The sequence below is a fragment of the Hoplias malabaricus genome, chromosome 1 (assembly GCF_029633855.1).
Source record: "Hoplias malabaricus isolate fHopMal1 chromosome 1, fHopMal1.hap1, whole genome shotgun sequence".
Lineage (NCBI taxonomy): Eukaryota > Metazoa > Chordata > Actinopteri > Characiformes > Erythrinidae > Hoplias > Hoplias malabaricus.
The window spans coordinates 86,702,636-86,846,814 of NC_089800.1; the positions used below are offsets into that span (position 1 = coordinate 86,702,636).

The 144,179-nt window shown below is 43.9% G+C and overlaps 3 protein-coding genes and 1 long non-coding RNA gene across 7 annotated transcripts in view; all 4 read right to left on the reverse strand.

Annotated features, from left to right (window-relative positions):
• Window positions 1-29,848: 29,848 nt before the first annotated feature.
• On the reverse strand, window positions 29,849-53,552 carry dicer1 (dicer 1, ribonuclease type III). 3 transcript variants are annotated; one of them, XM_066675894.1, is made up of 26 exons: window positions 53,426-53,552; window positions 52,300-52,453; window positions 50,605-50,729; window positions 50,285-50,419; window positions 49,044-49,204; window positions 48,530-48,698; window positions 47,681-48,153; window positions 46,285-46,417; window positions 45,309-45,551; window positions 44,983-45,137; window positions 43,735-43,867; window positions 43,119-43,194; window positions 42,888-43,027; window positions 41,129-41,308; window positions 39,326-39,539; window positions 39,022-39,175; window positions 38,675-38,857; window positions 38,470-38,575; window positions 38,117-38,292; window positions 36,484-37,270; window positions 35,259-35,411; window positions 33,233-34,064; window positions 32,373-32,641; window positions 31,491-31,653; window positions 31,240-31,315; window positions 29,849-30,552 (listed from the first exon to the last, which is right to left on the reverse strand). In XM_066675894.1, the coding sequence occupies exons 1-26, from the start codon at window positions 53,537-53,539 to the stop codon at window positions 30,387-30,389; spliced, it is 5,670 nt and encodes a 1,889-aa protein (XP_066531991.1). In that variant the 5' UTR covers window positions 53,540-53,552; the 3' UTR covers window positions 29,849-30,386. The 3 variants fall into 3 exon arrangements, with proteins under 3 accessions (XP_066531991.1, XP_066531976.1, XP_066531983.1); XM_066675879.1 differs by lacking the exon at window positions 53,426-53,552 and adding an exon at window positions 44,857-44,880 and having other exon boundaries at window positions 52,300-52,558; XM_066675886.1 differs by lacking the exon at window positions 53,426-53,552 and having other exon boundaries at window positions 52,300-52,562.
• Window positions 53,553-53,590: 38 nt separating this feature from the next.
• Window positions 53,591-62,968, reverse strand: LOC136700515 (uncharacterized). The gene is made up of 4 exons (XR_010803760.1): window positions 62,880-62,968; window positions 56,599-56,650; window positions 55,847-55,971; window positions 53,591-53,614 (listed from the first exon to the last, which is right to left on the reverse strand). It is a non-coding gene; the product is annotated as an uncharacterized lncRNA (long non-coding RNA).
• Window positions 62,969-68,069: 5,101 nt separating this feature from the next.
• On the reverse strand, window positions 68,070-116,395 carry clmna (calmin a). Its single transcript, XM_066675913.1, has 14 exons — window positions 116,091-116,395; window positions 85,422-85,483; window positions 82,904-82,999; window positions 81,768-81,851; window positions 81,554-81,646; window positions 80,278-80,471; window positions 79,783-79,976; window positions 79,522-79,604; window positions 79,036-79,414; window positions 76,988-78,912; window positions 74,027-74,250; window positions 72,141-72,231; window positions 71,892-71,938; window positions 68,070-69,312 (listed from the first exon to the last, which is right to left on the reverse strand). Exons 1-14 carry the CDS (start codon window positions 116,173-116,175, stop codon window positions 69,150-69,152), a joined length of 3,720 nt encoding a protein of 1,239 aa, XP_066532010.1. The 5' UTR covers window positions 116,176-116,395; the 3' UTR covers window positions 68,070-69,149.
• Window positions 116,396-139,137: 22,742 nt separating this feature from the next.
• Window positions 139,138-144,179, reverse strand: part of syne3 (spectrin repeat containing, nuclear envelope family member 3) — a 49,395-nt gene continuing 44,353 nt past the window's right edge. For both annotated transcript variants that reach the window (XM_066685629.1, XM_066685621.1), the window contains exon 18: window positions 139,138-139,350. In XM_066685629.1, the coding sequence (XP_066541726.1) occupies window positions 139,159-139,350 (192 nt within the window). In that variant the 3' untranslated portion in view covers window positions 139,138-139,158. The remainder of the gene's footprint in view (window positions 139,351-144,179) is intronic.

A 144,179-nucleotide genomic window follows, 5' to 3' on the forward strand; every position in this document is an offset into this window, starting at 1 on the left:
CTCCCTGTGTCTGCGTGGGTTTCCTCCTGGTGACTGTCTGTGAGGAGTGTGGTGTGTTCTCTCTGTGTCTGCGTGGGTTTCCTCCGGGTGACTGTCTGTGAGGAGTGTGGTGTGTTTTCTGTGTGTCTGCATGGGTTTCTTCTGGGTGCTCCTGTTTCCTTCCACAGTTCAAAAACAAACATTTGGAAGGTGGAATGGCCATGCTAGTGTCCATAGGTGTGAATGTGTGTGTGTGTGTGTGGGTGGGTGGGGGTGACATTTCAATTCAAACTTAGGATTACATTGACATTCTACATATAACATTTTCTTTTTGGTACGGAAATACTTCTAGAACTGCAGCTTGGAATTTTTACAACTGGAGTTTGTGCTGGATGTCTGCATTACGTCGTGGTGAGTCATGATTCTCTCTGGTCAATGAGTGCTCTGCAAGATTTTACACAGCATGGTTTAGTCCCTAACACTATACACTAAAAATAGTACCTGGTTCCAGGTACAGGGAGCTAAATTGCCTTATGGAAAAACATAGAAGTCGAGCAGAGTTGGGTAGAGTGGAGTAGGTAAGTGCGATAATATGAGTGGTGGTTGTGTAGTAATAGTGTTTTTCTGATGGTGCATTGCAGTGTGTCCCCCGTAGGGTTAGAGAATAATTCAATGTCAATCAGAGGCGATTGCTCTAAGACTGCAAGGGAAGCTCAGCTTCCTCTAAAATATATATATATATAAAATATATATATATATATATATATAATATATAAATAAACCGACACATTTTATGATGTAGGCCGAAATTGAGCTTCTCCTCCTTGAAAGACCAGCATCCGCCACTGCTGTCAATATATATCACAATATAAATGTTTCAATAACAATATTTTTTAAACACATTTTCAATATTTCGAACTACATTGTTTACAACGTTTGTCACTGACTGACGGTCTTTACAGGGCACTGTCATCAGTTCAGCGCTGAAAATGTAAAATTTAGTTTAAAAGTATTAATATTGATAAAGCCAATACTTTTATGTTTGATGGTGATGTCATGCTTCTTGTTTGTTTTTGGAAGTTTTTTAGTGGATTTTTACTGTTCATATTGATATCGGAATTATATCGTATCGACCGAAATTAAGAAATATATCGTGATATACATTTTGGCCGTATCGCCCAGCCCTACGCCTGAAGTACTGAGAGGGTGTGTGTGAGGAAAAGAGTAAGAGGAATTTTGTGTATATATGTTCTGCTACATGAAACATGATGAACACTATCCTCTCGCTCTCTCTCTCTCTCTCTCTCTCTCTCTCTCTCTCTCTCTCTCTCTGTGTGCACAGACCATTATAGAAAATCATTTGTCTAATACACACTGACTTCCTGGGTCCCCCTCTAACCCTCTCCAGGGGCAATTTGCAGCCAATTTGCATGGTTTGCTCAGAATATATCTTTGAAAATAAATCACTGAGCTGTTTACAGAGAATAATGTACTTCATCCATAGGCCATTTGTCACTGAATTAGCTAGCAACACACAAAATGTTTTGACGGTCTCTAGCAGACGATAAATGCACTAAATTCATAATCACTGCTGACAGACACAACACACACTTTGTGTTGCAATAGTGCAAAAATGCAGAGCAGAGGGGGAGAGAGAATATCCAAAAATTCCAATTTCCAGACTAAAGAAATACATCAGCCGTTTTAAAGACCGCATTAAGGGAGCGTTTGTTGACGACTTAAAGGTCTGGGGTGTTGTTCTCTCTGTTTAAATCCCACAATCGGAGCTCAGTTAATGATCCCAAAATAACAATAAATCATAATAAATCAAAATGTACAAATGTTATTAATATTCGGTAAAATGTGAACTCAATTTTACAGTTTTGTTGAACAAATCAAAGCTTACGTCCCAAAACAAAACCCCCCACAAACCACACATTTCATGCCTCCGTTTCAGTCAGTTAGGGTTGAGTCTTGTGTTTAGGAGAAACAGAAAATCAATCTGGGCATAGAACATACACTGTGTCCAACAATATTTATAACTACCTTCTCTAATGAGTGATTTTTCCTGCGGTTCATTCACTGCTGGCTCAGTCACACAGACGTCAACACACAGAAAAGCTTCGTATATAGAATGAGATGCTCTGGAGCAGCTGAACATGAGCCTAAAGTAATCAAACCCAACGGCAAGTGTGTGTTAAAGGGGTACAGAGCCCCCTAGGTACTAAGCTAGGGAGCAGACCGTGTTCCCTGGAGCTCTAATCAATACAGACTCTATGGAGGAGCTGGAGTGATGTTTGTGATTCAAAATAAAACATCTAACACCAATACCTAACCTCACTTAATGGTGTTGTGCCTGCCATCAAACTGTCACTGCAATGTTCTAATGTCTACTGTGAAACATTCCCAAAAGAAGGGCTCCTGATTAATACCCTTTACTTCACAAAAGTGTGCACACACTGCAGACCCAGATGAGACTGGGGCTTAACCCAAGACTAGGCTTAATCCCGAGTTGTTTCCAAACGTCTAGGGAAATGTTAAACGGGACACAATCCTGCCGTTTCTAACCATTAGGAGCTAAGAGTTAGTCTTATGGCATGGGTAAGATTATGCTGGGTCGGTGGTAGTAATTTGTGTGTACATCCACAAAGAGCGAACAACAATTATTACACACTGTACAAATCCTAGATAAGGTTTTAATTCACGTTGAGAGCTGGCTGATTAAAAACACACAATATACAAACACTGGAGGGCGGCACGGTGGCGCAGCAGGTAGGTGTCGCAGTCACACAGCTCCAGGGGCCTGGAGGTTGTGGGTTCGCTTCCTGCTCCGGGTGACTGTCTGTGAGGAGTGTGGTGTGTTCTCTCTGTGTCTGCGTGGGTTTCCTCCGGGTGACTGTCTGTGAGGAGTGTGGTGTGTTCTCCCTGTGTCTGCGTGGGTTTCCTCCGGGTGACTGTCTGTGAGGAGTGTGGTGTGTTCTCTCTGTGTCTGCGTGGGTTTCCTCCGGGTGACTGTCTGTGAGGAGTGTGGTGTGTTCTCCCTGTGTCTGCGTGGGTTTCCTCCGGATTGGCGACTCAAAAGTGACCATAGGTGTGAGTGTGTGTGTGTGGATGTGTGTGTGAATGTGTGTGGATGTGTGTGTGAATGTGTGAGTGTGTGTTGGCCTGTGAAGGACTGGGTGTATTCCTGATCCTGAATTGTATAAGGGTTACAGATAATGAATGGATGGATGGATACAAACACTGGTCCAACATATAACAACAAAAACTATATAATAGTAAATGCATCTACAGTAAACTGCAGTAAACACTACATTTAGGCATCATTTCTGATTTCAGAATGATTTAAAGTGGGTTTTTTAGTGTAACGTATAATATAACATCTCCCTGCTCTTTTGTCTGTAATGTAGTATTAGAAACGACAATTGTCAATTCATTCAACGGAAAATAACCTAACAATTAAGCATTAATATGCTATTACTTCTTTAAATCGTGTAAACGCCCCCCGACAACCGAACAAATCGATCACATGCTTTTGCAGCACTTTTTCCTGATGGAATCCATAACAAATGCAGTGATTAATACATTTTTCTCTCTCGTACAAAGGATAGAAATATAAAAGACTCTGACATCAGGGCCGCAGAAATATATCAACTGCGCGGACCATTACACGTCATTTTCCTCTAAATAATCAAATGTATTTTTTTGACTATTTTGAGGCTGCCACAGCCCCTTCGAAGACAAAGCTCCTTCCTCTAATTAGCACCTGCCTGCCCTTGCCCTGGGTCTTCACTAACAGCTTTGGGATCACTGAACTGAATCTCAATTTCACAATTAGTCAGCCCTCTCACAGCGAAGCTAACAAACCGTGACCAAAACCGTGAACCTTCTGCAACCTGAAAGAAATAAAACCTCAGAAGGGTTCAGGATACGGGAGCAGTGTATAATTCTACAGTTACAGATTGTTGTCCATCTGTTGCTCTGCATACTTCGTTAGCCCCCTTTCCCCCTGCTCAGGACTCCCGGTGTGACATGGTGGGGGATCATTCTCAGCGCTGCAGTGACTCTGACGTGGTGGTGGTGTGTTAGTGTGTGTTGTGCTGGTGTAAAGTGGATCAGACATAGCAGCAGCTGCTGGAGTTCTTAAAGCCCCCAGTGTCACTGCTGAACTGGGAGTAGTCCACCAACCAAAAGGGTTTAGCTTAACTGAGGTCATTATGGGGTCTTTTAAACTTCCCATTTCCAAGCGACAGCTGATAAAGCCCCTTTCCTTGATTAACATCTACCTGCCTTAGATCTCAGTCCTCACTAACAGCTCTGAACCCCTCACCATGAATCTCAATCTCACAATTAGGCTCTGCCCTGGGCCCCGTGTCCCCTGCTTTTCGGCGGAAGGCGCTCCCTAACCCGAGACGGAGAGATTAATGAAGATTATCAGGTGCTCAGGCCCAGGGCTTATCTGTTTACCCTGCTTTCGGGCCTAATAGGCAAAGCAAACACACGTATCGGCGTGTCTCATTCGAGGAGCATTGTAGCCGATGAGCGGGGGAGATTAAGAGGGTCCCGCGCTGAGAGGGAAAAGGGCTGGGCTCTTTCTCCAGCCCCAGCAGGAGGCTCCCACCTAAAGCCTGAATAACAAATGAGTTTTGCTGCGGATTTGGCTAATCATCCCGGGCCTGGGAGAGCCCCCGGACAATTCTCAACTTATCGCAGGAGTCAGAGCACTTGAACCTCGGACCCTTAGCCCTAATTAACGACCCGGCCCAAATGAAAAACAGCTGCAAATCATTACATAATTAAAGTGCCTATGGTGGGGGGCGGGGGCATAATTTCTGCAGCCATCACCATAAATCTTGTGCTGTCCGAGTCCATACTTCCACCGTGAACTCTCTCCCGAGCAGGTTAATGCATTACTCACGCAAAAAAACACTATCCCTTTGTGTTTTCCTTGGACCTGCTTAATAACAAAGAGCAGTGTGAGCAGTCTCTCTCTCTCTCTCTCTCTCTCTCTTTCCCCTTTGACACTTGGGCATACCTCCATGTGTGTGAGGGGCTTTTTTCCTCTGCTACACTTGCCCTGCTTATTTCGAACACACACACACACACACACACACACAGTGCTGCCGCAGTAATACTCAGTCACCCCGATTTTGCCTCTCCTTATATATAATATTTAAGTCTATTTTGTTTAATAAACGTAATAATTGCATGCGTAATACACACTTATTACACAGTTATAACAGTTATATACATTGTTCATTTCTACAGTGTACGGAATAATATTAAACGTGTTTTTTTAACTGAGTAAACGTGGAGTTTAACGTTGTTAAAACATGCTGCTCACTGTGTAAATAAGAGGAGCAGGAATTCTGTGCAGAATGGAATCGATCAAAAAAGACTTTTGTGTAAAATATAGAAGGAGACGAGTCCAGAAACGCAGAGGGAACATTTGGTTTTACTTTGCGATAATTCCACATTGTGGCTAACGTCCACACGCCGAGCCGCCAGCGACGCTCCAATTAAGCAATTAAACACTATTTCTGAGAATCAGCCATAAACGCCGCTAAGTGTGTTGTAGACGCTTTCAGACGGCCACGGAGCGTGATCTTCCGCCAAACTCCCCTCGGGGATGATTAATAGTTTAATTTCTCTGAATTATTTGGACACACAAATAATTTGAAGGAACGATGGCAATTACCAAATCTCGTAATTGACACGTTACCATGATGAAAGGTTTAATTTGTTTTCAGAGCACTTAGAGGGTTGGAAAAGCCACTCGGCTCGCCGTCATCAATCATCCGTCATTTAGGCCGAGCGTTACGGCCGAGAGGAAGGGAAACGCAGGGTTAAACGGCTGCCATCAGACAGCTCTCTCTCCTGAGCGGGGGCTTACTGTTTACACTGTAAAGACAATTACACGCAATCCTCTGGTAGCTTATTTGTCCCATTACAGACGTGAGATGCTCCTGGCAGGAGACGCAGCTCTTATTAGCCGTCTCTCACTCAGAGCTAATCCACAAAGACAGCGAATTACAATGCAGGGTTTTAGACAAAAAAAAAAGGACTTTTCTAGGTTCAGCTCTCAATAATAAGCATATGTATTATATCATTTGTGGTGTAATAGCTTTTATTCAGAGGCACGGAAAATAAAATGAATAAGAAAAAAAAAGCTTTAAAGAATTCAGGGTCTGTGACATTGGCTGGATGAACTCAAGAGGAGGATCCAAGCGTCAAAAGGGGAACCCACCCTTCTCTGGTCATCACCAGAGGAAAGAAATAAAGGAAAGGACTGAAGGACAGTCGGTAAAAAGAGCCCATGTTCACTGAGCCCTTAAAAGTGCACAGTGCTGAAAGGCAGCAAGGGAGCAGACAGTATTTGGGCTTGGTGTATGGTCCTTATCCACCGTCATACAAGCTTCACCAAGTCTTAGGCATCGGTGATTAATATTATTGTAAATTAAGCGTGGTGCTTGTATAAAATGATATATACATTCATTATCCAGTTCAGGGTCGCGGTGGGTCCAGAGCCTACCTGGAATTATTGGGCGCAAGGCGGGAATACACCCTGGAGGGGGCGCCAGTCCTTCACAGGGCAACACAGACAAACACATTCACTCACACACTAACACCAACGGACACTTTTGAGTTGCCAATCCACCTACCAACGTGTGTTTTTGGACTGTGGGAGGAAACCCACACAGACACAGGGAGAACACACCACACTCCTCACAGACGGTCATCCGGAGGACACCCATGCAGACACAGAGAGAACACACTACACTCCTCACAGACAGTCACCTGGAGGAAACCCACGCAGACACAGGGAGAACACACCACACTCCTCACAGACAGTCACCCGGAGGAAACCCACGCAGACACAGGGAGAACACACCACACTCCTCACAGACAGTCACCCGGAGGAAACCCACGCAGACACAGGGAGAACACACCACACTCCTCACAGACAGTCACCCGGAGGAAACCCACGCAGACACAGGGAGAACACACCACACTCCTCACAGACGGTCATCCGGAGGACACCCATGCAGACACAGAGAGAACACACCACACTCCTCACAGACAGTCACCCGGAGGAAACCCACGCAGACACAGAGAGAACACACTACACTCCTCACAGACAGTCACCTGGAGGAAACCCACGCAGACACAGAGAGAACACACCACACTCCTCACAGACAGTCACCCGGAGGAAACCCACGCAGACACAGGCAGAACACGCCACACTCCTCACAGACAGTCACCCGGAGCGGGAATCGAATCCACTAAAATGATATATTATTAAAGTTATTTCAAGAACATAAATAAAGTAGTAAAAAGTAGTGACTGTGTTGTGAGCCATAATAGTAACGTATATATAATAAATAATATAATATCAGAGAATACTGCACTGCCACGAGGAGTAGTTTGGAAATAAACCAACACATTCACACACAATATCACTGCTTACTGTAATCATGGGATTTGCTCTTATTCTGAAATTAGAGTTTGTTTGTTTGGGCAATTTTCTCAACTAAAATCCATTCTGTTACAGTTCAAAACTGCCGCTCTCACACATGAGAAAGCTGGTGGATTGGTCGCTGATCCCATGCCTTTTCCGGTTCTCGTCCTATTGGCTGTTTCTGCAGAAAAAGCAGAAAATCCAGCTCCTAAATCCAGCTGATTCTGCAAGCCTTCAGGAGGAGATCCAGCATTAAAGGCAATCACCCTGGCAGCGGCTAAATGTGAAGCAGATTTTCTTCTGTTTACCTTACTTTCCCGTGACTTTAAACAGCATCGGCCAATTACAAGCCCAATGCCTCTAACCCCGGCCGTGACTGGCTCAGAGCTGCTTTCTTCTCCTCCGTGCGTACTGTAAATGACTTTTCTATGGACGAGGAGAGCTGTTTTTCTAACCGCGCTTGTTGACACATCAACGTGCTGCCACACAAGGACCTGATTGGGACCATAGCCGCTCCAGTGCATTTCAAGCCTCTGACAGACTGAAGGTTAAGATGTTCTGAATTAGATTTGAATTACAACCACTAAATGCTGCTGTCAGAGCTAATTACGGCTGACACTGGCCATGTGCGTTCAGCCCACTGCGTCTTATAGCAAAGACCCCGGCTCAAACAAAGACACGCTGCTAAAAGCATATCTCCCCGAAATTGTCAAAAGGATAATGGGTTAATAAAGAGGCATTTCTCTTCTAAGAATACTAATCCTATCGCTACAGCTCTGGAAAAAAGCACCGACAACACGTTCTGTTGTGGTTACAGTGCTGAGAAACGGGGCTCTGCTGGTTTTTAAGGAGGAATTGCGTCAAATAACGCGGACGTGGACATATTTTTGAAAACAATCTCGTGTACCGGCGAGTCATCGATCTGCACAGTTTCAGGAGACAAGAACCATCCACACATCCAGCTTTTATTTCAGACCTCAGACAGGTCCAATCTCCTCTGACACGGTAATTGCCGAGGGCTATGCAAAAATAGTGGGTGGGGGGGGGAGGGGCTTCCTTAAACAACAGTCAAACCCTTTCAGAGAAATTAAAGAATGAAGAAATAAATTAAAATTCCTGCGCGAGAGGGTGAAAATAAACAGCGTGCCTGGACTGGCATCAACATCTCTCAGGAAAAAGCCTCTGTTCTTTCTCAGCCCGAGCACCTCCGGCCGTGGACGCCGCTCTGGCCTCTATCCGCCGCTCCAGGTGTGAAAGGGTCACCGTCAGCTCAAGCTGGACCAATCAGGTTTAAGTGATTTTTAACAGGCCGCTGAGACGCTGGTTTGTCGATGGAAATGTGTCGGCTAACGTCAACAAATCATGGCGGTCACGTGATCTCACAACGGTAAATTATCTGAAGGATTAAATTAGAATAGTTTCTAATTCATGGACGATAACATTCTGTAAATTAAAGCGTCCATTCTGAAATATGGTTAATAGGCAGAATACTTCACTAACATGATATCAGTGGATCAGACGCTTAGATCGGACAGTATCGGCTGGATAATTACAGGTGAGTCAAAGAGCAGCAAACTGACAAAAGCAAGAGTAAAGCAAAGGGGGTTTGAGAACGCTGTGCTAATCTCAGAGTAACACAGACACTGTTTCTCTCACTGGACAGTGCAGAAAATGAAAGAGTATTGACCCGATTGACACTGTCCACTCTGTTTTCAGGTGATGAAGCCTATTGTATATGTCTAGCTCTAGTTATACACTGTAATACAATACCAGTGTTCAGATACATTTTGCATTTATTTAACATTAACATTTTAGGTTCAGAATGCTCTGCAGAAGGTGTCTCAAGCCGAGGTTTAACTCTATGAATCATTGGCCAACACTTGATAAGGGCCACTCCCCGATGCTTGAAGATTCGGTTCTTTAGGAGTAATTCAGTATCTGTCTGTTTTACTTCAGGAGTGTGAGGAGGATTTGGTTTTAAAGGCATGAGTCCACTCTATTTCTACCTTTAAAAACCTCTCTTTTTCTTCACAGTCCTCCAATAGGAGGCAGCTTCAATCATTCATTCACGAAACCCACGCAGACACAGGGAGAACACACCACACTCCTCACAGACAGTCACCCGGAGGAAACCCACGCAGACACAGGGAGAACACACCACACTCCTCACAGACAGTCACCTGGAGGAAACCCACGCAGACACAGGGAGAACACACCACACTCCTCACAGACAGTCACCCGGAGGAAACCCACGCAGACACAGGGAGAACACACCACACTCCTCACAGACAGTCACCCGGAGGAAACCCACGCAGACACAGGGAGAACACACCACACTCCTCACAGACAGTCACCCGGAGGAAACCCACGCGGACACAGGGAGAACACACCACACTCCTCACAGACATTCACCCGGAGGAAACCCACGCGGACACAGGGAGAACACACCACACTCCTCACAGACAGTCACCCGGAGGAAACCCACGCAGACACAGGGAGAACACACCACACTCCTCACAGACAGTCACCCGGAGGAAACCCACGCAGACACAGGGAGAACACACCACACTCCTCACAGACAGTCACCCGGAGGAAACCCACGCAGACACAGGGAGAACACACCACACTCCTCACAGACAGTCACTCAGAGGAAACCCACGCAGACACAGGGAGAACACACCACACTCCTCACAGACAGTCACCCGGAGGAAACCCACGCGGACACAGGGAGAACACACCACACTCCTCACAGACATTCACCCGGAGGAAACCCACGCGGACACAGGGAGAACACACCACACTCCTCACAGACAGTCACCCGGAGCGGGACTCGAACCCACAGCCTCCAGGTCCCTGGAGCTGTGTGACACCGACACTACCTGCTGCTCCACGGTGCTGCCCTAGGGGGCAGATATTACTCTGAAATATCCAAAGTTATATTCATTCCAAAGCCCTCTGTATCTTTGTGAAGAGGAGTCGACTCCCAAAGAATCATTTCTTCAAGCATCATTGCCCTGACACAGGAAACAGACAAAGCTTTTTTTCTGTTTTTATTTCCTTGTGATGTTCTATTTTTAAATCAACAATAAAAGGTATTAGATCCCACTTTCGAATTGTGACGTTTTTATTCGTTGATGAAAAGTGCAAAATATTTTGTCATAATTCTCGTCATCAATGAATATTTTTCACCATAGTTTTCCTTTATGAACTTAACATTTTTTATTTTTATTGACATTTTGAATCTCCAGTTTTCCAAACACACGTCTTTATTTGCATATATGTATCAGATTTGAACAGGCACCCTATTGGCTGTGTCATTTAAGTCCTTTAACTACTCCAGCAACACCTCATTAAAGCTCAGAGTTGGCCTCTCAGGCTTTGCCCTCTGGGATGACCACTTCGTGGCAGAAAACGTAAAGGGAAAAAACACCCCCCACCTTCCTCCTAAACCTCCTCCAGTGAGGGACACAAGGCTGCAGCACTTTAGAGCCGACCTGGAGAATTAAATCAGCACTCTATTTATAGGTGTACATTACACACCGAGTGCAAATTAGGTTACTCAGTTGTATACACAGGGCAATGGCCCGCAGGACCGAAAGCCAGCCCCCGTCCAAACCCCTTTAACAAAACACTTACTGAGCTTAATGCACACTGCTTATTATCAAGGGTGGGATTAGACTAGGATTTGGTCAGCCATAAATATATCATAGCTTTATTAAAGTCTGGACACCACGCTAACACATACCAGAAAACACAGGACTGAGCCCAAAAGTAAACGCAGTTGCAGAGAGCGCCGGAGCGGCCCGAAAAGCCTCCACATCTGAAAACGTTTAATTAGGGCTCCCCAAATCATGCCTTGCTGCTCCAAACAGGCATTAAATAGCTGCATGGTGAGTTTGTTGTGGTGGGCCCGGACTAAAGGGGTTTTTCACAGAGCAGGAATCCTCAGTTAGCCGGATAACTTGAGCCTAACGTAGAGGGGTGTCCAATAGTAATGCCCCTCTGCTCTTTTCCAATTGGTGCAAATTAAAGTTGAACATTGGAAGGTTTGAACCTGACCACAGGGGTCTGGGGCAAAAAAAGCCACATGAAAAATGCCTATTAAATACATTTTACAAAACTTAAAGTAAATATAACTGTGTAACATTTAAATCTGAATCCAGTCTAGGAAAGAGAGTGGTATCATGTGTGAATGTGGGCAGTTTGTGTAGTTGTATGGTGTGTGAATTTGGGCAGCGTGTGGAGTTGTATGGTGTGTGAATTTGGGCAGCGTGTGTAGTTGTATGGTGTGTGAATTTGGGCAGCGTGTGTAGTTGTATAGTGTGTGAATTTGGGCAGCGTGTGTAGTTGTAAAGTGTGTGAATTCGGGCAGCGTGTGGAGTTGTATGGTGTGTGAATTTGGGCAGCGTGTGGAGTTGTATGGTGTGTGAATTTGGGCAGCGTGTGTAGTTGTATGGTGTGTGAATTCGGGCAGCGTGTGTAGTTGTATGGTGTGTGAATTTGGGCAGCGTGTGTAGTTGTATGGTGTGTGAATTTGGGCCGCGTGTGTAGTTGTATAGTGTGTGAATTTGGGCAGCGTGTGTAGTTGTAAAGTGTGTGAATTCGGGCAGCGTGTGGAGTTGTATGGTGTGTGAATTCGGGCAGCGTGTGTAGTTGTATGGTGTGTGAATTTGGGCAGCGTGTGTAGTTGTATGGTGTGTGAATTTGGGCAGCGTGTGTAGTTGTATGGTGTGTGAATTTGGGCCGCGTGTGTAGTTGTATAGTGTGTGAATTCGGGCCGCGTGTGTAGTTGTATAGTGTGTGAATTCGGGCCGCGTGTGTAGTTGTATAGTGTGTGAATTCGGGCCGCGTGTGTAGTTGTATAGTGTGTGAATTTGGGCCGTGTGTGTAGTGTGTGAATTCGGGCAGCGTGTGTAGTTGTATAGTGTGTGAATTCGGGCAGCGTGTGTAGTTGTATGGTGTGTGAATTCGGGCAGCGTGTGTAGTTGTATGGTGTGTGAATTTGGGCAGCGTGTGTAGTTGTATGGTGTGTGAATTTGGGCCGCGTGTGTAGTTGTATAGTGTGTGAATTCGGGCCGCGTGTGTAGTTGTATAGTGTGTGAATTCGGGCTGCGTGTGTAGTTGTATAGTGTGTGAATTCGGGCCGCGTGTGTAGTGTGTGAATTCGGGCAGCGTGTGTAGTTGTATAGTGTGTGAATTCGGGCCGCGTGTGTAGTTGTATAGTGTGTGAATTTGGGCCGCGTGTGTAGTTGTATAGTGTGTGAATTCGGGCCGTGTGTGTAGTGTGTGAATTCGGGCAGCGTGTGTAGTTGTATAGTGTGTGAATTCGGGCCGCGTGTGTAGTTGTATAGTGTGTGAATTCGGGCCGCGTGTGTAGTTGTATAGTGTGTGAATTCGGGCCGCGTGTGGGTGTGTAGTTGTAGAGAAATGTGGATGGCGACACTGACAATGAACTGTGCAAAAATATTCTGATCCATAATTATTATATTAGTAAAAACTATTGTTAAATTAAGTTCATAAGTAGAATGATTAAACCACACTAATATTTGAAATGAGCGAGGGGAGGGGGGTCGGTATAATGCGCTTTACCCACTGGAAATAACCCCCAGTCCGGGCAAAATTCATTGTTTTTAATGGCTTAAATTTGGGTTTAATTTATTTAGTTAAAATGATTTGTGAAATACCACCTTAACTGTCATCGTTAGCCACTGAGACTTAAACCCGAAGCCTTGCCCAGAGAGGACTAGAGCTGGACTTGAGTTGGACCAGAGCTGGACCAGAGCTCAGCAGGATCTGATGTGTTTTAGAATAAGTGCATAAGGAGCCGGTCAGTAGGTTAGAGGGATTACAGCGCTTGGTTTGCTGTGAAAGGTAACATTTAGAGAAGGCCAAGAAGAACGGGGCCGGTCCAAGAGCGTTTAGAGGTTTCAGGATCGCGGCGAGGCGATATGGTTTTCATGAAAACACATTTGCGCATTATGAGTTGGCTCAAAGTTGGCAAAGTCTGCGTTTGAAAAAGATGTTTTTCTTCGATGGTTGCACTCATATTTCTCCTGATTCCATCATTCGACGTGGCACTGTACATCGATTACGCCCCGACTGTGACAGATCTGGAGCGCCGTCAGCTTGTATGTTTGTGTAACCTACATACCAGCCTCACACGCTCTCCTGCCACTGCGGCCGCGGAGGATCGACCCCCAGAGCCCAGACGCACCCTTTTTGAGGGAAAATGTGCTTTAATAATGCTGTCGTTTCATACAACGGCTTATTTTTCTTCGCATGTTCACTGGAGAGGGGAAAGCAAGTGTGTAGCATTGCTCCAGACTGAAAATAGACATCACAAATCCAAGCCAGGTTCCTCTACAAAAAAAGAAAAAGACAACTTAAACGGCAGATTATCATCGGGCAGTGAAAGATCCCCCAGTATTTTGTAGCAGATTTTGGTATTAAACCTCTGCTTCAAAGTGGCTCATTACACTAAGTCCAGATTTCATGGTCACAGCTGCGTTGTATTACCAATCACAGCTCGCTGCACTCGGGCAGCTGTGGATTCTCGGCACGGATCCGCAGAGATGTTGAGGCTTATCTTCCACATATCCATGTCTCTGAGACGCACAAAAGTCGTGCCAGGCTTCCCCAACTCTCCAAGACCAACGGACTGGCATCTGCAGGCACACATCCAGAGGAGAAAAGAAATAACAGACATCTGAATCCGATCCTCTCTATCTCCCAGTGCAGAATGAAAACAGAGGAGCTGTTATTAACCTTCCAATTCCTCTTGAAGTGCAGATATTCCCAAGTTTTCCAACGGGAGCCTGGCTCTTCACGATTCTGTGGTTCAAACATGATCCGGCAGCAGTGAAAAGTGAAGTTATCAGTTCCTAATTGAAACAGACGTTCAAATTGCAGCGGTCTAATACTTGAAACACAAAAACAATTATTTGATTTGGTCTCTCTTTTAATAACGCCCGGCTGACGGCCCAATCAGGCTCACGGTTCCGTCTAGAGTTACTCCCGAGCGAGAGCTACACGACGACGAAATAATTGCCGTTTTGAAGACTAGACTTCTAATCACTGGCGTGGTCACTGCGGAGGTCTGAGAGGGGGGTTCGGTTTCTATATGTTTTTTATCTAATCAGTGCCACAGCGAGCTTTAGGAGCTCTAAACTGACGCAGCTCCATCACTCCGACGGTGACCAGTACAGCATTAATCGCCACTGTTTATTTCCCAGAGGTCTATCTCTTTATCTACTCACTTTCTGAAGGACAAACCCCCACAGAGATCCACAATGTACCGCCAAAGACCTGTGACAGTGACTGGAACGTTTATAAAACTATATACGGCCTTTTAATCAAAGGAATTTACAGCGTGTCCTCCATCAATGAAATCGTAATCAATTACAATAATAAATAACCACCAGTTTTAATTCTACACCGAATTAATACCAAAATACAGGGGTTGTCTGTTATTTATTATTTATTTATACACACTTTTATTATAGATTTATACTTGTATTATACATATCTGCATACTGCCACTGATCATTGTCGTATGTAGCTCTTCATATAATATCTGTAATTATAATAATACAATTTAATAAATAATAAATATAATTAATACCTTATTTTTCCAGCTTCAGCTGCACTTTATATTGTTTCAATAGTAAACTGACAAATAAGCATTGTTCCAAAAAAGACTTTTACACTGAAAGCTAGGGACGTTTTCATTGGCTAAAAGACGATACGAGATTCTGTTCTAACAAAGGAAATGTAAACTTCGTTTAATATTAATTACAGCTTAGTAGCTGATTAGGTGATTAGTATTTAGTCACGAGGACTCCGCAAACTGAGAGATTAGTTTGTCTTTGGGTGATTGTTTACTTATTAACATCTGCTGATAATTAACTGATAAGGGCCTTAACGCCACTAATGTATTCATTAGTGCCATTAATTAAAAGTTAATTAATCCTCACACAGTGTGACAGCGCTCTTCACGTTTACACCTGACTTTCTGGAATTACACACTCAGCTTTAACATGAAAAACCAGATACATTTTATAATAAATTACACCACAGTGGAGAACTATGTTGATAATGTACTTCTCACAGCTGTCTTTACATTTCCACTGTCAGTGACCCCCAAACAGCACGAATAATAATAATAATAATAATAATAGATAAAAGAGATATTATATTAAAAACTAGATTTAGCTAAAATCTTTACTGAAAACCCCTTAAAAAAGCCCCTTCATTCAGAGGGAAGTGCGTCTCAGTGAATTCACACTCGCACAGATCCCACAGTTCACTGATGAACACAGAACTAACCAACTCTGCCCTTTTCTCTCCTCCTCTCAACATCTGGAAGAAATGATGGGATCAACACTGGGCCGACTATCACACTTTAATATTATACACTCTCCACAACAGTAATGTGAAACACACACACACAGCTTCTCCATTATCTTCCAACAGTACTCTAGATAATCACAGGTAAAGTTTATCATAAGAGAGAGAGAGCGAGCGAGAGAGAGAGAGAGAGAGAGAGGCACACAAGCTAAGTGAGAGGATAATTACAGACAGGAATGAGACAGAAAATGAAAAGAACCCACAGAAACAATGAAAAAAGAAGAGAAAAAAAAGAAATTGGGAATGACTGAGAAAAAGAGAAGAGGGGCAGAGAGAGAGAGAGAGGAAGAGAAGAGAAGAGAAAAAAGAAAACTGGGCGGCTGAAGGGTTGAAGGTGAATTCTTTGCTGTGTGGGTGGACCTGTCCTTCCAGACTGTGAACACTGCACAGAGATGTAGACGTTCTGATCGACAGACACTGCTCAGTGTCATTAGCTCTTGAGAGAGAGACACACACACACACACACACACACACACACAGGGGTTAATCACCTTCAGATGAAAGAGAACGGTGTGTATCACTACTGAACACATTGCTGATGTTCAACATGTGCCTCAACACACTGCCCTCCCTAACACACACACACACACACACACAGACACGGTTTAAATCAAACCAAGGCAATTCCAACAGATGTTCCAGATAAAAAAAATGTGACTAATATATAAATATATTTTAATTAATTGATTAAAATGACTTTGCTGTCACTGGTCGATTAGTTGTTACACATTTATTTTAAAAATGTATTTTAAATGTAAAAATGTCTTAAGAAGAGGCAGAAAATCTCTTTATCCACTCAGCTGTATTAAAATATACGTTGGTTATGATACTGTTGATGATATGTTGCTGAGAAAAGCTGTTTTTAAAGGGGAAGTCCACAGACTTAAATTTCTTTACAGTGGCACTGATAGTAACCAGGAGGCACCACATAAAAACAACCTCCCTTTAACCTTAAATTCCACTCAAAATTTCAAAAAGTAACAGTTAAGTCAGAATTGTACACCACTGCCATGAATGGAATTCAAAAAACAACAAGTTTTAGGTCAAAAACTATCACAAAGACCTTAAAGATTTGTCCATTTATTTAATTTTTTTTTTTTATTTACACCACACCAAACACATACCTCTCCCCCTGTTCCTCAGCGCTCAGGACCCCCACAGAGCAGGTGTGATGTGGTGGTGGAAGTTTCTCAGTGCTACAGTGACACTGACGTGGTGGTGGTGTGTTAGTGTGTGTTGTGCTGGTGTAGAGTGGATCAGACACAGCAGTGCTGCTGGAGTTCCACAACTCAAAACACAGCTGCTCTGGGTGGGGTCTGGAGCTTCAGATGGACTCCAGTCTAGTTCTTAAGTGCCTCTGTGTGGTCAGTAGAGCTGAGGGAATGGACGATGAGTGTAAAACAAGGAGGCCATTTTAATGTTAAGGTTGACTCGTATATCACAGCCGTCTAATAACGTGCAGGATCGTTTTTCTTTAAAACGTAATCCACTTCCAGAGCAAAGCCTTCCACATATCGGTGTCTCAGATTTTAGCCATTTTTAATTTACTGTGTTATTTGAACACAGCAGCTGTTGTTGATGATGAATGATGCATGAGGAACGGACCAATAGAAATGCTCCAAAATGAATTGGAATACATTTCTTTACATTGACTTCCACTGAAAGGCTTTTCACTGTAGAGCAGCGATGTGTAAAAGTAAAATGAACTCAACCTCCATTTTGTTTTTAAAGCCAAGTAAAGCTACTCCAACTTCTTTAAAAGGCTCGTCCGGCGCCGCCAACAAAGACAGAGCCCCTTCACCCTGAGGCTGCCAATTTCCGGCTTCCACACATCCATCCTGCAGCACTGTTTTGGCCAAGCACATTTTTTTTTTGACAGCTCTGTGATTGAGTTTGGGAGCAGATGACATTTCTCATTTGAGGTAAATGAGGAGGACATGACCGCTAAAGCAGAGCCCTCTCATTACGTCCACATCGGCAAACAGTGGGAGCAATTTGGCCGCACCACTCAGGACTAACGTGGCTGTTATTGCAGATGGAAATAAGCGCGGGGACCCGAACCACGCTTTTAATTATTTCTGCATCTCGCCACCTCAGGGCTCCGGGCCGCTCCACAAAGCCCCCCTGCCCGGACCTCATTTCAATATTGCGCAGATTGCTGGGGCGGTCCGCACAGGGGCGATGTGCCCATCTGAGCGGGAGGGCCGGTGATGATGGCAAATCAAACAGACCCGACTCGCTCATCAGAAGAGCCGCGTGCAGTAATTACGGCCTGATAGCACCTCCTATTTCATTCTCATTACTAATAACCGCGGACGCCACGGTGTGGATTCTTTGGGGATTTTGCCTTTGAAAACATTCATATATCCATTTCAGTGGCCTTTAAGAGTCGCAAAATAGAGGATTACATCTGCATCGACATTCATTACCGTCCTAATGCTTCTGCAGAACGTGAGGACCTTTCCCTTTAATAGGCAGATCCAGCAGGGTTTAAGGAGGCCTCGGGATCAACGGGCCGAGACAGGACAACACTAACGTACGCTGATCATCCATCTCCTTGTTTCTGTCCATTCTCTCAGCTCCACTGGCCTCTTAGCACGTTTTAATCATCAGGACCTCCACAGAACACTGATGTTGCATTGGTACCGGTGGATCAGACACAGCATTACCGCTGGAGTGTTTAAACCCTGGGTCCACTCACCGTCTCTGTCAGACACGTTTACCACTAGTCCTTCATCTGTCAGGTTGCACTTGTACCACAGCAGAACACACACCAACACAAACACCACGTCACTGTAGCTCTGAGAATGACCCACCACCCAAATCATACCTGCTCAGTGGGGGTCCACAGACTATGCAGAGCAACAGATGGACTATACACACTCTCACACAGTCAATGGTTAAAGATTGCATAATCAAAGTTGTTTTTAATGTTATGGCTGATCTCTATACATTTCATCCTTATCCCCCTTCTCCAGAAACACCAGCTCTTCAGCTCTCGCATTCTCCACTAATGAAGCCCCTGCTTTAAAGGCGCAAATCTGTCCATGCATAATGAGATGAAACCATTAGCATAAACCAATTGCCTCTAAGTGGAGAGACAAAAGAGCAGGGATGCCGCATTAGCCGGCTAACAACCCACTTCCTAATTGTACAAGTGAGAAGATAGCGGGATTAAGCGTGTGTTTATTCTGACGCTCCATTAACACTTTCTCCCCTGAGGGTTAAACCCTGACGAGCCGAGGCCCGGGCCATTCACGGGCCGTAGCCTTAGCCACAAACCACTGACCGACACATGCATTCGAATGAGGAGAAGGTTACGGCTTCAATGGCTTTTAAAACAGTCCCAAACAAAGTTTCTCCAGGTCGGATTGCACTCGCATAATCCACAGGCACCCGCTGGCTTTGATTAGCGCTGGTTAAACAGCTGCAAATAATATTTTGCTGTGGGGTAATTAATGGAAAGAGTCAGATCTGTAGTCCAGGATCTCCTACACCAAAGCTGCTCCAATAATCGTTTCCCACTGCCGTTTTAAAAGAGACCAGACCTGACCGATAGATGGGTATCGAGGCTGCTTCCAGAGCATGTGACTGTGAGTGTACGATTGTCAGAAATGGATGGTCTAAACCCACACCAATATAATCCTTTTGTTACTTCAGTGCATCATCTGCTTTCCCCCCAAAAATTGAGCCAATTTAAATTACGTTATTGAAGACGAGAACGATTGGCGTCCAGCACCTCTCAGGACAGGAGCTGTTTGGTTTGACCTTGATTCATATTCTTAGGCTAAAATGGTGAATACACACTACGTACGTAAGTAAACGTATACGTATAATTACAATTCAGAATTCAAATGTTAAAGACGACAACTGCAATTTTATTAAACAAAATATAACCTGAAAATAAGTGGCTTGAAAATGGCAAGCGATGGTCGCTGCATTCGTTAAGAGCTCCTTCAGAATAAAAAAAGTGCTGCAGAATCGTGTGATGGATTTGTTCTGTTCTTGAGGATAATATCGTATCCAAAAGTGTGTGTGAGGTTAGGTTTAGATGGTCATTTCCATGTTAGTAATTGTAAAAGTGGCATATTAATTCGTAATTTGTATTATTAATACTACACTGTTAAAAATTTCTTGCAAATTTTACAGTGAAATACTGGCAGCAGAGTTCCCAGGCATTTACCGTATTTTTACAGGAACTCTACCGTATTTCAAATTTACAGCATATTACTGTAATTGAGTAATACAATAATTTACTGTAAATACTGCGATTCACAATAAAATACTGTAGCAGACTTGCTGTAAATTTACAGCAATTTTTACAGTGTACACTTCAGTTCCCACAACATGACAAACGAGCAAGAGTGTTTTTACATGTATTTTTTAATCATTTGCACACCACACGTCTGCCACAGCCACCACGTTTCTACACTTATTTCCCATTTTACGAGCTCCATTGAACATGTAAGTACACTTCATATTGTTCTTAAACTCAGTACACAACAGTCGCCTGAAATTATAGGAGATTAGAAGCCAAAAGGAATAATGAATATTCAATAACTGAATGATATTTCCAACAACACTCTAAAGTACAAATATATTAAAGCTGTACTAAAGAATCTGGAGCTCAGTAAACAGAAACCGCTCCTCCCCACCTCTGACCACAGCTCTTAAAGCTGAGACAGCAGCTTAAACTCTAAATTAGACACTACATACATATGAATAAGGGGACGGGTACTGGCTCAGCGGGTTTTCAACTACCTCCAATGTGTCTTTGGGCTAAAAAAAAAACAGGCTTAATCCACAGACTCCCACTGGTTTAGATTAGCGCTGATTAAACGGAATATTCAGTGCTAAAGCCAACGCGTGACCCTTTTGACACTGACGTAAATGGAGACTGAACTAAGACTGAAGCTGCTCTATCGCGGATGTGATGGATCTATAAAAGTGTAAACAGGTCTAGATCACACTATTCTACACGGCGAATGTAGCTCAGGACTAGGTTTAACCCCCCCTTGGTACAGGCCATTTCATTACATTCAGATAATTGGCTGAATATATCCCAGGTTGGAAAACACATGCATAATCCAAAGGCTCCTTTCTGGCTTTGATTAATGTGGAAAGACACAGAACAGAGCTGAAACAGGTTCAGACAGGTTTTCTGGACCGTTATCGAGTCTAGTCCTGGACGACACAGCGTTCTGAACGGAGATTCCCGACTGAATGGAAAACACAGTCCAGGACTGAGCTGAAATCCATGCACAATCCAATGAAAGTGATACGGGTATTGGTTTAAATTCACCACGCAATGTTTCTCCAGGTTTGAAAACGCATGCTCAATCCACGGGCCGCTCACTGGCTTTGATTAGCGCTGATTAAACAGCCGAGAAAAATATATTCAGTACTAGCTCGAGCTCGTGACTCGTTTGACACAGAAATAAATAGAATCTGTCAGTAAACTAATGGACTAAAGCTGCTCCAATAACCACAGAAGCCACACCGCTTCTAGACGCCCTGTTTTGCCACTGGAGGAACCACGGAACGCAGCTCAGATTTGAGAGATGGACTGAGGATGAAGCAGATCACAGAGTCTGATGCATGCGCTCGGTGGAAGCGCGTGGGCGATTGCTATCTCTCCACGAGTCGGGGTTATTCCTCGGCTGCCCTTGAGTCAGGGAGCGAGGGGCTGGATCCAATTAGGTCTGAGAAAGCCCAGACCTGTCTGCAGCTGAAGGCCCATCAGTAAAGCCAGGCATTAATAACCCAAGTCCTGTTTCTGGGCATTGTAATGGGCTGCCGGCAACACACTGTAATCCCCCACTGAAGGAGTGTGGGGAGGGGGGGGTAAATAAATGATACAGAAAGGGGAGGGAGGGAGGGAAGGACAGAGCAGCTGAAAATGCCCTTTACGCATACTTTCGATTGTCGCCTCGGCTCGAGAGGCGAGAGAGGGAAAGGAAAGCCACGAGACGCTGGGGTCAGAAGGTCACCTGGTGTCAGCGGCCGCTCGCAGAGAGACGGACAGTTTAGCGGCGGTTTGGGACGGACGCTCCAGAGGTCAGCAGATACGTTTTGGCAAGCGCCGCGAGTGGAAAACAAGGAGCCCCCTCTGCATATTTATTTGTCATCCTTTTGTTTTTACAGCGCACCGAACAAATGGCTTCAGTGACATGGCGTGAGCCTGCACAGTGTCAACACAGGTAATAAGTCACCATCACCCACCCCTCCGTTCCCACAATCAGCCCCCAATCTGCACATCGGACCGGCCCACTGACCTTCCACAGTGCACAGAAACATATTTACGCACGGATTTCTCAGACAAGCCCGTGTGAGCCTTTTCAGCAGCTTCAGATAGATTTCCGAACAAAAGCCCGGTTCAACTTTTCCCCCGAACTCGTTATCTCAGCCGGCTCGTCCCCGGTGACCCTCTCCGAGGAGCCCAATCGTTTTAAATCGGGGGTTAGAATTCACCGCCATCTTTCCTTCTCTCCAGATCTGAAAAACAAATCTGTCCATCGCAGTCGGGTCCTTTTCTCACAGGTCGTCCCCCAGAGGCAGATATTAAACCACATTCAAGTGGTCATTAACCTGCTGATCAATCATTCACACGGATGATGTAGTGTCTTAATAAAGTGCTTGTGGAATTGCATTCATTACAAAAGACTTAGAGCAAAGCACTTCATTGCAATGAACAGAGGACATGGAGAACGTCAAGGCACTGAATAAACAGAGACATACAGAGGCACTGATGTGGTGTTTCAAATTTCAGATGGACTCCTCTAAATGCCCTGCTTCTGATAGCAATATCTGTATTCAACTAATTCATAAATCAACTAATTAATAATTAAAAATCAATAGCATTAGAGAATGAGAGGATTATACCAGCTACTTAGTTGTTTCCAATCATTTGGACCGCTCTGATTCACCAAGAGGAAATAATGGTTTATAAACTGGATGATCTCACTGGAGGTGAGAAGGGAGTGCAGTGGGCATGGGTGAGACACGGGTGAGACATGAAAGTGCAGACAACAACAATAATAATAAATAAATGCATAAATTGATTTTAATACTCTTGACATTTTATTTAATTTATTTATTTTATTATTACTATTTTAATAAATCATTACTTAATGTAGCATCATGGAGTTTAGGGGCTGATGGAGCCCTGGGTGAGAAGAGAAAGCCCCCAACAGTAGGATACGTAAAGTACTACAGGAAATGTCCAGGAGTTTTGTTGTGTTCAGTGTATTCAGTTCATGAGCAAAGACGAGAAGCTCTTATTGTGATGTGCTAATTGTATTTTGTTGCCAGTTAATACACAATAAAAGTCCCAGAATTATAGATTGTTTTTGTTTTTTTTGTACATACCCTGTGGTTGTTTACATATTGAGTAGTTTATAGTCCGGGAGAATGGGGGTCTCTGGAGGTAAAGTCTGAAATCCTTTGCTTTGTTGGGAATATAATTAAATGTAGGGCGAATCTGCTGCACATTTTCAGTCACTTTCTTTACGCTGTGGGAGTTGTTTTAATTATTTTCTTAGAAATTAAAATAATAAGAACTGCATGGGGCAGCATGGTGGAGCAGCAGGTAGGTGTCCCAATCACACAGGTGACTGTCTGTGAGGAGTATGGTGTGTTCTCCCCGTGTCTGCGTGGGTTTCCTCCAGGTGACTGTCTGTGAGGAGTGTGGTGTGTTCTCCCCGCGTCTGTGTGGGTTTCCTCCGGGTGACTGTCTGTGAGGAGTGTGGTGTGTTCTCCCCGCGTCTGCGTGGGTTTCCTCCGGGTGACTGTCTGTGAGGAGTGTGGTGTGTTCTCCCCGCGTCTGCGTGGGTTTCCTCCGGGTGACTGTCTGTGAGGAGTGTGGTGTGTTCTCCCCGCGTCTGCGTGGGTTTCCTCCGGGTGACTGTCTGTGAGGAGTGTGGTGTGTTCTCCCCGTGTCTGCGTGGGTTTCCTCCGGGTGACTGTCTGTGAGGAGTGTGGTGTGTTCTCCCCGTGTCTGCGTGGGTTTCCTCCGGGTGACTGTCTGTGAGGAGTGTGGTGTGTTCTCCCCGTGTCTGCGTGGGTTTCCTCCGGGTGACTGTCTGTGAGGAGTGTGGTGTGTTCTCCCCGTGTCTGCGTGGGTTTCCTCCGGGTGACTGTCTGTGAGGAGTGTGGTGTGTTCTCCCCGTGTCTGCGTGGGTTTCCTCCGGGTGACTGTCTGTGAGGAGTGTGGTGTGTTCTCCCCGTGTCTGCGTGGGTTTCCTCCGGGTGCTCCGGCTTCCTTCCACGGTCCAAAAGCACATGTTGGTAGGTGGATTGGAGCCTCAAAAGTGTCCGTAGGGGTTTGTGTGTGTGTGTTGCCCTGTGAAGGACTGGCGCCCCCTCCAGGGTGCATTCCCACCTTACACCCAATGATTCCAGGTAGGCTCTGGACCCACCGTGACCCTGAACTGGATACGGGTTACAGATGATAAATGAATGAAGAACTGCATGTTTTACTCGAGCTCAACCCTTCAAAATCAACCTAAAGGCCAGTTAACTCACTAGTAAACCAATCTGAGGCAACCACACACACCACCACAGCCCTGGCCTTGAGCACTGAACCACTGATTAGGATCTGAGTGCTGATGCTGCTTTTGCGTAAACGTACAGTCTGGAGCCGTCGATGATCTGATCACAGTGATGAAATCACCATCGACTGCGTTTACACTCACAGGGCCTTCCGGACACCAGAGTTCATTTTCAAACACTCCCAAAACCTCACATCAAAAAGGCAGCAGACTCCTGCGGCTTTTATACGAGAGCTACCTTTAGGATTGCATCAATCAGTATCAGTGTATTTTTCTCATTAGCGCTGGAGTGTTAAAACCTGAACGGAGGCTGGGTGCTTGTACAGCTGACATGAGGTCATCCCTCACCTCTCCAGCCTCAGAACTGCACTCTCATTTTCAGCATCTTGGCAAGAGTTCTCACAGCCACACACAACGTGAGGGCACCAAGCTGGACACCCCGAGCCATAAAAGTGTCCACCGAGAGCGTAAAGGAACACTCAATACACAACACAAACACGGCTCCGAGTCGCTGCACCAGGGTCTGGGAAAGAGTGATTGAAACATCGGTGTAAACCTCGGGCTCTGAGCTCTCGTAAAGCACACACTCCAGTTCTGCCGGCGTTAAGAAAACACTGAGGTCACCAGCACACGCCTGCCCAGCAAAGCCCTCCCTCACAGTCTCACCTCTGACCCCCCGCTACCAACACACTGCTCATTAGAGTCATCTGCTCCATAAATCTGTAACCAGAGCGACACATCACTCCCACCAAAGTGCTGTGTCAGGGCGGGTGAAGAAAAACCCGCAATAACGCGACATTTCAAGCTCTATGACACGTACAGGCAGACATTACTCACTCGCTCGCTTTCTGTACAAGCTTCTTCCTTTTCAGGGTCACGGCGGTCTGGAGACCACCCGGAATCACTGGGCGCACCTTAAGGCATCGCACACTTACTCCACTCACTCCTGTGAGGACCTGCTTTTAGTGTGTGTACAAACGTATTGAGGAACGAACAAAACAAAAATTAAATAAATCCGCAGCCTCATCTTTCAAGTTCTGTCACAGATGTTGGTTACTCCCAAACCCACTCAGAGACGAGGTCTGGGCTCCGAGAACACCGGAAGCTTCTTTATTTCTTTAACAATAATTTGCCTCCATTTCTGTTCTGTTAGTGTGTGCGTCCTTTCAGACCCATGGTGTTGAGCTTCTTTTCCTCACAATGGAAGAATGGACACATTCTAAAGCTGCTGTAAAAAGCAAGGGGATGTGTTCAGAAGAGAAGCAAGGGTCAATCTTCCTCAAAGATGGAAGCGCTCTGTGTGCTGTATATAATGTGATTTGCATCGTTGTTGTTAGGCGTCTTCTCATTTTCTGTACATCGTACGTTTTAACACACTACAGCTCTTCGAAAGGAGTGCGATCCACGCGAGAAAGAACGAGAGCGCGAGCATCACAGCAGGTAACTGAACGACCATACCATAACTTTATTGTAGATACATTTAGCTACAATTATTTCAAAAAAACAAAGGGAAAATAAAGATTATTAAAGGTATTTGTGATCCATAAGGTGCAGATCGTAAACCACTGCAGCACTTTTACAGTATGATTGAGAATTATTAATTCATATCTTTAAATGTCCTTTAAAACAGCGCTGCAGTTTGTGATGGCCCAAAATCCAAAGGTGGGGGGGGGGGGGGCAGTCAATCAATCAATTTCCCACGCTGCTGGACCTTCAGCTGGCCTCCGCTGGCCTACACAGTCCCATCTCGGAGAAGATTTCACATCACATCCCTCTCCTCTTGGCCACCTTGCTGCTGATATGAGTGCATTTGATTTTACAGATCAGATTTTAGGTCAGTAAACCAATAAAAAAATAAAGATAGAAATGAGCCAAAACACTTTACACATTACTGAAATGCAGGAAACACTAGCTGGAGCCCTTCTTTATGGATTTAGGGGCTTGCAAAATTGACAAGAGTTTATAGAACATAACCAGCCAAACAAAAAGTAATAATAATAATAAAGATAATAAAAAATAGGGGGAAAAAAAGGGGTCAAAGGAAGGGGGATTTATTCACCGACATGCACTACTTAATCTGGAACTACTAGAGTATGTCAAATATAATCTATAAACTAAGGGTGGTCACCTAAGCATAACGCAAGACATGCCCTTCCACGGACTCTGTATTTTTGCAGGTTACATTACGATATTGAAAATATTACATTAAGGCAGGACATGGATGTACACACAGGACATACATTTAGACCCAGATTGTAGAGATCAAACTACTACTCTTCTACAGTGTATTTATCAGATGATATCCTGCAGGCACGTTGTATCTCTCTGATCGCTCGTTTTTTCGTTTTTCTCCCCCTTTGATTTAAATACAATTGTAAAATACCAGCAGTGGAAACAGCAGCAAAGGCCAAAACCACAAAGATATTCATTTAAACGTAACGGCATCATATATACACTTATTTTTTTTCTCTTTTCTTTCTGACATGAGGTAAAGTATGGTGCCCAAGTGCAATGCTCATTTGTGCTACATGTACAAAACCAAAAAAAATAAAAGAAAAGCAAAGATTTTCTCGGCCAGTGAGAAGAGAAAGACAGTCTGCAGCATACTGTACGATGGAGGACTACATCAACACTCCCCGAACAAGGATTTAAAAACAGAAACGTGCCATTATTACTCTCTCTTTAACACAACAAAGGTTATCAAAAGCCACAGGCTGGAATTCGAAAACGATCCGATGTGATTTTCCATCCGGGACAAAGGAAAGATGACAGGTGTGGCACCATAAAGAGTGATTTCACATTCTTTGAAAGTTAACACACATGAGTAAAAAAAAAAAAAGGTATGATCCACTGGGAAAAGGCTGAATGTATGGGGGGGGGGAAAATAAACAAAAATGCTCTGATCTGGTGGAGAAAGAGGGAGGGGATTAATAAATAAACTAAAATAAAAAATAAAATAAAAAAATCCTCCAAGGTTTTAAGCACCTCCTTCTTGAAAACCAGCTGTTCACCAACCTCCATCGATTGAGTGGCAACATGGAAACCCATTTAGATTTGATGACTGTACAAGACAATAATAATAATCATAATAATAAAACCATGGGGATGATATTGAGGAGAAGCAGAGGGTCGCTCAACTCTTGTTTGAATAAGAGATTGCACTCAGACAGCTGAGGAACCTTCCAGACAGTCTCTACTTAGCCTTGGGCTTACAGTCGTAGTCTAAACACCCCCTGATCAAACCACGTTTAGTTCATTCCTAAGCTATATATTATAGGTTCTGTAAATATGGCATTTTCACACAAACTTCACAACACAGTTTATAAACACTGCTAACAACAAACCATTAGTTATGTGCCTTAACTTTTGCCCTTGCCACATTTTGTTTGACTTTCTTTAGCCCCCAACATCAAGATGCTGAGCTCAAACAAACAGAAATAGTACTTTTAAAAGCATAGAACTATATTCCATGTAGATGTAATATCTACTTAGAAAATAATAATAATAATAAATCAACAATAATGCCAATTATTGTACAGTCAAGACATTCATGGCACCTGGCATCCGTTAATAAAGAGATGCCACAAAGCAAGGTCTTGATTTGCTACAAGTGGTAGAAGATACTTACGCGTATTTGTTACAAAAAGGCACCGTTTACGGGCAAATAGTCGTAAAAAAAACCTGTGAATTCATTGATCTGAGGGGAATGAATTCTAGTGCAAACTGTAGTGTGTCGACAGTGTCCCAGTCTAAAGGTGCAGAGCAGAGAAAACACTGAGAGTAACGGCCGTATCTGCAGAAATCAGAGGTACACGTACAAATAGATCGGCGTTTGCTAGAATCTGGACTGTCACACTAAATCACGAGAGTCTTTTTTGAGGTAGCAGCACCCGGGAGATTGAACTTCAGTCGCTTAAGCCCACACTGAACGACAGCAGAGCCCAGAAAAAGGAGGTACCAGGAGGAACAACGTGCAGGTAGTTAAGACATGTCACAAACGGGACACGAAGGAGAACACTAATAATCCCTATCGCCTACACGGATTCTTACAAATGTAGGCAGCCTGTTAAGACTCATTAATTCTACGTAAAGAGGGGCAAAACGGGGATGCGTCATGGCTTATGAAAGCTGTACAGAAACGAGTGCAATCTGTTGATTTCCACAAGCGTTAAGCAACCCTTTCTGACCAGGTGAAGCTGAATTTAAACCACAAGAGAGCCACCGAGCGGAGGATGTCTCTCAGCTTTCCCCAAACATCTTCAAGCTTTAAATAAAAAAAGAGGGAAACATTTAAGCTGAGCGCTACAGCTCTAAGCTGACCAAAAAACCCAAAAGGACAACAAAACCAACAGATTTCAAAAGGTAAAATAAAGAGGTATTATAGTTACAGTGCAAAAGATGAAGAAATTCAAGCTTAATAATAAAACATAGCACCAAAAAAAAAAAAAAAAAACAAACAAAAACCAAAACAGGAAATAAAATAAAACAAAAAGGAAATGCATGCAATTAACTGAGGTATTCGAGTGAAGAATGCCTATCATTAACATGAAGACAAAAAGGCCAGACGAGAAGCTAAGACACACACACACACACACGTTAAAACGAAAAAGGCTGGTTTCCACGTTTAAATGAGTGAATCATGGAGGACTGACTTCACAGATGCGCGCCCGCACCACTACTGACTTTGGTAAGTGAAGTTGATGAACTACGAGTCGTCTATTAAAACATCCGTCATCCTAAAAGACTGTACGTAAAGGTGCTCCGTGTCTTACAGAAGTGTCCGATATTTATTTTTCTTTTTCTTACAAAAAAATCTGCAGCATATTTCTCCCACCCCCAAAGTGATATGTCTTCTCTTTCTTGTTTTTAATCTTGTTTCAGAATATTATCAAAACTAAAAGCCTTACTCAATGGAGACATCTAATGCTCAAAATGGCCGCCCACCGACACGCTCTCACTCTCGGTATCAAAAGATTAACATTAATTTTTTTTACTGAAAGCCAAGTTATAAACTTGTGTCAATAATAAACATTTCATATTGTTCTCTCACTCTCTCTCTCTCTATATATATATATATTTATATATAGATATATGTTGGTACATCTCGGTAGCTCTGTAATATTTCTATAACTATCCAGTTGGCGTAAGCAGCTACACAAACATGCGTTCCTCGAGTGCTGTTTAAAAACGTCAAATTACAGTAACTGGGAATGTTTAATAACTATCCACTTTGCTTTAAAGACATGAGGGAGGGCCTCTCTCTCTCTCTCTCTCTGTTATAGAACACTGCACATATCTAATGGGTTTTGGTGCTGATCAGGCGAAATGTTCATGAGTTCATAACACAGCGGACCCTAATGAAATAAGTGCAATGACGATTAAGAATAGCATTGTTTTAAGACCGAGGAATACACTGTTTTCTGCTCAATGGTCCTTCTCTCTAGTTCTCTCTCTCTTTCTCTCTCTCTCTCTAAGCCTTTTCCATAAAAGCATCTCCAAAATAAACGCTTCAAAACTGGCACTAGTGCACAGACTGAGGAGTTTAGCGTTTTTGTTTGTTTTTTTTTTGTTTCCTTATTTAAAGGTATATCTTTAAATTTTTGTCTATATACATTCTAACACTACTTTTAAGCAATTAGCATCTTAATGTACTACCACAAAAGCTGAAGATATCTTTAAAAACAGTATCAAAAAAGAAAAAACAAAAAGAAAAATTGAAGAGCAGACACCTGACCTTGAACACTTGCGATGCATGAATAAAGCACTCGTGATCAAACAGAGCTTGGAGGAAACGAAAAAAGGTAGAGATTGTGTTTGCGCAAATAAAAGGAGAAAAAAACCCCATAAACATTTGTTTTAGTCTTTTGTTTTTTAGAATTTTGCTGAAGTGAACTTTCTCCTGGACTACACTCAGAAAGAGGAGACCGCTCGTGACAGTCTTCAGTGTGTTGCAGACCGGTGTGCAGGGAGTTGTTGTAGGACCTGTGTGGAGCTCAGTTGTTTTGGACCTGAGGTTGATTGGCTTTGAGGCTGCGCAGCGCTCGGCGGGCCGCCGCTGATTTGGCGATCCTGTAGCTGCGGCCCACGCCTTTAAACTTTCCTTTCCCCACCACCTCCACGGTCACTCGGACCTTGCCGTCGTACGTCCTCTCCGCAGGGCTGCAGGAGCAAGAGGGGAACAGCACCCACACAGACAAAGGTTATTAACATTTAGTTTTGTTTTTTTTTTTTTTTAAGTTGTTTTTAGCACCCTCTTGTGGAGAAAATTTAACCTGCTAAAAATGAGTTCATGACATACTTATTAATAGCATCTTATTAATTACATTATACATTTAACTAGTTTTACTGTTGGGGATATATTATGTGACACTGTATGACCTTTTTTTTTTCCCCTAAATATTTAATACTTACATATTTTTTCAAATCATTATCACTACCTGAGTCGTGATGAACGTGCTCTAAAATAATGCACTGGCAATGACACAAGCCTTCGTTTTTATTTTAAATAATTTTTTCCACTGCTTTCTTCCTTTGAATATTCAAAGGTGGGACTAAATACTTAATTTTAAGTTTATTTTTAATACAATGACAACTGTCGTTTTTAACGCTACGTTAGAAGGTTTAAACTCAATTACAATGATAGATTAAAAAGTGTGAAAATGTTTAAATCCATGAATCACAACAAATTTCCTGAGTCATTTAGCACCAAATTTACAGGTTTCCTTTTCGTTTCTAAATTATGATTAAATTATCCATTTATTACTTTTACACCCAGCGACTCCAGATCAGCAGATTGACCTGGTGCCCCCCAAAAAGAAGGCATACGCCGCTCAAAAATTTGCACACCTGAACTTTGCAGTCTCGGGCTCCATCTCCAGCAGTTCACGCACAGGAGAGCGAGGGACGTTGGCGGAGAATTTCTCTGAAAATAAAAGCAAAACAAAAGCCGAGCATGTCAATACAGTACTTCATCACAAACAAATAGCAGGACATTTGGAAACTAACTACGTTTACGGTCCTCGCCGCATGAGCGGCCGAACAATCAGAGCATACACAACGCAGAAGTGATTCAGAACGTACACAGCTCGCGTTCTCACCTATCAGTGGCCTCATCATTGGATAATACACTTGCCAAACGGTCTCTAGTGACATCTTGCTATCCATGTAAATTGCCCCGGCTAGTGATTCGAAGATGTCCCCCATTGCTTTGGGGACCTCAATATCCTCCTCTTTCTCCTCATCTTCTTCGGATCGGCGCAGCTGAAAGGGAGAAAAAGTGATTGCAGGTCATTTCCTTTTGTGGCAGGCTTTTCTCTCAGGAGCATGAACCGCATCTAAACATACGGCAAGACTCGCCGTAAATTAATTGCAGACAACAAGTAGATGAAAACGTTACATGTAGAGAAACCGACTCAAATTGTTCTTCAGAAAGTACGGTCTCATAGTAAGGTCCTCTTTTACTGCTTCTATGGTTTCCCCAATAAACAAGCACTCAGGTTCAAAATTGGTCATGTATCGTGGGCCAAATAGTGATCTGTCCTCAATTATTTTTAACATCTGACTTAACAAAAGGCCTTGTCTGTTGCGCTCCGGCATGTACCAGAGACAATGCTACCCGGCTATGTAATTAAGGGGAACATTACTTATTTTAATGAATTTGCCTTTCCTCATACAGTATCCAGTGTTGTCCCTGAGGCATAAAATGCTTTCCAGTGAAAAAAGACTAGGTTCAGTGCCAAGACAACCATTTCAGAATAAATTCAATCCAACTGTATTTTCCAACGATCTTGAAGGGAAAAAAATGCAAATACAAACACAGAACAGATTTATAATGACTGCCAATGTTGGCATGATACTGCGGAGTGCTCTTAATACATTTACCGATAGCTGTACAATGTGGGGGTTTGTGAGCATTACGTGTGCAGGGACTGTACTTACTCAAACTATATTAAAAACCCCCTCTAAGGCCAAACACTGACCTCTGAGTCCATTCCTTGCATTTCATTCTTCTCCAGCTGAAACTGCACAAAGTCGTCAATCACGTGGAACAGCTCAGGTGAGACGGCTTTGAAGTACTTGTGGTAGTCGTATTTGACCGCCAGGGAAGCGAAGATGGTGTTGTTGACGAGTGCAGAGCGCAGGTCGGTCAGCACGCCGGGAGAGTGCTGCCGAGGGTCTTCATAAAGGTGCTTTGTTATGAGGTAGTCTAAAATTGCATCACCAAGAAACTCCAACCGCTGGTAACAATCTGCTCAGGGAACAGGAGGAAATCAATAAACACTGAAGTTAACATCTGTGTTAAGGGGATGTTTAATATGTAATGGTTTCTCAACAAGACACCTGTAACTTGCTTTGGTCAAAACACCACAAGGATGAAAACCCACAGCAGCTGTATGAACAGCCCTGTTCAGAACGACCAGTTTCACTGATGATAATGAACCCGAGTGCACAGCAGTGAAGAGCAAAGAGCAGAAACTGGTTTTTTAGCCATTTCTGCTCAGTTCTCTTATCATCTCCATTCTCAGTTACTTCCATTTTTACTCAGTGCTTACTCCACTGCGCACATTACGTCATGTTTTCCACCTTTTAACATCGTCTTTGTGCTCTCACATAAACACAGGTCCAGCGCTGTGATTGGAGAGACTCAGACAAGGGGGCGGGGCAATTCTAAAGTCTCAATACTTCATGTCAAATGCAGAGCATGTGGCAGCCCACTATAAACTAAAGGGGTGGTTTCACAGTGAGTGAGTTGGTGGGCTCCAGATTCACAAATTAACATGCTAATTTACCAAACGTGACTCTTGGAGTTACCTCAGTCTCCCGTTTTTAGTCGACTCACCCGTGATGGTGTTGTAATGGTACGAGGCGTGGGTGAAGGCCTGCAGAAGGTAGGCCTTGTTTTTGAAAGTGTAGTTAATCTTCTTCTCGAAGTTCTCAAAGCCGGAGATTAAGTGGTTGAGAGTGCGTTCGGCGTTCGGGTGATCAAACATGCAGCGCGGGGGGATCTTCAGCCAGCCGTACTGCAGCTCGGCAGGACCCTCGGACTCAGCTTCCACTTTCCTCCTGCTTCTCTTCTCCACCGGAAGCACTTTGAGGCCCAGAGAGCAGAGGAACATCTGAGCAGCCCTTTCACCACAGCTGGTCAGGTAGCAGCCCAGCAGGGCCTCCACACAGTCTGCGATGCTCTTGTCGGCGATGCACTGCTCAGTGTGGAGGTCATAGGAGATGGACTGCTTGCCCATGTCTGTGCCACAGTTCTCCTCAGAAGGGTTCCAAAAACCCACCACAAAGTCGTCCTCTTCGCCTGCTTTGCTGGGGTCCAGGTAACACATGGCGTCCCACGAGCTGTAGTCAAACTCGTCAAGGCCTCCGTCGGGAGAGAAGTGTGCATTGGCCAGAGTGGGCTTCTTCTGGGCTTTCCATTCATAGGTGGGTTCGGCGGAAGGGAAGCCAGAGAGGGAAATCTTCTTACCGAAAGCGCCGGAGCCGATCAGCATGGTGTCTATGAATTTGATGTGCTCCTGATAATACTCCAAGTCATCCTCCACATTCACCTCGTCCTTGGGCTCCTTCCACATCAGATCCTCATCCTCCACATCATCCCCCTCTTCATCATCATCCTCATCGTAGTCATCTTTGTTGACTTTTCCATTGGCCATGTCTTCCTTTGTCTACATTGGACAGACACAAAGGAAAATGTGTTCTAATTGCGCAAAGGTTGAAAGACGAACAGTGCTAATTAATAAAAAAAAAAGTAAGCTGGGAAGACAGAGGCCTTCATCAGGGTTACCCCTTGAAGGGGCCAATAACCCACGCTCAGCATTCACTTAGAGGGATTTGTGATGATTACAGTTTAAAGAGTTGCAGTTAAAACACAGTATTAGGTTAACCCAGGAGGGTTTTAAATGTGCAAGCGGGGTCTGGCTGTCCCACTCAATGAGTCATAAGCTCTAACGCAATTCAATAGCTCACACGCATCCAGAATATCATCTTTACATCATTAATACACCATAAAACCTGACCATGTGGGAAAATTTCTGATGAATATTCATTAAAATGCTAACAGCCCTGACATCTAATATTGTAATAATACAGAGAGCTGACACTTAAAATGAGCCAGCCTCAGGCAAAACCAGCGTAATCTCCGCAGACACATGTACAGCTTAAACCACACCGAGCAACCCGAAACATACAAGCCAGCTGCAAAACGCCCCCTCAAACCCTTGACTTTCTCTCTACTTTTTAATTCATATCCATTTCCGATGGACTTTGTTGTTTTATTTTCTTTTTTGCTTTTTGTTTTCAAGACTCGACTGATTAAGAACACGTGTTCCAAAGCTCGGAGCACATAATCGCAGTCTAACTCCAACATAATCTGATCTGAATCTTTATATATTTAAATATATAAATGCATTCTTGAAATCCTGAACTTCCCTTTTCATTTACCTGCATTATCCAGAGTTAACTTCATCACAAGAATTAACTTCTTGGACCGGCACACCCAGTTATACAGTTCCCTTCAGACTGCCAAAAGTCCTTAGCTCACTCCAAGAGAGAAGTAACAAAAGGATGCATGTTAAATTGCGTGTTAAACATCCCCCTGCAGCTGCCTGATCTCAGACATGCATGAAGAGGGGGGAAAATAAATAAATAATAAAGAAATCTTGTCCCTTGAAGGATGAACCTGCCCCCTAGTGGCAAAGACAGAAAGGTCAACTTGCAAATAAGGCCAAGATGTTGCTAATAGCCCGGAGCAGACCCATGAAAACAGGTCTGCAATTGTGCATGAAGATGCTTGTTGATACTGGGTTAAACAAAGCCTGCGCCATTCAAGCAAACAGCAGCAGAAGCTCCGGGAGTCGTACCTCATCCGAGTCCCACTTGTCCGTGCTGCTCTTGTCCTGGTTCACCACGTAGCCAGGGGGCAGCCAGTTCACCGGCGGATCGAAGATAGAGACCACCATTCGACTGGGCAGCCCTTTCTTCTTCCCCAGGCGGTACAGGTTACAGTTACTGACCTAGAAAGAGGGGAACATTTGTTTCTCCTGTTCTGTATTCATCATCTGGAGATTTGGAAAATATTTAGAAAACTCAATTATACCTATTCCTACAGTTTAAGGCAGTGTTACTAATGGAAATGCATACGATAGCTATCAAAATCAGAGCTGGAGATAATTATTTCCAAAATCAATAATCAAACCTGCTTGTTTCTGAATATTACGCCTGCTTCAGCTCTGCTATCAAAGCTCCCTTAAAGTACTAAATTAAGTATATATTACATTCTTGTAGATAGTTTGCCCCTTCATTTTTAAGGGGGCAGCCGTGGCCTGGAGGTTAGGGAACTGGGCTTTTGTCTGTTCGATCCTCAGAGCCGGCACCTCATGATTGAGTGCCCTTGAGCAAGGCACCTAACCCCCAGCTGCTCCCCGGGCGCCGTGGGTAGAGCTGCCCACCACTCCGGGCCTGTGTGTGCTCACTGTCCCCTAGTGTGTGTGTGTGTAAATGTGTGTTTCAGTGCACGGATTGGGTTAAACGCAGAGAACAAATTCCTCTGTGTGTGAGCACAGTGGCCAATAAAGTGATTGTAATTCTAATTTAACAAATTTGCATTGCATGAGATTAATTTTATTTATTGAATATTCGTGTGTGTGTGTGTGTGTGTGTGTGTGTGTGTGTGTCCTCATAGTCCAAGCGCACAAAAACTTGTCACCAAAAATGGGAGATTCTCATGAGAGAGTCTTCTCCCTGCTGATTGGTCAAATCTGACAGAGGCAGGAGCAAGTAAGTAAACACAGGAAGAAGGACCGGTGTTCTGGAGTAGTACGTTTTTATCCTAGCCCTTGGATTAGCAGCTAATCTTTAGCCAGTTCTCCGTTTCCCTGCTCTGCTGAGTCCTATACACACACAGCACCCCTGTGCTCTGAATGGTTTTGGTCCACATCAGTGTGCGATTGCTTTTGTCATACGTACCCAAGCTAACTGCACCAAGGATGAACAAGTTTATAAAGTCTAATCACATTTAAATTGAATAAATTATATCTTTTAATTACAGCCCAGAGCACATTCCTCGTGTCTGCCCCTTAGCTTTACCTTCTTACTCCTCATGTAAGAGAGTCTTCCCTCATGGGCGTCAGGATAAGTGCAGAACAGGTAGGTGGTGATAGCGTGTTTGAGGAAGGAGTCTCCCAGCATCTCCAGCCGCTCGAGGTTAAAGCCGTCGCTGGCGTTGGAGAGGGTCAAGGCCTGGAGGATGAGGCCTGGGTTGGGGCCCAGGGATTTGGGGGAGTCCCCAGGTGGAGCTGCAGGTTCACGTGCCTCTGAAGACACGGACGAAGGTGCTGCGGTGCTGGTTGCCGTTCTGAGCACGAGACAACAATCTGAGGTAGATTTATTCACACGTCCGTCTGGGAAATCCAAATTCCTGCCAGGGGTACATTCATGGCTGGCCTCTGGCCAGGAGCTCGCAGAGGGCTGCACAGGAAATGAGGTAGTGGTTTGTGTGGATTCGTCGCTCTCCCGTGAGCCTAGAGCGCCCCGTTCATGGTCAGGGCTCTCACCTGCTGCGCCGTTACTGAGGTTTCCGGAGCACATGCAGACACCCCCGTCTCCGTCCGGAAAGAAACGTGTCTCCAGGAGCTTGTGCGTCTCTAGCTTTTCGTCTGGTGCATTGCAATTCTCATGCGAGAGAGCGCCCTCTGTGGGCTGGGAGGCCTCGGCATCAAGGTTCTCCTCTGGGGCAGTATGGTCAGGGGCTGAGCTCGAGCTGTGTTTACAGTGATCATCATCGTCGTCGTCGTCATCGTCGCATGTTTCAGGGCAAGAAATGAAAGACTTGCTGTCGATGGATTTCTTCCACCCAAAATCCAAATTGGGATACCTGTACATTACACAAAACACAGTATATTCAGAGATGGGCCAATTTGCACTTTGCCCCGTCCACATGTATCTGACTATTTAAAAAAAAAAAATTCATTAACATCAGGAAAATGTTGACAATGCTTTTTTTTAAACCTCCTTTTAATTCTCTCAGTTTTACTTTCTCTTTTTGCAAATCAGATTTTGGGAGTAATCTGATCAATGCGTTTACATGCACTTGGGAAGTCAGATAATGGGAAAGCGGTTTACATAGGTCGGATTCTGCTTTGCTACAGCCAATAACGTCACAGAAAGACGGAACAAACCTCCTGCTGTGACTCTCTCCCTCACACACACAGGCGTGAGATTCTAAACACTGTCTGCTAATGTAAATAGAATTGTTCGGTTCAGGGTTTGAGAAGTGTATGCCGTTTATATCTGTCCTGATACGGATATAGGATTGGATCAAGCCCATCTCTAATAATCATGACGGATAAGCACTTTTCAGCACTCATCTTGGCTGTGGTGTGACGTCCAGGGTCGTTTCCTAGGTCTGGATTAATAACAGTGTTGGACATAATTTGAATAGCAAGGATGTATCACCTATAGAAATTCTACTTAGTCCTGGCTCAGGCTTAATACAGATGTCGACTTTGCTCCACATGGATTTTGGATTAAAAAGTGATTTTCTGATGCTAATTAAAAGTGTTCGCAGCATGCGTATCGTGTGTTACGAAAACGTACCTCAAAACAGTTCTGCAACTTTAACCACCCCTTGATGAAGAGGCAGTCAAGGTGGTGTTAACAGACTCTCAGCAGAACCGGCTTGCTCCCACAACCTCATTGCAATGTGGGTTTTGGGACTGACCTGAAGTCGGGGGGCAGGCTCTGAGCCCCCACTCCTGCATCGCTGGCCGTCTGAGCACGCAGCTCCTCGGCCGTCAGAAGGCAGTGAAGTCTGTAGAGGATGCTGGGAAGGCAGACAGCTTTCCTCCACAGAGAGGCAGGAATCGGGTGAATGGCACACAGTTCAGGAACTAAAATCTGTACCGATGAGGAAAAAGATAAGCTCAGATATCTGACGCGAATCCAAACGCTGCTAACAGAATTAGCCGGCATGATTACGCCCACTGGGAGTGTGCAGGAAACGCACTCGCAGGCTGCACAGGACTATGAATACATCAGTAATAATCAGCGCAGATCCCACGTTCAGATTAATACCTGTTTGTTTTGTAGGCTTTCCCACTTGGCCTTCCTCTTCTCGGCACTGCTGAGAGGCAGCGCTTTCCCCTTTTGATTGAGGTGGCGAGGAGTTAAGAGATTCAGTCTGCCGGAAAACAAAAGCACACTCCCTTAGTGGATTCGCTAATACAATAACAACGGTGCATGCCGAGAGTAATTCATTCTCGTCGGGTTGACCTCCCACCTTGAGGATGTGTGGTCCACGTCCAGAAGGGGCTGGTTGACATTGGACAGGTCCAGGTTGTACTTGGTTTTGTAGTACTCCGCAAACGTCTCATACTCCGGAGAGGGGAATTTACTGAGGGGCGTGAGGTCCGTGTACACATCAGCCACGTAAAAGCGGTGCGGCTGGTCAAAATTACGATACCTGAGAGAGAGAGAGAGAGATAACATCTTAAGACAGTACAAGTACTTTTTTGTATGAACAAATAGAAAACATATGAGTGAGTCTTCAAAGAACAGCTGTCAAGGGAATAACCAAAGGGAGTTGAAAAGTTCATGGAAGGTTTCTTCCCCCAACCCCCCCATTACCTTGGAATGATGACAGCATCCTGGTAGTCCTCCAGTTTGAAAGTGAATGGGTTCTGCTTTGTGTACTGGGTGTTAGGAATGCCAATGCGTGCTTCGGATTTTTCTATATCCTCCATGAACTTGAAGTCCATGTCTAAAGTGTTGGAATCCCCAACTGGAAAAAATAGTTCAGATCCAGACAAAGAACTTAGAAGATTAATGACTAGTATCTTATCAAATCCGGCCTGCTACAGGTTCACATTCCTACTTGGAGAGAGAGAGGGAAAAGGGGAGGGGGAGGGGGTCTGGAGAAGATTGCACTCACCGACGTTGAGAGGTAGAACGCAGTAGGCTGAGTCGGCCTCAGTGGGCCTGAACTCCAGTGCAGGTTTCTCCAGGCGGAGGATGTGGGAGAAGATGTACTGGTGCAGGCGTGTGATCAGCTCCAGCTGAGCTGCTCTCAGAGAGAAGCCGGACTTCTGCAGCTCGATGGAGATGGTCACCTCTCCAGAGCGTGTGTACACAGGGAAGTGAGGAATCTGCCCACAGACATTATTTGGTAAGGTACATTATAGTTCACTAAATGTACAAACAGTATAATTGTACCTTTAAATGGTACAACAGCGGTTTAAAGTCCTGTTATGGTTCTTAAAGTTACACTACATGCTCTTCTCCAAAAAACGAAGAATTTAGAGCTTTCATTATAGAAATAAAACAGCTTTTATTATAGAAATAAAAGGGCAAAATACAAGTCCTGGATATTAAATGGGGCTTAAGAAATCAACACAAATAAAAATCTACAATTATTATAGAATATGGTACAGTTATATTTACCAACTTAAAGGCTAAGCACCAGCGATATGAAAGTGTCAAACAAATAAATACAGTGGAATTTGAGTTCCTAACTTGTGTTTATTGATAGTCAGAAAACATGTTATTTCTTACTAATTCAAGGAATAAGGTTTAAAAGACCGTAGGTGTGTTGTTTTTGGCTGCAATCATTCAATGTACAGTGGGACATCTGTGCACAAATGGCCCAAAGATCCCAAAATATCCAGAAAATGGACTAAATTTGTCAACTTTAAACGGGCACTTTGGAAAGGACCATCCGCTCACTCCGTTATCTGTAGCTCATTTCACTGGCGCTTTTCCAACAATATGGGCATGTAAGGACACCATGTTACAGAGGCTTTTGAACACCTTTCGTTGGAGGTAAACAGGGTAAGGACACTCACTTCGCCTGTTTTAGTTGGTGTTAGTTAACGTTAGCTTGACTTGCTAAACTCGGTGTCTCAGATTATACTCGGCTACGTAGCTGCATTACGGAGGTTTATAGTGTCGGATGAATTCGAGTTCGACTTCGATCACATTTACAAGAATAACGGTACCTCTAAATTTGAGTTTAGCTTATTGCTAGGCTATTGTCATGAATAATGTTGGTTATTTAGCTAGATACTGTCATAACAGTCAGTCATAACGGTGTTTTACCGCGGCGTTGTTCAGCTGTTGTCCACCAGTGACGTCACGGTCGCGTTCAAGAATTTCCGTAGCGAGCTCGGGTTTTTCCGTCAATTTAATAAAATTGTCAGTTTTAAAGCAAATTAAGCTGCTATCTTCATTTTAATTCATACTTATATCTGTCAGTAACTACAATAATGTGGAATATTCATGGAGGTCCATTAAGTGGTGCTTAGCCTTTAAGGTAGTGCAAGTGTACCCTCGAGTGTTCCACCACAGTGACAGTTTTTCTGAGTGTGTACAATATCACCTTCAATACATTGTTCAAGGCTATATATAAATAACTCTCACTGTAGACCAACCTGGTCAAAATCATTAACAAGAAGATTTTAGTCCCCCACCAATTATTTGCATTTTGCACAAATTACCGTGCCAATCCCAGCTCTTGAACCCTGTACTGTGAATCACACTGAGCTGTGCTTTGCCAACTCTTACCTGGTGTTGCAGTAGTTTTGCTCCTGGGCTACAGTTGCAAGAGTGTAATTCACTTAGCAACACCAGAGGCTCTATTCTGCTTAATACAGGTCAGCGAAGTTATCATTTTAAGGTTAAAATTCGACCTAGGTGTTCCTTTAAGTGTATTGCTGAAACCACTAGGAAGCGTCCATACCCGAGGTATTGGTTTCGCGGTCAGAATGCCGAAGCATCTGGTGGTGTCCTCAGGAGGGTACAGCTTCCTCCTGCGAAAGTTGAGCTCGTCGGGAAGAGGCGTGGTGAGAACCATCCCGATCACATACAGGTAGTAGGACTTCTCCGGTACAGGATAACTGCCGCGCAAACATTCTGGTATCTGAATACACACATGAACACACCTCAGCATCACCCTGCGTATCACAGTCAACATTTAAACTATTCAAAAAGCGACTCTATATCTGCTCTAAATGTTAGTATAAACCTAGGTGAGGTTTGGATGGCTTATTGTTGTTAACTCATGTTGCAATTCTGACTTTCAGCCGTGTATCTCCCCTACAGCATTCGACCATAGACAGCTACGAGATAATAATGATGATAATGCACCAATATACTCTATAATGATTGTTATCCACAGATACATCATGACTGAGGTATAGAACATGTTGTGCTTAAGCTCATGACCTTAAAGTGCTTATTACATAATGTACTCAGGACACGACCCTGGAGTGGGGAGGGAAAGTGCTTAACGTTGCACTTCTGTAGTTAAATTAGAGAAGTATGATCTCTAGACGGATTAGAGAAGACCTAGCTGTCTGCTAACATTATGCTGACAAGAGTAAACAAGACGACAGTAATATGTATAGCATAAGATGCCAGTTTGGAGTGTGTGTGTTTTGAGCAATGAGACAATGTAATAATGAGTGTACGTGACAAAGGTCCTGTAAATACTGCAACAAACATCTGAATAAACTAGAGACTACAGTGAATACTTGATACTGATTTCTCCTTGGACCTGAGAATCATTTTGGAACTCGGTCTTCCTTCGACAATTGCCTTAACGGTCAAAAACCAAGCCATACCAAGAGCCAACCCTTCAAGCATCCATCTAATTGAGACTATATAATCAGCACTTGGGGCGGCACGGTGGCGCAGCAGGTAGATGTCGCAGTCACACAGCTCCAGGGGCCTGGAGGTTGTGGGTTCGATTCCCGCTCCGGGTGACTGTCTGTGAGGAGTGTGGTGTGTTCTCCCTGTGTCTGTGTGGGTTTCCTCCGGGTGACTGTCTGTGAGGAGTTGGTGTGTTCTACCTGTGTCTGAGTGGGTTTCCTCCGGGTGCTCCTCCGGGTGACTCAAGTGTCCGTAGGTGTGAGTGAATGTGTGTGTGTCTGTGTTGCCCTGTGAAGGACTGGCGCCCCCTCCAGGGTGTATTCCCGCCTTGCGCCCAATGATTCCAGGTAGGCTCTGAACCCACCGCGACCCTGAACTGGATAAGGGCTACAGATAATGAATGAATAATCAGCACTTATCCTGCACTTAGAGGTTTGTGACTGCACTCATGTCTTAGTTGATTTGACATTCAGGAAAACAGTGGTACAAAAAGGGACAAAAGTATTTTTTGGGTTCTATAACTTAGGTAAACAGCAACTTGCGTTTGTAAGTCACTCTGTTTAAGACCGTCTGCTAAACACATTAAATAGAAATTTACAATAAGCAGGTTACTACTGAATTCAGATAAATAATAGTGTAATGTTATGGAGTCATTTTATGCATTACATTAAAACAAAACTAAATCAATGGAGACTTTGCTGCAGTAAAGGTTTCTACTCTTCTAAGACGGCTTTACACTAGATGCCAGCAAATGGCTGTTTTCTATTGGATTCCATCGAACCACTTAAGAGTTAAGGGGTCGGGGATTTACTGACAACTCCTCGGTTTCTAAATGAGTGTGTCCTCACAGCTTTTGGGTAGCACTGCCTCCTCTTGGTGGAGCCTGGTCTTCCGGGAACGTTGGTCTCCTCTTCGTCGTGCAGGTCCAGCTCCTCCTCATACTTCACCGTCTCTTTCCCCACTGGCATCAAGTGATCATCCAGCTCGCCTGAGGACAGCGGGACAGAGAGCATTGGAACCGCGCAGGCTTTCACTCAGCAGCAGCATTAATCAGAAGGTGAAGGAGTGTGGAGTCATACCTATTTTGTGAAGTTTTTCACAACAAAGTAGTGCAACTGCTTTCTCTGCAAGTCTTACGCAAGGCATTGGGGGCCCCTACAAAAGCACAGATGAACAAATGAGCGCAAAGCTTAATACAGCGTGCTTTTAGTCTCTTAGCACCTTTAATATTAAGCCATAAATTACTCTGACAGATCCTGTGAACTAAACTGGCCTCTGATACAGAGGGACTGTCTCAATCAGGGGTCAATCCCCTAGAAATGGGAGGCATTTCAGAGACTACATTAGTAATGTTCTGGGAACTTTAAAAAAGGGACGCTTCTTTAAAGACACATCTCGACTGCTGGCTTATTTTGAGCAAATTCACTACTAAAAAGTAGCGTGTAATGGGTTTCAAAAGGGTGGAATCTGTTAAAGGCCTCTCACAAAAAAAGAAAAAACAAAAAAGTGGGGAACAAATGGTGTGTGTAACTGGGGATAAAATGCTGTTCCAAATCTCCGTAAAACTCCATTAGCAGCTTCATGCAGAGGTTGTGTATAGACTGATGTTAACACACTTACAATGCAAAGTGTTTCTAAAACATTTGATTTCTTCAGAGAATTGAGAACCAGTGAATTCTCATCACTCGTACTCACAGAAATGGGCTCCCGGAGGGGGGAGTTGATTGGAAGGAAGAGAGTGGATTGGTAGACACCAGATTTCAGCTCTGTCGTCTTACACTTAGGTGCCAGGTGGGTGAAAGGGTCACTGGGTAGTCTCGCACAGTATCTGGAAAACAAGAGTTAGACAATTACCTCTCCACACTCTGAACACTCGCTACCAACCTTGGTTCATTTGAAATAAGGTAAATGTCTGCTGTAATAATTCAGGCAAATCCTTCTTGTAATATCAATGAAGAACAATTTATAAGATGCAGAGTTTTGCAAAATTATTATAAATGTCTGCATTATCTGTAAGCGCTTATCTACTTCAGGGTCGCGGTGGGTCCAAAGCCTACCTGGAATCATTGGGCGCAAGGCAGGAACACACCCTGGAGGGGGCGCCAGTCCTTGACAGGGCAACACACACACATTCACTCACACCTACGGACACTTTTGAGTCACCAATCCACCTACCAATGTGTGTTTTTGGACTGTGGGAGGAAACCCACACAGACACAGGGAGAACACACCACACTCCTCACAGACAGTCAGTCACCCAAAGGAAACCCACGCGGACACACCACACTCCTCACAGACAGCCACACGGAGAAAACCCACGCAGACACAGGGAGAACACACCACACTCCTCACAGACAGCCACACGGAGGAAACCCACGCAGACACAGAGAGAACACACCACACTCCTCACAGACAGCCACACGGAGAAAACCCACGCAGACACAGGGAGAACACACCACACTCCTCACCTGGAGGAAACCCACACCACACTCCTCACAGACAGCCACACGGAGGAAACCCACACAGACACAGGGAGAACACACCACACTCCTCACCCGAAGGAAACCCACACCACACTCCTCACAGACAGCCACACGGAGGAAACCCACGCAGACACAGGGAGAACACCCCACACTCCCAACAGACAGTCACCTGGTGGAAACCCACGCAGACACAGGGCGAACACGCCACACTCCTCACAGACAGTCACCCGGTGGAAACCCACGCAGACACAGGGAGAACACACCACACTCCTCACAGACAGGAATCAAACCCACAACCTCTAGCTCCCTGGAGCTGTGTGACTGCCACACCTACCTTCTGCGCCACCGTGCCGCCCTCCTAACGATACAAAATATGTAAAAAATGATATCACGCCCACTCTTCCAAACTCCTCGCAGGTAGTGCATTAGTTATTGTGCAAATATTTTCTCTGATAAAGACCTGTTGACATGGCCGATGGCCGTGTTGATAGTGACCCTGGGTCCTCCATCGTCAGAGCGAAGCACGTACGGTGGGATGATGTTGTCATCGTCCATCACAGACTCCACCTCAAAATCACTGCACTCCGGCGACTTGGAACACTTGTTTCTGAGAATCTGAAGATAGTACATAATAGCTTAGCAATTTCTAACCATCTTACCCAAAACACATGCATAAAACTTTCGATTATGGCTGAAGGGTTCGTTGATTTTTATCCAAATTGCAATTTCATACACCAAGAACATTTATATGTTTTCCACATATTCAAACTCAGCAAATAAACTGACCTTCTCAATAGCTTTGTAGGTCTTGAGATCCTCCTCGAAGTCTTTAGTGCATTCGCTGTCAGCCAGCATAATGTAATTGGAGACAGGAGCACGCGCTCGGCCTTTGGATTGCACATAGGACCGATACTCTGTTGGCAAGTCAAAACGGACCACCAAATTGCACTTTGGAATATCCACCCCTTCCTCCACGATGCTGGTAGCGATGAGCAGGTTGGTTTCATGTGCTCGAAATTTCCTTAACACCTGGAGAAAGGCAAGAGATGGCCCTCTGCTTAGCTTAGGTCCAAAGCTTTTTGTCGTTTGAAACAGAACGACGAAAGAACGTTCTTCAGACCTGAACTACAGAGCAGCAGAACACTGCCCAGGAACTACAAAGAGAGTCGTTGTAGTTACACTACAGTGAGAGCTGAGGGCAAAATATAAAATAAACACACCAAAGAAAACTCTACAGAATAAAGACACATGACCAAGGCAGAGAGAGGATATACAGATGTATGGGTGGGTTTAGGTTGTTTGGGTAGAAATGTCTACATGGTCTCCAATCTAAAACAGCATTCATTCGTTGTCTGTAAGAGCGCTTATCAAGTTCAGGGTTGCGGTGGGTCTGGAGTCTAGCCGGAATCACTGTGCGCGAGGTGCGAACACACCTTGGAGGGGGCGCCAGTCCTTTGCAGGATGACACACACTCATAGATATGGACACTTGTGTCGCCAATCCACCTACCAATGTGTGCTTTTGGACCGTGAGAAGAAAGTGGAATAATGTGGGAAAGTGGGAGAAAACCCACGCAAACATGGGGAGAGTAAAACAGTATTTTAATAATTTAAAAAAAGGCAGGTGCAAAGTAATGATTAATCTGTATGGTATAACTCCCTGGTGGTCATTCATTCATTCATTTTCTGTAACCTCTTTATCTGGTCATGGTCCAAAACCCAATGGACAAAAAAGATAAATTAAAAACGTAGTGGTTACGCACTTCTTCCTGTTTCCTGAACTCCACCTCCATCTGCTTGTTGCGAGGCTGGTTCTTGCCGATGCTGTGTCCTGTGATGAAGTTGCTACTGATGTAGGCCAGCTCTGGGTCCTGCTTCCCTGCCTCCTTGATAAGCCTGTGTTTCAAGGAGAACATGAATGATAAGAGTAAGTATGAGATAGATATATAGTTCTTGAAATTATCCACATGAATGTAGGTGATATCATGCCCACGTTCATTTTTAATTTGTTCATTTTCTATGGGAGCGATGATCGACCATGTTTTTCAGCAACAATGTTCTATGTTTATTTTAGATCTCTATTTTTTTTACCCCTATATTTTCTGTATAGCATTCTCTCTACATATAAACCTTTGTTTTATAGTAAACTGAGATCTATATTTTGTTTTTATTCCTACATATATTATGTTTGCATTCATTCATTATCTGTAACCCTTATCCAGTTCAGGGTCGGGGTTCCTGTGGGAGGAAAGCGGAGCACCTGGAGGAAACCCACGTGGACACAGGGAGAACACACCACACTCCTCACAGACAGTCACCCGGAGGAAACCCACGCAGACACAGGGAGAACACACCACACTCCTCACAGACAGCCACCCGGAGGAAACACACGCAGACACAGGGAGAACAAACCAACTCCTCACAGACAGTCACCCGGAGGAAACCCACGCGGACACAGGGAGAACAAACCAACTCCTCACAGACAGTCACCCGGAGGACACCCTCGCAGACACAGGGAGAACACACCACACTCCTCACAGACAGTCACCCGGAGGAAACCCACGCAGACACAGGGAGAACACACCACACTCCTCACAGACAGCCACCCGGAGGAAACACACGCAGACACAGGGAGAACAAACCAACTCCTCACAGACAGTCACCCGGAGGAAACCCACGCGGACACAGGGAGAACAAACCAACTCCTCACAGACAGTCACCCGGAGGACACCCTCGCAGACACAGGGAGAACACACCACACTCCTCAAAGATAGTCACCTGGAGGAAACCCACGCAGACACATGGAGAACACACCACACTCCTCACAGACAGTCACCCGGAGCGGGAATTGAACCCACAACCTCCAGGCCCCTGGAGCTGTGTGACTGCAACTGCGAGGGTGTCACTACCTGCTGCGCCACCGTCCCGCTTATCTTATGTTTAATCTCTTTATTTGATAAAACCTGTCATACCTTGATTTATTTGTCAAAGTGAAAGTGAGCGGTCATCAAAGCATTTCACTGCTAATTGTGTTGCAATTGTGTATGACTATGTATCTGACAAAATATTTGGCCTCACTCATCAAATGTCATTTCAAGTATTAAATGAAAGATCAATGCTGTGCTTTGACGAGTCAATTATTTTATATTTGAAACTCACCGGTTCAAAACAACTGCCGTATATCGCCTCTCCACGAAGATGATCCCACAGAGGATATTAGTAAACGGTGAAGGAAAATTGGCTTCCGGCTTTTCCTTAACCTCCACCTCTTCATCCTCGTCATCGTCCTCAGAGTCGCTCCAGGAGACGTAATTATCTTGGTTGCGGTTGTTGTACCACTCTACGCTCTCAAACTGCTGCCTCTCAAAGGGCTTGTACTCATGCAGGATCTCTAGGAGCTTGATGACTTTAGGAGTGACGAACTTCAGGTCCAGAGAGGCCGGGGAGAAGTGCTCCTCACAGAGAGCGTGGAGTTTCCTCAGGATGGTGTCTGTAAAGAGCAGGAACTTGCGGTTCAGCTCCTCCTGCTCATGCTTGATGTACTTCTGGAGCTCTCGCACCATGATGCCAGCAGCTTTATCAGCACACCACGGCCCCAAGACAGTCAGAACTGCCCTGCAGTCACTCAGGACCTGAGGAGGAATAGAAGCACTTCAGCGAGAAAGTTTTACAAGGCTAAGATTAATCCACTGACCCACATGGGTCTTACTCATGTAACTGCAACACACACTGGCTTCACAACCATTACCTACAGCAGTAATGACAGAGGATCTATTCTCCTTATTACGGCTCAGAGAAGCATCACAAATTTGTTTTAAGCTGTGATTGTACTACCTAGTGTTACTTTAACTGTTCAACAGATGTTTGAGAGTGACTGTGAGGATCCGTGTTGTAAGGAAAGCGACATGCTGGACTGCAACAGCTTCCAGAGACACCGAGGTACACTGCACCAAATACAGTAAGTAAATATGACCTTACAACTTCACAATATACAACCTTCCATAGTACCTGTTTAGAGATATAGGTGGGGTCTCTGTCCTCTCGACGTACAGGTAAATTACAGTCGTTGAGAAAGTGTAGGGCTTCATCCAGTTCACTCAGAAGCCTCTCAGACAGCCCACTTTTGTCCTGGTAAGGGCCACAATCCAGCACCACCTCACGTGGCTGAGACGCATACCTGCCATTGGATTTATTTATTTAAAAAAAAAATCAAATAAAATTACACACACACCGTCACGAGAAAGTAGTTAATTTCTTAATTTTCAGAAATAAACATTTTTATAGCTATTCTTAGATAAAAGTTAAGAAGTAAAATGTTCTACAACAGTTCAGTTTCACGCTGTTGACTTCCTATATGTTTATATTTAAAATCAGTACACAACCATCTACATTAGTGAAGTACTCGTACGGAAATTTTGGGCAGGGAGTGGCATAACTTTTTGTATTTAGTATAAATTCGAGCCTGTCAGCTGCCCGTTATGCAGCTCTTTACGAATTCCCATGCATGCGGGAATAAACACACCTATCCAGCACAACGAGGTCAGTGGCAGTTTCTGCGTTGCTCTTCAGGATCCTCTCCAGGTTCTGGATTTTCTCCTCCAGGTCAGATGGGTCACATTTACCGTTCAGAATGGACGCGGTCAGACCCAGGATACGCGGACAGCTCAAACAATCCTCACATTTCTGAGAAGATGAGAAAAGCTGTGTTGATTTATCTGACATTTTAATACAGCATAAAAAACAATAAAAATGGTTAATCATTAAATCCTTACATATAAATTACTTCTGAAAAAGCAGTGGATTATTCTGAAACAGTTCTTCGTTCTTAAAGAAATTTTCATATTCATTCATTCATTATCTGTAACCCTTATCCAGTTCAGGGTCACGGTTGGTCCAGAGCCTACCTGGCATCATTGGGCGGAAGGCAGGAACACACCCTGGAGGGGGCGCCAACACAGGCACACACACACCCACGGACACTTTTGAGTCACCAATCCACCTACCAACGTGTGTTTTTGGACTGTGGGAGGAAACAGGAGCACCCGGAGGAGACCCATGCAGACACAGAGAGAACACACCAAACTCCTCATAGACATTCGCCCGTAGGAAACCCACGCAGACACAGGGAGAACACACCACACTCCTCACAGACATTCGCCCGTAGGAAACCCACGCAGACACAGGGAGAACACACCACACTCCTCACAGACAGTCACCCGGAGGAAACCCACGCAGACACAGAGAGAACACACCACACTACTCACAGACAGTCACCCGGAGCCGGAATCAAACCCACAACCTCCAGGCCCCTGGAGCTGTGTGACTGCGACACTAACCTGCTGCGCCACCGTGCCACCCGATTTTCATATTAATGTTCTTATTTTTAATGACATCTATTCAAACCCTCACACACTGCACTGAACTATACCACATTAACGAGGACTAATGTTCTATCCGCAGTGAAAGAAGCAGTCTGTCAGTGTTTTAAACCGCGTATGTACTGGCAACCCCTACTATGTAAACACACACACACACACTTCACACATCCAACTCAATGTCTAGTTTCTACACTTGTAATAATGTTATACTTTTAAATTTCCTCTGCAAGATCGATTTGACCAAACTCCAGCAATAAATACACGCCTAATAAGGCACCATACCTCCTCCAGCACGACAGACAGATGAGACCTTCATTCATTTCTCTCTATACAATGATAGATGTGAATCTCAGGTTAATTTTCAACGCACAGGCTGTAATTTTACCTTCATTATGTCCCGATAGGGATGGTCCGTGATTGCAAGGTGACATTCGTCGAAAACCAGCAGGTTGATTTTGGATAGTGGCAAGACTCCATTCTTCAGCACATGCAGAAAGATGTGGCACGTCATGACGAGCACCTGGAGAATAGATATTACAGGAAAGAGGCAGGCAGCGTGAAAGAGATGATATGACATCTCTCTGTGAAGATTACGAGGCGACGCGCCAAGTGGAGATCCAGTCCGCAGCTCAAGATTGAAACGACTCAGAAATTCATCAAATATTTGAAAATGAGTGAAAACTTTTCCTACGGCTGTAATCACACCTGATTTTCCATTATCTCTTGGGTCCACTTGTCCTCCGGCCATGACATCAAGCTGTCAGTATACTCCCCAACCTGAAGATCCGAATGGGTCCTTACAGTGGAGGCTTGAGAGACCACAGACAATGCTACAAAAAAAACACCCAATTAGTGGCAAACTCTGTTGCAGTTTTTATATGGAAAATAAATCTCAATCACTACACAGATTTACAAGCAATATAAAGTCAAACAGTGGAAATCTTAAACACTGGGCAGGGTACAGTACCATGTCTACTTTGCTGAAAACAACTGCACTCCATACAGCATTAACAGCTTGAAGAACAATGCAATCATTCTATCTATCGATGCCCATTTAAGCTGCTGTTTCAAAAGCAGTCAATGAATATATCAGCTTTTATTAATATTTCACATCAAAATTATTATATGATATCGGCCATTTTATTTATTTATTTACATTAATTTATTACAATTTCCACAATTTATTTGGGACCACCACCTACTGGGGCCAATGTTTTATTCTTGAATTTTGTCCTTGGTTATTTATATATAATTTTGTCCCTGACACAGAATGATCTACAAAAGGCCAGTGTTTTCTTTAAAGGCTAAGCACCACTTAATGGACCTCCATGAATATTCCACATTATTGTAGTTACTGACAGATATAAGTATGAATTAAAATGAAAATAGCAGCTTAATTTGCTTTAAAACTGACAATTTTATTAAATTGACGGAAAAACCCGAGCTCGCTACGGAAATTCTCGAACGCGACCGTGACGTCACTGGTGGACAACAGCCGAACAACGCCGCGGTAAAACACCGTTATGACTGACTGTTATGACAGTATCTAGCTAAATAACCAACATTATTCATGACAATAGCCTAGCAATAAGCTAAACTCAAATTTAGAGGTACCGTTATTCTTGTAAATGTGATCGAAGTCGAACTCGAATTCATCCGACACTATAAACCTCCGTAATGCAGCTACGTAGCCGAGTATAATCTGAGACACCGAGTTTAGCGAGTCAAGCTAACGTTAACTAACACCAACTAAAACAGGCGAAGTGAGTGTCCTTACCCTGTTTACCTCCATGTTACAGAGGCTCTTGAACACCTTTCGTTGGTGTCCTTACATGCCCATATTGTTGGAAAAGCGCCAGTGAAATGAGCTACAGATAACGGAGTGAGCGGATGGTCCTTTCCAAAGTGCCCGTTCAAAGTGGACAAATTTAGTCCATTTCCTGGATATTTTGGGATCTTTGGGCCATTTGTGCACAGATGTCCCACTGTACATTGAATGATTGCAGCCAAAAACAACACACCTTTTTGTCATTTTGCATTAAATTAAGTGCAGCTTCTAGAGTTGTTGTCCACCATCTACGTCACAGGCAAGACGCCTATTAGAGTTTCCCAACACCGTTGGGGGGGGGGGGGGGCAACGGTCTTTTAAACCTTATTCCTTCAATTAGTAAGAAATAACATGTTTTCTGACTATCAATAAACACAAGGAAGTCAAATTACACTGTATTTAGTTGTTTGACACTTTCATAGAGCTGCTGCTTAGCCTTTAATGCTCATGCATTTATAATCAATGATAATTTATTTTTTTTAGTGCCGTTTTATGGCTGCTTATACTTTATAAAAAAAATAATAATAAATAAGCAAAAGCAAACAAGAGCAAAAAGGCATTTGAGCGTCTACCTGCATTCACCAGGAAAACAGTCCTCTTCCCGTTCTCTTGGCGGATTTGGTGGGAGAGCTCTTTTATAAGAAGTACTGCAATAAAGGTCTTCCCTGAGCCTGTATTTAAGCAGACTATAGTATTGTTTTCGAGAGCTGCTTCAAGAAGTTCAACCTAAAGAAAAACGGAAACAGGATGAAGTGGGGGAGGTGATGAAAAGAAAGAAGGGTGATCAGTAAATAACCCAACACGGAATATCAGTGAACTTTATCGCGAGCTAGACAACAGGAAATGTGCCTTTAGCGGCTAATATGAAATGAAAAAAACACTCTTCTGCCTCTGAACGCAGCTATATCCTTAACTCAGGTACATTGTACAAATAAGACTCCTCTGAACTGATTTATATATATTCTTTCAAACTCTTAAAAACAAGAGACCTGAATGGGTTCCTTCTACAGAAAATTATAAATAAATAAATAAATAACCTGTTCATTACATCTGAACATTACCTTGGAGACCTGGAATATGTGTGAGATAAATAAAAGAAGTCGCTCTGAGGTTAAATGCAGAGAAACAATGGCACTGAATACAAACAAAGAAAACAAGAAGAGAAAAGAAAGAGAACAGAGTGAAAACGGCTAAAAACCAGAGCTTCTGCTCCTCGCTCCTCGCTGCTGTGCGCTCGGGGTGGGGGTGAGCAGCGAGCGGCTCATTATCAATTAAAGGAACAGGCGCTGAAACTGGCCATTCTGAACAAGGCTGTGGTGTTTAATCTTTGTGGTACTTTGACCGACAAAACATCACAGGTGTTTTAATAAGTGCCAGAACTGTGTTCACTTGTGGAAAGGTGGGGCAATATGCGTCCTTTAAGGACTTCCACGTAATGAAACATACAAAAGGCCACTAAACAGGTACTGAACATTTAAATTATATTCATAAAAAAACAACAAAATGTGGTTCCTCTATAGTAATGAACATTTGAGAGAAAAAAAAAACACCCACCCACAACTAAAAAGTGAAGCAAAAAAGCAGTGGCAAGAGACTGCGGTTATAAACCCACGTACATTTGATTGAAATGTCAATAAAAACTAAACCTATCTTTAGAGCAGAATGCCGATGATCTGAGCGCGGAGTCTATGGACTTGCCTGATATTTCCTTGGTGTGTATATGTTGTCGTGGATAGCTTCCTGTTGCCAGGGGAGACCGAAGAAGGGCCCCATGGGTGAGGAGGCAGGGGTCACCAGCTGTAGTCCTGCCATGCTTAAAGACCGAGAAGCAGGGGGCCTCCACTCATCCAGTGTTTATCTCATTTCATCCTGCTCTTCTAAAGCTCACTGCACAGGAAAAGACCACAGTAATCAGCAGTCATTCATATTCACACAAACAGCTTCACTTTGCTCCTCTGGTTGATACAAAAGGATATAAACATATAAAACGGCATTATAAAGTAAAGCAGCAACATTAACCAATGTGGAAACCACCAAAAAAAAAAATAAATAAGATTACAAATAACATTTTTAAGCTGTTTGATGTTCTATCAAAAGCTCCAAACTCATTTTTAAAACCAATACATATTTTTTTTTCACAATTTCTTGGAAATATCTGCATAATTAAACGGTTAAGACCAAGTTCGTGACAGGGGCATGATGTGAAACGCTCAGTTACAGAGAAACTTAGAGTCAGAATTAAGTTTAATGTCTCTGAAACATGACACAGGCAGTGAGGGTGAGGTGAACCGTTAACCGTTACTCACAAACCTTTAAAAATTAACCACTATTTTACCACAAGTGTCACTGCATGTGAAAATTCAGAGACATGAAGAGTCAGTGGTGGTTGTGGATATTGAATAATTAATAATCACAGAAGTAGGAGACGGCGATCTGTGATTATCTTCAGTCCTCGACCCTGCGGCCTCTCACCTACCACCCAGTTATATGACGTCGAGTGTGAAACTGCCTTAACTTCTGACGTTTTACTAGCGTCATTTATTAACAGTAATAAAGCTGATAAAATAAATAAATAAATAAAAAAATAAAAATAAAAAAAAAAAGCGATCCAAAGCTAATTTTGATTTATTTCTTTAAAGGCTAAGCACCACTTAATGGACCTCCATGAATATTTCACATTATTTTAGTTACTGACAGATATAAGTATGAATTAAAATGAAAATAGCAGCTTAATTTGCTTTAAAACTGACAATTTTATTAAATTGACGGAAAAACCCGAGCTCGCTACGGAAATTCTCGAACGCGACCGTGACGTCACTGGTGGACAACAGCCGAACAACGCCGCGGTAAAACACCGTTATGACTGACTGTTATGACAGTATCTAGCTAAATAACCAACATTATTCATGACAATAGCCTAGCAATAAGCTAAACTCAAATTTAGAGGTACCGTTATTCTTGTAAATGTGATCGAAGTCGAACTCGAATTCATCCGACACTATAAACCTCCGTAATGCAGCTACGTAGCCGAGTATAATCTGAGACACCGAGTTTAGCGAGTCAAGCTAACGTTAACTAACACCAACTAAAACAGGCGAAGTGAGTGTCCTTACCCTGTTTACCTCCATGTTACAGAGGCTCTTGAACACCTTTCGTTGGTGTCCTTACATGCCCATATTGTTGGAAAAGCGCCAGTGAAATGAGCTACAGATAACGGAGTGAGCGGATGGTCCTTTCCAAAGTGCCCGTTTAAAGTGGACAAATTTAGTCCATTTTCTGGATATTTTGGGATCTTTGGGTCATTTGTTCACAGATGTCCCACTGTACATTGAATGATTGCAGCCAAAAACAACACACCTTTTCGTCATTTTGCATTAAATTAAGTGCAGCTTCTAGAGTTGTTGTCCACCATCTACGTCACAGGCAAGACGCCTATTAGAGTTTCCCAACACCGTTGGGGGGGGGGGGGGCAACGGTCTTTTAAACCTTATTCCTTGAATTAGTAAGAAATAACATGTTTTCTGACTATCAATAAACACAAGTTAGGAACTCAAACTCCACTGTATTTATTTGTTTAACACTTTCATATCACTGGTGCTTAGCCTTTAAGTTGGTAAATATAACTGTTTAATTAGTTATTTGGCTCCACTTATACACACTGCGTCTGAAAGAGCTTCTCTACAACTCCACTTTAAACCTCTCTCTCGTTATAATCTATTAGAACACACCAGTCAATTGTGTGATACACATAGTGTTAAAAAAATGTCTCATTGATGTAATATTCTACATCAGCGCTCAGGGAATGTCTCTTGTCCAATCAGGTTACTTTGTTGGAGCTATGTTATAAAATGCTATATCTGTGTTGTAGGCTCGGCTCCTGTCACCGCCGCAAAGAAACAGTACGTTTCTCCGCAATCAACCATTTAACATCAAATCACTGAATGAGTGTTAAGCAAGTCCTTTTTAAAACTCCATGAAAGACAGTTCTGGTGTCTTTTGCAAAGACAGACACCCTCCGGTCGCCGCTGTATCGTACGGCAGAACTAACCCCAGAGAGACGTGCGTAGAGGGTGGTAACTAATCGCACCAGTGGTTTGTAAGAGAGAGGTCAGTACTCACAGGGCGTGCGTTCATCTCGATGCTGTGGGGCCAGGGTGAGCTTATTCTGGGCTTCATCATCATCAGCACTCCTCACTCAACACATACAGCAACACGTCTCAACCCCAGACACACGGCCAGAGGGTCTACAACACAGACCACAGCACCTTATACACGCCATCCACCATGTGCACACCGCAAAAAAAAAAAAAAAAAATAATAAAATACAAGCAAAATAAAGATACATTTTGTAGTGATTTATACGATGAATGATATATTGAATGTTGAAGTTTATATCGTTCATATAAAAAGGTTTTAAGAGCCAACTGTCATAAGACATGCTCCCATGTTCTTTGTATATATCAAATAAAGTTTATATTATGTTCATTTCTCAGCTTAGGCCTGTAGCGATTCTGAAAAACACTTTAGTGGTAAAAGCTAAAGGAGTTTAAAAGAACACACACCAAGGGGCTGTTTTTTAGACGTGGACCAAGTCCAGTTTAAGATCAAACTGCTTTGCTAATAGTGAAATACAATAGAAAAATCATTATAAGACCTAGGCTTTATCAGTGTCTGTCAAACGGACCCCATGAAAAATTGCATTCAACCCTTTACACCCTCCTGTTCATCAGAGACATACCAACAGAATAAATTATATCTTTTTATAAAATCCTTCTCGACAGTGACATTACTACACACGGTCTAGTTCGAATTCAAATAAAGCTTTCTATACATATTTATTACTAAATACCTCCAGGAAAAGCGTGTGTTACCTTCGCACAGTTGATGGGTGGTCACAGCCTGAGACAATATTCTTCCAATGTTCTGAAAATAAACCAGAAAAATATGACATTATGAACATATCTGTGGTCAAAGCATGGCAGCTGAATTTAGGATGACAACTGGCTTGTCAACACATTTTTTGCCGCTCTAAAATCAAAACCAAACACCCCTCGGTCCCTCGTCGACCGCCGCTGCTCCACAGCTGCAACACATCACAGCTTTACAGCCCGAGCACATTTGCTCTTGGTTAAAATCCGCTTTCAAAATCGGTGTGGGAGTTCATGAATCTAATTCAATCACACATGCTACTCACTCTCAGGTTTTTCAAAACGCTGACACACATCTCCTTTGGTCAATGACACATTTTGAGCTTAATGCCCGAATGAAAAATTTGTACTCGTGATGCGGCTGCATGGCTGCCCACTTTAACCTTAACTGTGCAGAGGACAAAAAAAAAAAAAAAAAAAACGCTGACGTTGATGTTGAAAGTCTATGGTTGGAAGGGTAGGCTTTCAAAAGGGGGTGCCACTTTTTGAAACCGTTGCTGAAACACTGATACAGAGTTAGGCAGGAATTCCCACACTTGAGATGTTTTGGGGACATATTAAAAGGCTTGTGGTGGGCCAAGGGCCAAAGACAACAATATAAAAATTAAGAAGCAACATTGTACTTTGTTGTGTGTCAGTTAAACACGGTATGAATTTGTATTTGGGTGTTTGTAGGGCAACTTCGATTCCCCAATGAACCTAATGGTGTGTTCAACAGTAATACAATCGGACAAATGTCTGGCCGGAACTACAATCACAGCGCATCTTCATAAGAGTATGAAGAAGGTTTTATTGCAGATTCAGAGCCCTACAGTTCAAATACTACTGTTTTATTACAGATAAGTCAAGTATTTATAAATCCCAACATTCGGTAGATATATTTCACCCATATCGCTCATCCTTAGCATGAAACAATGGTAAAACCAATGACAGCCGTTTATTTCAAGCAAATATGATATGCAGATAATTCAAGAGATTTAATTATCATCAAAAAGCATGTGGGTCCATCTGTGTTTGCAGATATTTAGGAAAACATAAAACAAAGAAGGTTTTTCGGACCACCGCTCTCAGAGCCCACCACAATCCCGAGTGCAGGCCAGACAGGCCGCATACCGTCGAGGCAGCGAACTTCCAGATGAAAGCCCTGAACATGACCTACATTAGCATGCCAATGGCAGCTAGGACTGAGAGTCCGCGTCAACACACACTTAAGAGCTGCAAACCTCGGTCCAAGTCTTATCTTCACATTTCCACAAAGCACAAGGCATCCACACTGTAGGACAATATCACCTCCAAACACAGTCTTCAGCTAAAGACCTTGGATCACAGTCACTAAAATGTTAGATTTGTTTAAAAACTGAAAATCTAAGAATACAATGAAGTGTCTAGTTCCATTTTTGCAAGAATAACCTACAACCCCTGGGGCCAAAAAAAATAAAAAGGAATGACCACAAACGATGAAATCACATACGACATTATTTAAATTTTGGAAAGGAAAACAAAGTTCTTTTTACAAAGTAAAATGTTAAAACTTAAAAGACATTTCTCACCTCTAGCCTCGGCAATGTTTTTTTAATGCAGAAAGTGTGTATACAGAAAGCAAGTTTGATGAGAGTGATTGACAGAACACTGAACTACTAAAGTGGCTGGTGAGTGTTACTGATGTGTGCACGGCTGGGTGACAAATACGAGACAGTAGCTTAGTGTTTTTTTTTCCTTTCTCAAAGCACTCCCAAGAAACTGGAACCAGCTCCACATTACTAAGTTGTGTACTGACGTCTGTGCCATTCGATAAAGACTCCGAACCCACTCTGCAATCAGAAGCACCATGAACTGACATCTAAAAACAGACTGACATCTAAAAACAGGGCTCCAAATTTACTTGTCACTCAACAAAGAGCCCCAAAGGCAAGCTATCGTTCAAGCGTGACCCAGAAAATAAAGGGCAGCTCTCTCTCTAACCTGTGTTTTTCAAACCTCATCAATAATTCATCCCTGATTACATTACTGTCACTTTAATTTGAAGGCAGCAATGCGTTCATCTGGAGAGTGAAAAAACATTTGTTGAGCACATGTTGCACAAAGCTCCGTGTTTTGACAACACACCACAGTGGACCAGACATTAATCTGAATTGCAGAAACTTAAACCAACACAATGTGAGGCTGTTCAGGCTTTTAATGTACTCCACCAGGTGCAGAAACCATTTAGGTTTCCTTGAATGATAAGTCATTTGTTTACCACGCACTGATGAGTTTGAACAGCGCACTGGGCCCTGTGCGTTTAAAGAAAATGGAGGATCTGAAATATACCTTAAATATTTTAGAATCATTTCAGTCGCATGTGAATTAAAACAATGATGTTATTTATAATCATTTATATCTGAGTCAGATTCCTTTTTTCATTCATTATCCGTAGCCCTTATCCAGGGTCGCGGTGGGTCCAGAGCCTAACTGGAATCATTGGGCGCAAGGCGGGAATACACCCTGGAGGGGGCGCCAGTCTTTCACAGGGCAACACACACTCACACCCACACCTACGGACACTTTTGAGTCACCAATCCACCTACCAATGTGTGTTTTTGGACTGTGGGAGGAAACCGGAGCACCCGGAGGAAACCCACGCAGACACAGGGAGAACACACCACACTCCTCACAGACAGTCACCCGGAGGAAACCCACGCAGACACAGGGAGAACACACCACACTCCTCACAGACAGTCATAGACAAGACATAAAACTTGATCATGAATCCTATCTGTTTTTATTCTTCATTTTTAATCTTATATTTCTTTATTTTCTTTACAATAGTCGGGTGGATGAATTGTTTATTCATTCATCCATTCATTTTCACTAACCACTTCATCCTGATCTGGTCGCAGTGGGTCCAGGACATACCCAGATTCACTGGGCACAAGGCGCAAACACACCCTGCTCAGGGCACTAGACCATCACATGGCATCACACATGTTTGGACTGTGGAAGGAGTCCCTCACAGACACAGGGAGAACACCACAAACTCAAGATACGAACCGGACATTTGAATATTTTTTGCCTCCACCAACGAACCATGACTCTAGAAACGAACCAGAGCCTCCGCCGAGCCGGTGGCTGGAAATGGCCACTGACCCCAATAGGCGAGTCTCCCAGCGCCCAGACTTGAGTGAGCTTTTAAGATTAGCAAATTGTAGCTTTAGCAATTTAGCATTAGTGTAAATAGCAGACATCGAAATACGTGCTAAGTTACGCCGTATCAACGCTTCGTCTCCCCACATTCACCGCCTACTCTCTGTTATTCCACCCACCCCCCACCTCCCGTCATACAGCCAGTGCCTGTGTTACTCCTCCAGCCAGTCGTCACGTCTTCAAGGTAGCGATGTGTAACCACTTAAAACTTTATTTCTTTTTTTATTACTGTTTCCACTGTATTTCTCTTTTATTTTTAGTAACGCTGCATGTATTTTTTACTAATTTGAGAGTGTTGTAAACATATATCAGTGCAAAAAGGGTGACTTTTAGGGTGGGGGCTGGAACGTATTAATTACTTTTCCATTATTTTAAATGGGGAAAATTGACTCGAGAAACGAACTTTTCCACTTACGAACCGGGTCACGGAACGGATCAAATTCATAGGCAGAGGTTCCACTGTAATTTTAAAAGCTGAATACAGGGTGCCAGGCTGTGATGTAGTTAATATTCCAACCTCACAAAAAGTCACAGATTTACCTCACTGCTGTTCCCGCAACCCGTCTCGTGGTGTCTTTTTTTCTTCTCTTCATCTTCTGATGATACACAAACTCTCCCTAACTTGAGACGATCTGACTTGTAGTGAGTGTATAGGGCGATCCGGCTCCGGGCCTTGGCTTCTCACCTCTCGGTTCTGTCTGACTGCCGTACACGCATTTTCAAACGCACACGCACATGAATATCTGGACCACTGCCAATCAGAGGGGAGGTACTGCACTTCACTTTTCTGATTGGTTTAGACCACGAAATGGGCCTAACGTGTTATTGAACCACAGGGAGGCTTTCAGAGTCTTCAGAGATTTTTTTTTTTTATTTCCCCTCGAACGACTGGTCGCAACCTCCACCTAGCGCTGGACGATAAAACTATTTTGACGTACACAAGAATATATTAGGTTTAATTCGAGTGCTTGTGTGTATGTATACAATATATATATTAAATATGTTATAGTGTCCTGTTCGCACTGTGTTTGGGGTGTATTTTGTCTGATATGGCAACCCCCTGTCAGAGCACAAGCGCAGGAACCTTGCGCGAAGGGAGAACCCGCTGGGGTGTATTTTCCTCCTGGGAAAAGTCTTCCCATTTGTGAGAGCACTGTTCGTTGCCTGACGTGGTTTCCTCACATTAAATTATTCTTTTTTTAAATCGGATCCGACGCTATAGATCAGGCTGCTTCTCTTAAATAAACACTCCCAAGGGCAGAACTTTTCCCGCCTTTCACTCAGTGATTCTGGACAGGCTCTGGACCCACCACAATCATGAACTGGATAAATTCATTCATTGTCTGTAACCGCTTAACACTGTTCAAGGTTGCAGTGTGTTGGAGCCTACCTGGAATCACTGAGCACAAGGCAGGAACAAACCCTGGACAAGGCACCATTCCAACACAGGGTACTCACCCAGTCACTCATAATTTCACCCACAAATACCCAAGCAAATACCTAAGGACACTTTCTACATGGCCAGGCCACCAAATGTGGATTGTGTTTTTTGATTGTGGGAGGAAACCCATGCCGACACAGAGCGAACACACCACAGCCCTCAGGCAACCAAGGCAGGGCTCGAACCCAAAACGGCAAATACCAACCACAAGTTATTTCCGAATAAATAAAAAATATCCAATTGCCTTAAAAGCGCTTTAAACTATGCACCTTTGTATTTAATTAGTGGGCATGAATATACAATCAGTTCCCGCCTTTATCTCCACTCTCCCCTCCAAAGCCCCGCCCACTGAGCCGACAAGATTGGTTGTTTAGGTTTATGAAGTCAGAAACCCTGGGTGTCTGAATCAGTGTCCTGAAACCGCAGCTTTTCAAAAACAGTTTCAGAAACATGTAAATGACTGCAGCCAAGTAACTAACTACTTATTTCAATCATGATAAGTCATGTAACATATAGACACTACCACACATACATGCTAACAATGCTAAACACTTGATTGTCATTGGAGTGAGTTTTTACATATAGAAGGAGATAATTAAACATAAAAATACAGTCTGTGAAAAGGGTATGGTCCATTTTTGACTCTTGTTTATTATTTCCACCAACATTCTAAACTCAGCAGCTATTCAAACGTGTAAACAAATATCATAGTACACATTTTAAATGTTAGTTTTCTCTCCAATAAACAGTAATTAATAATTACAGTATTAACCCTGTAAATGTTGTGCATATTCTGTTAGACTCCAGGCCTCAGGGCGACCTTGGCCTTGTGGCTGCAGTCATTTATATCAGAGATAAAGCTGTGAATTAAACCCGAACATATGAACACAACTTACTACGCCCTATCAACTCATTTTATATCAACATATTAATATGTTTAACGTGTGTGTGTTTTCCCTTGTTGCAGATGACGGCCACCAGAGTGTGGAAGCTAGCTAAGCTAACTTAAGCATAACTAGAATGAAGTTGGCTTTCAATTCGCGAGCTTGTTTTTCGAATTTTCCGCTCCACCTTAAATGGGCAGATGATACATTCTGGCGCCCGAGTTGCCAGAAGGTAACTGTTGCCTATTTAAGGTGGAAAGGGAAAATTCGAAAAGGAAGCTGGACACTAGCAAGCCAAACTCTACCTCGTTTAATCAAATACGTGCCTAAATCAACAGCACTCTTTTATATTGTCGTCGTCTTTATTTTCAAGCAGGTAAATATTTGTTGGACGCCTCTGGTCCAGAAAATGAAGCTAATATTCGTAGTAAAACGTGACAAATACGAGGAAACAGTTAAAGCTTTCCTTTATATTCAAATGAAAACAATACAACATTTACACATTCAGAGCTGCGCCTATGTTATACTGGATATATATAATAAACACCGTTATATTCTAAAACGTGTAGGTAGCAGGGCCTGCTAACTGTGTGCAAACATGGTGCTTTCAAGATGATCATTCAGGGATAAAATTTAATTTTAAAAGCATAATCCACATCTTGGACCAAGCCAAAAAAAATAACAAGGTTGTAGTTAATTAAAACCTGTGCGCTTACCGTTTGTACGGCCTTTAATTGTGTTTCGTTCGTGTTTTGTCCGTGTGTCTCTCTCCTGCTGCTGCTGGCCAAAAACACACTGAGAAAAGCAGCCACACGCAGAAATTCAGACTCGGAGACTTTTATTATGTATTAAGAGGCCATATGAATTAAAGGGCCCATAGCATGAAAAACTGTTGTCTTCATTTCTGTTTTTATATCATTGTTTTGCACAATGATCTTTTTGTTTCTACACTCTCTGTCAATTTTATTAGCTTCACTGACAATACAGCAGCACTTATATTTATATATACTGTAGTCCATCTCTGCATGCTTCTTGAAGAAGTTCTTCAGTAGTCAGGACCCTCATGAAGTGGGTGATGAATCATTCTCTGCATTTAACTCATCAGAAGGCAGCAAAAATGACCTCTTCTCTTCTCCAGTGCAGGCCCTGGATTCAGGCATATTTTAAAGAGCCGAAGCTGAAACCCTGACCAAGAGCATCCTGGCGACAGACCGCTGCGCTTAACTTTCCATACAAGTCTCAGGCTCTGATCCAAAAGACTCAGCAAGCCTCTCCAAGTCCACCGTCACATGACCCTTTTCTGTTTCCAGTTCAAGTGCTATCCTTCCATGCTCTGCAGAATGTTCTTTAAACTTCCAGGGGAGGTCTACAGAAGCAGAGTGTGAGAAAACGTGTAAAGTGCTTATGGAACTGTTACATCTCAGACCCATCGCATAATGCTTTCATTTCTAGACGGGCTCCAAAAAATAGCCCAAACAGTGAGTCATGTTTCAGCTCAAAATAAAAGCAAAGGGCTCAGAATGTGAGTGGTCGGTCCATATCTGTATACAGGGAAGATTTAATATGAAACATTAATTATCTTTACTTTCCTACAACATTTGTATAAGATTTACACTTAATCTGCTGAATTTAACATTGGGAAATATATATATATATATATTATGTTAAGTGTCGCAGTCACACGGCTCCAGGGACCTGGAGGTTGTGGGTTCTTCTCCCTGTGTCTGTGTGGGTTTCTTCCGGGTGACTCTCTGTGAGGAGTGTGGTGTGTTCTCCCCGTGTCCGCGTGGGTTTCCTCTGGGTAACTGTCTGTGAGGAGTGTGGTGTGTTCTCTCTGTGTCTGCGTGGGTTTCCTCCAGGTAACTGTCTGTGAGGAGTGTGGTGTGTTCTCCCTGTGTCCGCGTGGGTTTCCTCCAGGTAACTGTCTGTGAGGAGTGTGGTGTGTTCTCCCTGTGTCCGCGTGGGTTTCCTCCAGGTAACTGTCTGTGAGGAGTGTGGTGTGTTCTCTCTGTGTCTGCGTGGGTTTCCTCCTGGTGACTGTCTGTGAGGAGTGTGGTGTGTTCTCCCCGTGTCCGCATGTGTTTCCTCCTGGTGACTGTCTGTGAGGAGTGTGGTGTGTTCTCCCCGTGTTCGCATGGGTTTCCTCCGGGTGCTCCGGTTTCCTCCCACAGTCCAAAAACACACGTTGGTAGGTGGATTGGCGATTCAAAAGTGTCCATAGGTGTGAGTGAATGTGTGAGTGTGTGTGTTGCCCTGTGAAGGACTGGCGCCCCCTCCAGAGAGTATTCCCGCCTTGCGCCCAATGATTCCAGGTAGGCTTTGTACCCACCGTGACCCTGAACTGGATAAGGGTTACAGATAATGAATGGATGGATATATTTCATGTTTTTCAGCATTTGTGCTGCAGGTGGCTTTGCTGTCACACAGCTCCAGGCTCCTGGGTTTTTGAGTTCAATCCCCGCCTCTGGTCACTGTCTGTGTTCTCCCTGTGTAAGTTTGGGTTTCCTCTGGATGCTCCGGTTTCCTCCCACAGTCCAAACACACATGTTCATAAGTAGACTGGATTTTCAAGAGCATCCTTAGATGTGAATGTGTGAGTGTGTGATGTCCTGTGATGCACTGGCACCATATCCAGGACCTCTGTGTTGATTCTGGACCCTGAGAAAGCTGCTTACAGTTGGTTACAGCATATCTCCATAACAACAAAACAATCTTCTGTCTCTGAATTTTATATACAGCAACAGCCTTTAATCACTGCATCCCCTTCGCCACCAGAGGGCGCCAGAGTCCCGCATATCATTTCTGTCCACTTAGTGGCGCTGTGCACACTATGCATTTTGCAGCAATGCAACAAACAGCTCTGCATGGCCAAATGTATGTAGACAGTCCTTGTAATGAGTGAAACCATAAAGTGAACTGTATAATCTCTGTAGAAATGGCTTGACCTATAGAATCAACTCAGACACCACACTATCCCCAATGCCATGTGTCAGCCAGAGGTGTGTACTGCTCTAGAGCAGTGGAACTGTGTTATCTAGAGTGATGGAGCATCATACAATACCTTTGGGATGAGTTAGTGTTTACGGTCCACAACTAATCATCCAACATCAGCCCCGGACCTCACTAATACTCTTGTGGCGACCATGAAATCCTCACAGAAATGTTCCAAGCCATCCCAGAAGAACAGAAGGTCCTGATCAGGAGAAGAACAGTAAGAAGAACGGAGGCTTGATCTGAAGTGTGGTGTTTATTGCACGTGACTGGTGCATTTACAAGAGTCTTCGATACAAAATCGGGGCAGAGATTTATCAGCTTTACAAAACAGTTTAACAGAAGGTTCTCATGCGCAGACTGCGGCCACTGGACTTTCACTTTCACTGAACTGTGCCCCTGAGAGGAATAAACAGGAGGATACATACACTCAGAGGCTAAAATCGCTCAGTTGAATAAATCATGGCTTCAGTGTAAAGTTGTGCTCTCCATTTATAAAACCGAGGCATCCGTGTGACATTCTGTTCTCTTCTTTTCATTAATGATTGCATGGGTTTAATCATTTGTTCCTTTAATTAAATGATGAATTTTAAATTAAACATAAGTTGTTCTTCTGAATCTATCCATTGGGCACAGTCCCAGAAATATACCTTATATTTATAATAGCTTTATTCGATAAAAGCTCTACTGGAAAACACTGAGGTAAACAATAAATAAATTGAGGGCACACTTTATTTAAACTGAGGGAACTATTTATTAAAGCATTAATTCTGTTTTTTTAGCCTCTGGTTAACCTCCATAACCTCTTAAGGGCTAAGTGTAGAGTAAAATCATGAACATTCAATACACAACGTACTGGACTTTATCTCCAGGAGAACTGTGCTTGTCAGTGACTTCTCTCCATTATTTATGTTTTTCAATTATTGACTTCATTTGAAAATGCCATGTAGCAAAATTTCATAAAGAATGGACCAATAGAAATGGTCAGAAATGGCTTACAAATGCTTCTGTGCCATTTCATTTACACTGAAAGCCTCTCTTTTAAAGATACTCCTGTGGAGACACAAGGTTTGCTGAAGCTGCTCGGTTCTGAAAGGGTTCAGATGAGTTCCTTAAACCACTCTTTATATAATAAAAAGAAAATAATAAATGCAACGTTATTACAAAGCACTTTGTACAGGTTCTTTAAAATGGCCAGCTAAGGTGCTCAAAACGCACTTCATACATCTTCATACAACGCCAGAGGCAAACAAACACCACCACACACCATCACACACACGCAGTCTGGAAAGAATCAGTGACACTGTGCTGTACGTCATCGCTCAAAAGGCTGCTGACACCACGTAACTCACATAAACCTTCATAGACATCTGTGTAAGATTATTATTATTATTAAGCATCAGTTGTCACAAGGTTTTCTGAAAGACACTTTATGACAAGTGACAGTTGGTGGATTAAGTGTTCATTCATTCATTCATTATCTCTAACCTTTATCCAGTTCAGGGTCGCGGTGGGTCCAGAGCCTACCTGGAATCATTGGGCGCAAGGCAGGAACACACCCTGGAGGGGGCGCCAGTCCTTCACAGGGCAACACAGACACGCACACACCTACGGACACTTTTGAGTCACCAATCCACCTACCAACGTGTATTTTTGGAGCGTGGGAGGAAACCGGAGCACCCGGAGGAAACCCACACAGACACAGGAAGAACACACCACACTCCTCACAGACAGTCACCCGGAGGAAACCCACATAGACACGGAGAGAACACACCACACTCCTCACAGACAGTCACCCGGAGGAAACCCACATAGACATGGAGAGAACACACCACACTCCTCATAGACAGTCACCCGGAGGAAACCCACGTAGACACGGAGAGAACACACCACACTCCTCACAGACAGTCACCCAGAGGAAACCCACGTAGACACGGAGAGAACACACCACACTCCTCACAGACAGTCACCCGGAGGAAACCCACGCAGACACAGGGAGAACACACCACACTCCTCACAGACAGTCACCCGGAGGAAACCCACGCAGACACAGGAAGAACACACCACACTCCTCACAGACAGTCACCCGGAGGAAACCCACGCAGACACAGGGAGAACACACCACACTCCTCACAGACAGTCTCCCGGAGGAAACCCACGCAGACACAGGGAGAACACACCACACTCCTCATAGACAGTCACCCGGAGGAAACCCACACAGACACAGGGAGAACACACCACACTCCTCATAGACAGTCACCCGGAGGAAACCCACACAGACACAGGGAGAACACACCACACTCCTCACAGACAGTCACCCGGAGGAAACCCACGCAGACACAGGGAGAACACACCACACTCCTCACAGACAGTCACCCAGAGCGGGAATCGAACCCACAACCTCCAGGTCCCTGGAGCTGTGTGACTGCGCCCGGATTAAGTGTTCATAAATGTTAATTTAGGTTCATATCAGTTGTCATTAAATGCTTCTTTAACCTTGTGAACAATGACCAACAGTGAGGCGTTTCCAAAGAACCGTAAGTCAATTTTATAAACCGACATTACACCTTTCACCACGAGTGACAAACCCTCAGACGTCCACAAAGGCTTATTCAGATACGCAACAGGTGTTTTTAAGTTTTCAAGGAGGGAATGGAGTAAAGTGGCCTTTATAACAACTAACATAAACCCATTAAAACAACTATAATAATAATAACTGGAGTTACAGTTCAGCATTGACATTTTTGTTGAATCCTGTTACAGACGAAAGTTAATGTAAAGTTAGGAGTCTAGCCCAAGGACTCATTAGTGTAGCATTGTGTGGTTACCCAAGCTGAAAATTGCATCATATTCTTCCACATAGAAGTCAGCAGCAGTATTAGTTAATACTCCACACTACACCACACCAATGTGGGTTTATGTCGGTTGTCATAAAAAAAAGCTTTATGTAAGTGTTGTTTACCCTTGTGAATGAAGACATAAATATTACCAGTGAATCCCAAGGTATTCTTACAGTATATCAGCAGCTCCCAAGGCGTAATGACACTTACGTAAGTCTTCTATGTAGGTGCTAAGTAACCTAACGTATGATGAGCCACTGTAAGGTGCTGCCAAATAGTCCCTTGGTTGTTTTAATTGAAAATGATTTATGTGCCCTTTATGCTGTAAAATACGCAGGTAAATATAGAACTTCAGCTTTTCTTTATTTAAAACAATAGGCAAATTCACTATTCCTCCTCCCTGTCTAGTTTCTTTAGCTAAATCTTTGGCGGATCATGATTTGTGTCAGTAAAAGTGCATCCGACACCACTGAAGCTCTTTCATAAAGCCCTGTATGGTTCATTAAGACATTTATGTACCTCTCATCCTGTGAAAGTGCCTTCAGCTTGTGGTTCTAAAAGGTGAATCCTTTTTAAAGGTAAAAAAAAGACTTTAAGGATCAGCTCTGTTTCCTTTGGACGTATAATTGACACAAAATGGAGGACAGAGAAAAACTAAGCGTATGAGCATAAATTTCTTCCCCTTTTAGAGAAGTACATTAAATAAAACATTAAAAAAAACACCTTCATGATCATGATGTAAACTTTAAAACCTTAAAAGGACCATAAAACACTTATTTTCTCATAAGGTATAAGTATCACCGTAATAAAGACCGAAAAGCATATTCTTACCATGTTATTCTCATTACTGTTAGTATTACAGTTAAAATATTGAACTGCTGAAGCATTCATGTGCAGAAGATTCCAGGGGGTACACCACAGAACAGTGTGAGTTCCAATGAACCAGGTCCACTGCTGATGAATAATCTCAGACTTCAGAAACACACACCTCCATTACTCCTCGAGTCCAGGAGAGCTTCAGATATAAAATAATAGTCTGTGTGAAAGAGGACCCCACTTAAAGGCTCCTGTTTTCTGAAGAGATCAGTAGGAGGAGGTTCACCTTAGGGTTAGAAGTGTTTTTCAGGTGAATCGTGAGTGAAATAAATGCAGCGGTCACTTGTCCATGTTGAACAGAGCGCTGGGGATGTTCCAGATGTCAATCTGAGGCAGGATGAAAAAGCAGTAGACCAGGAGCCACAGGAGCAGCAGCAGGTAGATTTCAGACAAAGTCACTTCACCGGAGCTCTCCGCGGTTTCTGTGGAGCCCTTTTCTTTCCTGTAACACAACAATTAAGGCCGGTTGTGTTAGGAGCAACTTTGTAAAACCTGCAGCTCTTAGAATATCCACTGTCTTTTACTCATTAAATGCATGAATTAACATATTAAACGGGTTTGGACTTTGATAAAGCAGGTAAACACGGTTAATTCATGCATTTGCTGTTACTGCTTCGCTCTGTTCAGGGTCATGGCCGGACCAAAGCATGATTTAAATCACTGGGTACAAGGCAGGGCTCCAGTCCGGCACAGGGCACCACACACTCACACACACACACTCACACTCACACCTATAAAGTATTACACAGCTCAGGACACTCAATCCACAGCGTACTCTCGACCAGGAACGACTGTCCACCTGGAGGGTTTCACCCAGGACACAGCGCCAATCCATATCTGGGCACACACACATTCATTCACACACCAGGACAGTTATTACAGAAGCCAGTTCACCTACCCTCCATGTTTTTGGACTGTGCGAGGAAACCGGAGACCCCGGAGGAAACCCACGCAGACACAGGGAGAACACACCACACTCCTCACAGACAGTCACCCAGAGGAAACCCACGCTGACACAGGGAGAACACACCACACTCCTCACAGACAGTCACCCGGAGGAAACCCACACAGACACAGGGAGAACACACCACACTCCTCACAGTCAGTCACCCGAAGGAAACCCACGCAGACACAGGGAGAACACACCACACTCCTCACAGACAGTCACCCGGAGGAAACCCACGCAGACACAGAGAGAACACACCACACTCCTCACAGACAGTCACCCGGAGGAAACCCACGCAGACACAGGGAGAACACACCTCACAGACAGTCACCCGGAGGAAACCCACGCAGACACAGGGAGAACACACCACACTCCTCACAGACAGTCACCCGGAGGAAACCCACACAGACACAGGGAGAACACACCACACTCCTCACAGTCAGTCACCCGAAGGAAACCCACGCAGACACAGGGAGAACACACCACACTCCTCACAGACAGTCACCCGGAGGAAACCCACGCAGACACAGAGAGAACACACCACACTCCTCACAGACAGTCACCCGGAGGAAACCCACGCAGACACAGGGAGAACACACCTCACAGACAGTCACCCGGAGGAAACCCACGCAGACACAGGGAGAACACACCACACTCTTCACAGACAGTCACCCGGAGGAAACCCACGCAGACACAGGGAGAACACACCACACTCCTCACAGACAGTCACCCGGAGGAAACCCACGCAGACACAGGGAGAACACACCTCACAGACAGTCACCCGGAGGAAACCCACGCAGACACAGGGAGAACACACCACACTCTTCACAGACAGTCACCCGGAGGAAACCCACGCAGACACAGGGAGAACACACCACACTCCTCACAGACAGTCACCCGGAGGAAACCCACGCAGACACAGGGAGAACACACCACACACCTCACAGACAGTCAGCCGGAGGAAACCCACGCAGACACAGGGAGAACACACCACACACCTCACAGACAGTCACCCGGAGGAAACCCACGCAGACACAGGGAGAACACACCACACTCTTCACAGACAGTCACCCGGAGGAAACCCACGCAGACACAGGGAGAACACACCACACTCCTCACAGACAGTCACCCGGAGGAAACCCACGCAGACACAGGGAGAACACACCACACTCTTCACAGACAGTCACCCGGAGGAAACCCACGCAGACACAGGGAGAACACACCACACTCTTCACAGACAGTCACCCGGAGGAAACCCACGCAGACACAGGGAGAACACACCACACTCCTCACAGACAGTCACCCGGAGGAAACCCACGCAGACACAGGGAGAACACACCACACTCTTCACAGACAGTCACCCGGAGGAAACCCACGCAGACACAGGGAGAACACACCACACTCTTCACAGACAGTCACCCGGAGGAAACCCACGCAGACACAGGGAGAACACACCACACTCCTCACAGACAGTCACCCGGAGGACACACTGTCGCCTGTGATACTGTGAACGGACATTTCAGCCCCCCGTCCTTTCGGTCTAAAGACGGAAAGCTTATCTACAAACACACATTTTGAATGTATTATATTTATGATGTTATAAAACCATTAACCGTTTAATTCTGAGAAATATACAGAGTTTGTGGTGTGGTCATTTATAAAACACACACGTGATAAATGTACCTCAGGAAACTAAAAGAAATGTAGTGTATGAGCCCTTTAAAGTAAATCACGCACCTAACACTCACACCAGCGAGCAGGAGATGATTTCTTCTATTTGGAGATTTATAAAAACAGCAGGGAGTGAAATGTAATCTGCCTCACATCCAGAACAATCAGGTTCCCTGATAAAACCATCGAAGGCCAGCTCACGACATACAAACGCAATCAGCTCGGCATGAACCAGAGAGTGTGATGCAACACACAAACCTGTTCACACAGGCGGGAAAGCCTCAAGGCCAACACTCTTCACTGCGGTGTGTTTTTACATTGATTTGGACTGAGATCTGGGGATTCATAGCTGCGGATTTGCAAATCAGAATTCAGAATATCTCAAAACAGAAACATTTCAGTACCTTTCATTTGTTACAATGACTTCTGTGGTTTCCACATTTTCCATCGTCTAGAGGGAAGACAACATGCAACTCGTTAATGCTCATGTTTTAGTTAAACAAGCTAAACCTTCAGACATTATTACAGCGCTAATGAAGAGCTGGTCCTTTTTATGGTAATGTGAAAATGATGCAATTTCTCAAGACACAGAACATATTTCTAGGGACCAGCCTCCTTCACAGAGCAGCACAGTGATCCGTTTTGGCACAAACCTTTGATTCTTTTGGGTCATGGGCCTCTGTTGAGCACAAAGCTGACGGCAGCTGCTTTTCATCTTCGGTTCCGTCACCAGCTGCTTCTTCCCTGTGAGAAAACACCCAGCAGCTAGTCGTATGCAAAAGTTTGGGTGTCCCTGATCAAATCATTTGATTTACCCAGTTGATTCAACGTTAAAATAACGTAATGACTGCTGTCTAATCAACGTTCTCTTAAGGTTGAAAATGAAAGTTGAAAAGACGTCCAAACACAGACATTGAAAAGATGACTATTAGAAGTATTCTGGACGTCCATTGACGTTATTAATTGGTCCCGAAATAAATTACTTGTATAAAACACATTTTGGACGTCCACTGACGTTATTGATTGGTCACCACTTAACTAACTTATTAAGATGGATTTTGGACATCCATTGACGTTTAAAATATGTCCTTGATGGACAGACTACTTTTAGACCTATTTTGAACGTCCAGGGACGTTCCTTGTTTACTGGGTACTTACGAATTTTAAACAGGTAACCGTTGTTTGGTGTTTAGCCCATGTACTCTTACTGTTGGAACGTTGGAGCATTCCTGTCCGAGCTGGGAATCAAACCCTAGTCTGCCGTGTCGATGACAGCGATCCCATTAAACAATTAGCTGTTGATTCAACGTTGAAATAACGTAATGACTGCCGTCTAATCAACGTTCTCTTAAGGTTGAAAATGAAAGTTGAAAAGACGTCCAAACACAGACATTGAAAAGACGAATATTAGACGTATTTTGGACGTCCATTGACGTTATTAATTGGTCCCGAAATAAAGTACTTGTATAAAACGCGTTTTGGACGTCCACTGACGTTATCGATTGGTCACCACTTAACTAACTTATTAAGATGGATTTTGGACGTCCATTGACGTTTAAAATATGTCCTTGACGGACAGACTACTTTTAGACCTATTTTGAACGTCCAGGGACGTTCCTTGTTTACTGGGATGTTATATAAATCAGCAATTTACAAACTTTTTGAGTGAAAATAAGTGACTTGTTCTCTACCAAAGAACACACCTCCACACATTTTATGGAAAATTACTGTCAGGTGAGAAATAGCATCATGGATTTTAGGGGCTGATGGACCCCTGGATGAAGAGAGAAAGCCCCCCAGAACAGGAGCATGTGCTTTGAGAGGAGAGACTCTTATTTTGCTGTTATTGTATTTTTTTTTTAACATAAATAAGAAAATAAAAGTCCTGGACAATTGGGATGATATGACAGGATTTTTTTTATATGCTACAGTAGTTTACATAGTAACATGTTTGTTTTAGTTTGGGGGGAGGGGGGGCAGTTTTCAAAAACTGGCACTAGGGGGCTCCGGGGAATAAGGTTTGAATACCTCTGCTGTAGAGGGTGTGTTAAATAATGTTTAAAATACATTGTTTTACCTGTTTATCAGGATTTTATAAAAAATATCAACCTTTTTATGCTCTGATCTGTCGGATAAAGGAGGCACTTCAGGACCTGGTCTGACGTAATCGAGCCTGGGGAAGATCAAGGGTGTGAAAGCCCCCCCAGCGGAGGAGTGTAATAGCCCCGCTCCGATCTCCAAACTAAACATCATTAAGTACATTTAAGGTCATTTACAGAGAGCTCTAACGGGCACATGTGTGAGGTCACGTCCTTCAGGAAACTCAACTCTCACTCACTCTCTCTCTCTCTCTCTCTCTACTTTTCCCCATTCCTAGCCCTCCCTCTCTCATTCCCACACATCTCTCCCCATCCCTCCCTCTCTCTTCTTTCCTTTATTTCAGTTTTTCTGTGATCCTTTCCTGTATTTTTTTCTCCCATCCCTCCATCATCTCTGTACCCCCATCTCTCTCTCTCTGATACAAATAATAGAGCAGTACCTCTGACTCTCTGTGTTTTCTCTGGCTGCAGTAGTTGTATCTGTAGTTGTTGTAGATGTAGGTGTAGTAGTAGTTGTTGTCGTGGCAACACTGCTGACTGACAGCTCCTCATCGCTGCTGATGAGCTCGCAGTGGTCAGTGTGGAGGTCCGAGTCCACGGCCCCCCACTCACCTGGGTGTCTGGACCACAGCTCAAAAGGACTCTGCTCTGGAGACTCCAAACCCTAAACACACACACACACACACACACACAGAGAACAGGAAGGCATATTATTCCACAAAGTCCAATCTCAGAAGACGGTTTTCCATTTTGCTGCAGTTTGTCAAGATCCAAGTTGATCCCACTCCTTTTAATCTTTTTTTCCTGTTTTTCCAGTTTTAGGAACTTTCTTTATTTCAATTATTCTCCTTCTTGTTTTTCCTTCTCAGCAAGACTGGATTATCTTAGCTGTGATTAGCATAGCTCCAGTTTGACACAGCTATGTTTACCATGCGTTCACACTGGCAGCAAAGGGATTTGAAAATTCAAAGACAGCTGGGAATTTCCAGTGATAGGAGGCAGCATAACCACTCAAGACCAACAAGGCTCTCTCTCTCTACTTTAATTTGGTAGCATCTACCAGTAGGAAAAGAGCAGGGTGCCTAGGGGCTTGTTTACACCTGCAGTAAGATGCAGATCATGTTCAGTTTTCACTTCTCCACATGAAAAGACAGATGTAAACACCTCCAAGACGCATTGTGATTGGATTAAGATCGGTGTAAACAGAGTTACACGAACAGAAAGGCATCAGTCGAGAGGAGGAACAACTCAAGTGTGGTTTTCTGGAGATCAGAGGCCGGACTTTAATTCACAGATGAACTTGAATGGCCATCATTGTACGTGAAGGAATGACAATCCTTTCCCGACGGTCTTGAACTCTAGGTCTCTGTCGCTGCCCAATGCAGAAATCACAGCCTTATCCTCGGGTGCTGCAGATGATTCTCTGCCTGTTTTAAATGTTTATTCCTGACATTTGTGGGTGTATAACACACTGGGAGCAGCAGGTGTGAAACCATGTTTACAACCGGGATGCATTTTAATAAGTGTAAACAGAATCCGGTCAAACTACATCTAGATACTATTCAGATACAATCCAGGTGTGAACAGGCACAAGGAGATTGTATCCCTTTAAGCTTTTTTGAGTGCTATTTTATTTATTTTAATCTCCCAATGCTTCTGGCTCCATTATTAAATGCCTTCATTATGGTCACTGCGGCACATGGAGGTAATGGTCAGTGGTCGGTATTCAAAATAGCGTTTGCTCCCCTGCAGGATCTTTAATAGGGCAATGTTTGTCAGTGAATCTCGTACTACGTAATCCACTCATTTGTTATAATTTCCCTGTGGCTCTAAACACTTCAAACATATTCCCAGGTCTGAGGAGACACTACAAAGGAGCTTTACCACAGGTAATGACCTGAGCCTGAGATACAGTTAGCATCACTGCTACTGGTGCCTCGTAATCTCATTCATAAACTTCATAACTCATATGTTCTGTCCTCATTAGCCCTGAAGGTTCTGGACACGTTCTCCCAGTTCCAACTGTCCCCAGGACTGAAAGATCATACCTGTGCATCATGCCTTTCACCTCAGCGGCATGCCACTAGGCTCCCGTAGCCTGTCTATGTGCTCTATATATCGTCGCTGTCCAATGAAAAACAGGGGAGCACACCCTGGAGAGGGCGCCAGTTCTTCACAGGGCGACACACACTCTCACAATCACTTACACACAAACTTATGGACACTACTGAGTCGCCAACTTGTGTTTTTGGAGCGTGGGAGGAAACAGGAGCACCTGGAGGAAACCCACGCGGACACAGGGAGAACACACCACACTCCTCACAGACAGTCACCCGGAGGAAACCCACGCAGACACAGGGAGAACACACCACACTCCTTACAGACAGTCACCCGGAGGAAACCCACGCAGACACAGGGAGAACACACCACACTTCTCACAGACAGTCACCCGGAGGAAACCCACGCAGACACAGGGAGAACACACCACACTCCTCACAGACAATCACTCAGAGTGGGAATTGAACCTACAACCTCCAGGTCCCTGGAGCTGTGTGACTGCGACACCTACCTGCTGCACCACCGTGCCTCCAAGAATCATTCACTCTACTGTTACTATTGTCAAAAATACACACTGCAGATTCATACTGGATTAACAGTCCTCTACTACTATTATAGCCAGACTGTAGGCCCAACACAAACTGTGGATCCACACTGTATTAAAACCACTTCTCAGTTATTACTTGTAGACTGTAAACACTACACCCACTACAGATTCATACCGGATTAAGTTATTACTTTAAGACTGTACATACTAAACACACTGGAGAGTCATACTGGATTTAAATGACATCACAGCTGTTATTTTCTGACTGTAAATCTACACACAGGCCACTTTCAGACATGCACCGTGACCCTGAATTTCCTGGACATTACCCGGAGTAGCTGTACCCACACATCCAACTCACTTGTACCAGACATTACCCAGACTTTATCCTGCCTGCCTCCAAATGCAGTCTGGTAATGTCAGAGTTAATGCCTGTGTGAACAGAGCCGCTAATGTTCCGGAGAATTCACAGTGAATTCGTGTTGTGCCTCCTGCACACGCTGCACATTCACCGCCCACAAAATGAGGAATCATACTGGATTGTAACTTCTTCTTAGCTATTACTTAAGACTGTCAAACCTATGAACTACTGCATGTGGCCCAACCGTGGTCCAGTGGTGGTCCCAATCAACTGAGGGATGGGATCGATGGCGGCTGATACGTTCTGCAGCATAAGATGGACTAATGTCAGTCACAATAAACCTAGAATTGGCAGATGTGTGAGAAGCGAACCTGATAAAAATGGCCAGGGAGTGTATATGTAATACTCCCCCATCATGCTCTAACATGGCTTTACCTTTTCCTGTGCGTCTCGTTCACTGTCAGTGTGTGGAGCCGGCTGGAGAGGAGTTACACTGAGAGACAGACGGAGCTCCGCAGGATACCGCTCCACTCGCTCTGAAGTACCCATAATCCTCTCTGTCTCCTTCCAGGTGGTTTGCCCTTGGCCTTGTCCATCAAAGAGCTGGTTAACAGCGCCCTGGTCACAGTCCGGCTGTGAGGCAGGGCTGCTGGGCGACGGTGGACTGAAGGAGTGTTCGCTTTCTTCACAGATTGCAGCCTCAGAACCAGGCTCCTTCAAGGATTCACTGATGTTAGACCGAAGAACCTCATTCTGAGGGATTTCTGACTCTGGCAGACCCTCACTAGGGCTGTTATCAAGCTCTGTGTCTTCAGAATCATTCTGCTGAGGCTCCAGCTTACTCTCATTATTGTAAGGATGATGTAAGGTGGATTCCCCTTGGTTTACGCTACCCATCTCATCCTGATAAGCCCCCAACGTACTCTCATCCTCATCAGGGTGTTGACTGAACAAGGTTTCCTCTTCCTTTGCGCTGTTAAACTGCTGATCCTTCACCATACTTTCATCATCATGCTGATTGCAGGGGGCTCCAAAGTCCTTCAGCTTTTCTGTCTCACTCTGCAGACCCTCCAGCTTCTTCTCATCACTGATAGCAGCATTTTCACACAGACTTTGGGTCTCACTCGATTCTTTCTCAAGAAAACTTGTGCTTCCATCCAAGCTGCTGTCATCGATAGCTGCCTCTTGACCTGAGATCTGGTCAGATTCTTCATCATAAGCCACTCCTTCCTCTGCCTCACTTGACTGGATCAGAACACTGGACTCTAACTTCTCTTCTTCAACTTCTGTGGCTTCAGTGAAGCTGATTTCTGCCAGACTGCTGGCAGCCTGCGAGTTGGCTTCTCTCAAATCCTTCATTACTGGCTCTTCACACTTGCCTGAGTCCTCACTGCCAAGAGCTTCTTCCTCCTCCTGGATCTCTGCCTCGGTCTCTATTGCTCCAGACAGGCCGCTGTATGTGGAAATGTGAGAAATCTCTAGCCCAGAACAGACCTGGTCTGCTTCTTCTTCTTCTGTCTGATGATTTTCATCTTCTGGCTCCAGAGCAGACTCAAAATGTATCACCTGGTCAAGTGTCTCAGCCTCTCGGAGACGCACAGGTTCCTCCTCACATTCCTCGTGAGATCTCATATCACTGCTGAAAACATCAGCCATATAGTTCTTTTGCATTTCTTCAGACAGCATTTCTTCAACTTCCACATCCTCATCGCTCCCGGAAATGGAAATCCTCTCGTACTTGAGAACAGGACATTCAGTATCATCCTCAAACAAGGCCACTGGATTTGATTCAGCGTTGGAAGACTCCAGACTTTCTTTACGCTGTGGAAGCTGGCTTTCCAATGGGTTCTCCAACCCAGAAACCTGCTCATCAACGTCAGTGAGGAGAGAACTCTTGCTAACGTCGTCCGGTTCTGTTACGGTGGTGTCCTTATTTCCAGGATAGTACCCAGAGTCACTGTCTCCATACGAATGATCACGAAATGCAGGTTTGACCGTTTCTGGGTTCTGTACAGTGCCGGTTTCTTTTTGCTGTGCATCTGGATCATTCGCAATGTCCTCACTGGGGACGTGGTGGGCAGAGCTGTCCTCCTTTAGATCCAAAATGTATCTGTAAGCATCTTCCTCCTCGGACGGCAGCATGGACTTGGCCTGGAAACTGTCCAGTGAGCTGAGAGAGAAGTTCCCCTCATCCGTGAACAAGTCTGCATCCACTTGGTCTTGAGCAACTCCTTCTGGTAGCAGGGGTGAGCCCTGATCTGAGGTTAGGTCTCCAGGGGAAGTGGAGTACCTCAAATCACTCAGAGAGCCTTCACTGCAAGACTGCTGGAGCTGAGGGGCCATCTCACTGGGCATCTCACCTAGGGGTGGGAGGTAAAGAGGTACAAAAGTCAATACTAGTATGATATTTCATGATGCAAATGTTATTACACACACACACGCAACAGTTTGTTCGACACAATCAAGTCTGGCGTGCATCTCACCCCAAGAATCTGGTGAGTCCATGGCAGAGTCAATTTGAGAAGACTGAGGGGAAATGGAGGTACTTTCTTTGTTTGTGTTGTCTTTGTTCAGGCCTAAGGGGCGACAGAGAGGCCGTGTGTCTGCAGTGCTGGGGCTGGAGACTTCTGAGGACTCCTCACTGGCCCTGGGTCTGTCCTCTGGGGTCCGAGGCTGGACAGGAGACAAGGTCTGCGCCTGCTCTTCGATCACTGAAGAGATGAAGATTTTGGGAGGAGGCTGAACCCAGTCTCTCTTCACCAGATAAGACTTCTCTCTCTTCCTCTGGACGCCGTTCCTGACGGGAGTCTCGTTCATCCTCGCACTGACCTTACTCCTCTCCAGGAAATCGGAAGGGTCGTCCTTCCGGAAAAAGGAGAAATCAAACAGGAGGTAAATCACTCACGGCTCTATGTTTAGGTGACAGTGTCATATTATATATCAACAGTAGGGACAAGCATAGACCTCACCTCCTCGATCCCTGGAAAGTGTTCTAGAAACTGGGACACGTAGGTCATTATGGACTGTTCGTCAGGGGGGTCCAGAGTAACATCTGAGGAGAAATGTTTCAGAAGAGAAAACGTGAACGGAGAAGAAATCAACAGGGTGAACAGCGAGTGGCTCATTGTCATTTAAAGGAACAGGAGCTGAAACTGGCCATTCTGAACAGGGCCATCAAGACCCAGAACTGTGTTCCCTTGTGAAAAAAAAGGGCAAAATATTTGTCGTACCTTCAGGCTCCAGAAGCCGTGGGATGCCCAGGCTGTAGTGTGCAGTTCTGAAGGCCTCCTCGATGTTCTCCCTGGAGGATCTGAGCAGAGCTCTCCTCATGTCTACCAGACTGTGGTCAATGGACTTGATGACGGCCAGAAAAGCCAGACCACTGGCCCAGCTCTTGCCAAAATCCTGGACGGCGACTCCGTATCTAAAAACAGCAGTGCGATAAGAACTGTGGTCTGGACTACACACAATGTTTAAACTAAACACATCTGCAAACATCTGCAGACTCTTACAATGCTTTGGCTTCCTAGAACAGGAAGTGGAGCACAATGTATAAAGGCTTATATTACTTAAGGCTTATATTTACTGTAAAAATGGCAGTATTGGAGTTAAAGCTGGTGAACAGAATAAATAACTTTGGCTCCCTCTACAGAGCATATGACAGTTAGCACCTAGCTAGGTCAGTTCTCCTTAGAACCACATACGTAATATTCAGAAACTCGTACTTTCTGGTGCGTCTTTGGACCCATTGCAGCAGTGTCTTTATGGCTTTTCCGTGATCCCTGGCAGCGATAGATGGCCTCCTCTCATCTGAGGGTGTGCTGGAATGGGAGGCGTCCGAGTCCGAGCTGGTGGGGATGGATGACAGGCTGGAAGAGGATGGGAACTGGTTCCTTATGTTACCTGTGAGCTCTTTAATCTGAAGAATACAGAGAAATACATCAATAACCTCTTCCAACTCAATGCCTAACTACCCTGCAGCAGTGGTGTACTGACTACACAGATGCATCAATATAGACCACATCTATGCCATTCAGTATTTGTCATTTTGGTCGACTAGGCTTCAACCGATCAGCTGCACACTGTAACACACCAGGTCAGCCACTATATGGTATATTAATAACTGTTATTTGTAATTTATTATTCAAAATATAATTAAAAATGGCTAATATTGTTTTAGCTCATACATGAAATTTCAAAACAAAAGTGATATGAGAGAAAACAGCCTCCCCTTGTGGAAAATCTGCTAAATTCCATAAACTGTACACCATAATAAATATTTCAAATGATTGTTTGTAATTAAAAGCTAGTCGTGAATTTCAAATATTGCATGAACTATAACAGGACAGAAAGCCTTGTGTATAATTTCTACAGCAGTAGGGGATATGGAGCACACACGGAGCTCTGATTCTGCTGATTTATTTTACTCTGCACAGCATGAACATGCACACGCCAGGACTCCCCTATCAGCAGGTTCACACCCAGGGGAAAAAAAGCTAATTATGCTGATGACAGGATGGGCTTTAGGGGACCTGTGGGAAGAGGTCACATAAAGTGTAATAGTCCTATCTAAAAATCAGCTAGACATGGAGTAATGCAGCTCCCCCTTCTCTCTCTCTTTCTGAGAGGATGACAGTAAATGACATGAGTGTACTGACAGAGAAGAACAGAGCGCTGATTCCATATCTGGTTGATGCTGATGTGCTGTACACAAAGTTATAAGGAAATTAAACCTCTCTCATCACTAGATCTGCTATGCATTCATCATTGTTCCCATTGTTTTAGAAACACAAAGTTAGCTTGCAACAAGTAACCATTGTAATGTTGTTTTTTCTTATTTCTGGTTCAGCAGCATTTTTCTTTTGCTACTCCACTGATCATATAAGAAACTGATGAGAGATAGCAAAAGAGAAACAAAGAGTGGGAAAGACAGGAGTGACAGCAGATAAACAAGAACAAACTGACACAAGCAGCAATAAAAGCTTGTGATAATATCTTTACCTGGAAGAAGAGGATGATATTCCAGATGAGGCCCAGCACGATGGATGAATTGCCATCAGCAATGTCTGCAGCGTCGATGCTGACCAGTTTAACCTAGAGCAGAAAAGAACTGACTCATCAGGCCTGGACATGCCGACACACAGCTCTGAGCCAAAGCCTCTGGAATGTTTTGTTTACACCTTCCCGATCTCGTCTGACTCACGGCGATACTCACATTTCTTTCCTCCAGGAACGTCAGCACCTTGGCGATGTTATTAAGCCTGAAAATGCGGTGAGAGGATGCCTTGAACGCGTGAAGCTGAAAGGTCAGGAAGACAAGAAACACATGAAACACGTTCCCCGTGAGTGAGGAACAGCGAATAATCAAAGGTCAGTTGCCACTTTATTGGAAATGGCCATGCTATTAAAAACATCAACCCTGTGCATCCAGATGAGGAGTAGAGACAGTGGGGTGGTTTCCTACCCTACACCAGAAGTTACATAGTGCAGTTCCTGAAGTGCTGAGCCCAGAGTAGTGATGACAGATGCCCTATTCTCCCTATTACAGCTCAGGGAAACATCATAAGGATTTTGAAGCTGCATTTTTAATGTAAAAATACTACCTACTGTTACTTTAAAAGTCCACTATATCAATCTAAGAGCAGCCTGCTGTCAGAAACTGACCGCAGATGAAGGTAGAAGAGAAGGGTTTCCAATGATGTGGCCATTTAATGTATACACCAACAGGCCATAACATTAAAAACACTATCATGTGACAGGAACAGCATTGATTTTCTTAATCTGGTTACAGTGGCACCTATCAGGAAACCAGTCTATGCTGGAAACCTTGAGTCCTGGCATTGATGCGGATGTTACTTGGGCACGTACCAACCCTCTAAACATTGTTGCAGACCAGGTATGACCCTTTATTACAACGGTATTCCCTATGGGCCATGGCAACCTTCCCTGCCACACCTCGGATATTGCTCAGGAACGGTTTGGAACAAGACCAAACCATTCAATGTGTTGACATTGCCTCCAAATTCTCCAGATCTCTATCTCATCAAGGATCTGTGGGATGTGCAGGATAAACAAAAGTCAGATCCATGGAGGCCCCACCTCACAGCTTACAGAACTTAAAGGATCTGCTGTTAACATCTTGCTGCCAAATACCACAGGACACCATCGGAGGTTAGGTGGAGTCCATGCCTGGCCAGGTCTGAGAGGTTTGGTGTCACTAAGGGGAACTACGTAACATTAGACAGGTGTTTTTAATGTTATGGCTGATTGGTGTATATACGTGATGTGGATGTTTAGCCTCGTTAAAACATATATCGTAAACATGCAAGATATTACATGTCTTTATCTCACCAGCCTGCATCCCGACAGCTCCTCCAAGAGGGCCATTAATATCCTCCCATCCTGGATGTCCCGGAATAGGTCATGCACCTCCAGCGGAGGATTACACTGAAGAACACAAGGAAATATAAAATATAAGAGCTCAGATCTCTCAGAATCAGTGCTGGATTAATAGCAGAATCTCCGTTTATCCAAATCTGGTTCACCTTAAAAGTCCTGTATTCTACTGCCACCGTTTAGTTTACGCGACAATATCCCAACCTCTCTTTATTCCCAAGAATTAAACAAGCTGTTCATTTACTATACATATCCCCTCCCTTTTTCCACAGTTCTGGGTTTTAATGAAACATCTGGACTTGCCCCCGTCTAAACAGCCCTATTCAGTACGGCTGGTTTGAGTCGCCTGTTCCTTTAAGTAAAAATGAGCCACTTGCCGTTCACCCTGACCCCGAGTGCACAGCAGTGAAGAGCGAGGAGCGGAAGCTCTGGATTTTAGCCGTTTTTGCTCAGTTCTCTTTTACTCTGATTTTATTCAGTGCTCTTATTTCTCTGCACGTGTTGTGTCTGTTATGCTGTGCCTAACTTTGTCTTTGTGCTCTCACATAAACGTGAGTCAAGCGCTGTGATTGGACAGACTCGGACGAGGGGGTGGGGCAGTTCTAAAGTCTCTGCACTTGACGTCAGAAGTGGAACAGAATCGGAACGGATGCATTTATTCCATGTTTTCTGTTATAAAAAAAGTTATAAAAATACTGGGGTTGTTCAAAGAATGCAGAGAAATACCAGAAATAACTTCCTGGGTGGCAAGTGGATGCACATTCTGATCAGAAACAAGGAGGATGGTCTGTGGAGTAGATTTTTCTAGAATTACAGGAGAGGCCAACACTATTAGAAGACTGAGGGTCAAATTTTCCATCAAAACAATGAAGACAAGTGTGTAATTGTTAATTAGTGGGTTGAGGTTCTGACGAAAAGCCAAACTCTGGGTCACAGAAAAAAGAGGCATTGTGCAGCAAAACAAAGGCATCTCTGGTTGTTTTGAGGCAGTGAAGCTGTGTGAATGAGGGTCTCGTCGTCTCTGCTCTGTCTAAATGCTAGAAACTCAGCAGACAACGTCCAGAGATAAGAAAAACACAGATTTAACGAGTGGACAGGGTGTGTATAGTCACAGAGGGGGTGTAACAACGTGAGGCTCTCTCTCCTTCTCTCTCTCTGAGAGGGAGAAATGGGAAAAGAAAGAGGAAGAAATATGCAGTCTAAAGAACAAATGGAGAAATGCCAACGCAAGTAAAATCAAGGGGAAACAAATGAAGAGAAAAGGAGACAGTGGGCCGGCGCTATAATTAATTGGTTAATCATTATTAAATATGGATCTCACAGAAAGAGCCCTTTAATTGATCACAGCTCCAGCAGAGACACTTTGAACATTTAAATAAATCAGAGTTAAGTCTAATATTAAGAATGCCGCACAGTTAATAAACTACTGTATTATTTAAAACACTCTTTAGGCTAAACATTTGTGGACATCCGCTCATCAACAAGGGTTTAACGTTGCTTTGAAAAGCGATGGTGGATTTTCCTCTACTTCCAGGGCTAGAGCTCATTAGGTGCAGGGTAATACCCACGTTTAAACACAAACGTCCCACTGCAGTGAGCCACACTGAAGCTGCCTGTTCCAAACCATGATGACTTCTATTGTCTGCCCCTTGCACTCAGACTAACTGTAATATGAAAAGACATTAACATATCGAAGCTGAGGAAAGCAGATTTAACATTACAGTGAGCGGAACTATGCTTTCTCTGCAAAGAGCAAAAAACTGGCAGAGACCACTGGGTGCCCACCCACACTCTTCTTAAAGAAACAGGAACCCATTTCAAAACCCTGCAGCAAGCGGTTATAGCGCATATCAGAAAAACAAAAACAAACAAAACAGTGGTGGGGACATGCCTCTGAAACTAAGAATATTACTAAGGGTTTGTGTCCCTCGATTACTGCCATAAAAGCCTCTACTCTTCCAGGCAGACTTTAATTCTAAACTACACTAACTTCTAAACTGCCAGTGCCCATTATAGGGAATGTATAGCAGCCAGCAGAGGGCACTGTGGGGTGTAGAAGAAGGAATTTCTCACCACTGGTGACTACACAAAACAGGATGAAACATTATCAGTTGTAAATATTGGCCGAAATGCAATATTGGACCATTAATAATAACTAAATGTTTCCATTATTGGCTAATAACATACCGATAATGTATATGAGATACCAGTATTTCCTCCATGTGACCACTAGACAGCCCCAGTGCAGTTACACTCTCAACCTGACTACAGTTTACACCTAGTGCACCATTCATTTCAATTCAGACATGCGTTTCCTGCTTGTCTTGTGACGTTGCCATGGAGACGAGCTTTGTGGACAGCAGCGAGGCGGAGAGTGATCATGTACATGTGAAGGGTAAATGCAGGGTCCAGATTATAGCCTGTAATCTCCATCTGCAGTGTCTGAGCAGGGTTATAATTAACCTGAACAAACCTTCTCTAAATGTAGATTCATCCATCTCGTGAAGGTCCTCTTCTGAACCACTTCCCTCTCCACTGCAAAAGAAACCAAGAACAGAACAGTTTACAAGTTTACGAAGGCAGTTTACAAGGAATATCTTTGCCAATCATCCCCACCTTAGTCATTTTTCTTAATCGTTAATCACACGGAAAAAAACCCACTTCAAAGAGACCATGGCCACAGAAAGAAAACAGCAGCTGAACGCTCGGTACAAGCTCACTGCAAAACACTTTCTGTTCACTTCATAGGAATTACAGATCATTCCTATTGGTCAATTCATCATAAAATGTTCACACAACGTAATGCAGCTGGCGTTTTAAAGCTTTGTTTAAAACCTAAATCACAAGGTTTTGATATGATGAAAAAACTCAAATGAAACATTAAAAATTAAATAGGTACGATGGCGCAGCAGGTAGGTGTCGCAGTCCAGGGACCTGGAGGTTGTGGGTTCGATTCCCGTTCTGGGTGACTGTCTGTGAGGAGTGTGGTGTGTTCTCCCTGTGTCTGTGTGGGTTTCCTCCGGGTGACTGTCTGTGAGGAGTGTGGTGTGTTCTCCCTGTGTCTGTGTGGGTTTCCTCCGGGTGACTGTCTGTGAGGAGTGTGGTGTGTTCTCCCTGTGTCTGTGTGGGTTTCCTCCGGGTGACTGTCTGTGAAGAGTGTGGTGTGTTCTCCCTGTTTCTGCGTGGGTTTCCTCCGGGTAACTGTCTGTGAAGAGTGTGGTGTGTTCTCCCTGTGACACAGAGAGATCTGAAGGTGAAGGTCTCATGTCCACAGTCCGCGATGGTGCTTTGTGTTTACATTCTATTTAAAATAAAGAAACTTGGCTGAGGATGAGAGCCACAGTTGGAGAGAGAGAGTGTTGGATTATACAATCTCTTTGGCTCTCTGTCCACTCCATCTCGCTCCTGATGGATGATCCGGACTCCGGAGGTATCTCCCGGATACCTCCTCCCTGGCGTCCTGGGTGTAAATAAATAACCGAGAGGAAACAGACCTGTCCCAAGGGAGTGACACTTCACAAGCTTCCTTCATTCATTATTTAATTCAAAAACACAAAGAGGCTCCATTTGCTGGAGTCAATAAGTGCTGTCCACATGACAGGAGGCTTCAGCGACCCTTACAGCAGAAGGTCTGGCCTCACACATGCATTAGAGCTCACAAACACACACACACACACACACACACACTAGACAGAAACATGAGAATGGAAAGCACATTCTGACAAAATGTGTCATAAAATCAAAACACAAAATAATTTATAGTAACAGACATTGCACAGTGATCTAACAGAAATATAACCCATAGACACAGGACCACGATATATGTGTTATGTCCAGTCAAAATAGCCATTAGGTACCAACTATCCATTTAAATACAATTAGGTATGTGTCCGATTTAGATTTCAATTATTTAGATACGGTTGAATCCACTGGAAGAACACAGGGAAAAGTCAAAGAGAAAGAAAGTGCAAGAATATCTTTATATCGAGAGGTTAGTGTTCTCAGAACATCGGACTGGCCTCTGTAACATGGAGGTAAACAGGGTAAGGACACTCACTTCGCCTGTTTTAGTTGGTGTTAGTTAACGTTAGCTTGACTTGCTAAACTCGGTGGCTCAGATTATACTCGGCTACGTAGCTGCATTACGGAGGTTTATAGTGTCGGATGAATTCGAGTTCGACTTCGATCACATTTACAAGAATAACGGTACCTCTACATTTGAGTTTAGCTTATTGCTAGGCTATTGTCATGAATAATGTTGGTTATTTAGCTAGATACTGTCATAACAGTCAGTCATAACGGTGTTTTACCGCGGCGTTGTTCAGCTGTTGTCCACCAGTGACGTCACGGTCGCGTTCGAGAATTTCCGTAGAGAGCTCGGGTTTTTCCGTCAGTTTAATAAAATTGTCAGTTTTAAAGCAAATTAAGCAGCTATTTTCATTTTAATTCATACTTATATCTGTCAGTAACTACAATAATGTGAAATATTCATGGAGGTCCATTAAGTGGTGCTTAGCCTTTAAGGTAGTTTGGTTGCTGATAGTATCATTTACTGTTGTATAGAGTGATAGTGAAAAGCTGTGTGAAAATAAGCACAGTTCATCAAAGCACTAGCAGAGTTAAATAAGACATCAGAAATGTGTAAATATGTTCTTAAAGGTGGTTTTTAAAGGCTACTGAAGCTCTGTCCACTCTCTCATTTGGCCTGTGTTATGACTGAAGGTGGGGGTAGTGGTTTTAAAGAGGGGCCTGTTTTCTCGCCCTGAAGACACCCGGCACATATAAGTCATGTTTGGGTCTGAGCTGTGTACTGGGATGGACAGTCCATCATGGAGGACAAAATAAGGTCCATGCAGAGCCAGTAGCTCTCAGAGATAAATATTTTAATTTGCAGAAGAAACAAAATGCACAGTGTCTTTAATAATAATTTCTACCTCACGGAAATGTTTAAATACATTTTTTTTTAATTCTCCTCAGTTCATAGAGAAAATAAATTTTATATAAATGTGAAGGTGGGCGATATGACAAACATCACATCATGATACTTGAAAGGTATTTACACAACACACAGTTTATCAGAATGCAGAAATAGTTTAGGACGCAGATCCTTGCTTCCTATTCAAACATTTAGTTCCACTTTAAATGGGTTCATTTATGTCGTACCAGCAGTATTCACTAGCTTCTTACTCTATGCATTCCACCTTAAACTGACGGCTATGCGAGGCTAAGCATAGCACTAGGTTTTAACAAACTTGTTTTATAAGTTATTTCCCATTTTATCAGTTTAAAACCCACAAGCAACTGTACAGAGTGTCTCCCTAGTGAAACACTTAAGGTGTTATTTGCCAGCTTGAATTGTCCATTCCACCTTAAATAAACAAATATGTGAGGCTTTTCAAACAAACCCTTACTCTTTCATTTCTGTTAAACTCATACACAATGTAGAAGCACACATTATCTTCCTGAATTTCTTTACATCAGACAAATTATGGTATTTACATTTTTCAATCATGTTGCTAATAATTTTCTTTTTGCAAAATAAAAACTTAATGGGAATTTCACAAGAAAAACAATGGTGTGCTTGGTTTTAACGTAACTTTGATTTATTTACAAGTTTCTGACCACTTATAAAATGTGTTCAAAGTGTTGCCCGTTGTATTGGATTGTCAATGCAACTCTCTTCTCCCACTCTTCACGCACTGATAGCAACACCGCAGGAGAAATGCTAGCACAGGCTTCCAGTATCCGTAGTTTCAGGTGCACCATTGTTTTTCTTGTGAAATCCCAATAAGTTTGATGTGTCACATGACCCTCTTCCCATTGAAAAACAAAAGTTGGATCCAAAATGGCTGACATCAAAATGGCCGCCATGGTCACCACCCATCTTGAAAAGTTTCCCCCTCCCATATACTAATGTGCCACAAACAGGAAGTTAATATCACCAACCATTCCCACATTATCAAGGTGTATCCATATAAATGGCCCACCCTGTATACATTGTGGTGGTGACGGTTGTTTGACATTCCTTGTAGTTGGCTGGTCAACTACAGTGCGGTATTACCATATTGCGCTTATTTCGACAGCCCTAACAGTGACTACTGATTGTTTATTGTCTTATTAATATGTAACTAAGTAGTTAGAGACAGTATAACAGAGAAAATGTAAGGAACTCCTAAAGTCCTAAGAGTTAAACCCTCAGGCCGGTGCTTCCCTCCTCTTCGCGAGGGCCTTGTTTGTTTGTAGTGAAGCTGTTTAGCTGAACTCTGCTCTGAAAACTCGTAACGGCAGCAAATGATGAAAAGAAACTCGATTCACGTGTGTGTGAGAGACGTCAGGAGAAAGCAAGGCTCTAATCAACAGCCAGGGCTCAGTTTAAACACACACACACACACACACACTCCATACTTCACCCTGAGCCTGAGGTCAGACTCATTTGCAAGATTAGATTAACAAATCTTGAACTCGCGCTCAGGTCAGCTTTCTCAGACACAGACACAGCTTTTCTTCCCAGACGCCATAAACACTTGCTTGTTCAAAGGGTTTGAGCTGCAGCAGCATTAATAACAGAACATGAAATTAGTGGCTTAGGAACAGGAGAGTCGGCAAAACAGCAGTTTGACCAAAAAATTAACTAAAAGTCCCTTAAATTACTGCAAAAGAATTCAAATTCAAATTCCATATCTATAGAAATCATGCTGGTGTGTGTGTGCTTGTGTGTGTGTGTGGGTTACATAGGTGTGGTCTCCAGTCTAATAAGATTAGATCAGTGGATCAAAGAGGTCCAGTCAAACATGGGATTAGAGTCTACAAGCAAAACATATTGGATGAGGGGGTGATTTTTAAAGTCAGACCTTTATCTTATAACTGTAACACCAAACATGGGCATTAAACATACTACAGACTGACATGGGACTAACCCTGAACCAACCTTTTTAAAACCTCAACTAAACCTGGACCTCTGTAAAACCTCAACTAAACCTGGACCTTTATAAAACCTCAACTAAACCTGGACCTCTGTAAAACCTCAACTAAACCTGGACCTTTTTAAAACCTCAACTAAACCTGGACCTTTATAAAACCTCAACTAAACCTGGACCTCTGTAAAACCTCAACTAAACCTGGACCTCTGTAAAACCTCAACTAAACCTGGACCTTTTTAAAACCTCAACTAAACCTGGACCTTTTTAAAACCTCAACTAAACCTGGACCTTTATAAAACCTCAACTAAACCTGGACCTCTGTAAAACCTCAACTAAACCTGGACCTCTGTAAAACCTCAACTAAACCTGGACCTCTGTAAAACCTCAACTAAACCTGGACCTCTGTAAAACCTCAACTAAACCTGGACCTTTTTAAAACCTCAACTAAACCTGGACCTCTGTAAAACCTCAACTAAACCTGGACCTTTATAAAACCTCAACTAAACCTGGACCTCTGTAAAACCTCAACTAAACCTGGACCTTTTTAAAACCTCAACTAAACCTGGACCTTTATAAAACCTCAACTAAACCTGGACCTCTGTAAAACCTCAACTAAACCTGGACCTCTGTAAAACCTCAACTAAACCTGGACCTTTTTAAAACCTCAACTAAACCTGGACCTTTTTAAAACCTCAACTAAACCTGGACCTTTATAAAACCTCAACTAAACCTGGACCTCTGTAAAACCTCAACTAAACCTGGACCTCTGTAAAACCTCAACTAAACCTGGACCTCTGTAAAACCTCAACTAAACCTGGAACTTTTTAAAACCTCAACTAAACCTGAACCTTTATAAAACCTCAACTAAACCTGGACCTCTGTAAAACCTCAACTAAACCTGGACCTTTATAAAACCTCAACTAAACATGGACCTTTATAAAACCTCAACTAAACCTGGACCTTTATAAAACCTCAACTAAACCTGGACCTTTATAAAACCTCAACTAAACCTGGACCTTTATAAAACCTCAACTAAACCTGGACCTCTGTAAAACCTCAACTAAACCTGGACCTTTATAAAACCTCAACTAAACCTGGACCTTTTTAAAACCTCAACTAAACCTGGACCTTTTTAAAACCTCAACTAAACCTGGACCTTTATAAAACCTCAACTAAACCTGGACCTCTGTAAAACCTCAACTAAACCTGGACCTCTGTAAAACCTCAACTAAACCTGGACCTTTTTAAAACCTCAACTAAACCTGGACCTCTGTAAAACCTCAACTAAACCTGGACCTTTATAAAACCTCAACTAAACCTGGACCTCTGTAAAACCTCAACTAAACCTGGACCTTTTTAAAACCTCAACTAAACCTGGACCTTTATAAAACCTCAACTAAACCTGGACCTCTGTAAAACCTCAACTAAACCTGGACCTCTGTAAAACCTCAACTAAACCTGGACCTTTTTAAAACCTCAACTAAACCTGGACCTTTTTAAAACCTCAACTAAACCTGGACCTTTATAAAACCTCAACTAAACCTGGACCTCTGTAAAACCTCAACTAAACCTGGACCTCTGTAAAACCTCAACTAAACCTGGACCTCTGTAAAACCTCAACTAAACCTGGAACTTTTTAAAACCTCAACTAAACCTGAACCTTTATAAAACCTCAACTAAACCTGGACCTTTTTAAAACCTCAACTAAACCTGAACCTTTATAAAACCTCAACTAAACCTGGACCTCTGTAAAACCTCAACTAAACCTGGACCTTTATAAAACCTCAACTAAACCTGGACCTTTATAAAACCTCAACTAAACCTGGACCTTTATAAAACCTCAACTAAACCTGGACCTTTATAAAACCTCAACTAAACCTGGACCTCTGTAAAACCTCAACTAAACCTGGACCTTTATAAAACCTCAACTAAACCTGGACCTTTATAAAACCTCAACTAAACCTGGACCTTTATAAAACCTCAACTAAACCTGGACCTTTATAAAACCTCAACTAAACCTGGACCTCTGTAAAACCTCAACTAAACCTGGACCTTTATAAAACCTCAACTAAACCTGGACCTTTATAAAACCTCAACTAAACCTGGACCTTTATAAAACCTCAACTAAACCTGGACCTCTGTAAAACCTCAACTAAACCTGGACCTTTATAAAACCTCAACTAAACCTGGACCTCTGTAAAACCTCAACTAAACCTGGACCTCTGTAAAACCTCAACTAAACCTGGACCTTTATAAAACCTCAACTAAACCTGGACCTTTATAAAACCTCAACTAAACCTGGACCTTTATAAAACCTCAACTAAACCTGGACCTCTGTAAAACCTCAACTAAACCTGGACCTTTATAAAACCTCAACTAAACCTGGACCTTTATAAAACCTCAACTAAACCTGGACCTTTATAAAACCTCAACTAAACCTGGACCTTTATAAAACCTCAACTAAACCTGGACCTTTATAAAACCTCAACTAAACCTGGACCTTTATAAAACCTCAACTAAACCTGGACCTCTGTAAAACCTCAACTAAACCTGGACCTCTGTAAAACCTCAACTAAACCTGGACCTTTATAAAACCTCAACTAAACCTGGACCTTTATAAAACCTCAACTAAACCTGGACCTTTATAAAACCTCAACTAAACCTGGACCTCTGTAAAACCTCAACTAAACCTGGACCTTTATAAAACCTCAACTAAACCTGGACCTTTATAAAACCTCAACTAAACCTGGACCTCTGTAAAACCTCAACTAAACCTGGACCTTTATAAAACCTCAACTAAACCTGGACCTCTGTAAAACCTCAACTAAACCTGGACCTTTATAAAACCTCAACTAAACCTGGACCTCTGTAAAACCTCAACTAAACCTGGACCTTTATAAAACCTCAACTAAACCTGGACCTTTATAAAACCTCAACTAAACCTGGACCTTTATAAAACCTCAACTAAACCTGGACCTTTATAAAACCTCAACTAAACCTGGACCTCTGTAAAACCTCAACTAAACCTGGACCTTTTTAAAACCTCAACTAAACCTGGACCTTTATAAAACCTCAACTAAACCTGGACCTCTGTAAAACCTCAACTAAACCTGGACCTTTATAAAACCTCAACTAAACCTGGACCTTTATAAAACCTCAACTAAACCTGGACCTTTATAAAACCTCAACTAAACCTGGACCTTTATAAAACCTCAACTAAACCTGAACCTCTATAAAACCTCAACTAAACCTGAACCTCTATAAAACCTCAACTAAACCTGAACCTCTATAAAACCTGGACTAACCCTGAACCTTTATAAAACCTCAGCTAAAAGGTAAACTAAAGAAAACTTAAAGGACTTTTTTTTTATTTAAAAATGTCCTTTAGGTCACTGTTGAACCTGAACGTCTTTCGGTCCTAAAGCCTCGTTAACTGCAGTGGTGTAATAACCGCAGCTGGAGACAGTGATTCAGAAACAGAGCAGAGAGGAAAACTGCAGACAAAAATGTACCAGTTTAACCCTTAAAGCTCCTGAGATGTTGAGAGGAGCTCATGCAGGTCAGGTGCCTCCTGCCCATTTAATTATGCAACAGATTTCAGCGTGGCACAAAAAATGGAAATTCTAGGGCTGACTCTGGCCTCTGATGACGGAAATATTCAAAAAGGATCATTTTACTGAAGCAGAAGCAGAACTAGAGGAAACAGATGCAGCTCAGAGGCCGAGGCAGAATCTCATAATCCGGCCTCAATCATATAACAACTATCTCTGTGTAAATATGTAGGTGAATTAAGACCTGAAGAAGACTGAGACTATTGTATCTTTATCTTTAATTAAATGTCCTTAATTTGGGGATAAAAATGTCATATTTTCATAAAATACACCTACAATGGATGGTACATCAGGGGTTCTTTACAGAGCCCTGAGCATTAGAAGAACCTTTTCCATGAAGTGTAGGGGTTCTTCAGATTGACAGAGAATGTGCTACAGATGGTTCTATACAGCACCTTTTAGAAAGGGCTCTATTTGGCACCAAAAAGGGTTCTTCTATGGTTAAGAGAGGAATCATTTTTGATGCCGTATAGAACCATTTTTCTAAAAGGTGCTATTTAGAACCATCTGTAGCACATTCTCCATGAAGCTGAAGAACCCCTTTAAAAATGCAAACGTTTCTTTGAGTGCTCAGGGTTCTTTATAGAACCATTTTCTGATTTCATTTACATTTACTGCATTTGCTGAAGTAATCTAGAGCAGCTTACAGTTCTGACCATGTCACAGGTGTCTGTCCACAGTGGGTCCACCTTAAAGCAGCTGATATCTCTCAAGCATTTGAACATACAGAGTGATGAGGAGCATATGAACATAGTCAGTTTTATAATTTTCAAAAACCAAGGCCTGTGCTCCAAGACAGATAAAACATAACGAAGCCATCCCTTCCTCCCTGGGTTGAAGTGAGGGTAAAGCAGCAGTAAACAAGTCTCACTTCACTGGATCCCAATTAAAATCCTGCCGAGGAATCGTTAGTGAGGGAGGCTTCAGACGTCCTCCTACGCTCCCCAAACCCAGCCAGGCTCTTTCAGGGCGGCGCAGGGCCCTGCTCTTTGATTCCACGTCTCACTTTGTGCTCTGTTTTATCCGAAAGGCTTCCACGACAACAAAGGCTTTCAGCGAGGCATGGTTTTCATTAGATACATGTTCAACCAGACCCAACAAAACCGATCCCGTGGGAGCTGTTCGGCGAATAAACACGGAGCTGCTCTACAGGAACTCACTTTTACTGCACAACCCTTTATATCTTTTAAATACAACATTGTACGGTGCGCGTAAACCATCCGAGCTTTTACCCAAATAGACCTTTAAACAGAAACATGAAACACAAGTTCAAACAAATGACTTCAGCTTCAAGCTTTGTTTTTTCTTGTCGTTATTTATCAAAGACTATTTAAGCAGTTTGACTCTTAAAAGGCATTGTTATCACTGACAAGAGCAAAAGTTTTCATAGTTTTATATTATTTTACATCGTATACTGACGTGAGTTATTACCTGCTACTTTATTGGACACAAGATAATCCATGAGTGCTGATATATTCTGTAGTAAAAGAGCAGAGACATTGTACTGTATATGTATCACTCCTCTTTCAGCTGAGGGGGCCTTAAAGGGGGCTACAGCATCAGCACAGACCTTGGCCCTGGGGTTGCCAGATAAAGTGGCACAAAGCAGCTGGCGAAGTCTAGCGTAGACCTACACAAAGTAGCACCATCTCTTGTGGTTCATTACAACAAGAGCATTCTGGGTTTTTACCTCATCGCTCACAGTACCATCCTCCATCAAATGCTGCAAATGTAAAAGGTGACAGGTGACTTAACATTTGTTATTTTGAAGAATGACAACCTTTCTTTGTGAATATTTCAAGCCACCTTTAAAGGCTAAGCACCAGTGATATGAAAGTGTCAAACAAATAAATACAGTGGACTTTGAGTTCCTAACTTGTGTTTATTGATCGTCAGAAAACATGTTATTTCTTACTAATTCAAGGAATAAGGTTTAAAAGACCGTTGTCCCCCCCCCAACGGTGTTGGGAAACTCTAATAGGCGTCTTGCCTGTGACGTAGATGGTGGACAACAACTCTAGAAGCTGCACTTAATTTAATGCAAAATGACGAAAAGGTGTGTTGTTTTTGGCTGCAATCATTCAATGTACAGTGGGACATCTGTGAACAAATGGCCCAAAGATCCCAAAATATCCAGAAAATGGACTAAATTTGTCCACTTTAAACGGGCACTTTGGAAAGGACCATCCGCTCACTCCGTTATCTGTAGCTCATTTCACTGGCGCTTTTCCAACAATATGGGCATGTAAGGACACCAACGAAAGGTGTTCAAGAGCCTCTGTAACATGGAGGTAAACAGGGTAAGGACACTCACTTCGCCTGTTTTAGTTGGTGTTAGTTAACGTTAGCTTGACTTGCTAAACTCGGTGTCTCAGATTATACTCGGCTACGTAGCTGCATTACGGAGGTTTATAGTGTCGGATGAATTCGAGTTCGACTTCGATCACATTTACAAGAATAACGGTACCTCTAAATTTGAGTTTAGCTTATTGCTAGGCTATTGTCATGAATAATGTTGGTTATTTAGCTAGATACTGTCATAACAGTCAGTCATAACGGTGTTTTACCGTGGCGTTGTTCGGCTGTTGTCCACCAGTGACGTCACGGTCGCGTTCAAGAATTTCCGTAGCGAGCTCGGGTTTTTCCGTCAATTTAATAAAATTGTCAGTTTTAAAGCAAATTAAGCTGCTGTTTTCATTTTAATTCATACTTATATCTGTCAGTAACTACAATAATGTGAAATATTCATGGAGGTCCATTAAGTGGTGCTTAGCCTTTAATCTGCAGCATTTTCCTGGGCTCAGGTTTTGGGTTAAATACAGTAATAGTGACATGCTAGGAGGGCTAGTAGTCAACAATAGCAACATGCATTGACTCTGTATGTGAGATGTGTGTGCACTCCTGGTAAAATATAATTTACGAGTCTATTCGTAAAATTAAAAACATTATAAATAAATCCAATTTTTTCTTGTCTACTCTAAAACCCTTCAGCGTGTAACAGAGCAAATTGCCACTAATTCATAGCCACAACGCAAGGCTGAAAGATGTGTAGGTTTTTAATAAATATCGCAATTACAAGAGCTGCTATTTTAATTCTAACCTTAATTATTAGGTAACTCGTCAGTGTGGATATTTAACTTCTATAACACACCCATCAGAGGCAGACAAACACCCTGCAGTGTCCATCACAACAACCAACCTAACGACAGTCTGCCACGCTAAATTCAGCTTTAAGTATTAAATTTATAAAAATGCTTCCTCAACGTGATCAGAAGAGAGGTGAAACTGAACAAAGACCCTGTCCTTCCACCGCCGTCGGACACTGGAGCTGTGATTAAGAGTCGTCTCCTCTCTGCGACAGTGTTGACGCGGTCCAAAAGCAGACCATTTGGCCCAGGCTTTGGAAAACCTTTCATTACAGGAAAGAGCTGTTTCTGGGTGATTCTTCACAGAACGTCTGGAGAAGTGACACCAGAACAGAGCTTTCCATTCAACAAGCTCAAGTTTATTCTGTAAAACAAAAAAAAAAAGGTCTACAAACACATTAAGTGTGACCTGAAATGCCAGATGTTCCAGTCCAGGAACTTATAAATATTAGATTTAGGCTTAAAATAGGTGCGTTATCTGAGAAGAAAAGTGTGCGGAGCAACAGGCTGATGGGTCACTCCATTAAAACCCTCTAAAACCCATAAATCATTCCTTCTCTCTTTGACTTTGTTGAAGAATATCATTGGTTCTTCCCTTAAGGGAATAAAACCAGACCCAAACACATTCCTCACAAGCTTTAGATTGGAGTCCAGTCAGTAAACGTCACCGTGCACTGTGTACAGCCGTGTAGTTTTTAGTTCATTTCCAGATGCCTTTATTACATCTCCTGTACACACAAGAGCACCACTACTGACTATTCTTCTGAAGTTAACTCAACGGGCAAAAATAAAACCACTGTAAAAGTTATATTTGAGGTTTTCTCAATAATAGAAGCAGGAAACAGAAATCGTGCACTTTCATAAACAGTTCAGTGGTGAGGCAGGTGGAGAATTCCCAGCCACCACTTTGCCAAGGATATTAAAAGTAACCTGAACAACTATTTGGGCGGCACGGTGGTGCAGCAGGTAGGTGTCGCAGTCACACAGCTCCAGGGACCTGGAGGTTGTGGGTTCGATTCCTGCTCCGGGTGACTGTCTGTGAGGAGTGTGGTGTGTTCTCCCTGTGTCCGCGTGGGTTTCCTCCGGGTGACTGACTGTGAGGAGTGTGGTGTGTTCTCCCTGTGTCTGCGTGGGTTTCCTCCGGGTGACTGTCTGTGAGGAGTGTGGTGTGTTCTCCCTGTGTCCGCTTGGGTTTCCTCCGGGTGACTGTCTGTGAGGAGTGTGGTGTGTTCTCCCTGTGTCCGCTTGGGTTTCCTCCGGGTGACTGTCTGTGAGGAGTGTGGTGTGTTCTCCCTGTGTCCGCTTGGGTTTCCTCCGGGTGCTCCGGTTTCCTCCCACAGTCCAAAAAAAAAAAAAAAAAAAAAAAACACACGTTGGTAGGTGGATTGGCGACTCAAAAGTGTCCGTAGGTGTGAGTGTGTGAGTGAATGTGAGTGTGTGTGTTGCCCTTTGAAGGACTGGCGCCCCCTCCAGGGTGTATTCCCGCCTTGCGCCCAATGATTCCAGGTAGGCTCTGGACCCACCGCGACCCTGAACTGGATAAGGGTTACAGATAATGAATGAATGAATGAACAACTATTTACTGCATTGCTCCAGTATGTTAAGGATCTAAGGCCTGTTTCTAAGACATTATCCCATCTCCTACCTCTAAAACTGTCGAAGCTTAACAGCTGTAGTTCTGAATTTGCGTTACATACACCCACTGACGTCTGTTATGTTAAAGGAACACTAGGTAAGATTTGGTGTTTTTGCTCTTGGGCTCCCCCTACAGTTGCAAAGAGTAATTCACTTTTACAGAACTTTCCTGAAATCAAGTAAGTAGAGGGGGTTCCTACCCGTGTCCAGTGGAACATCACAATGATTTTGAAGCTGAAATTCTGAAGTAAAAACCTTACGTAGAGTGTCTCTAAGTCAGTTTCTGTTCATATGTAATTTTAGGAGAATGTTTTGAAGGTAAACTCTGGGGAAACACTGAAATCCAGAGGCAGTAGATAAGAGTCTGTGCTGAAAAACATGCGAGTGCTGCCACATCCATATTAAAGTAGCCTACCCTGATGGTACAGAGATGAATATGTCCTATTATGGGCTGTACCCTCACTGGATAAACGAGTCCCTTGTCCTGTAACACGCTGCAGTGTTTTCATTCAGCCTTTGTGCGTGTATCAGTGTTTTCACTGGCTCAAAACCATCGATTTCAATCAGAGCTGTTCCTCAGTTTAACTGTCAACACAGAAGTAATGCCTAAGAATTCAGGTCTGTACAAGCAAAGCAGAATTAGTAGATCTGCGTCAGGCAGTGAAAAGTTATAATAAGCACAGGAGCGTGGTGGGTGTTTGTGTGCTGTACTGACCCGGGATGATGGATCAGGTGCTAAACTGGTGTTTAAAGTGGCATTTTGGGGCTAAAGGTCTTTGCAGAGTTAAGCTCCATTGGCCGGCAGCGGGGGGAACAGTTCATCCCGTCTTTGGGACAGGAAAAACTCTCTTGAAGACCAAATAAATACCCCAGCTGCAACGTCTCAGCAGCCTGAAGGAACAGAGGACGAGTGGATATTCAGGATCAGAGTTTGAAAGAGAAAGAAAAGATAAACGGAGTATGTGCTGATGTTAGAGTGACTGTGTTCATCTAACATTCTTTCTAAAATGATGCCAACCAAAGGCTTATTCTGGATATGGGAACGTTGTGGTGAAGTCTGATGGCATGAGGGTCAGGTCCATGCTAGGGCACCAAAGCCACTCCTCACTACTCACTGTAGAGTTACTGGACGGAGCCTTATCCCTCCAGAGGACCCTGCTCCATCACTTTACAGCCTAATGACAGATGGTTTCATACCTCTCTAGCCAACATTTAACAATGAGCATCTCCACAGTGTCCCAGGGGCTTAACTTTAGCAGCCAATGACTGTCTAGATCCCGACCCCCGTCAAAAGCGAGAAACTTCTGGAGGCGAAAGAGAGACTGAGAATGAAAACGAATACAGATTTTTCAAGAATATTAAACTCAAAATACTCAGACATCCGAGTTCAAATGGAATGCAGCATTTGTGACTGTGACAGGGTCCACAGTGCCACCGTATCGCCCATTCATTCATTCATTCATTCATTATCTGTAACCCTTATCCAATTCAGGGTCACGGTGGGTCCAGAGCCTACCTGGAATCATTGGGCGCAAGGCGGAAATATACCCTGGAGGGGGCGCCAGTCTTTCACAGGGCAACACAGACACACACACACACTCACACCTACGGACACTTTTGAGTCGCCAATCCACCTACTAACGTGTGTTTTTGGACTGTGGGAGGAAACCGGAGCACCCGGAGGAAACCCACGCAGACACAGGGAGAACACACCACACTCCTCACAGACAGTCACCCGGAGGAAACCCACGCAGACACAGGGAGAACACACCACACTCCTCACAGACAGTCACCCGGAGGAAACCCACACAGACACAGGGAGAACACACCACACTCCTCACAGACAGTCACCCGTAGGAAACCCACGCAGACACAGGGAGAACACACCACACTCCTCACAGACAGTCACCCGGAGCGGGAATCAAACCCACAACCTCCAGGTCCCTGGAGCTGTGTGACTGCGACACTACCTGCTGCGCCACCGTGCCGCCCCCGTGTCACCCATTTGTCCCATATTAATTCATGCTTTTCTACAGACCTGTCCAGCAATGGAGGCATCTTAATACAGCTGAATTCACTGTGATAAGGGACGTCTACACACATGGACATATGGGGGCAGTAGAGAGGAAAGACAGCTATAGAACGTAACAAACAGTAACTGAATTCGTATCACTGCTGAGTGTGTTTTGTAAAGCATTTTCTTATTACTCTGTTCACATATAAAAAGAGCATTCATTCTCTGATCCCGGCGTACTCCTGGTGTACAAACGTAACCAAAATGACTCTCTGTAAGCCATTAATTTAGCTGTTCACAAAGCCCTCGACATGATCAGGGTCAAAGAACAGGCACCGGCTCTCTGACCTCTTTCTCTGAAGTGCTGTGGTGTGTGTGTGTGTGTTGTAAACACTGTGTGGCGCCTGCTGAAGGAAATACCACATTAAAATCTCCTCAATCTGATAAAGCTGCACCACCTGATATGAGCAGCTAAACTTACAGACACTGAAACCTAGGAATAAAAGCTTGTAATAAAAATAAAGCGTAAGACATTATAAAACAGAGGTCATGCCGTGGGGTCAGCAGGTCTTTAAGCTTTTACAGCATTTCATTTACACAGTGTGGGCACCCAATGGCGCCACCGTGTAAGCACTGGCCCTATCTCTCCACCCCTGGGGATGACACAGCCATCTGTGGCCAAGAGTCAGAGAGATCACAACAGTCCCCTCTCGTACCCGGCCCCAGAAATCACTGTGATAAACAATAACATAAAAGATTGTTTTATTCCACTGATATAATGGCAATATAAAGGGCTTATAAATGAGTTTAAAGGGTTTTTCTGTAACGTATAATTGTTATTAAATATTTAAACATGCCGATGCTCTTTTGTTATTTTATGATAACTGTTGCACAGCATTAAAAATGAACACTGACTTTAAAAAAAAGTATTTATACACAATGCTCACATTCACTAACAATGAAATCAACATCTTTTAATCGTTTAAATCAAACCTCACAATTTTCACACAAATGTTACCATTAATTGACAAAAGGGTGGGAGAATGTTGCACTCATATGGGAATTCTGGGCCGATGAGGATGTCCGATATTATGTGTGTACGTATCTGATTATGATGAAATTAAAGGAACAGAAAAATACCCCATTAATTATCATTATAGACAATTGTATCATTTATTTGCACATTTTAGTTTTAGCGGTGTGTTCTCCTTGTGTCTGCGTGGGTTTCCTCCGGGTGACTGTCTGTGAGGAGTGTGGTGTGTTCTCCTTGTGTCTGCGTGGGTTTCCTCCGGGTGACTGTCTGTGAGGAGTGTGGTGTGTTCTCTCTGTGTCTGCGTGGGTTTCCTCCGGGTGACTGTCTGTGAGGAGTGTGGTGTGTTCTCCCTGTGTCTGCGTGGGTTTCCTCCGGGTGACTGTCTGTGAGAAGTGTGGTGTGTTCTCCCTGTGTCTGCGTGGGTTTCCTCCGGGTGACTGTCTGTGAGGAGTGTGGTGTGTTCTCTCTGTGTCTGCGTGGGTTTCCTCCGGGTGACTGTCTGTGAGGAGTGTGGTGTGTTCTCTCTGTGTCTGCGTGGGTTTCCTCCGGGTGACTGTCTGTGAGGAGTGGGGTGTGTTCTCTCTGTGTCTGCGTGGGTTTCCTCCGGGTGCTCCGGTTTCCTCCCACGCTCCAAAACCACACGTTGGTAGGTGGATTGGCGACTCAAAAAAAAGTGTCCGTAGGTGTGTGTGTGTGAGTGAATGTGTGTGTTGCCCTGTGAAGGACTGGCGCCCCCTCCAGGGTGTGTTCCCACCTTGCGCCCAATGATTCCAGGTAGGCTCTGGACCCACCGTGACCCTGAACTGGATAAGGGTTACAGATAATGAATGAATGAATTTAAATATAATAATAGATCACAATATATAATTTGTTTATATATAAATATAAACAAATATCATAATTACTGATATTATTCCGATACGTCTAATACGATACGATACGTCTAATAACATGAAAATACAGACAATGAAGCTGAAATTTATGAAAAAAATAAGCATCTAAATTATTTATAACACAAATAAAACAAAACTACATTTTTAAAACCAATCCACGACGGCTCCAGAACTGAGACACCAGAGAAAACCAGAGAACAGAACAGAGAGATACTGGCGATGCTCACTCTTGTGTAACCAAACACAGTGGGCAACAATTATTCAGGAAATGTCCAAATATTGTATGATAAAACAATAATGTAGTTATTGACTGCTTTGGGGTGAAACTGGAAATACGTTATAAACCTAATTTTCTTTTGGCAAACTCTCACCTTCGATATGAAGAGATTTCTCATCACAAACTTGTCTCGCATACATCATCGATATTAATATAAACAGAGTCAAGAACAAATCCAGCTTTGCCTTATTCAGCTCTGTGAGCAGTGTACCGCCAGCCTGCAGAAACACCTGCACCTAATAAAGCAGACCTCACAGCCTCCAAACTGAGAATGACCTCAGAGCCTCTTACCTCACGGAGTTGTTACAGATTTATCAGAGCAAGACTCACACTTCTGAGCATGCACTTCACAACCAGGTTATTTAAGGTGAAGGTGTCTAAAATAGCGTTTTCTATAAGTCCATTCCAACTGAACTGAGTAATAGCACACGTCCTTTTAACAGGGTATGTGAGGCCACCTGGTTCAAAATAGTCTCTACCACTGCTCAGATCTAATTTACAGTAAACATTGTAATAGGTAGGGCGGCACGGTGGCGCAGCAGGTAAGTGTCGCAATCACACAGCTCCAGGGACCTGGAGGTTGTGGGTTCGATTCCCGCTCCGGGTGACTGTCTGTGAGGAGTGTGGTGTATTCTCCCTGTGTCTGTGTGGGTTTCCTCCAGGTGACTGTCTGTGAGGAGTGTGGGGTATTCTCCCTGTGTCTGTGTGGGTTTCCTCCGGGTGACTGTGAGGAGTGTGGTGTGTTCTCCCTGTGTCAGCGTGGGTTTCCTCCGGGTGACTGTCTGTGAGGAGTGTGGTTTCCTCCCTCAGTCCAAAAACACACATTGGTAAGTGGATTGGCGACTCAAAAAAGTGTCCGTAGGTGTGAGTGTGTGAGTGAATGTGTGTGTGTCTGCGTGAAGGACTGGCGCCCCCTCCAGGGTGTATTCCCACCTTGCGCCCAATGATTCCAGGTAGGCTCTGGACCCACCACGACCCTGAACTGGATAATGAATGAATGATATTAATAGGTCTGTAAACATAATCACATTATGGACTTACCGTACAATTTATGAACGTTAGCTCAATCTTTTTGTGGACCTCAATGTTGCCCGGTGTGTTTTTACATAAGAATAAATGTCACCAATATTTTAGCCTCTCGCTCCGTTCTGTTGTTTTTTTTCTGGTCTCTCAGTCCCATACTGGGCTTGTTTTATTTGATTTATGATTTATTTATTATGTATATTTAAACATTTTTTACGTTACTATACCAAAGTTTCTGCTCAAATTTATTGGCTCTTGAGAGGGGAGTAATTTATATTTATGTGATTACTTTATCTTTATATCAGTGGCATGTTTTTTACATAGAAAAGGTGCTATGATTCATTACGGGACTGAAGAGTGAAATCCTAGATCTGTCGACAGTCCCTTACATCACTTCTTGTTTTATTTGATTATTAATCTTGAGGGGCGATGACAAATATCACAAAATTTAATATTTAAAGGTATATTTGCCACATACATCCGGTTTATTCAGAAACAGTCTTGAAGGCTACATTTCTCAGCTGTTACGTCACTGAAGGCTGTTCCAGAGAGAAGGAACGTACCGCTGACAGACACAGCCTTGTTAGGAGGGATTTGAAGGACAGCTCCTGTGTATCCTCTGCACCTTTCAGATCCACACACTTCACTGTGCAGGTTTGTCGTGAATAAAAAATATACACACTTTTACTGGTTGGATTTCAGAGTCTTCATTTCAAAGTGATCCAGTTCTCCCTCTGGCACAGCTCCTCATTTCCATAAGGAAATTAAAACTGCACGGAAAAACTTGTTTTTAATTTGGCACCAAAGCCCCGAGAGGCTGATTTTCCCACACTGCTGTTTTAGGGCATGTTCCACGTGAGGGAGCTGACGTCTCCTACAGGAGAGTCATTGGAGGGCTGTCCTGCTGAGGACCCATCCTTCAACTATTATGCAAAGAATCATTGGGCGCAAGGCAGGAACACACACAGGACATTAATCATCATATGGCATCACACACACACCCAGCCGCACACCTGTGGACAGTTTCATACACTGACACAGTCACTCACACACACACACCTGTGGACAGTGTCACACACTCACCCAGCCGCTCACACACTCACACACACCTGTGGACAGTTTCACACACCCACCCAGCCACACACACACACACACACCTGTGGACAGTTTCACACACCCACCCAGCCACTCACACACACACATACACACACACACACACACACACACACCTGTGGACAGTCTCACACACTCACCCAGCCGCGCACGCACACACACACACTCACACACACCTGTGGACAGTTTCACACACTCACCCAGTCACTCACACACTCACACCTGTGGACAGTTTCATACACTGACCCTGTCACTCACACACACACACACACACACACACCTGTGGACAGTTTCACACACTCACTCAGTCGCTCACACACACACACACAACTGTGGACAGTTTCACACACTCACACAGTCACTCACACACCCACCCAGCCGCTCACACATATGAACATTTTTGAACAGCCAATCCACATACCAGGGTTTGGACAGTGGGAGGATACTGAAGCACCCAAGGGACACCCATGTAGACACAGAGAGAACACACCATACTTCTCACAGACAGTGACCAGAGGCGGTGATTGAACCCATGACCTCAGGACCCTGGCGTAACTGTGATCACTTTATAAAGAAACAGAGCTTTTGACAAAGGAATTAAGGAATAAATGAATCAAATAAGTTCATCCACGTCTTTGGGAAGCTACGGGTCACAGTGACATTATAGAAACGTAAAAAACAATTCATACAATGTTATGTCAAATGAACTCAAGTTCGAATAGTTATGGGCTTGAGACGGCTTTATAGCAAAGCGACGACACTGTTGCAGATATCTGCAGCCTTCGTATTAAACACTAATAGCCCTCAAGCCAATCACAGTTCAGAAAACGTCTGCAGAGTTAAAGAGTCAACTCTACGTTTTCTGGCTCACTGACTCATTGGCCAAGACTTGCACTTGATTCCTAAACTCTTTTGAAGTCGACTCCTTGTCACTACTGCAGATCACCCTTTACTGAATTATATGCAGCATACATTTATAACTACACAGTATCAGGGGCTGTCCATAACCGCTGTACGGAGCCATGGTCGCATCCGCAGCCCACTCACTTTCTGATGAAATACACTGCGGTATCAGTGAGGAGGTGGATGGTAAAGATACTCTAGCGGAGGAGGAGGAGGAGGAGGAAGAAGAGAGGAGAGTGTGCTGGGAACTGCAGGGTTAATGTGGCTTACATAATCTCTCAGCTGCAGAGGTTTTTAGCACACCAGCTGCATTCTCACTGCACACGATGTGTGTGAGGCCAGTGAAACGCTGGTGCTCTCGGCTAAACATAGACCCCACTCTACAGCACGGCCACCTTCACTGATGCTCTGGATCACCTCATGCTGCATTACACTGAGAGCCATGCTGTCAAAGATGCTGAGATCCTGTATGTGGCTCCATCTTTGTATTTTCTCGTGGCACAATTAAAAACCCTTCTTTTTGCACTGTCTGCACATTACTCTACACAGTGTTTACACTCGATGATAAACGAACCAATAGAAATGGCCCAAATCACTCTGGATAAAATCTTGCTCAATTCTCATATACACTTCATTTCTTTATAATACAAGCCCTGCTCCGGGTGACTGTCGGTGAGGAGTGTAGAGAGGGGGGGGGGGGTGGGGGGGGAGCGATATGGCACTAAAATAATATCGCAACATTTTAGGGTATTTTCACGATAACGATATCCTTAGCGATATGACGAAAAAATGAAAAATACATTTATATTAATTTCAAGAACACACTACTGCAACAAAAAATATATTAATATTAATTATATTAAACATATGTAATGTTTATTAAAAGTATTAAATAGTTTTATTTATTAAAAAGATTTTTGTATTACAAATGTTATTTTAATCATTCAGAGACACGTTCCTCTGTACTTCACTGTGCCTAAATGACTCATGTAAACAATGTATGCCATATTATGACTAATTGCATGATGTCTTTAGGTAAACATGTTAGAATATCACAATATTCATTCATTCATTATCTGTAACCCTTATCCAGTTCAGGGTCGCGGTGGGTCCAGAGCCTACCTGGAATCATTGGGCGCAATGTGGGAATACACCCTGGAGGGGGCGCCAGTCCTTCACAGGGCAACACACACACATTCACTCACACACTCACACCTACAGACACTTTGGAGTCGCAAATTCACCTACCAACGTGTGTTTTTGGACTGTGGGAGGAAACCGGAGCACCCGGAGGAAACCCACACAGACACAGGGAGAACACACCACACTCCTGACAGACAGTCACCCAGAAGAAACCCACGCAGACACAGAGAGAACACACCACACTCCTCACAGACAGTCACCCGGAGGAAACCCACACAGACACAGGGGGAACACACCACACTCCTGACAGACAGTCACCCAGAGGAAACCCACGCAGACACAGGGAGAACACACCACACTCCTCACAGTCACCCGGTGGAAACCCACACAGACACAGGGAGAACACACCACACTCCTCACAGTCACCCGGTGGAAATCCAAACAGACACAGGGAGAACACACCACACTCCTCACAGACAGTCACCCGGAGGAAACCCACGCAGACACAGGGAGAACACACCACACTCCTGACAGACAGTCACCCGGAGGAAACCCACGCAGACACAGAGAGAACACACCACACTCCTCACAGACAGTCACCCGGAGGAAACCCACGCAGACACAGGGAGAACACACCACACTCCTCACAGACAGTCACCCGGAGGAAACCCACGCAGACACAGGGAGAACACACCACACTCCTCACAGACAGTCACCCGGAGGAAACCCACGCAGACACAGGGAGAACACACCACACTCCTCACAGACAGTCACCCGGAGGAAACCCACGCAGACACAGGAAGAACACACCACACTCCTCACAGACAGTCACCCGGAGGAAACCCACGCAGACACAGAGAGAACACACCACACTCCTCACAGACAGTCACCTGGAGTGGGAATCGACACACATTCACTCACACACTCAGGTCCCTGACACAACCTCCGGGTCCCTGGATCTGCTGTGCCACCGTGCCACCCTAAACAATATTAATATTATTTAAATATTGTGACATCACAATATCACATGAGCTGTCCTCTCAGTTTAAAATCTATATGAAAATTACATGCACCGGGGAGTGAATGGTACTTCATAACAAGTGAATGGGGAGTGAATGGGGAGTGAATGGGGAGTGAATACCAACTACAATAAACTCTGACTTCAAACAAAGCAGGGGAAATAAATTTTCCACAACACGGGCCCTTTAAAGTGTGACGTGCACTCGAGTGGTTCCGAGGGATTTACAACTTCATTCAGCGTGACGAGTAATTAAGCAAAATCCCCCAGAGATAGCAGTGGGGTTACTTCAAGCTGTGGATTAGCAAATAGATACATTTCCACAACTGGGGAACACCATGATCTTGTCCAAACAACACGATAGTGTGTGGATTACTCAAGAGTGCCGCACTCCAGCCATGATTTCACCACGCTAATGTAAACACACCGCACTTCAGGGCACAAAGGAAAGAGAAGCTTAATTTACTTAAGTGTTAGTCGCCTGAGGAACGGGTGGGAGAGGGGGGGGGGGGGGAGAGAGAGAGAGAGAGGGGGGGGGAGAGAAAGAGAGAGAGAGACAGAGAGAGCGAGAGACAGAGAGAGAGAGCGAGAGACAGAGAGGGAGAGAGAGAGCGAGAGAGAGAGACAGGGACAGCGAGAGCGAGATAGAGAGAAAGGGAGGGAGAGAGAGAAGGAGAGAGAGATGGAGAGAGAGAGCAAGAGAGAGGGAGGGAGAGAGAGAGAGAGACAGAGAGAGAGAGAGACAAAGAGAGAGAGAGAGACAGAGAGAGAGAGAGAGAGAGAGAGAGAGAGAGAGAGCAGATATAATACTGCAGTTCTGACAGACAGGAAGAAACGTGGTCATTTTGGGGGTTTTTTTGTTTTGTTTTGTTTTGTTTTTTTGGAGGGGGACGGGCACTGAAAGAGAAGAAAGCTTTGTCCTGCTCCCCATCCTCACTAAAAACTCACCACACACAGTACAGCTCTGTAGCCTACAGTGACTCTGAGCTGGCCCTCCACCAAACTTTTCTAATGTACAACAGGAGTTTCTGAAAGTAGCGTGCAAGAGAAACAAGGAGTAAAACCATTTCTCTTCAGTTATTGAGGATCAGGACGTAGGGTCACACATAAATCTCATACAGGGCATAAAATTATTATACAAAGATACTCATGCAGACAGCACCGCGGAACAATCCAAGAGCATCCTACATTTAGTCTTTTCCTGTCAAAATGCACAATGTAGACATTTTTGTGAGAAAGTCAAAGAAAAATAAGCAGAAAAACTACTTAAAAGCACTGGATGAACTTGGAAAATGAGCAGCAGAAAAGGAAAGAAGTGAATGTATGAATGTGTATGAAATGGTGTGTGTGCAGTAATGAAAAAGTAATTCTTCAGTCATCACTTCATATGAAATGACAGCCGTGGTTTTCTCTGTTTTTTTGCACTTTCTGCATCCGGCAAATCTGGCAGCGTTTCAGAACTTCAGAAACACTTCAGCAGTTGACGGTTCTGCCTCGAAGCAGCACTTTAACTCTGCCGGACGTTTAAGCTCACGCCACTTCATTTAGACTTCACCCACAAACTCACTGATGTTTAACAGAACCGAAGACCGAAGACCAGACGCTGATCTTTCCATTTTTGTGGATAATCTGCCTCTTCATTCAGGGGGCAGCATTGGCCCAATGTTTAGAGACTGGGCCTGGTACTGGAAGGTTGCCGGTTCGATCCCCAGGACCGACAGGAACATCCATGGCTGAAGTGCCCTTGAGCAAGGCACTGAACCCCCAAATGCTCCCCAGGTGTGTGTTCACAGCCCCTAGTGCACTAGTGTGTGTGTGTTCACAGCCCCAAGTGCTCTAGTGTGTGTGTGTGTGTTCACAGCCCCTAGTGCACTAGTGTGTGTGTGTGTTCACAGCCCCTAGTTCACTAGTGTGTGTGTGTTCACAGCCCCTAGTTCACTAGTGTGTGTGTTCATTCAGGGGGCAGCATTGGCCTAATGTTTAGAGACTGGGCCTGGTACCGGAAGGTTGCCGGTTCGATCCCCAGGACCGACAGGAACATCCATGGCTGAAGTGCCCTTGAGCAAAGCACTGAACCCCCAAATGCTCCCCAGGTGTGTGTTCACAGCCCCTAGTGCACTAGTGTGTGTGTGTTCACAGCCCCTAGTGCTCTAGTGTGTGTGTGTGTTCACAGCCCCTAGTGCACTAGTGTGTGTGTGTTCACAGCCCCTAGTGCACTAGTGTGTGTGTGTTCACAGCCCCTAGTGCACTAGTGTGTGTGTGTGTGTTCACAGCTCCTAGTGCTCTAGTGTGTGTGTGTGTGTTCACAGCCCCTAGTGCACTAGTGTGTGTGTGTGTTCACAGCTCCTAGTGCACTAGTGTGTGTGTGTGTTCACAGCCCCTAGTTCACTAGTGTGTGTGTGTGTGTTCACAGCCCCTAGTTCACTAGTGTGTGTGTGTTCACAGCCCCTAGTGCACTAGTGTGTGTGTGTTCACAGCCCCTAGTGCACTAGTGTGTGTGTTCACAGCCCCTAGTGCACTAGTGTGTGTGTTCACAGCCCCTAGTGTATGTGTGTTCACAGCCCCTGGTGCACTAGTGTGTGTGTGTTCACAGCCCCTAGTGCACTAGTGTGTGTGTGTTCACTGCCACAGATGGGTTAAATGCGGAATTTGGTTGTACATTTTACAATGACAAATAACTGCACACTTACTCAGTCACAGTGAGAACAGAGTGTGAGGCTCCGCCCACAAATGTTTTCTTTTATAGCACTTGTTGCTAGGCTGGACAAGCCTTATTGGACAAAAACCCCAACTCAATTCAACCTATTGAGCACTGATTGCAGTTTACAGTCACTACATAATATTTAGATTCCCATTTATAATTGGACTGTGCAGTGGTAGCTAATAAACGTACGACTGTCTGGAACTTTTCTACCCTCTCAACATTAGCTCAATGACACGACAACAAAACCCACAGCAGATCTACCTTTACTGTGACTACACAAACATACACTCACTGTCCAAACACATCTAATTTAATATATGCAGAACACACAGAGCAGGGAGAAACTGCCCCACGGAGCTCAAGCCGCAAATGGGGCAGAGTTTACTCAAACCATCTTAGCCCCAAAGAGCAGGAGCAGAGATGTTTAATCACATTTATTTTGACTGGAGGCTCTTTCCCTCTATCAGCCTGACCTCGACAAACACTGTCCAGATAGCAGACACAGTCGAGCCTCATCTGTGCAACATTTTGTCTCTTATGGCTCAGCTATGGCACTGGCAAAAGTCGTGGGCCAGACGTGGGCCAGCTGTTGATTTGTCCCTGATTTGGACTAAAACACCCCTGACATCAGGCCCAAAGTGGACCTGAGGCTGAGTGGATGCAGCCAGACTAACCCTAACCCTCAGACTCAAGGCCATTATGTGGGCCATAAGAGAACGGCAGGTGTGCCACATGTGGGCCAATCTTTTGTTGGTATGTGGGTGAAGACAAATTGCAGGCTGTACTTGACTTGCTGTGAGCCAATGAAAAAAGGTTGTGGCATTTCTACAGTGGTTCGATTCTGTTCGTCTATTTCATAACACACAACCCTGGATTAAACACTGCTAATTGTCCATCCATCCATCATCCATCCATCCATCCATCATCTGTAACCCTTATCCAGTTCAGAGTCGCGGTGGGTCCAGAGCCTACCTGGAATCATTGGGCGCAAGGCGGGAATACACCCTGGAGGGGGCGCCAGTCCTTTACAGGGCAACACACACACATTCACTCACACACACTCACACCTACGAACACTTTGAGTTGCCAATCCACCTAACAACGTGTGTTTTTGGACTGTGGCAGGAAACTGAAGCACCCAGAAGAAACCCACACAGACACCGGGAGAACACAACACACTCCTTACAGACAATGTCCCCTGGCCCCTGGACCTGTTTGATAGTGCCACCCCCACAGTGTTGATCAGATTGTTAATAGTCATTAAAATCTTGGTTCAGGCTCATGTCTCTGTCTAGCTTCAACACCTCCCGCCTTAGCCTCTTAATAAAAAGCCTTTTCTGGCGCTTTATCAGGACCCTGCCAAGGTCCAACTTTGTGTATGTTGCTACAACGCCTTTAGAGGACAGCAGTGAGTAAAGTTTGTTTATTTGAATATCTTCAGTTTGAGTGCATCTCTAATTCTGCAGCTTTATTTCACTTGAATGGTGAACTACTGAACTGTTGTCTTAAATCAAGCTGGAAGATGCTTTTCAGGCGCTGTGAAATATGACGGGAGTACGGAGGCCTCATAACTAATAGTTCACAGGAATGTGAGTTCGTAACAATAAAACAGGAGCGCACGCCAAAAGCTCTTTGATAGATGAACTATTGATGTATTGTGGAGGGTCATTGCAGAACACCTCTCTCTGAAAGCCACATTCACGGAGCCGAGAGCGAATCCCAATCAGCTGCGAGGCTCTTGAGAGCCTTCGATGTGTGGGAACAGAAAGAGCTCCAAAGCAGGGGGCACTGCTCTCTCACTGAAGTGAGTGTGTTATGTAATTCTCTTCGAAGCATGGCTTTCATGAGCAGTTCTTCTATTTTCCCATTTCTCCTCGCCATGTTGTAGGCGTGTGCTGGTGTGAAGGCTTGGTGCAGCAGCTCCATGGCGACTGAAGGCAGAAGGTGGCCTTAAGGCTTCAAGGTGCTGCAACTTGAGAAGGTTTTGTAACTCTAGTTCAACACGACGCTTTAGCGGCTGCAGAGCTACAGTTATGTCTCTAAACTACTACCAGAGATCCAGCGTGGAAACCCAAGCCTCATGACTGGCCACAACAAGAGAAAAGGTGGAGACTGTTCAGGAATTTATAATCTTCCCCAAGGCAACAAAGCAGTAGTGAGCCAGTAGTCACTGTCTGATCAAAAAACCTAGATCTGTGAAGGTTCTCGTTGTTTGACGCTGCCTGAAAATACCAGCTGTCCTTTACACTGTGTCCACATTTCATGACAAACAGACCAACAGAAAGATTACTTTAGATTCAAAGTGTGTTTATAATCGTAGCTTAGCTACCTTGGTCTGGACCAAACAAAAAACTTTACATTTGCTTCTTTCACACATGGAGAACTCTGGAGAATGTCTAGAGAAACTTTGGAGTATCGGGTCTGGAGCTGACCCGGAGTGGTCGTTCACACAAGCAGCACAACGCGAGAGATTTTCAGCGTCAGACGTGGTCTCACAGTGGGAAATGAAACATACTTTAGGCAAGGAGCAGAACCTGTGCAGCACGTGCAGGAGAAGCCCCGGAACATTTCCTGTACCACTCTCACATTCATTGACTCAAATTTCACTCCGAATCTTTACCAAGGGCCAAGGAGGATAAAGTCCGGGTAAAGACCGGGACGAATGTTGTGGGTGGTTGCGTTCACACAGACACCTTAAAATTTCTCATGCGTAAATGTATACATCCATTTCAACCAATGTACTCACGTACATTCATTACGTGAGTCATTTAGACACAGTGAAGTTGTGCGGAGGTGGTGCAGATACAAAATATCAGATGTACAACACAACACCGTAATTATAAGATATGAAAGAAGCCTGTAACAACAAAACAGACAAACACAACTAATGTGTTTCACCACCTCGAGCAGAGGTATGTGGAAAATCAAAAATGTTTAAAAAATATGCTTAACAACGTGAGCTCTGACCCCAGCAGACAGGCCACACTGACTCAGCGTAGCAACTACTCTGTGTTTATTTTCTACAATGTCAGAACCTTGAGAAATTATGATTGTTTACTAAATTATAAACATTTTGAGATTTGTACTAAAATAAAATATTATTAAATATACATAAATATTATTTTTCATTCATTCCTTCGTTATCTGTAACCCTTATCCAGTTCAGGGTCGCGGTGGGTCCAGAGCTTACCTGGAATCATTGGGCGCAAGGCGGGAATACTCCCTGGAGGGGGCGCCAGTCCTTCACAGGGCAACACACACACATTCACACCTATGGACACTTTTGAGTCGCCAATCCACCTACCAACGTGTTATTTTGGACTGTGGGAGGAAACCGGAGCACCCGGAGGAAACCCACGCAGACACAGAGAGAACACACCACACTCCTCACAGACAGTCACCCGGAGGAAACCCACACAGACACAGGGAGAACACACCACACTCCTCACAGTCAGTCACCCAGAGGAAACCCACGCAGACACAGGGAGAACACACCAACTCCTCACAGACAAGCACCCAGAGGAAACCCACACAGACACAGAGAGAACACACCACACTCCTCACAGTCAGTCACCCAGAGGAAACCCACGCAGACACAAGGAGAACACACCAACTCCTCACAGACAGTCACCCGGAGCGGGAATCGAACCCACAACCTCCAGGTCCCTGGAGCTGTGTGACAGCGACACACTACCTGCAGCACCACCGTGCCACCCAATAAATATTTGTATTAAATATAATTAATGTTGATATAACATTGATTTTGTGGCAAGAAGTCTGTTCTTGAAATTAATAAAAGTTTTTTCCAATGTTTTTTCATATCGCCAAGGATATCGTTATTGCCTAAATACCCTGAAATATTGTGATATTATTTTAGGGCCATATCGCCCAGCTCTAGTGTGTTGTCAAAACAAAGCCCCACACTGGGCTTAATTCACATATCAGGTGCTTTTACCAACTGGAAACACAGTGAGAAGTGATGTAATGGATAACGGAGTCAAAACAGCACCTAAATTCCTCTGCAGCACGAACAAAATATAGTCCGTTCTTCACCTCCTGCTTTGGTTAGTACTGTGTTCACACTTAAACTGCACCAGAATTAGTTTAGAAACGGACTAACACCCACTTGCTCAGGGGGGTCTCGGTCCACTTGTTTGGTGCAGAGTTGGCAAGGAAGCACTCACACTTACTCTAACGGTGTGCACTAACGGAGCATTCAGACCAGGGTTTGTTTTAATCAAACTAAAGCTGACAATTAGAAACACATCCTAATTTCTCTTTCATGTACGGCCATTGAAAGTAAAGAAGGCTTGTTTAGTTCACATCTAAAGCTGCTTTATTGGGAGATATGAGGTTGTATTCAAGTCGTATTCTGATTTGAACGTATGCACCGAATAAGGCTGAGACTAAATGAAGCCTTTGAGAGAGAGACGCCTCACTTTTATCCCCTGCTCACACAAGAAGGTGCATTATGCAAGGTTCGCACATTGTACACACCAGCAAATGACATCACGAACGCCCCTGAACACACACACGATAAACGTGGGACACTATGAGCAACCTGTTGTCTTCTAGCATCAATGTAGGGTTATGTGCTCATTAAAGAGTCGGTACCTACATTTTCCTTTCTATTTTAAGATTATTTTCCCTTCATGTCGACTTAAGATGACTGCACATCTTTATGCACCAGTCATAACTCATTTACACATGACCATAAGCACTGCTCTGATTACACCCGACATGTTGGTTTTTGTGACGTCACAGTTTCATAGGAAACGACCGGTCACTTTGGCCCTGTCGGCTCTTCTAGTATGAAACTCCAAACACTTTAGCGCCAAAGCCAGTTGCTTCCCTGGGGTCTCTGCCTTGAGGGCCACACACTGATTCAGAAAATAATTCAACACCACCAGCTTTTCTCCAACACACAGAAGAACAGACTTAGCTGCAGGGATCCTCTCCAGTCCTCCACCCTCTTTCCAAAGCCCCCACTTGCACTCCTGTGAAAGCCAAAGTTTAGGCCTCGCTGGTTAAACGTCTGTAGGTTTAAGTGTAAATAAGTACCCATGAGAGAACACACTGCTATGTAAATGGTGGCTTGTGCAAACGTTGGCGCATGCCACTATTCCCTATATGTTCACCTCAGTGTATATATATGTAGAAATTATGTATTAGGATGAGGACACAAATGCCATATTTGAGACTGTTCCCACAGATGATGTGTTTACAGCTTGTAACAAATAGATCCAGCCAAGCGTCTAATAAACAAGATAATAATGAGAAGGGCTATAGGATCGGATTATTATGACACAGCAGGCTCAGATCACCAGGTGCTAAATCATACCAAGTTATAATAATGAGGGACTAAACCACAACTACCGCAGACCTCAATAAATGGCTTTATTATAAACGACCACTGGGAGTCCTAACTTTTGCACGTATCTGTAGCATTTACAAGCTGTTGTATTGCTAGGATCTCTCACAGTGCATGAATGCAAGCTCAAATGGAATAATGCAGAAGCACTACCAGGGTGCATCCTACTCTCCGGTGAATGGAGAGATCTGCAGCAGAGAGAGAGAGAGAGAGAGAGAGAGAGAAAGAGAAACACTGTTGCAAGTTGGGATAGCCCTCCTTCACATACATGCAACTGTGTGTCTCGGAGCCCTGGTTTTCCTGCCATTCTTCGGAAATCTTCGGGGATCTCCGCTTACCTTGGAGGTTCTGGACTCGTATGTCGCTTATTTGTCCGATAAATTCCTCCCGTTCAAACCAGTCTTCCCACTCGTGGCCGGCCATTACCTTCGGCTCTGCCTCTGCTGCTCTTTTGCACCTGGTTCTCAATAAAAAAAAAATAATAAAAATACCACAACTGATACGGGCTTTTGTCTCAAAACAGCCCTCTTCCTCTCAGCCACACGGTTCTGCTGGTGTGGGCTCGGTCCAGTTGAAGGAGCCTGGGATATCGTTGGGCATTTTCGCTTTACTGGAGTTAAGTTTCGCCGGAGAGAGAAACGGACAGAGGGAGAGAGAGCAAATGAACACTGCACCTGGGTTCGCGCGCTATGGCTTTGTTTTCCCACCCGTTTTCAGACAAGCCCCGCCTTACTATGCTAGCATTCTGTACACAAGCACAAGTGTCATTTGCATATCGTGCTGGGATTGGCTCGGAGTTCATGGTTCTGATACACAAGGAAGGCGCTGATTTGCATACTTCTTTGTGATTGGCTGCTAATTCAAACACAAGCAAGGCGCTCATTTGCATATCGTGCTGGGATTGTATAGTGGTTCAACAAAATCATTCCGCAGCAGCTAAACTCAGTCTACTGCTACCGGGTTTAAAACTACTGAATAAAATACACTAAAGCCAATGTTTATGGACTCCTTCTCACCCAGTCACTCACGCACTCACGCCTGTGGACAGGTTCACACAGTCACTTACACATTTACACTTGTGCACAGTCACTCTCACATATGTGCACAGTTTCACACAGTCACCCAGTCGCTCACACTCACGCCTGTGGACAGGTTCATACAGTCACTCACACATTCACATGTGCACAGTTTCACACAGTCACTCACATATTCACACTTGTGCACAGTCACTCACATATTCACACCTGCACACTTTCACACAATCACTCGCACATTCACACATGTGAACAGTTTCACACAATCGCAAATTCACACATGTGCACAGTTTCACACAGTCACTCACACACTCATGCCTGTGGACAGGTTCACACAGTCACTCACACATGTGCACAGTTTCACACACTCACCCAGTTGCTCACACTCACGCCTGTGGACTTGTTCATACAGTCACTCACATATTCACACTTGTGCACAGTCACTCACATATTCACACCTGCACACTTTTACACAATCACTCGCACATTCACACATGTGAACAGTTTCACACACTCACCCAGTTGCTCACACTCACGCCTGTGGACAGGTTCATACAATCACTCGCACATTCACACATGTGCACAGTTTCACACAGTCACTCGCAAATTCACACATGTGCACAGTTTCACACAGTCACTCACACACTCATGCTTGTGGACAGGATCACACAGTCACTCACACATTCACACATGTGCACAGTTTCACACACTCACCCAGTCGCTCACACTCACGCCTGTGGACAGGTTCATACAGTCACTCACACATTCACAGGTGCACAGTTTCACACACTCAAACACTCATGACTGTGGACAGGTTCATACAGTCACTCACATATTCACACTTGTGCACAGTCACTCACATATTCACACCTGCACAGTTTCACACAGTCACTTGCACAGTCACACTTGGGCACAGTTTCAGACAGTCACTCACATTCACACGTGTGCACAGTTTCACACAGTTACTGACACACTCATGCCTGTGGACAGGTTCACACAGTCACTCACATATTCACACATGTGCACAGTTTCACACAATCTCTCACACATTCACACGTGTGCAGTTTCACACAGTCACTCACACACTCATGCCTGTGGACAGGTTCACACAGTCACTCACACATTCACACTTGTGCACAGTTTCACACAATCACTCACACATTCACATGTGTGCAGTTTCACACAGTCACTCACACACTCATGCTTGTGGACAGGATCACCCAGTCACTCACACATTCAGACCTGTGGACAGTTTCTCACTGTCACTCACACATTCACACATGTGCACAGTTTCACTCAGTCCCTTACACACTCAGAAATGTGTACAGTTTCACACAGTCACTCACACATTCACACGTGGGCACAGTTTCAGACAGTCATTCACATTCACACATGTACACAGTTTCACACAGTCACTCTCACACCTGTGCAAAGTTTCACACGTTCAACCAGTCACTTACACACTCACACTTGTGGACAATGCTGTTTCATATGCTGGGTGGAAGAGACTAATTACATATTCATAGATGTGCTACATCTGAGTCACATTGAAGGCACCAGGGATTTTTATTTCTTGGTAATAACTTCTACATATTTAAATCTTTTGAACAGTTTTAGAGGGTTAAACAATGACCAGAGGAGAATTTTAAGTTTCAAATGTCTTTGTTGTTGCAGGGAATAAATCTCTTCACAGCCTCTGTCCCTTTTTTCACAAGGAAACACCACTCTGAAATCTTATTTTCATTCAAACACAAGACTTTACACTTTGTACCGTTTCACTGAGGTATTTCCCTGAGCAGAGTCAGAGATATTTAACATAACAAAAGCAGGACAATGCTAATGTAAATCTCTGCTTTATTACAGAGCAGCAAATGGCCCCAAATCTCCCGAAACCAAACTTAAATAAGTCAACTATTTATAGCCCTCTTGTTTGTTTGTTTATTTTTAGACAGTAATAGCCGTTGCTGTAGCAACACCACAGTCCTGTCCACTGTAAACAAATACAGTTTCTCACAGAGCTAGGCTAGGTGCTAGGCAGTGAAGTGTTTTTACATGAAATACTGGCATTAGTGCGAGTATGTTAAGACCTGTTTGTTCAAAGACATGTCTAAACTCCCGGTCTTAAGTAAAAATAAGTACTTTAAGTACTTTCAAACACAGATTGTTTGCAAACAGATTAGCCAGTGGCTAACATAACATTGGCAAGTGCAGTAACTAAGGTAACAAAAAATGTGAGGGATTTTTCAGAGAATATACAAGATGAATGAAGCTGAGGTTGTTTAACATTAAGTTTAAGACATATTCTCCTCTGGAACTTAGTATAAAATATATATTATATCAAGTATTGTTCACTGTTTGACTGTTAGCCCATACATTGTACACCTAGTATTTTCAGATTGTGTTAAAGATGTATTTCAAAAAAAATCAAAAAAAAAAAAAGTCAATTATTAGTAAAAAGAACCTTGACACAAATCGACTGAATAGTTCTCTAGACCTCCCTCTAGGCTGAGACATATTAATGTAGGGTTTGAATTGTGTACTTTAATTCCATTCAGTGTAACACACAGGCAGAGTTCTTTCCATTTGAGGGGCAGAAGGAATATATTCTCCATCACCTAAATATCGCCAGCTGATTTATTGAGATCAGAGCTGACTAGCGTTGCACCTGTAGATCTCATTTACTCATATGTGATCCTGACCCACATAGCAGACCAGAAACAGAGGACCATTAGAGGGTGTTAGGCTAAGGTTAGGACTGCACTTATATAAAAGGAAAGAGTAGTAGGCTGCTCTGGTTTTCTGACTGAAACTGGTTTGCAACTGGTATATCATCAGTTATTACATTTTGCCTCACTCTTATAATGAAAAAATGGATGATAGTTACACAGTGCTCACCTAGATCTCCCCAAACTCTTCACATTGCAGAGTCTCTTTCAGATAGGAGCTGAGGAGGGATGATTGAGTTGATTTTTTGAACTTGGGGATGATTCAGAGGCCAGAAATGATCACAGTGGCAGATCAGACAGAGTTACATCACTATTTGTTTTTCTAAGAGAATGCTCAAAGTTATTTTCTGTCCTGAGAGGGTCAGGAACTGAGCTTGACTTCTAATCTGAATTAGCGCATTGGGTTCCACGCAGACCACAGGGTCTTTTCCAGTCGACCCAAACAACACCACTTCCAGCAGCCACTCAAGCTTTTCCTTGAATGTGTTGGCTGGGCCCAAACCTTTAGTTTGAGTGGAATTGAAGGTTCAGGTGAGCAATGGCAATAAATACTAGTGTAAACCTTCCCAAAAGATAAGCTGTTGCTGAAGCAAATCAAAAACAGCCACAATGGATAGATTTTATTTTAGAAAGAAAATTATTAAATGAGCAGGCCTCCACATATGTTTTGGCCTCATACTGTGTCTTAAAAAATAATAATAATAATAATAATAATAATAATAATAATAATAATAATGTGGTGGCACGGTGGCGTAGCAGGTAGTGTCGCAGTCACACAGCTCCAGGGGCCTGGAGGTTATGGGTTTGATTCCCGCTCCGGGTGACTGTCTGTGAGGAGTGTGGTGTGTTCTCCCTGTGTCTGCGTGGGTTTCCTCCGGGTGCTCTGGTTTCCTCCCACAGTCCAAAAACACACATTGGTAGGTGAATTGGCGACACAAAAGTGTCTGTAGGTGTGAGTGTGACAGTGAATGTGTGTGTTGCCCTGCGAAGGACTGGCGCCCCCTCCAGGGTGTATTCCCGCCTTGCGCCCAATGATTCTAGGTAGGCTCTGGACCCATCGCGACCCTTGAACTGGAAAAGCGGTTACAGATAATGAATGAATGAATGAATAATAATAATAATAATAATAATAATAATAATAATAATAAAGCAGCCATGGCCTGTTTAAAAAGGAGAGATATTTTAAAAAGACACGTAGGACAGAGGAGAGGGAAAATACTGGGTTGGACATTGATTTCATTACAGTAACTGGAGTGGTTGTTATGGAGGTGGACGCAAATGAAAAAAAGAATTTATTTTAAACAAAAGTAAACCAGACAAGAGTGATTTGAACCAAGAATGACCAAAGCAAACTGTTACAAGAACAACCAGAACTGACTTAAAGGACAATACTGACAATATACGAGTGGAGGGAAACAAAGAACAAAAGACAGAGAGAGAGCAAATGGGACTAGACGACTAAACATGAGACATGGAGGCTATAGACACTAGAGAAAAATCTAAACATTGAGCTGAGGACTAAGGCTAACATGCCGATCTAGGGCTAAACAAACAGAACTAAGACTAACACACAGAACATATACAAAGACCTGGGACAGGAGCATCGAGAACAGACCAAAGAAAAGATTAACAGAATCCACATTGAGAAAACCAGGAAGTTGAAACACATGGAAAAAACAAACAAAAAAAAGACTAAAAGCAAGGATATGAAATGTCTACCAATGACAACGCTGAAACAGACAGCTTATATTCAAGAACACAGACAAGAAACACCAGCGAAGAATAACAAGAGGGCAGGACCACAAAGGAGACACAAGTGGAGACACTGATAACAAGGTGGGGACTAAGGCAGAGACCAGGACAAAAACAGAGCCTTTAGCACATGGCAGACAAGGAAACATAAACCTAGCAGGAAGTCATGGAACAGAGCAAGAGTGTGGCAGTATCTAAATAATTCATAGTTGTAATAATAAGTTCTACACTTTAGTAACAGGGTTAGGAACCGTCCTATGAGGATGTCTTGGTGCCTGGTCTTCACTGATGAGGACTAATTGCCACAAGCTGTGAAACATGAGAGTTTTCAGAGGAAATCCTAAGCATGTCCCATGTAAACAAGTTTCTTTAAAGCGTAATCAGCCTCCAGGGCATAGAAGCTACATCAGCGCAGGGCTGTTTTTTTTGGTCGGTGCTGTATGGAGGGGAGGATGCTGGACTGTTGTTGTTGGGAGTGTTAACTCTTTACACTATAACACTGGTGAGAGTAAGGAAGTAGTAGGATGTAGGATTAATTCAGCCCAAAAGTATTGGATGGATCTGCATCCCTCTAGAGAACACAGCCCCACACACTTGCTATATATGGCAAATGCTCATAATAAACGTGATTGAAATTCTCAAGGTATAGGCCCTTTAATGCCGCTTCAGTAAGAACAGCATCCATGCCAATCCCTCGCGTGAAACACAGAGAGTGTTATGTATTCTGAACAAGCGCCGCTCTCAGAAGATTTATTTCACCAATAAAGCACACAGACAGCTGATTAAAATAGCTGTTTTGCAAGGTCCCCAAGCGAGCCGCTCTCCAGCAGGGATTCCCTGCAGTAAAGGAGAAGATGCAGCACCACAGAATCCAAACAGAACAAGTTCTGGGTGTGACAGACAGTGTAAATGCACTTGTTGTTCCTTTGTCTCCGCTGTTAAGATGAACTGAGGCAGTACGGGTCACTGCTTTGCGGTGATATCAGCAGCGAGGGATGGGTCACTGCTCACTGCCCACTCTCTCCACAGCAGACATGACCAGCTGTTGTGTAACGAAGCGCAAAGATGACACACAGCGACACAGCCCACAGATAACCAAACAACAACCCACACCATCAGCACGCAGACCGGCGGAGTCTCACTGCAAGCCTTTAAAGGAGCAATAAGTCATGTTTACCACCAAGAAATTAATATATTATAGTCGTGATTCATATTATATTCATGGCTCATCGAATTGCTTTGTAGTTCCTAAATTAATTGTCTTTTTTACAGGTTTAGCTTCTCGTTTAAAAATATAGGAAGCATGATTGGAGACAATTATTTGAAAGGTTTGGCCACAGGTACCAGACTCATAAATATTACATTTCACAGTTTACTAGGGCGGCACGGTGGCGCAGCAGGTAGTGTCGCAGTCACACAGCTCCTGGAGGTTGTGGGTTCAATTCCCGCTCCGGGTGACTGTCTGTGAGGAGTGTGGTGTGTTCTCCCTGTGTCTGAGTGGGTTTCCTCCGGGTGACTGTCTGTGAAGAGTGTGGTGTGTTCTCCCTGTGTCTGCGTGGGTTTCCTCCGGGTGACTGTCTGTGAGGAGTGTGGTGTGTTCTCCCTGTGTCTGAGTGGGTTTCCTCCGGGTGACTGTCTGTGAGGAGTGTGGTGTGTTCTCCCTGTGTCTGAGTGGGTTTCCTCCAGGTGACTGTCTGTGAGGAGTGTGGTGTGTTCTCCCTGTGTCTGCGTGGGTTTCCTCCAGGTGACTGTCTTTGAGGAGTGTGGTGTGTTCTCCCTGTGTCTGCGTGGGTTTCCTCCGGGTGACTGTCTGTGAGGAGTGTGGTGTGTTCTCCCTGTGTCTGCGTGGGTTTCCTCCGGGTGACTGTCTGTGAGGAGTGTGGTGTGTTCTCCCTGTGTCTGAGTGGGTTTCCTCCGGGTGACTGTCTGTGAGGAGTGTGGTGTGTTCTCCCTGTGTCTGAGTGGGTTTCCTCCAGGTGACTGTCTGTGAGGAGTGTGGTGTGTTCTCCCTGTGTCTGCGTGGGTTTCCTCCAGGTGACTGTCTTTGAGGAGTGTGGTGTGTTCTCCCTGTGTCTGCGTGGGTTTCATAAATAAATAAATGAACAATAATAAAAAAACTTTTCATTGCATTTTAATTTTAAAATGCCCTCTTTTCATTGTCATGGTCAGTGCTACGTGACAAACAGAAGGCATCACCGTGAAGTTTACACTCTACTGTTTGATCTGCACTTCCTTATCAGTAAATCCATCGCCATCGTAGTTATTCTGAATGAACCGAGAGGATGGAACAGAGGAGATTTCAGCCTCATCACAGTCAGCTCAGGCATTCATCAGTCAGCTCCCGACTGGAAAAAAGAACGATGACGAGACTGAGGACAGAAGAGGAGCGATGGAAGGGAGATTGGGGAGTGATGGATGAGACAGAGGAAGGAGGTGAGAACAGAAGGGATGAAGGACGGATTGAGGAGGGCTAGAGGCGAGGAAAGAAGGGATGGAAGAGAGAAAATGAAAACAGAAAATGAAAAGTGATGGATGAGAGATGAGAAGAGATGGAGGTGAAAACAGGAGGGATGGATAGATGAGAGAGTGAGGGGAAATAGAGGAGAGATGAGAAGGGACTGAGCACAAATTAAGTAAGGACCAAGCAAGGGTAAGGAACGATGGAGGAGAGGTTAAAGAGGGGACCCTGAGGAGGGATGAAAGAAAGATCAGGAGAGACTGAGTTGTGATGATAGTTTTATCACAGCTGGGACACTGGAACACTCCTCATTTATCTCTTATCAGATCATAAATACAAATACAGCAGCGTTTAAGCTGATAAAACTGAGCTACTGCACAGACACATTTGCCAATGTTAAATTAACACGAGAAATGTTACACAAATACTGTTGATTTAACACTGGTGAATTTGCTGTGTGGGTGAATACATCAGGAGAACCCAGTGATTATGAAGTCCTGTAATAATTACAGCTACTAGCTGGTAGCTTAGCCCTCTTAGGAAAGTTTGGGCAGCTGCTGGAAGTGGCGTTGGTGAGGCCAACAGGGGGCACTGCTCCTGTGGTCCGTGTGGGTCCCAATGCCCAAGTGCAGTGGCAGGGACACTGTACTGAACAAACAGCACTGTCCTTCAGATGAGACGTAAAACTGAGGTCTCTGAATTCATTAAAGATCCAGGGGGTGTTACTCACTGTGTCAATTTCTAAATCTACACTGTGGTCAGTCTTGGCCTCCTTATCATCTCCAATAAACCAGCTAACTCACTCTCTAATCTTCTGTCTACCTAATAGAAGATATGTGGTGAATGGCCTGTAGTGGATTGGCTGCTGTCACACTGGTGGTAGTCGAGGCGACTCTCAATTATCAACATAAATTATCAGTAAGTGTCAGCAATGACTTATATAACATAGGGTGACCAGACGTCCTCTTTTACCCGGACATGTCCTCTTTTTAAGATTTAAAAAAACGTCTGGGATTTTGTTTTTCTAGAGCTTACATAGAATTTCGAGAAGCGTTTCATTCACAAACTAGTCCCACCCTCCCCTACTCCGCTTGGTTCGCTTGAGTGAGAAGGGGGCGTGGTGAAGTAGCCTAAAATCTTCTGATTGGACGGTCTGACTGTAGAGCTACCGTTATTGGTCGATAACCTTCTCTGTAAAAATTGTTTCCTTGTTTACCTCAGGCAAAGCTCATGTACCTACCCTCATCTCAAGCAGCTATGCCGAAACGTAAATGTAAGTTCTCGGATGAATTTAAAAAAAGAAATTCCCATGTTTTCCCATGTGTAATGAAGGTGTAAAGGACCTAAGACCCCCCCAAGCGTGTCCTCTCTTTCACCATCTCAGATCTGGTCACCCTAATATAACAGCCCATTTCCACCAAAAAACTCCACCAATAACCTTGGTTATATCCAAAGACCCGACCTGTGTATCCACCGGGATACATCATCAGCAGGAGGCATTGCAGTGGTTCCACCATTGCTGGTGTTAAATTCAGCGCCAGCACCAGAGCCATAGATATATGAGTAGAGTCAGCACAGAGTCATGGTTTATCCACTGTTTACAGTGGGCTCAGATCAGAGTGAGATATGATACACATGTGATGACGATTTATTTGAGGCTCTGTGCTCTTTTTTGGAAGCTCCTTTTGCTCGACGCCCCCACGGACGCCATCATGGTTCCTGCAGAAAAACATTTCTTGCTCACAAACCAATATATGCTGTTGGAATTGGTGGCTTAACCAGTTCTAAGTTGATGGAAAATAACTATAAGTGGCTGAGACCCTGTTGACCACAGCAACACTGGCCCAACCTCAGCTTTACACTAGCGATACTGTAGCTATAGCTACACCCACAACACCAACATCATACATTCTCACTGACTCAGGAACTGACTGTGCAGCTTTTGGTGTTTTGTGTTTATCAGTATGTGCTATTTCAGGGGTCATAGGGGCCAAGCTGAGGTTAAATACACTGCACACAGAACAGAGAGAGAGAGAGAGAGAGAGAGAGAGAGAGAGAAAGAGAGGAGAGCTTAACTAAAAGATGAGCATCCTCATTATGACAAAAACCCATTCAATTATAAATACTAAAAATAAACTCCTCTAATGCCATTAAGCGCTAAACTGCTCCATGACGTTCAGAAGAGGTCAAAGTCAGTGACACAGAGCCTCAGACTGTAGCTCAAACACTGTTCAACTTATATTTATTTGAAACCAAAAACAGGTAGATAATGTAATATATATTTGTACTTATTATAACCCCATTACATTAATATTTGAATGTGTTTGTGAGTGTGTTTGTGTGTGTGTGTATGTGTGTTTGTGTGTGTGTGTGTGTTACATGTGTGTATCAGTGCAGGGATGAATTAACACTTTGTGTCCTGATGGACTGATCTTCTGTCAATAATCTGATGATGACACTCCTCCTCCATTCCGGTCTTGTTCCCTGTGATGGTGTTTTCTCTTGTTTCCTCTCTGTTTCACAGTGGACAGATGGTCAGTGCTGGTATGTTGACGTGTGTGCGAGTGTGTGCTTGTGTGTGTGAGGCTTGTTTCTGTGTGTAGCAGAAAAAAAATAAATCCAATCAGAGCTGCTAAAGCAGAGAGAATAAGAACGATTGCATCATTCACGATAAAAACACACACAAGATAAACACAGTGATAAGACTCACGTCCCATGGCCAAATAACACGATCATCAGGACATTCTCCTACATTCTCCTGGAGAAATTAAATACACATTTCTGTTTTTTTCTCAACAAGCCTCAGTGTGCCCTCCATTTCTTTTTTGCTGCAATGTAAATTTCATTTCCATAGTCCATGTCAGATTTCATTCCTGTTAAACGACTCTCAGGAAGAGTGGATGTGTTTTGGGTAAATACAGTACAATGCATTTTAGTGTTGCATTAGGCCAATATGCAGCTCCAGCACATTGTTTTAATGCTGACAGGACATTCTAAGACATGGGGAACCGGTGAGAACCTTAAAAGAATGAGAGAAGACTTAAAACATTGTAGTCATTTTAGATATGTGTGAATGTGGAGTATGTTTTAGATCAGTGTGAATGTGGAGTATTTTTTTAGATCAGTGTGAATGCGGAGTATGTTATCGATCAGTGTGAATGTGGAGTATGTTTTAGATTAGTGTGAATGTGTAGTATGTTTTAGATCAGTGTGAATGTGGAGTATATTTTAGATCAGTGCGAATGTTGAGTATATTTTAGATCAGTGTGAATGTGGAGTATGTTTTAGATCAGTGTGAATGTGGAGTATGTTTTAGATTAGTGTGAATGCGGAGTATGTTTTAGATCAGTGTGAATGTGGAGTATGTTTTAGATCAGTGTGAATGTGGAGTATTTTGTAGATCAGTGTGAACGAGGAGTATGTTTTAGATTAGTGTGAATGTGTAGTATGTTTTAGATCAGTGTGAATGTGGAGTATATTTTAGATCAGTGCGAATGTTGAGTATATTTTAGATCAGTGTGAATGTGGAGTATATTTTAGATTAGTGTGAATGTGGAGTATGTTTTAGGTCAGTGTGAATGTGAAGTATTTTGTAGATCAGTGTGAATGTGGAGTATATTTTAGATCAGTGTGAATGTGAAGTATTTTGTAGATCAGTGTGAATGTGGAGTATGTTTTAGATCAGTGTGAATGTGGAGTATGTTTTAGATCAGTGTGAATGTGGAGTATTTTGTAGATCAGTGTGAATGTGGAGTATATTTTAGATCAGTGCGAATGTTGAGTATATTTTAGATCAGTGCGAATGTGGAGTATGTTTTAGATCAGTGTGAATGTGGAGTATTTTTTTTTTTTAGATCAGTTTGAATGTGGAGTGTGTTATAGATCTGTGTGAATGTGGAGTATGTTGTAGATCAGTGTGAATATGGAGTATATTTTAGATAAGGGCAAATGTGGAGTATGTTATAGAACAGTATGAATGTGGAGTATGTTTTAGATCAGTGTGAATGTGGAGTATTTGTGAAATGTTACAGAACAGTGTAAACATGGAAGTCACTATGGAACACGTGGAGGATCTGTAAGGTCATGAAGAGGAAATGAAGCGTTTATCCATCTCTAATGTTCCAGGTTGTTTACAGTTGTTTGAATGGTGAGATGTTGTTGATGTCAGGGGATGGATTTTGTTAATTTGTCAACAGAGAGGGTGAATAGCTTACATGGCTAATTATCACAGTGAAATGAGTTTAATACCATTTTAATTGCATCGTTCCTTCGTTACAGCATGTAATAACCAATAACTGCACTACTGCGGAGGAAAAACATTGTCTCGTATCTACACACAAACTGTGCAAATTTGAATAGTCCTACATTTGTCATCATTAATACTTTAAAATGTTGAAAAACATGTGTACATCAATCAGCCACAAGATTAAAACAACCGACAGGTGATGTGAAGAACATTGTCTCATTAAAGTGGGTGAGCATTAGGATCTGAGACAATTTGACACGGGCCAAACTGTGATGGTCATAATGCGGTGTGCAGTGGTTATTACCTACCGAAACTGGTCCAAGGAAGTACTCGGGCTACTGACGTTCAATGGAGCAAAGCTACACTAGCTCTTCCATGGGATCTGACCACACAGGTCTATTCGTAAGACTTGTGCATCCTTGACCCTTTCCAAGAAATAAAGTGGAAGTGGAATAGTGGAATGTTGGATATATTTACTAGTTTTAAAATGGTGTAACATGGTAAGAGATCATTTTCTGTAGTGAAGAATACACGCATAAACACAGTGTAAACAAAGTCACAATGACAGTGATCCATCACCTTGGTGGAATTCTTTAACCCAACTTTAGCTCAGCTGCAGACGCTCCTCCCTCAGGCTTATACACGTCAAGAGAAATAGATTTTACAGACGTACTACTGTCACAAAACATTACACTCTACATCTACAACACAACCTCACACCATCCGGATTCATGTAAACTCAGGGAACTTTGCATTCGGTTTTATTGCACACGCAGGCAGACTACGGTCCCTTCATGGGGAACACAATTAAATGGAATTCGAACTGTAAAATGTGACGAATCAGAAAGTGAAATGGTCATTAAAGAGGTGTCAACACAGATTTAAGACCAAAAAGCAAAAAACAGTCTCACTCCCATACCAAACTGTGAGCGTTGCCATGGCAACAAGCAGCGGTATTAAATATTTACTTGAGTGGGCGAGGAGCTGGTCAGTTTCATAATACGCTGGCATCTGTATTCATAAGACCAGGCACTGGGCTCATTAATGCTGACTGGACCTTGGATGATGTGTGTTGCTTCATACTCACCAAGCAGTGACGGATAACTCTGAGGGTGTGATCAGTTCTCCGGTTCTTCTCTTGATACAGTATGTCTTTGTGATCTCAGCTACAGTAAGGTGGACACAAGTGTTCGGTTGTACACACAAACTCTGCACAGAGAAGCATGAAAGAGCAGGTGCACACGAGCCTAAGGTCAGTACACCCAAAGCCAAGCATGGGCTAGATGTGTTTAAACTAAAGCCCCCTCACCACTGGGCTGTGGAGTAATAGAAGTGTGTTCTCTGGAGGGATGGAGCTCATTATCAGTGGCTGAATGCAATCAGATTGTCACAGAAATGTTACGAATAAGGTAAAGCCTTTCTCATAGGTGGGAAAATTAATTCTTATTAATAACCTATGAAATTAATACAGGTGTAAATGAGTGACTGGATGAATGTGTGAAGTGTGGGAGTGACTGGGTGAGTGTGTGATGCCCTGTCCTGTGTGTATTCCTGCTCTGCACTCAGTGATCCTCAGCTGAGGCTCCCTACCCGCTGTGAACCTGAACAGGATGAAGTGGTTATAGATGGATGGATGAGTGAATAATGTTGCAGTCCTGCTGCAGTCTCAGTGGAATATCAGTGTGCTCCTTTTGTGGGAGCCAAATGAAAACTGGCCTAATTGAGTTATTATAATCAAATAAAGTGAGCGCATATGGCAGGTCCGACTGGAAACTGTCCTCCAGGGGACGTCTTTCTCCTCGCTTCTGGATCCTATCTGATTACTGACCCAAAATACCTTTGTTCTGAACCTCTGTTGTAAGTGCAGCTTATTCATTACAGTGAAATGTCAGCGTTTGTGCTTTATCGTCTCACTGCGAGGGCTTGGGGCTCGCTGCGTGCTCAGGGACCTGAATGCAAAGAGCATGCAAAAACGGCACAGACAGGATTAACAAACTGAGGGTAGGAGGTAAAGGCTAAGTTTGGCGAGAGCGTGATGATGTTTGCAGAAGTGAATATAGTTCTGGGTCTTAATGAAACATTTATGACCAGCTTTGATCAAAAGACCGCAAGGATCCAACACAACAGCAGCGTTCTCCCACTGTCTGAACACACTGTTCCTTTAAATGATAATGAGCCGCTCGCTGTTCACCCTGACCCCGAGCGCACAGCAGTGAGGAGCGAGGAGCAGAAGCTCTGGATTTTAGCCGTTTTCACTCTGTTATCTTTCTTCTCTGTTGTGTCCGTTTTGCTATTAACTTCATCCAGCTCTGCGATTGGAGAGACTCGGACGAGAGGGCGGGGCCATGTGTCTTGTTTCACTGTGTGTGTGTTGTTTGGCTCCATTTATATTTAACAAGATGGTGCTGAAGGATGCCTCCTTGCGACACAGATCTAAGATTATAGTGTGTCCTGGGTTTGATCCTCGCCCTTGGGCCACCGTCTGTGAGGAGGGTGCTGTGTTCTCCCTGTGTTTGTGTGGGTTTCTTCCCACAGCCCAGAAACTTAAGTGGAGTCACTGTGTGAAGCTCGTCATCTGGATGAGTGTGTGGTGCCCCGAAATAACCCCGAGGTGCTCCACTCTAACCCCTGTCTAGGGGCCAAATCATGGGCGTGGAGACCTTCATAAAAGATGGACCCCAGTCACACTCCACTCATCTTTATGATAATCTTTAGATAAACAGGAGTATGCTTCCACCTGAAAGTCATATCTCTGCTTCAGCTGAGAGTGAAGGAATGCTACAGGGCCAGAACTAAGGTCATGAAAGTGTTAATGATCAGCCAGAGGTGGTTTAACCCCGAGATGAAAGAGTCCAGACGGAGGGAACATGCTCACGGCTGCAGAGGGAGGAAGCGGCTGTGTGAAATCCGTGGGCAGCTTGTGTTCGTGTGTGTGTTGCTGCGCTTGTTGGCAGTGTGTGTGAGAGAGAGAGCGCGAGTGTGTGGGAGCCTTCCAGCATTCCGGATCCAACTGGAATCTCATTTGAATAAATTAGGCCGTGCCACTGAAAGAGGCCTATGCAGGAAACTAGTGCTGTGTCCTGTGATAATATTAGCATTAGGGGATTTCATGATTAGGATAATTAATCACCATTAATCACATTCATTTGGAGAGTTAATCTTGATTCATGAATTATTTGATTAGTTTTAACACCAAAGAGTTAATCATCTGTGATTGATGTACATTTCTTTTTAGCTTCAGTTTAGTTCCAAATTTTTGTAGATACTTCCCTCTCTCTCTCTCTCTCTCACACACACACACACACACACCTTAAAGATAAACAGTCACAAGTGTAACAGTAACTTCTGTTCACAAATTGACTGCAGTCAGAAAGAATGATTAACCAGCTGCAGAATTAAAGTCTACAGTGGATCTCAGTGAGTGTTAAACTGTGTGTATCCATTTGTGAGTGTGTGTGCGCTCCACACTCAGGGGTGTATGTTTTCTCAGATCTGATGTTCTGACAGTGCCATATGTCACTCTCAGATTAGGACCGGGTTTTCTGCCAGTGGCCTAAATAAAACCGAGTGAAGCTCAGTGGGCAGCGCTCCAAACGCACCTTCATCTGCTTTTAGTAACAACCACTGACCAATCTTTTTAAACTCTGTAATCTCTCTCCTCTTTTCACTCTTCCAGCGTCTGTCTCCAGGTATCTGCCCCGTCCAGACTCCACCCACAAATATGTCCAATTTACATAGGACACTTTTTCCAGGAAGGTTGGGAGGCTGTGCTAAATATAAATAAAAACAGAATGCAATGATGTGCAAATACTTAAACAGTATATTCAATAGAAAATTGTCCACAGACAATAGTTCCCCTGATGAAATATTACCCAGGGCGGCACGGTGGTGCAGCAGGTAGTGTCTCTGTCACACAGCTCCAGGGACCTCCTCCCTGTGTCTGCGTGGGTTTCCTCCGGGTGACTGTCTGTGAGGAGTGTGGTGTGTTCTCCCTGTGTCTGCGTGGGTTTCCTCCGGGTGACTGTCTTTGAGGAGTGTGGTGTGTTCTCCCTGTGTCCGTGTGGGTTTCCTCCGGGTGACTGTCTGTGAGGAGTGTGGCGTGTTCTCCCTGTGTCTGCGTGGGTTTCCTCCGGGTGACTGTCTGTGAGGAGTGTGGTGTGTTCTCCCTGTGTCCGTGTGGGTTTCCTCCGGGTGACTGTCTGTGAGGAGTGTGGTGTGTTCTCCCTGTGTCTGCGTGGGTTTCCTCCGGGTGACTGTCTGTGAGGAGTGTGGTGTGTTCTCCCTGTGTCTGTGTGGGTTTCCTCCGGGTGACTGTCTGTGAGGAGTGTGGTGTGTTCTCCCTGTGTCTGTGTGGGTTTCCTCCGGGTGACTGTCTGTGAGGAGTTTGGTGTGTTCTCCCCGTGGGTTTCTTCCCGTGGTCCAAAAACAGTTGTTGGTAGGTGAATTGGCGACTTGATCATGTGCAAGCATGTATTGCCCTTTGAAGGACTGCTGCCCCGTCCGGGGCGTGTCGCCACCTTGCGCCCAGTGATTCTGGGTAAGCTCCAGACCCACCTTGACCCAGAACTGGATAAGGGTTACTGACAATGAATGAATGAAATAAAACATTGTCTATATATTGTAACGACACAGGTGCGAATAACTGAGGGTGTGAAGGACGAACAAAAACTAACCAAAAAAACCTTTAAATCTGACCTGATTGGTCAAACAGAGTCACATGTTCAGAGCTACATTTTGTAAGCATCTACAAAGGTCAGATTGTGTGCGACTGTTTGACGTTCAGACTGTGGAAACTCCCTCAGTCGACCCACTGAGGCGGCAGGGACCGATCTGAGTGAATAAACTAAACAGAGCAGGATGACACCTGTGGTGTGAATAAAGCTCATGTGACCAAATGCTGAGAAACACTCCTCTGGACTCTGCTCTATTATCTTCAGTCACTACACTCCTCTGCATTGTGTTTCTGTTCTGTTCTGTTACCTGATGTTGGGGAACATGCAAAACAAATTTCATATATATCTTTTATTCTGAATTCTTCCATTTCTGAGCCATGATTAAATATCCTCGTGCTCCCACTCCACTTTTACAAATTCACTGCTGTAAACACAAAGGAGGTCATAAATCGATATCAATAAACAACAAAGGCCTGGTGTTTGAATCTCTCTCGTTTCCTGGTGTCATGTTTCTTGCCTGAATTTCTGAAGTTGCGCAACTCGTTAAACAAGTCGAGGGCTGGTCCTTCAGTGGGTTAATGTTTGATGGTGAAGACTCAAGTCTCTGGAACCGATCCTGATAAAGAAACTCTGGAATTCCCCTCAGCTCCGGGTATCAGAGACGGACCCCACGCTCTGTTTATGTTCAATACAACAGTGAGGAAGTATCACCAGCAAATACAGATACTTTTAGAGTAAGTCTGGAGCACAAAACAGTGTCATTTTATTGGTCTTTACGATCCCAAACCACCCAGCACATGACCTCATTAAGATTCCCATCACTGAATGCCATCAAAGTGTCCACCAAGCCACAGAATATCTAGAAAACAGCAAATCTGTGCTCAGAAACTGTCCGCTGAAGTGCTAGAGTACGGCTATATTCTGTAACTCCACACCAGCAAAGCAGCGCTACATGAGAGGCATTTCTAATAAAAGTGGCCAGTGAAGGAACACAAGACTTCACAAATAAATTCATTAACGCGGTGAATGTATGTTGCATATTTATTGCCAAGGATATAATACAAAAATAATGGTTAATATATCAGCTTTAAGCATGTCATACATTTCAAAATATAGTAGGAAAATAAACGATTGAACATTTTCATACATGGATGGACTCTCCATTTGTTTTGACATTGCAAGTGGTCAACACTGAAAGCATGAACGCAGAAGATATCTCAAAATATTTGCATAATCGATTCTTGTTGTCTACATTTTTCCCAAAAAAAAAAAATCTGTTCCTGAACAGAAATATTCCTCTTGGTCATGCACAGTGCTACACATAATTCAACTGATATTTCGCATTCGAATCTAAAGCCCCATGCTGCTGTGAGGTTCTGTACAGTATTAGAGCTGTCGTTTGTATAGATCCACTATACAGTATACTATACGTCTTACTGAAATCTGAGTGACAGTTACTTGAAGACTACAGACACAGGGACCTGTGCAGCCCAAGCCCTTCCCCGAGTCTTTCAAGAAGAGAAAACTTTGACCCTGGGGTCACGTGGCTGGATGCCACAACTGAAACACCTGGTTTTAGACCACAATAATTTATTAGTGTGGTGTAGGGCCTCCTTTTGTGGCCGATACAGCGTCAGTTGGTCTTGGGAATGACATACACAAGTCCTGCACAGTGGTCAGAGGGATTTGAAGCCATTCTTCTTGCAGGATAGTGGCCAGGTCTCTACGTGATGCTGGTGGAGGAAAACGTTTCCTGACTCGCTCCTCCAAAACACCTCAAAGTGGCTCAATAATATTTAGATCTGGTGACTGTGCAGGCCATGGGAGATGTTCAACTTCACTTTCATGTTCATCAAACCAGTCTTTCACCAGTCTTGCTGTGTGTATTGGTGCATTGTCGTCCTGATACACGGCACCGCCTTCAGGACACAGTGTTTGAACCATTGGATGCACATGGTCTTACTGGTGCAATGTGCAGTTAATGAAGATTGTCCACCAGGCTGCTCCAATTTAGCCATGAATCCTCCCACACTACAATGACAGGTGTTTCAGCTTCATTGTCCAACCCCTGTAACTCCAGTTGTTGCTTGATGCCATCTTCCACCACCAAAGTTACGCTACAATACTCAAGAACAGAAACACCAAGAACGGTTCAAGTCCCCGGACGCTGTTCTCAGCGAGGATGAGTCGGCTCATGACTGAAATTCCGTTCATTCACTGCAGAATCACGAATCTGATCTTGCGAGGCGAGTTCTCAATAACGTTCCTGGTGCTGAGAAACAGCCCTGGTTCCCGTTACCTGCAGGTCTCATCTTAATTCGAAACACTGGGTGAAAACAAGGGGCCAAAGAGAGTGAGGGGAGGCAGAGAGATGGATTTTATTGACACTGAGGTGAGAGGCTGTTCTTTGTATTTGTGCGTGAATAAAGGCCCGGTCCGCCAAAATAATCCTGCCTCCGAACGTCCTCCTCTCTGACGCGTGGATAAGCAGTGAGTGATACATGTAAAGACTATTTACGAATAGCATGTGCCAGTAATTACAAGATGACACGAGGTGTTATAAAGTAGATGACACAATAGTAACACAATTTAACGTCAGCTGCGTGGATAATATAATAAAAATATCGAACTCTGTTATTATTTGAACTGATTCAGGAGGTGTGAACAGAGTGCGCTATGTTACCTCAGTGTTCCCCCCGTTAGCCGTTAGCTAAACTCCTCCTATCACACCTTGACGCCAAACACCAGGAGAGGACAAGGAGCTTCCTCCATTCTTTTGTACTGCTATTGCCCAAGTACAAGAGTTTTTTCTATGGAAATATACCCTATTTATGTATAGCTCTGTAATAATTAAATATACCAGCTCAGCTCATAATTTAAACACACATTTCCGAGCTGTCACTGTCTGGTTCAACTCTGCTGTAGACGCGGTTGAGTTGTAATCATACTTTGGGACATTCTACAACCAATCAGTCGACCAACGTTACCACCCACAACCAGAGTGAGGGAATATTTCAACCCAAGGTGCCCCTCCCATTCACTGAACTAGAGGTAGAATTAGCTGAAACCAGTAGGATTCAGTTCCTCTTGAAGCCACTTTACGTCAACGCTATTGACTCTATAAAACATCTCAGGTCATCTTGTGTTTACTGAAGTATGTCTTAATAAAAGTGTCACTCGGGGCCTCTGTGGTCTGTTTGTGAGTCTCTGTGCAGGCAGCTTTCAAGTAAAATGTTCACAAAGGTTTAAAGGGTTTGCCAAGACTGACATTAAACTGACGGAACTTAAATCAGTGCAGTATTTAAACAGGTTAAGTGCAGTTGAATGAACATGATCTACACTAGTTTGGTAACACTTCAGCATCAAGTATTAATGAAGTCCGAGTTAAATTAAGGATTCTTCATGAGTAAACGAGGGTATTGCATTGCATCGTTTCAAATGCTAAATGCTAGTACGCTAAAATATCAAATACCTTAAAAGCCATTCCGTTTTCCCGTACAGTATTTAAGTGAATTTAAAGGAATAGAACGTGTACACAATTTTCCATTTATGACAGATATGCAGTAAATGATCAGCTGACACAGGTTTAGTGTCCAATATTTCCTTCTTTAGATGCTAATGTAGCTACCAAACACAATCTGGCCTTTTTTTGCGAACTGTAAATTACGAATATTCTGCATAAATATAAACACCCAGTCAGAGAACTTTGGGAGCTGTGTTTTTACTGGAATTATTCAGGATAATTGAGTTCTAGCATTTATTAGCCACATTAGCCTTGCAGAACAAGCTCTAAACTACAGAAGCAAAAGCTTAGACACCAAGTCAACTGCAGTAAACTCAGCCCCTCAGTTAGCCCTGGGGTAAGTGGAGAATTGTGTACAGTACATTCCCTCAACACTAATTTAAAACACAAAAGCCATGCAAGCGCCCTAACATTTTGTTCTCTCCTTTCAGCATTGAAAAAAATCTGAAGTGTCCACACACACACACACACACACACACACACAGAGCTCTTAACTTCGACAGGCTCTTATACAGTGCCCCTGTCTGTAAAACGCTTGCCTTTCTCCATAATACAAACAGCTATAATCCAAGCCATACAAAAGTGTTACAAAAAAAAAAGCTTTCAAGCTGCCATTCATCGGGATCCTAACAGAATAACTGGATCTGGTTTGGGTTGCTGTAGAAACAGTTGGGCCCACAGAGCTCCCAGCTGAAAAAAGCAAGCAGGAAAAAAAAGGACAGAGCTCAGAGGTCAGAGAGGGGCAAGGCGCAGTTTCAAAATCTGCTCAAAAAAGGACATTCTCCCCCATAAACCGGGCTATTTTCACTCTGTGATCTGGACTCTCTGAAGCACATTTATAAAAATAAACCCAACAATGACGCACTGAGAGAGTCTCGAGCCACGACGCCGTGAGGTGCTCAACAATGTGTTTGAAACAATCATTTCCACAGAACTGCCGTAGACTGACTTCTGTTACTGAGGCGAATAAACACAGTGCATAGTTAAATACGACAGGCATTTGTGCCTTGACCAAAGACACGCAACGATTCCCAAGATCCTTCCGGTTCCGCCGTGCACCACAGTGAAGCGTTTCATCAAACAAACCTGGAAACCTTCCTCACCCATGGGCTCAACGCTCTGCACACACACACGGGGAACACGGAACCTACCGAGTCTAACACAACCCAACAAACGTATTAACGTAGTCAACCGTCAAAGGTTTTTACTCATCTGCAACTTTCAGAGTTCAATTAGTAATTGATTAACCTTTCTCACATCTCTTTAAATCAAGCGGAAACATGGAGTATCCACACCACATCCGTGAACATTAGTAGTGGTAGACGCTGCTTACACCATCTTCAGCACCCTGAGGTGTACGCCAGAAGACATCGGAACATTTACTACGTTCACAGTAAAAATGACTGAATAATTAAATATCTGACCATTGCATGTGTAAATTACACAATCAGTTCCAGAGTTTTCACAATTCAAAAAGGACCATGGGGCAAATCCACAGTAAAGAAACCTGCCGCTCCACTTTCAATCCCAAGAAACATCTCGCAGGTGACAGAATTGTCAGAAATTGGCGAAGGACCAAGTGATGAATGGAAAGAAAGAGGCAGGTTAGTTTTAAAGCTCACTGATCTAGGACCAGGCTCAGCCCTGTTGCTAAAATGGTAAGCGTCAAATGCATAGTTTTAGATGCACGTGTGTGTTTCTGTGATAAGACTTTTGGTGTGATAACAGGTGGCCTAACAACCACTGGAAAACCACAGGCTCACACACTAGCATCGGAACTCAACACTGAGTACTAACTGCGCTACACCAGATAACAGATATCTACACTGGGGAGCATCACCACATTATGGTCTTCGTGGATGACGATGGGTTTTCTCGCATTACCAACGACATATTGGTAAATGCTATCTGCAATACGTTTTAATTTAATGTAGCTGTAATAAGGTTGGTAGTTGGATTGGCGACTCAAAAGTGTCCGTAGGTGTGTGTGTGTAGCCCTGTGAAGGACTGGCGCCCCCTCCAGGGTGTATTCCCGCCTTGCGCCCAATGATTCCAGGTAGGCTCTGGACCCACCGCGACCCTGAACTGGATAAGGGTTACAGATAATGAATGAATGAATGTAATAAGGTCAAATTTATGTGTATCAGACGGTTTAGTTGTGTGTGTACTGTACGATATATTACTGAACTGCTCTGTTTAAAGCTAGTGATTTTGTCCTATTTTGCATCGGCAGCAATAGCTCTAGACCCTTAAGGGTTTAAACACTGCGTTTTAGAAATGTACCACAGAAGAAGCAGGTTATTTCTGCCCGGTGAGCACATACAGTAGCAGCATTGTGAAACGCAGAACTGTGGACCAATGAAGTGGGACAGAAGCGTCTCATAAAGGGTTTCTGCACTCCACTGCTTTCTGCAAATGGATGAAGAGAGGAGAACAGCTTGAGTCATGTGGAACAGGTTTGCGAGCGTTAGAGCTAGCCACCCACTCACCCACATGCACACACACACACACACACACACACACACACACACTCCTGTTCTGTTGGGCCCAGCCGAGTGTGAAATATGAAGTAGCCGACTCTTGGGGACACAGTATGAGATTCTGTGCATCTCCAAAGGCTTTTGTTTTCACTTTTGCTTTGGAAAATTAATAAGTCCATTACATAAGGATTACATTCCACAGCTATACTGGTCTTAAAAGACCACAGTGCGAGGGCAGTGCGGGGCGTGGGGGGTTTGAGAGAAAGAGAGAGAGAGAACAGGCTTCTTCTCCCATGTGTGGGTGTGTGTGCCGGTGGACGTATGTAAATGTGTGAAGGCGTATGTTGAGTTGGAAGTACGTGCGTGTGTGTTTAGATGTACGTAAGTGTGCGTTTAGGTTTGTGTCTGTGTTTGTGTGTGTAAGAGTGTGTATGTGAGTTTTCAGGCAGGAGCAGATAAGAGTACAAGTCTGTAGGTGTATGTGGGTGTGTGTGTGAGGTGTGTGTGGGTGTGTTTAAGTTGGCGGAGGGCCGTGGTATCGCAGCATGATGTTGAAGGAGCGGGCGAAGTTGTTGGAGAGCGAGCAGCTGGTGCCTTCGTCCATCATGGGCAGCAGGAAGGCCAGCAGCAACAGAGCCATCAGGAGGAGCCAGAGAGGGAGAGCCACTCGACACACTCTGTACAGGAAACCACAGCAGCTCTTCTCCTGCAACACACACACACACACACACACATGCATTTTACTGTACTTCTAAAATAATAATGATTACTGTAGCTAAAATCTTCAAAATGTCTTTAGAGTACGGTAAATATGACATAGTCCATCCTTGCAAAGACATGTGGTCCTCATAAATTAATAAAAACAAGTACACACAAACACTTGATGCCACACAGATACGTTGGACAAGGAGCAGCAAAATTCAAAACGTCTGTAAATCAACGGGGAACACAAGTGCCTTTCTGTCTGCTCATGGCTCCACACTTTCTGTAAACTGTGATCTGAGAACGTCTCATTCTTGTGAAAACATCACATTTCGCCCTGTTTTCACACAAATTCTAAAAAGGTTCCTGAAAGAAGAGAGAGAAAGCGGCTAAAGCTCGAGACTGACTCACTTTTCCACATGAGTCATAGGCCGCAGCAAAATAAATTCACACCGACGAATCCAAATTAGAGCCGCCACCGAATGAGAGCAGAACGCGCGAAAGAAAGCGCTCATTGATGGTGAATTCAGTTCGAATGGTGACGAGAACACCACCCGCACCTGCTCACTAACAGCCATCGGAGACAGATGGACACCTCGGAAAGGCCAACACCGTGCCAGGAAAACTCAAATCACTGCACCTGACAGGCACAGAGAGAGAGAGAGAGAGAGAGAGAGAGAGAGAGGTTTAAACAGGAGAGAGAGAGAGAGAGAGAGAGAGAGAGGTTTAAACAGGAGAGAGGGGAGAGAGGTTTAAACAGGAGAGAGAGAGAGAGAGAGAGAGAGGTTTAAACAGGAGAGAGAGAGAGAGAGGTTTAAACAGGAGAGAGAGAGAGAGAGATTTAAACAGGAGAGAGAGAGAGAGAGAGGTTTAAACAGGAGAGAGAGAGAGAGAGAGAGAGAGAGAGAGAGAGAGAGAGAGAGAGAGAGGTTTAAACAGGAGAGAGAGAGAGAGAGATTTAAACAGGAGAGAGAGAGAGAGGTTTAAACAGGAGAGAGAGAGAGAGAGAGAGAGAGAGGTTTAAACAGGAGAGAGAGAGAGGTTTAAACAGGAGAGAGAGAGAGAGAGAGAGGTTTAAACAGGAGAGGGATAGAGAGAGGTTTAAACAGGAGAGAGAGAGAGAGAGAGAGGTTTAAACAGGAGAGGGATAGAGGAAGAGTGACAGAGTGTGATAGTGGGAGAAAAAAGAGAAAGAACACTGAAAGAAAGAGAAGAATAAAGTAAGGCTAGGGAGGAAAAAGAAAGAAAGAGAGAGAGGTTTAAACAGGAGAGAGGGATAGAGGAGAGATAGGGGGAGTGGTAGAAAGAAGAGAAAGAACACAGAAGGAGTGAGAGAAATAAAGTAAGGCTAGGGAGGAAAGAGAGTGAGAGAGAATGAGACAGCAGAGTGTGGGTGGAGAGAGAAAAGAGAATCTCTTCTTTATAGTCTTTATTCCACTTCTATCACTGTAATTACACCCATCCACCTCCACCTGGTCCTGACAAGTGAGTGAATGCAGTAAGATATACCTAGAACTGCTCTAAAATCATTCCAGACAGCAGCAAGAGATCAAGAAAACTCTCCTCCACTCCTGAGACACTGAATATAATGCTTTATGCAAAACGGGGCATCATTCCCACAATTAAAACATATTTGTTTTAAAATACGCACTTATTTGTCAAGCTTTTTAATCAGAGAAAGAAATGGATACATCTGCAGTTGTCCCTAAGCTATACCTTTGTATAACTTTCCTTCAGGTGACTGTCTGTGAAGAGTGTGGTGTGTTCTCCCTGTGTCTGCGTGGGTTTCCTCTGGGTGAATGTCTGTGAGGAGTGTGGTGTGTTCTGTCTGTGTCTGCGTGGGTTTCCTCCGGGTGAATGTCTGTGAGGAGTGTGGTGTGTTCTCCCTGTGTCTGCGTGGGTTTCCTCCGGGTGAATGTCTGTGAGGAGTGTGGTGTGTTCTCCCTGTGTCTGCGTGGGTTTCCTCCGGGTGACTGTCTGTGAGGAGTGTGGTGTGTTCTCTCTGTGTCTGCGTGGGTTTCCTCCGGGTGACTGTCTGTGAGGAGTGTGGTGTGTTCTCTGTGTCTGCGTGGGTTTCCTCCGGGTGACTGTCTGTGAGGAGTGTGGTGTGTTCTCCCTGTGTCTGCGTGGGTTTCCTCCGGGTGAATGTCTGTGAGGAGTGTGGTGTGTTCTGTCTGTGTCTGCGTGGGTTTCCTCCGGGTGAATGTCTGTGAGGAGTGTGGTGTGTTCTCCCTGTGTCTGCGTGGGTTTCCTCCGGGTGAATGTCTGTGAGGAGTGTGGTGTGTTCTCCCTGTGTCTGCGTGGGTTTCCTCCGGGTGACTGTCTGTGAGGAGTGTGGTGTGTTCTCTCTGTGTCTGCGTGGGTTTCCTCCGGGTGACTGTCTGTGAGGAGTGTGGTGTGTTCTCTCTGTGTCTGCGTGGGTTTCCTCCGGGTGACTGTCTGTGAGGAGTGTGGTGTGTTCTCCCTGTGTCTGCGTGGGTTTCCTCCGGGTGACTGTCTGTGAGGAGTGTGGTGTGTTCTCCCTGTGTCTGCGTGGGTTTCCTCCGGGTGACTGTCTGTGAGGAGTGTGGTGTGTTCTTCCTGTGTCTGCGTGGGTTTCCTCCGGGTGACTGTCTGTGAGGAGTGTGGTGTGTTCTCCCTGTGTCTGCGTGGGTTTCCTCCGGGTGACTGTCTGTGAGGAGCGTGGTGTGTTCTCTCTGTGTCCTCGTGGGTTTCCTCCGGGTGTTCCGGTTTCCTCCCACAGTCCAAAAAACACACGTTGGTAGCTGGACTGACGACTCAAAAAGTGTCCATAGGTGTGAGTGTGTGAGTGAATGTGTGTGTGTGTCTGTGTTGCCCTGTGAAGGACTGGCGCCCCCTCCCAATGATGCAGGCTTTGGACCCACTGCGACCCTGAACTGGATAAGGGCTACAGACAATGAATAAATGAAGATTCAGTAGCTGAGCTCACTGATGCTCTCTGGGCTGAATGCCATCAAATCCAAACAGGGGACAAACTGTTTGTTAACATCTTTTAACAGGTTAACAAGTGTACAAACCTTTGGCTGTGTACAAGAACTGTTCACAGTTACTGCTGTTTTATTCTTAGATATTTACTCAACTGGAACATTTGAGCACAGTTTGTAAAAATGTTGTTATTTGAAAAGTGAAAATGTCCATTGCATTCAAATAATTTCATGTTCAAACGTGTCCTTCCTCTGAGCCACTTCTGTTTTAGCGTTAGTGTAAACATGTTCGTAAAGAGGGTTGAGTCGGGCCTTCAGTTCCCGAAAAGACAGGCTTTATTTACTGTTTATTTTAATGACAGGTCACTGGGCAACCAGCATTCGTTAATGACTCCACCAGAGAGAAAATAATACCCAGGAGGCACCGGGGCACAGCTCTTTCTCCCAGTGGAGGATTCAGACGCTGTTAATAAAGTCCTTCAAACACCTGTTTCATCAGAGGAAAACAGAAATAACCCACTGAACACAGGGACGTTGGCACGGCGAAGGTGTCTACGCTACATTTTTTTGGGTTCAATTCCTATTTTCATTTCACCTTTTCTATTTCTTTGTGTGTGTTAAAATGCCCTGATTCTACAGAATTGGATAGAAATGGGTGGCACAGGCTTAGAGCTGCGAAACACACACCTAAAATTTGGAGAGGTGATTATAGGAAAGGCATAAACCATTTTTTCTAATAAATGAAACAATTAAACCGCAACAGCAGCAGCCATTAAAGGCTAAGCACCACTTAATGGACCTCCATGAATATTCCACATTATTGTAGTTACTGACAGATATAAGTATGAATTAAAATGAAAATAGCTGCTTAATTTGCTTTAAAACTGACAATTTTATTAAATCGACGAAAAAACCCGAGCTCGCTACGGAAATTCTCGAACGCGACCGTGACGTCACTGGTGGACAACAGCTGAACAACGCCGCGGTAAAACACCGTTATGACTGACTGTTATGACAGTATCTAGCTAAATAACCAACATTATTCATGACAATAGCCTAGCAATAAGCTAAACTCAAATTTAGAGGTACCGTTATTCTTGTAAATGTGATCGAAGTCGAACTCGAATTCATCCGACACTATAAACCTCCGTAATGCAGCTACGTAGCCGAGTATAATCTGAGACACCGAGTTTAGCGAGTCAAGCTAACGTTAACTAACACCAACTAAAACAGGCGAAGTGAGTGTCCTTACCCTGTTTACCTCCATGTTACAGAGGCTCTTGAACACCTTTCGTTGGTGTCCTTACATGCCCATATTGTTGGAAAAGCGCCAGTGAAATGAGCTACAGATAACGGAGTGAGCGGATGGTCCTTTCCAAAGTGCCCGTTTAAAGTTGACAAATTTAGTCCATTTTCTGGATATTTTGGGATCTTTGGGCCATTTGTGCACAGATGACCCACTGTACATTGAATGATTGCAGCCAAAAACAACACACCTTTTCGTCATTTTGCATTAAATTAAGTGCAGCTTCTAGAGTTGTTGTCCACCATCTACGTCACAGGCAAGACGCCTATTAGAGTTTCCCAACACCGTTGGGGGGGGGACAACGGTCTTTTAAACCTTATTCCTTCAATTAGTAAGAAATAACATGTTTTCTGACCATCAATAAACACAAGTTAGGAACTCAAACTCCACTGTATTTATTTGTTTGACACTTTCATAGAGCTGCTGCTTAGCCTTTAAGATCCTTTAAGGTATTTTGTGCCTGGTGCTCATTCGACACGGTGACAGCTGGACTTTTCCTGGAGCCACAGGCCGGTTTTGGGTTTTAAGCCGTGCTCTGAGGACCCACTGATGTCACATGACTTTCCTCATGTCAGCAGACAC

Coding starts and splice junctions, on each gene's coding strand:
- dicer1 (XM_066675894.1), bottom strand. CDS start 53,539: ATGGCAGGACTACAGCTGGTGACCCCTGCCTCCTCACCCATGGGGCCC. Junction 49,205..50,284: donor CCTATCGGGACATAATGAAG/GTAAAATTACAG, acceptor TCATCTTCTCAG/AAATGTGAGGATTGTTTGAG. Junction 39,540..41,128: donor CCGCGAAACCAATACCTCGG/GTATGGACGCTT, acceptor GTCTGTGGGCAG/ATTCCTCACTTCCCTGTGTA.
- clmna (XM_066675913.1), bottom strand. CDS start 116,175: ATGGCCGGCCACGAGTGGGAAGACTGGTTTGAACGGGAGGAATTTATC. Junction 81,852..82,903: donor AGCTGTCGGGATGCAGGCTG/GTGAGATAAAGA, acceptor CTGACCTTTCAG/CTTCACGCGTTCAAGGCATC. Junction 79,605..79,782: donor ACGGCTTCTGGAGCCTGAAG/GTACGACAAATA, acceptor ATTTCTCCTCAG/ATGTTACTCTGGACCCCCCT.